Source organism: Moschus berezovskii, chromosome 22, assembly GCF_049115385.1.
Source record: "Moschus berezovskii isolate FMDL1 chromosome 22, NW_MosBer_1.0, whole genome shotgun sequence".
NCBI classification, from domain to species: domain Eukaryota; kingdom Metazoa; phylum Chordata; class Mammalia; order Artiodactyla; family Moschidae; genus Moschus; species Moschus berezovskii.
This window is the reverse complement of record NC_142481.1, coordinates 52,962,789-53,106,357: the sequence shown is the minus strand read 5'-3', so window position 1 is coordinate 53,106,357 and position 143,569 is coordinate 52,962,789. Positions and strand designations below refer to the sequence as shown.

The 143,569-nt window shown below is 49.1% G+C and overlaps 2 protein-coding genes across 5 annotated transcripts; one reads left to right on the top strand and one right to left on the bottom strand.

Moving 5' to 3' along the window:
• Nucleotides 1-46,983: 46,983 nt before the first annotated feature.
• COTL1 (coactosin like F-actin binding protein 1) lies at nt 46,984-91,948 on the bottom strand. The gene is made up of 4 exons (XM_055413027.2): nt 91,672-91,948; nt 91,321-91,403; nt 66,712-66,869; nt 46,984-48,250 (listed from the first exon to the last, which is right to left on the bottom strand). The coding sequence occupies exons 1-4, from the start codon at nt 91,746-91,748 to the stop codon at nt 48,140-48,142; spliced, it is 429 nt and encodes a 142-aa protein (XP_055269002.1). The 5' UTR covers nt 91,749-91,948; the 3' UTR covers nt 46,984-48,139.
• A 19,359-nt stretch (nt 91,949-111,307) lies between these two features.
• On the top strand, nt 111,308-128,055 carry KLHL36 (kelch like family member 36). 4 transcript variants are annotated; one of them, XM_055413026.2, is made up of 6 exons: nt 111,742-111,874; nt 113,885-113,963; nt 118,567-119,640; nt 121,120-121,277; nt 122,161-122,474; nt 123,365-128,055. In XM_055413026.2, exons 2-6 carry the CDS (start codon nt 113,901-113,903, stop codon nt 123,517-123,519), a joined length of 1,764 nt encoding a protein of 587 aa, XP_055269001.1. In that variant the 5' UTR covers nt 111,742-111,874; nt 113,885-113,900; the 3' UTR covers nt 123,520-128,055. The 4 variants fall into 4 exon arrangements, with proteins under 4 accessions (XP_055269000.1, XP_055268999.1, XP_055269001.1 ...); XM_088830662.1 differs by lacking the exon at nt 123,365-128,055 and adding an exon at nt 122,581-122,849; XM_055413025.2 differs by lacking the exons at nt 111,742-111,874; nt 123,365-128,055 and adding an exon at nt 111,308-111,440 and having other exon boundaries at nt 122,161-122,849.
• The last annotated feature ends 15,514 nt before the right edge of the window (nt 128,056-143,569 follow it).

Genomic DNA, 143,569 nt, shown 5'->3' with positions numbered 1-143,569 from the left:
TTGCCTGGAAAAGTCCATGGACAGAGAAGTTTGGCGGGCTACAGTCCATGGGGTCGCAAAGAGTCAGACACAACCAAGCGACTGAGCACGCACACACCATGAAGAGCCCAAACAGCCAAAAGCAACCTCGAGAAAGTTAGATCACACCATGCTTTCTGATTTCAAGTTGTATTATGAAGATACAGTAACCAAAACAATACGGTACTCCCTCCTGCAATCAATTTAACAGGAACGACCTATTGTCAGCACTAAGACTCTTTCATGAGATGCAACAATCCACCAATTCAGCTCCTGGACTGTGAAACTTTAACGTTTCAAAGGTGGAACTTTAGAGGAAAAAAATTTGCCACATCAAAATGCCTTTGACACGTGGATTATTTCAAGCTTAAAAAAAAAAATCAAACCACAAAAGACGGAGGAAGAAATTTTGACTTTCCTCTAACTGCCTGGGCTTCCCAGGTGGCTCAGCGGTAAAGCATCCGCCCGCCAATGCAGGAGACACAGGTTTAATCCTTAGGTCAGGAAGATCCCCTGGAGAAGGAAATGGCGACCCACTCCAGTATGCTTGCCTGGACAGAGGAGCCTGGTGGGCTACAGTCCATGGGATCGCAAAACAGTCAGACACAACTTAGCAACTAAACAGCAACAAATTCCTGTAAAAGAGCCTCTATCACCAGATGCCTGCAATGAAGACAGGATAGGACCCTCTCAGGTGAGGGTCACTCTGTGTCCCACTGTCTCAGCACAGCCCAGTAAATGTTTACCAAACACTTGCTGTTCCATCTCCAGGCGAACTGCCTTCCTCGGCTTTGAAGTCCCAGACCCCCACCCCCAACACCCTCTTTTGTCTTTAGCTGAAGATACTATTTAAAAGGTGAGGGTTTTGGCCATTTGGGGGAGTTACTCAAGTTTTATGGGTCTACCCTATGTATACATGTTATTAAAAGTTTGATTTTCTCCTGTTCGTAAAAACAAACAAAAACAAGGACCTCCTGTATAGCACAGGGAACTTTACTCGACACTCTGCAATAACCTAAATGGGAAATAGAATCTGAAAAAGAATAGATATTTTGTTTCTGGGTAACTGAATTCCCTTTGCTGTACATGTGAAACTAACAACATTGGAAATCAACTATACTTCAACATAAAATAAAAATTGAAAAAAGGAGAGAGAGAGAGACAGTAGACAGACAACTACAAGCCAAGGAGAAAGACCTCCTAAGCAGATCTCCCCACAGTCAGAAGTTCACACTTCTGGCTCCCAGAGCTGAGAGCCGACACACTTCTCCTGTTCATGCCATGAGGCTTGTGGTACTCCACTGCACCAGCCCTAGGACACTCGGTATTCAAAGCTCCTCCCAGCTGAGCCCACACTGAAAGCGTTTGACATAGCCAGTCTGCGGTGGGGGCTCAGGTGTGGGTGTCTGCAAAGCTCCCATGGGTTCCCAGCTTCAGCCAGTCTGGGATCACTGCTCTGCCTCCCCAGTTAACCATCACAGTGGCTGGCGCATCCCCCATCAGCTGCCTACTGCTTTGTGGGCAAGCGCAACAGCAAGTTATCTGGGAAAAGGAACACCCAACTCCAGGGCTGGAGCACTCAAAGCAGGGGTCCTCAACACAGAGTCCTGGACCAGCACTGCAGCATCACTGGAAGCCTGGTAGAAATTCAGACCCTCATGCCCCAGGCAGACCTGTCTTGGAGACTCTGGGGTGGGGCCCGGCCAGCTGTGTTTGAAGGAGCCCCCGCCTCGTGAGTCCGACACACCTCAAGTTTTGAGAACAAAGCCTCAGCAAGGTGAAAGCCCCAAGCTCTGTGCACATTTAACAGCCTCTGTACATACCAGCCAGTGGGAATTTCAGAACCATCAGCATAAAGAAGAAAAATCCATCACTGGCCACACACCAGCTACTTCCTTCCTGACCAACATCCTCCTCCATCTCTGGCTCCCAGATTCTCTGTTAATTAACTTGTTGGTTGAAACCTTAATATGCGAACGCAGTAACAATTCCAAGCAGTCTGAGAGAGGAAGGAAATCTCAGCATGGAGCCCAGTCCTGCTCCTCAGAGGCCACCACGGCCAGAAGCTCACTGTGGGTTTTCTCAGAACTCTTGTTAGGAATCCATCTTCACCGCCATCCATCCCCCTTAACACACACCCCGGCGGCCAGCTACACTTTTATACCTCGCCATCCTCCACTTCATCACGGAGCCCCAGCGGCCTCTGTTCTCATTAATGCCGCTGTCTGAGGACATGTAACTGATGAAGCCAGTGCCCCATGGACACTCCCCGTCTTTTGCTTCTACATGTGTGGCTGCACTTAACACCCTTGTGCATGTACCTTTATACCAACAGCTGAACCCTGAGGTCTCCCGATTTGTGGATTTCAGGGACCAATTAAAAACACCAAGGGGCTGATATGAGGCTGTCTACTTCTTATTTACTGACGAGGACATTTAAAAAAAAAAGTAATACCATTTATCATCACCTCTATTTCATAAGGTAAAATCACTTTAACACTGAAATCTTAGAAAGAAAAGATATTTTTAAAAGGTGAGAAACCCCGACATGCATTGCTTTGTAGACGACTCGTGTTTCTCAGTTACTCCAGACCTGCAGTAACTTCCTCCTGGGCTGGTTTTCAACACCATCTTTCGAGGGAAGCAGGGACCCAAGACTGCACACGTGCACTCACCCAGCACCCCCAAGGGCATCGTTCCGTAAGGAGAGGCTCCACAAGGTGCCCCATCCTGCTCTAGGGGCCACTGCCCGGCTGCCCCAGGCACCTCCAGAGCCAAATGAGCTGCATTCTCAGGCAGAAGGGCCAGCGAGCTGCCGGGGAAGGGAATTCCAAGCAGGCACCTGATAAGATTTTTCAAGGCAGCCAGATTTTGTTCTCAAAGAACTCCTTTGGCAGGTGCTCATCCACCCTGGCTCAGCGGTAAAGAATCCACATGCCGATGCAGGAGACGCCCTCCAAGAGAGGACCTGACGGCTCCCCCTGCTCCCAGCCAAGGACAGAGCCGGAGGACTGAGCCACTGCCGCCCCACGTGGGGCTCCTGTCACCCCACCTTCACCGCCCTGCAGGCCGAGCCTCTCCCTTCTCCCTCTCCTTTCCCCGGGGATCAGACCCACACCGGGGCTCTCCCATCCTGCTCCCTCCCCGCCGATCTATCACAAGTGTCCCACGCGATCAGTCTCTGGCAATGTCTAAGTCCAACCAGGCATCTGAATTGACACAGAGTTCAACTTGGCATTGAGCTCAAGACTCAGCAGGGGGTGGGTCCCCACAGCCAGGAACGGGATTTGAGACACACGGGGCCACCACATGACAAGAGTCCTCTGTGCTCATCTCTTTCCCGAAGCCCCACCCCAAGCAGCAGCGACCCCATCCCTCCCTCCCCAGGACTCCTTGGTCTGCCCTCTCTTCCAGACTTTCTCCCCTCCTTTTAAAGACCCTGCCTCCTCTTCCGGGCCTCCTTCCACAGTTCCCTCTCTGATAGAAACACAACCCGTTTGTACAAAAGCAAACATTTCAGGCTCTCAGGCCATGTGGCCTCTGTCACAGTTACTCAACTCTGCCGTAAGGGCTCAGAAGCAGATACGAACAAACAAGTAAGGCTGTGTCACAGCAGAACCTTATAAAAGAACGCAATAGAAATAAACTGCGATATTTTCCTCCAGTGGAATATCGCACAGCAGTGAAAATGAAATGATCTAACCCACCGACACTCCAGAACATCAAATGAAAAAGGCAACTTACAAGAAACATATTGCATTATTCCATCTATATGAAGTTTAACGCAGGCAATACTAAGTAAGATATAAGCAGTAAAGAAGGTATTTTTAAAGATCAAGAGAATGAATAATACAGAAGTCAAAATAGTTGATAGCCCTTGTGGAAAGGAGGAGTGTAAATGAGGTTTGGGGTACATTATATCTTCTGTTTCTTGGTCTGGGTGGTGATTACATGGCTTTTTCATATCATTGTACTTTTAGTGGTAAATATGTATGCTATGTGTATACTAAAGAAACAAAGTTATACAGAAACAGAAGAGAAACATAACCCGTTTCCCTGCTCAGAGCTGTAAAGATGTGAGAGGGGCCAGAGAATCCCAGGGACGGGGGAGCCTGGTGGGCTGCTGTCTATGGGGTCGCACAGAGTCGGACACGACTGAAGCGACTTAGCAGCAGCAGCAGCAGGCAGCTCTGTCATCAGTCCCACGGGGGAGATTAGAGGCAGATGTGCATACTTTTTGTTAAGATTTTCCCTGTGGACACCAACTTACTACAAGGACTCAACAACTTAATTTTTGAGTTATGGCTGCTGCTGCTGCTAACTCACTTAGTCGTGTCTGACTCTGTGCGACCCCATAGACGGCTAAGTATCCCTTACTTGGGATTCCCAGGTGGTGCAGAGGTAAAGAACCCGCCTGCCAATGCAGGAGATGCAAGAGACGTGGGTTCCACTCCCAGGTCAGGAAGATTCCCTGGAGAAAGAAATGGCAACCCACTCCAGCGTTCTTGTCTGGGAAATCCCACGGACAGAGGAGCCTGGTGGGCTACAGTCCGTGGGGTTGTAAAGAGTCAGATATGACTGAGCACACACAGACACACACACACCCCCCACACACACCCCACACACACCCACACACACCCCACACACACACCCCACACACACACCCCACACACACCCACACACACACACCTTTATGTAAAGATGAAAGTCCAGGGAACTGCTGAGCACCGGCCCAGAAGAACCTAAGGAAGGCCCCCCTGACCAGCCAGTGGTCCCCAGACCACACTTTCAGGAGCCCTGTTTTAGGCGTGTCCCCTTCCGTGATCAGCTCTGACCCACACAGCAGCAGCCTCAGCCTGACCTTGGCAGTGATGACAGATGCAGGGGGCAGGCTGCCCCCAGCCCTTGCAGCCTTGTGTGCAGAGAAGCATCTCAGCCCCAGGCTGGGGGACGGGCACCTCTCCTGCTCACCCCCAGGCCCCCTCCTCCCCTCCCTGCAGCCGCGCAGCCCAGGGCTCCGTTGCCCTCTTGTTCAGCCGCACCAGCCAAGCTAAGAAGTCAAAAGACTCCGTATCAATCACCCTGGGAAAGCACAGTCCGCCCTCGCCAGCCCTGCCAGTCCAAGAGCCTGCCCGGACTTTCTGGAACCTCCAGCTCCGGAAAGCCACGTGACATCCAGAGCAGGGGCGAAAGCCCCAGCACATTCTCAGTGGAGGCCAAGGTCTGTGAGAACCGCGGGTGAGCTGCCTCCTGGGTCAGGACTGAGAGCTCCCCTGACACACTCGCTTCTAATGGCATCAACCCCACCGTGGACGTGACAAACCCGCCCCTCCACAGTCCAGAACGTGGGAACTGGAGAGACAGTGCCTGCAGCTTTCGAGGCTGAGCCATCAGCGACCCGGGGGCTTTCCAGCGGCGCTCGCCCCAGGCTCAGAGAAACACGATTCCACCTTGGAAGTCATATCGTGTGAATCGTAGATCCTTAGTTCTGAGGGAGAGACCCTCAGGTTCAGCCCCTTGCTGAAGACCCAGGATTTCTCTGACTGCTCCGAGGAATCTTGCAGGGAGGACGAGCCCTGCTTCTGCAGATGGGAGAAACAGTGCTCAGAAAGGTCTAGGAACTTGCCCAACGTCACACAGCTGAGAGGGCAGGGCTAGAGCTAGACCTCTGGTTCCAAGCAGAGCAGACTGCCCGTCTGGCCACCAAGGAACCGACCAAAAGAGTTTTCCAACAGAGCTCTGTTCTTTGTGCAAACATAGGTTTGTTGTTTTCTTCAAATATAACAACATCAAGCCCAGGAGCCACGCTCAGACCTGCCCAGGAGCTGCTTGGGGCCCTTCAAGGGCAGATTTGTTTGATCATCTCCACAGTTCCAGGAGGCAGGTTTGGGCGTTAGCCAAGTACCACATCTGGGGGAAACGGAGGCACAGAAAGGATAACAGACCTTCTGGAAATCACAGAAGGAGGGTGGACCCGGGATTTACACTCAGACACCTGGTTCAGAATTGGTGAGTTTAACTGCTGCCCTCTGCCACAGAGGAAAGAAAGGAAACAGAGAAAAGAAAAGGAAAAAGAAGAGAGAAGCAGGTTTGGCTTGTGAATAGGCTCAAAACTCACTGAATTTAAGGGCAAAAGTCCCCTTGATCAGTACCCATCGGACAGATTCTGTGATGTACCCACCACCCCCAAGAGAGGGCTGAGGAGCTGAGCCCTGCAGATTCCCTCACTGTGTGACCTGCACCAGCTCTTCAGCTGACCTCAGTCTCCCCATCTGTAAAAGGGACGCAATCCCTTGATCACAAGGGCTATGAGGATAGTACAACAGAGCAGGGAGAGGAGGGTCACAGAGGATGGGACCTGGTCAGGGAGGGTGAGGGCTTAGGAGACAGACAGTAGGGAGAGAGGGCGGGTCAGGCCATTCTGCGGAACAGTGTGGTCATGGCCCAGCAACACCAGCGTGGCCTGCGAGTCTGTTAGGAGGGTGGAACCCCAGCCCCCACCTCAGACTCCAGAGTCCACATTTTAACAAGGTCCTCCAGGGAATTTGTACGCACATTGAATTTTGAAAAGCCCTGCCCTGCCTCTCTTCTTTCTTTTTTTAATTTTATTTTTGGCCCCTCCACACGGCATATGGAATCTTGGTTCCCCAATGAGGGATTGAACCTGTGCCCCCTGCAGTGGAAATAGTCCTCACCATTGGATCACCGGGGAAGTCCTTTTTTTTTTTTTTTTTTGGCCACTTCATGGGATTCTTGTTTGGAGTGAATAAAATGTAAAGTTCCTGGTACATTATTGACTTTGATAAAGACTAGTTCCTCCTCCCCGCTACCCTCGCCCAGCGTATGATCACGATGATCCTGGGAGGCCAGCAGTTAACAATGGTTTCCCAATGCCTGCACTTTATAGACATAATTTCATTTCAGCCTCAGTGCCTCTCAGGGTGAGGTAGAAACCATGGTCACCATGTTACAGATGACAAAACAGACACTCAGGGAGGCCCTGTGAAGCCCCAGTCACTGTGACTGTGCAAAGCTGGGGCGAGGGGGCGGGGCCCGAGTCTGATGCCCCAGCCCTTGTGCTAACCACTGTGCTCTCCTGCTATGTCACTCTGCCTGTCCGTTTCAGACCCTGGGTTTGTCTGCTGCCTTTCAAAGAGGACCCCCAGGCCCACTCCCACTCCCTCCTTCCACCATCCTTGACTTCCATGGGTCAGGACAGGGAATCTCCTGGGTGAGCACAGCCCCCTGGGGACCAGCTGGGAAACTCTGGACAATCGAGCTGTCCCAGCAGGCAAGCCAGAACTGGAATGAAGAAACACAAAAATTTACTGACTTGCAAATGTATGAGCAATCTGCGCTGCCGGGTTTGCATTGCTGATACAATGGCTTTCTGCCTGCTGAAGTCACTGCTCTGATCCTCTCACTCAGGGGCGCGAACAAGACAGTGAATGTGATGCGAGCAGTGACGTTTCCAGAAAAGAATGGCCATCCCGCCTCTGCATTCCTGACAGGAATTCCCCCGGAGCCATTGCGGACCCGGGTGCTGTCTCTGGAAGCATCCTCCTGAGCTGCTCACAACCTCCTCTTCTATTGGGGAGTTCTGGCTGCAAAACACATTTGGTTCCCTTCCAGGGGGCGAGGCACGGCTCCAGGACACCCCCGTCATTTCCTGGCTGCAGTGGCAGGAGGAGAGGCGGGCGTGGGTTCCGACCATCTCCTCATTGGAGGGAGGTCGAAGCCAAGGGCCAAAGGTAGGAAGGAAGCCACCCAGCTGAGCAGCTGCTGGAAACATCCATGCGGATGCTGCTCTTAGAACGTGATCTTGTTGCTGAAATAACACCATTCATCTGACAAAATCTTAAAGCCTATTTGTTCGTTCCATGCAAGAGTAATATAACTACCTTCTAGAAACTTAAAGCAAGAAATCACACACAGCCATGCTGGCAGGGGTCCCTGGCCATGCCCACATTCAGAGACTCCCTGGAAGAACTGAACAATTTTCAAAGCGAAGATGGGTTAACAGCATGAGACAGGACACAGAGCCAGGTCAGAAGGGTAAGACCCACAGCCAGATGTTATTGCCTAATGTTCGTGTCCCCTCAAAGTTCATATGGTGAAGCCTTCACCCCCAAATGTGATGGCAGTTGGAGATGGGCCTTTAGGGGTGTAATGGGATGGGAATCCTTGAACTCATGATGGAGAACTAGAAGAGGATTCAGTTAACCCCTCGGTTATTTTAACACGGCAGCAGGCACCAAAGGACAGGCGTGCAGCCGCATCACTGAGGGGGTCCCACGGGGCTTTGCGGCCCCGCTGTCCACACTGGGCGAAGGGGACGTTCTCCTCTGTGCTCTGATCTGGTCCAGGCTCCCCTCTTCACTGCCTTGCGCGCTGGTGGCCCCCGTGTAAGCTCTGTGGGCTGCACTGCTCTGCCCTCTGTGCCTTCCTCCCCCCAGACCTCAGGGCAGGTCTCCACTCACTCAGCGGCAGGGAATTTAAAGGAGTCTGTTCCCAACTCCCAGCCCACCCCAGGGCTTCCTGCTAGACGTCAGCCCTGGAAACGTCTTCCTTTTATTCCTGGGCTTTTTTCTGTCCATTCTGGTTTCCCGGCCTATGGCTGCCTTCTTCGATGCAGCTCTGGGAAGGATTTTCTAACACCTTTGTTCAGGTGGGAAGGCCTCCTTTCCTGCCGGGTTCTGTCTGTCTTGCTCAACTCTTTGGGTGGCAGGTAACATGAACCCAGGGCTGGCTCCCACAGGCCCACAACCTGCACAGTCACGGAGCCCAGCTTAGAAGCACCCCCTCACACTTGGTTTCCTGCTCTGCTGCTGTCCCCTTGAAATTCTTAATAACATTTGAACAAGGGGCCCTACGGTTTCCTTATACTAAGACCCTGTGTTATGTGGCTGGTCCTGCATAAGGCCATTCTAGAACCCCGGATCATCAAAGGGAAGTTCACTGGAAGGCCAAAGGCATGCACGTGGTTGGGTCTCACGGTGCTGGAAGCAAGGCCTGGAAAACCAGGAGGAGATCTCTTCCTCTTTATCTCCACCCCTGGCCCCGCTGGCCCCTTGAGCTCCCCGTCTGCACCCCTGCTTAGTCTGTGAACAAGACACACAGGACTGCCGGCCAAGATTCTGCCTCCTCTGTTCCAGCATCAGCCCTGACGACATCTCGCAACCAGTTCTGGCCTGCAGGTGGTGGATGGGGCAGGGTCCCACCGACATGGCCTCCAGAAAGCAGCAGAGTCAGCAGTTGGCAAGAAACAAATGTGCCTTGAAACTTCCTGGGACAGGCGGTCCACAGCCCCCAGGCTGCCTCAGCCTGGGGATCACGGCTTAAGAGCTGTGCTCACTCTCCCATGAACCTCGCCTCTAGGCCGGAGCGCCTCAAAGCCCATTTGGTGATTGATTGGCTGACCTCTGATCTTAAGTCCATCTCCAGCTAAGCTATTGATCGGGGAAAATCCTATCCCCTCTTGTCCTCTCCTTTCTCCTTCAATTTAAAAACAAACCAAATTGAAATAAATAAACAAAACTTCACAAAGAGGCCAGGAGTGTGAAGGACACAGAGATCTGGGAAATGGCTGGTCTGGGAAAGAAGCTACACTCATACACACACAATAGAACCTGTATTTTCTAAGACGCTGTGAGCAAGCTATATATCTTGGGCCCTTCAAAGTTTGATCCTTAGTAACTCATCAAAAGCATTCTCTGGGGGGACATTCTGAGTTCTGTGCGGGACAGATAGTGGCCGCCCCAGAGGAAGTTGATTAGACTCCCGGAGATAAATCTTGTTGGCTTCCTTCCTCTCTGAGATGATTACAAGCAAAGTGCTCCCACAGTCCCCCCTGGGAACAAAGGCCCTGTGTCCGGCGAGGCCCCCCCACCTGACCCCTCATGCATTATGAATTGCGACCTCATGATCATTTCATGAAGCTCAGCACCCTGAAGTGGAGCCCTCTTGGCCCAGCAGTCTGCCCCCACACCCCAGCGTTGCCCCCCACCAGCTCCCAGGGACTAAGCCCCAGCCTAAACGCCAGCTGGGCCTTCTGCTGATGCTGCCCTGGCTGACGCCTGCAGACGCGGGGTCCCTTTTCTACAAAGCTCTTCTGCTTCTCCTGGATAAGCTGGCCCAGACCTGCGAGAGTCCAGACCTGCAGGAGGCCAGGTGTCCTAAGCGGGTAACAGGCACAGGTTTTGGGAACAGAAGCCGCAGGCTTCAAACCTGCCGATGCCCACTTCCCAGCTTCCACTCAGGAGGCTACTTCCTTGCTCCCTGTCTTCAGCTCCTTGTCTGCAAAAGGGGGTGACGACAATAATGTTGATTTCACAGGGGCGGTAAGAGGCTCAGTGTGATCACATGTGTGAAGTGCTTGGCAGACAGCCTGGCCTCGGGGAGCAGGGGAGAAACTCCAGCCAGGGCCACTGCGGAATCTGGGAAAATGTGGAGCCCTTGTTCAAAAGGCAGAAAGAACCTTGTTCTCGTCTTCATCCTTCCCCTCTTCTCTGTCTCAATCGGTCAGAGTGCTCTTCATCTGCTATTTAATGACAGGCTCCCCCAGTCAGAGGATGGCCACGGGACGACTGGGCGGAGGGCAGTGGAGGTAACTGGGGGGTTGGGGAGGGGGCAGTGAGCCAGTGACTCAAACTCATTCTGGGGAAGCAGAGAGGGAGTGGCAGGCAGACCCATCAAGCCCAAGCGCATGCACTGTTATCCTATCACACATCACTCACAAAACACACACAGAAAGAAAAATTATTAAGAATTTTGAGAAGCCTCCAGCAAGCACTACATCCCAAGCCCAGGCCCGTCTGAGTGCAGGACCATCTGCCTGGGAGGCCTGACTGCAGAGATGACTTCAGTTTATACATCACCCTGATTCTTGGATTCAAGAAGCCATTTATGGAATAAACACTTTTTAACCATTTGGGAGAATCTACTAAAGCTGTGGTGCTGGAGAAGACTCTTGAGAGTCCCTTGGATAACAAAGAGATCAAACCAGTCAATCCTAAAGAAAATCAACCCTAAATGTTCATTGGAAGGACTGATGCTGAGGCTGAAGTTCCAATATTTTGACCACCTGATATGAAGAGCCCACTCTTGGAAAAGAGCAGGATGCTGAGCAAGATTGAGGGGAGGAGGAGAAGCGGGTGACAGAGGATGAGAAGCTTGGATGGCATCATCGACTCGATGGACATGAGTTTGAGCAAACTCCGGGAAACAGTGAAAGACAGGGAAGCCTGGTGTGCTGCGAACCGTGGGGTTGCAAAGAGTCGGTCACGACTGAGTGACTCAACAACTAAAGCTGCACACAGACACACCACAGCCAGAAATCTGTCTCCTCTGTATACACCCAACAGGGATGCCTACATGAGTGACAACCTGTGCTAGATTGTTCTTTGCAGCACTGCTCACTAGAGCCCTACATGGAAATATGATAACCAAATGCCCACCAACTGTAAAATTCTTAAACAAATGTGGTCTTCCCAGGTGACGGAAGCCTCACAGAAGGAAGACTAAGAAGTATACACCAACAGGGCTGGATCTGACATAACTGTGGGGACGGTTTAGGGGGTTCAGACGACACAGGCCCCTCCCCCAGTGCAGCCCCCAGATTCCAGATTTCCTTTGCCTTCCATCTCCTTACATGATTTCGTGACATTGAGACTATCTCTTGAGTTCAATGGTGATGAAAGACAGCCAGTGTGTTCAACCAGCCACTCAGGATGGTGCTGAGGCATTCTCTTGGTGGCATCTGCGGACCTCATTTGACTCCAGCTAACACTGGATGAGGACCTGCTATGCGTTCAGTATCAGGGGACAAGGGTGAGGATGTCCTTGTCCTCCAAGCGCTCAGGATCTGGGGACTTCCCAAGCACTCCAGTGGTTAAGGCTCCATCCTCCCACTACAGGGGCGAGGGTTCGATCCCTGGTCCAGAAACTAGGTTGCCTCGAGGCATGGCCAAAAAGTAAAATCAATAACATTTTTTAAAAATAAAATTAAAGAAAAAGAAAAAGCCCAAGATCTACAACACAGAAAATTCCAGGGACTCAGAATCAGCTGGGCCTCAACCTACAATGGGCATATTGACACGCCAATACCAGCATCCTGTCATTTCTATTTATCATATGGAAATAGTCACATGAGCACCAAGCTCAGCTCCAAGACGGTTCACTGCAGCACTGTTTAAAATAGTGAAATAAATTAAACAACAAGGTCCTACTGTAAAGCACAGGGAACTGCATTCTATATCATGTGATAAATCATGATGGAAAAGAATATGAAAAAGAATGTGTACATACATATAACTGACTCATTCTGCCATACAGCAGAAATTAACACCACCTTGTAAATCAGTGATACTTCAATAAAATCTTTTAAAAGGCTAAAATGGTGAAAAATTTAAAATAACCTACATTTCCAATGATGACAGACTGGACCAGAGAGGGAAAAAGAAAATGAGGGACTACTGCAGAGCCACTGGAGATCACGCTGGAGAAGACCGTGGACATGCTTGCCAGGCCTGTGATGAGCAGAGACTGTACCTAATGTGCAAACCCACAGGTGAGCCTGGAGGAGACCTAAGACTCCCGGATCAGAGACAAAGGACTTGATCTCTTACTGCAGCAGGCCTCCTGACCCAGGTCCCCCGGGGTGACGTGAGGGGGGCCCCAGAGGGTACGGCACACACTGCCCACCCTCCCCTGCTGGAGAACCCTGAACTTAGGGCACCAGGGTCTCTTCTGGGGGCCAGGCAGCCTGCTGACCTCTTCTTAGAGGGCGATTCTATATTACACTGAACGGAAACCAATCTTGCCCTCTTGTTGAGGGGGAAGCACCACGTCTAACCATCGCTATACAAACATCCTTGAACAGAGGGTCCATGCTTCTGCCTGAAAACATGCAGAAACCTGAGAGGCCCACAGAGAACGGCTCCCAGTGACAGAGAAAAACGCAGGTTACCAAACAGTCCCTCTGTTACGATGTTGAGTAAACACACATGTATGTTAGATAAGCACTGAGAGTGGACTGGCAAAATATACTCACAAATGGCTTTGGGTTGGTTTTTTTTTGTTTGTTTTTAATCATTATTCCCTGATAGCTCAGCTGGTTAAGAATCTGCCTGCAATGCGGGAGACCTGGTGGGTTTGATCCCTGGGTTGGGAAGATGCTCTTGAGAAGAGAAAGGCTACCCACTCCAGTATTCTGACCTGGAGAATTTCATGAACTGTATAGTCCATGGGATTGCAAAGAGTCAGACATGACTGAGAGATGTTCATACACATTTATTTGGCTGTGCCAGGTGTTAGAATGCAGTGTGTGGGACCTTTAGTTGTGGCATGCAGGATCTTTCTTTTTTTAGTTGCGGCATGCGGGATTTTTTTTAATTGCTTTACAATGCTATGTTGGTCTCTGCTGTATCAGTCATAATTATATATACATCCCCTCCCTCTGGAACCTCCCCCACCTCCGTCCATCGCAGCTCTGTAGGTTATCACAGAGCACAAGGCTGGGCCCCCTGTGTTACACAGCACCTGAGTTGTAGCATGCAAAGTCTCAGTGGCAGCACGTGGCATCTAGTTCTCTGACCAGGGGTGGAGCCCGAACCCCTGCATCGGGAGCATGGGGAAGCCCCGGTATACCATGTTCACAGAGGGTCTCTCTCTGAGTATGCTAAAGTTTCTGTAATGAACAAATACTGATTTTATATGCAGGAAAATACACCTAAAAATAGTTCTTATAGCTAAAAATAAACAGCTAGACCTTGCTATATGTTTACATAATGTCAGACCCTGTTCTAAGCATATGACATGTGTCGCCTCTTTCAATCCTCACAACAAACCGTGTGGCAGACACTGCTTATTGTCCCCATTTTCCAGATAAAGCAAACTGAGACCTGGAGAGGTCACATGGTGGGAAATCAGTATAACGAGGATTCTGGACCTGAGTAGAGTGGCCACAGACTTCATGCTCTTAAAACCACTTTCCTATAAGCCTGAAATAAAGGCTTATTATTAAAAGAGGAAAAGCTCTCTTAGCAGCGGCCCTTGTATTCACAGATGTAATGATAAATCTAAAAACAGAGACAGGAATTATTTTCTCTCCACTTGGAAAGTTAAATGAATCCAAAACCAACCACAGCCGGACAGGAAGACGGTGCGCTGTGTGTGCAGTCGCTCAGCCGTGGCCGACTCTGTGGGACTGTGCAGACTCCACGGACAGCAGCCCGCCAGGCTCCTCTGTCCGTGGGCTCCTCCAGGCAAGAACACTGGAGTGGGTTGCCATGCCCTCTTCCAGGGGATCTTCCCGACCCAGGGATTGAACTCATGTCTTCCCTATCTCCTGTATTGCAGGAGGTTTCTTTAACCACTGAAGCCACCTGGGAAGCCCAAGGAACACCGTGTAATAACATGCAAATGCTTATGACTGAATCAAAAAGGCAGAATATATAATTTATGCAGAACCATTCTGCACATTTGTAAGAAAATAAACAAACAAATACATATATTCAGAGGAGGAGGAAAGCACTAGAACAGGCACACAAAGATGTCACCATGTTTGCTTTAGGGGGTGACTCCTCAGGGATGTTTTTTTCTCCTTTCCTGAATTTTCTTTTATAATGAAAGGGTGCTATAAAAATTTAAGAAGCAAGACAAAAACACCAACGAAGATAATCTCAGACCATGAGGGCTAATTCAGACTGTCAAGTTCAACCCAGCCATGGTTTATGAACTGGCTGCCAGCTGGCCTAATCTGCCTGAAGAATGTTTTACTTGGCTGAATCCTTGTTTAAACAAATATTCATTGCTTTCTGTCACTATAAAGTAGGGAGATTTCACACCAAATTCAGCTTTCTCTGAATGTCTGCCTCCCTATGACACAGCAATTCCACCCCTGTAATTTGATAGAAATGTGTTCGTCTGGACCCCAAAAGGCACGAACTAAAATGTTCCCAACAGCTCTCTTATTATTAGCCTCACACACAAAACCACCCAAATGCCCATCACAGCACAATGACTCAGTTGATTGTGGTACATTCATATCATGAAATACGGTAGAGAAGTTGCGAGTGAATGGTTTTCAGCTGAGCCCCAAACTTGTCTGGGTTTCAGACATAATGTAGGGTAAAGAAGCCAGACACAGAAGTACACCTCAGGGACTTCCCTGGCCGTCCACTGGTTAAGACTCGGTGTTTCCAGTGCCCGGGGTGCAGGTTCAAGCCCTGGTTGGGGAGCTAAAATCCCGCAACCTAGCAACCAAAAACACCAACACATGAAAGAAACAACATTGGAACAAGTTCAATAAAGACTTTGAAACCGGTCCACATTTTAAAAACAAAATAGGAAGTATACCCTGGATGTAAAGTGTTGATACTATGCCAATCAGCAGAGCTGATGTCCAGGGTTAGAAGGTAGGACAGCAGCCCCCTCTGGAGGTGGGGGATGGGGAGACACTAAGGCAGTGATGGCGGGGGGTTGGGAGGAAAGTGGGATTTCAGGGCAGGTGTGCCCTGCTTCTGATGTGGGTGCTGAACTGTGTATTCAGTTCTCAAAGGTCCATCTAGCTGGACACCTGAACACCTTTTGCGGGGCATGAATGTTGTATGTTAATGTGAAAAAGTTTAAAATGACAAAAGCAAATACAGTAAAATCTTAACACGAGACAAAATACAAAGCTCTGGTTTCTCTGGACAAATGAACAGCCCTAGAAAGACAAACCCTCATTCCCACGCAGTCAGCCGGGGCGTGAACCCCCTAACTGCCTCACCCACCCCTTGATGGACTCCGCGAACCTCTCACTTCTGAGGTGAGGGAGCTGAGACTTGGACAGGAAGTGGCCTACTGAGGTCCCACACTGATGCGGACGGGAGACTGGTGGCTGGGACCCCGGTTTCCGGGCCCTCAGGACGTCGTCCCATGCAGGATAGGTTAACTGCATCTGAGAAGGAGGAGGCCATGCCACTATCGAGGTTAACACTGCATTTGGGCTATGAGTGCAGGACAGAGGCCAGCAGTCCGAACACTCTGGGTTCTCACTGCACTGACTGCTTGGAAGAAGACAGTGCTTCAAGTGCGGCAACTCTCAATTTTAAAAAAATTGGGGAAAAGGGTACTGAATGCCTTGTGAGCCCCAAGCTGAGGGGTGACTGCTGGGAGCTGGAGCATTAGGAACCCACCCCAGGATCTGGGGGACCTGTGGGCATCGATGCAGGCAGGTGTCCCGCGGGCCAGAAAAATCACTGGGACACAGAAATGGAAAGTCTTGGGGTCAGATCCTTCCCCAACCTGTATCCACATATTGCCAGCAATTCCATGGGGCAACTTCCTGGAGAAGGAAAATGGGGCTTAAAATCTTCTCCCCAGGACTTCCCTGGTAGCTCAGCGGTAAAGAATCTGCCTGCCAATGCAAGAGACAATTGAACCCTGCAAGAGACATGGGTTCAATCCCTGATCTAGGAAGATTCCACATGCTGTGGAGCAATGAAGCCGATGGCCACAACTACTAAGCCTGTCCTCTAGAGCCCGGTGTTACAACTACTGAGCTACTCGCTACAGCTACTGAAGCCCACATGCCCTAGAGCCTGTGCTCCGCAACAAGAGAAGCCACTGCAATGAGAAGCCCCAGCTCTGCAACTAGAGAGCAGCTCCCGCTCACAGGAACTAGAGATAACCCCAAGCAGCAACGAAGATACCCAGCACAGCCAAAAATAAATTAAAAAAAAAAAAAATCCATGTTTCCACTGCAAGGGGCTCAGGTTCAATCCCTGATTAGGGAACTAAGATCCTGCGTGCCGCTCAGCATGGCAAAAAAATAAAACAAAAATCTTCTCGCCAACCTGACGCCTGCAAGTCCAGTACGAAAGCCTCCATCTGTGTCGTCCCCTGGAAGGACACTGCTCTGCTGCTCTCGGTCCCTGGTCCTCACCCTGGAGGGAAGTGCAGAGAGCAAGTGTTCTATGGTGGGGGCCAGACACCTGGGATCCAGGGGCAGGGAAGACACGGGTCCCCTCCATGAACCCCGGTGTTAGGGGAGGTCCTCATCCTCCAGAGAGGGCACTGGATGGACAGAGAATTGTAACAGAGTCGTGGACAGATCTCCCAGCACATGAGTGGGAAGAGAGTTCAAGTGGCTTAGTGTCACTAAGCCTCTGTTCCCTTATCTGCAAAGTGGGGCTAACAGCGAGTGTCCTCTGAAGAGGACTGGCGTGAAGACAGATGAGAAAGCCAGGTCAGCCACTAAGCACGGTGCCTGGCAGGCAGCAGGTGCTTAATAAACACCAGCTGGTGAGGAGTCTGGCCTGGGAATTCTCATCAGCTAAGTAGGAAACCGAATCCCCCTAAAATCAGATTCCCTTACCAATTCAAGAGTAATCTCTCTATCTGAAACATTACTCCCTTTCTTGTCCCCTTGACCTTAATTCTGTGCTAACTGAACACTAATCGACTAGAATCAGATGACTGAGATTGCTGTTGTCGATAACATCGACAAGGTACTAAAAACGCTACATAAATATCATCATAAATGTACAAACTCGGGTTGTTTATCCAGGGCAAAATGAACTCACAGGACCCCCACCCCCACCCCCTAGCCAGGGACCACCTGGCCAGAGAATCATAAACCAGAGATATCCTGACTCCAAAGCTGTGATTAAGAAAATGTCACAGAAACGTCACAGTTCAGTTCAGTCGCTCAGTCGTGTCTGACTCTTTGCGACCCCATGGACTACAGCACACCAGGCCTCCCTGTCCATCACCAACTCCCGGAGCTTACACAAACTCATGTCCGTTGAGTCGGTGATGCCATCCAACCATCTCATCCCCTTCTCCTCCTACCTTTCAATATTTCTCAGCATGAGGGTCTTTTCAAATGAGTCAGTTATTCGCATCAGGTGGCCAAAGTATTGGAATTTCAGCCTCAGCATCAGTACTTCCAATGAATATTCAGGACTGATTTCCTTTAAGATGGACTGGTTGGATCTCCTTGCTGTTCAAGAGATTCTCAAGAGTCTTCTCCAACACCACAGTTCAAAAGCATCAAATCTTTGGCACTCAGCTTTCTTTACAGTCCAAATCTCACATCCATATATGACTACTGGAAAAACCATATCTTTGACTAGACAGACCTCTGTTGACAAAGTAACGTCTCTGCTTTTTAATATGCTGTCTAGGTTGGGCACAGCTTTTCTTCCAAGGAGCAAGCGTCTTTTAATTTCATGGCTGTAGTCACCATCTGCAATGATTTTGGAGCCCCCAAAAATAAAGTCTCTCACTGTTTCCACTGTCTCTATTTGTCATGAAATGATGGGGCCAGGTGCCATAATCTTAGTTGTCTGAATGTTGAGCTTCAAGCAAAGTTTTTCACTCTCCTCTTTCACTTTCATCAAGAGGCTCTTTAGTTCCTCTTCACTTTCTGCCATAAGGGTGGTGTCATCTGCATATCTGAGGTTATTGATATTTCACCCAGCAATCTTGATTCCAGCTTGTGCTTCATCCAGCCCAATGTTTCTCATGATATACTCTGCATATAAGTTAAATAAGCAGAGTGACAATATACAGCCTTGACGTACTCCTTTCCCGATTTGGAACCAGTCTGTTATTCCATGTCCTGTTCTGACTGTTGCTTCTTGACCTGCATACAGGTTTCTCAAGAGGCAAGTCAGGTGGCCTGGTATTCCCATCTCTTTAAGAATTTTCCAGTTTGTTGTGATGAAATGTCACAAGATGATAATTAACCTCAGCTTCTTTGTTCTTTGACCTTAAAAAACACCCAATTCAAACACCAAGTCTCACTGGATCTGAGGCTTGTCTCCAGTCCCTCGCTGAGCGTCCTGCAATAAATAAACCTTACTCTGCTACAGACTGTCGATGCCAGGGTTTGGTTTTCTGTGCCTTAGGCACGTGAGCCCTTTGCTGGCTTACCGTGATTTAGTCACTAAGTCATGTCTGACTCCTATGGACTGTAGCCTGGCCTCTGTCCATGGGATTTCCCAGGCAAGATTACTGGAATGGGTTGCCATTTCCTTCTCCAGGGGATCTTCCTGACCCAGATCTCCTGCCTTGCATGCAGTCTCTTTACCAACTGAGCCACCTGGGAAGCCCTAGGCTTACAAATATTACAGGTCAAAGGTTGGCAACTGGCTTTGCCCTCATCCCTACCAGCTGGAACCAATCCCCTGGCCTGTAACAAGGGCTGGAACCTTGCTGTTTATCTCCCTGGTGTGCCCCCAGCACCTAGGATACTGTCTGCACAAGGCTGACACTCGGTAAGTATTTGGTGACTGGGTGAATGAATGCACCTCATTTTAAGGCTAACTCAAATGCCCTCTCCTCTCTGGCAGGTTTCTGCCCCCGGCTCCTGGACTCTCACACCCCCACACCAGGGTGAACTCCCAGCCTCATGACAGCCTGTTTTCTCATCCGTCAACACTCTCAGGAATGAATACACGAATGGAATGAGTTGAGAGTGCGAAGGAGAAGGTGAGTGATTAGCTGATAACCCCACGTGCTGAGCCTATGGCTCCTTCCTTCCTGGTTCCTCACTTGGTTCAGGATGCAGAGAAAACACCCAGGCAGGTCCTCTCCGTGCCCTTCGGCTTAGTGGGGATTGTTCTGGCTCAGTTCAGTTCAGTTCAGTCGCTCAGTCGTGTCCGACTCTCTGCGACCCCATGAATCACAGCACGCCAGGCCTCCCTGTCCATCACCAACTCCCGGAGTTCACTCAAACCCACGTCCAGAGTCGGTGATGCCATCCAGCCATCTCATTCTCCGTCGTCCCCTTCTCCTCCCGCCCCCAACCTTTCCCAGCATCAGAGTCTTTTCCAGTGAGTCAACTCGTCGCATGAGGTGGCCAAAGTATTGCAGTTTCAGCTTCAGCATCAGTCCCTCCAATGAACATCCAGGATTGATCTCCTTTAGAATGGACTGGTTGAATCTCCTTGCAGTATAAGGGACTCTCAAGAGTCTTCTCCAACACCACAGTTCAAAAGCATCGATTCTTCGGCGATCAGCTTTCTTCACAGTCCAACTCTCACATCCATACATGACCACGGGAAAAACCATAGCCTTGACTAGACGGACCTTGGTTGGCAAAGTAATGTCTCTGCTTTTTAATATACTATCAAGGTTGGTCATAACTTTCCTTCCAAGGAGTAAGCGTCTTTTAATTTCCTGGCTGCAATCACCATCTGCAGTGATTTTGGAGCCCAAAAAAATAAAGTCTGACACTGTTTCCACTGTTTTTCCATCTATTTCCCATGAAGTGATGGGACCAGATGCCATGATCTTTGTTTTCTGAATGTTGAGCTTCAAGCCAACCTTTTCACTCTCCTCTTTCACTTTCATCAAGAGGCTTTTGAGTTCCTCTTCACTTTCTGCCATAAGGGTAGTGTCATCTGCATATCTGAGGTTATTGATATTTCTCCCAGCAATCTTGATTCCAGCTTGTGCTTCTTCCAGCCCAGCGTTCCTCATGATGTACTCTGCATATAAGTTAAATAAGCAAGGTGACAATATACAACCTTGACGTACTCCTTTTCCTATTTGGAACCAGTCTGTTGTTCCATGTTCAGTTCTAACTGTTGCTTCCTGACCTGCATACAGGTTTCTCAAGAGGCAGGTCAGGTGGCCTGGGATTCCCATCTCTTTCAGAATGTTCCACAGTTTATTGTGATCGACACAGTCAAAGGCTTTAGCATAGGCAATGAAGCAGAAATAGATGTTTTTCTGAAACTCTCTTGCTTTCTCCATGATCCAGCAGATGTTGGCAATTTGATCTCTGGTGCCTCTGTCTTTTCTAAAACCTGCTTGAACATCTGGGAGTTCACAGTTTACATACTGCTGAAGCCTGGCTTGGAGAATTTTGAGCATGACTTTACTAGCGTGTGAGATGAGTGCAATTGTGCGGTAGTTTGAGCATTCTTTGGCATTGCCTTTCTTTGGGATTGGAGTGAAGACTGACCTCTTCCAGTCCTGTGGCCACTGCTGAGTTTTCCAAATCTGCTGGCATATTGAGTGCAGCACTTTCACAGCATCATCTTTCAAGACTTGAAATAGCTCAACTGAAATTCCATCACCTCCACTAGCTTTGTTCGTAGTGATGCTTTCTAAGGCCCACTTGACTTCACATTCCAAGATGCCTGGCTCTAGGTCAGTGATCATGTTATCGTGACTATCTTGGTCATGAAGATCTTTTTTGTACAGTTCTTCTGTGTATTCCTGCCACCTCTTATTAATATCTTCTGCTTCTGTTAGGTCCATACCACTTCTGTCCTTTATCGAGCCCATCTTTGCATGAAATGTTCCCTTGGAATCTCTAATTTTCTTGAAGAGGTCTCTTGTTTTTCCTATTCTGTTGTTTTCCTCTATTTCTTTGCATTGATCACTGAGGAAGTCTTTCTTATCTCTCCTTGCTATTCTTTGGAACTCTGCATTCAGATGAGGGACCTTCTAAACAGCGAACAGGAGGCGCTCTTTCCTGGGCCCAACAGGTGGGGCACCCCGGGGCGGGGGGTGGGGGGGGGGAGAAAGACTGATAGGGTATCAGCAAAGGGTTCATTATCCTTACACAAGAAGCTCCCCGAGGCCTCCATTCCTAAACTTCAGGCTGTGGGTGGAGTCCTAACAAGGAGTCTGTAATCCACTAGGGAACAGAATTTTAAAATGCCTCTAATGTATATTTGCTCTTCCACAAATTCATGTCAGCGAAGTTTTAAGGAATAAAACGCATGCTCCCTTACTATTGGCATCTTAAGTCTGCAGTGGCTTTTTGTCCTTAGGCATTTTCTGTATCACTGCGTGATGGAAGGCGTGGATAGGAGGCTCTATCCTGGAGCTCACCCACGCACTGCATATCCCCGCGAAGCTGGCCCCAGCCCCTCCGGCACGACCCAGGCTGCCGTATTTGCACCTTGAAAGTCAGCTGCTCAATCACTCGTAGGTGATTGGACCAGGAGTGGTCACCTGATTTCATCTGGGCCAATCAGGTTCTTCCCCTGAGCATATGCTTACCATATTGTGTCTTGGATTTGCAATTCATAATTTTAGGCGCTGGGGGCAGCTATTGGCCACGTGGGAAGAGGAGATAAGTAGGTTGGCAGTGAGAGGATGGAGAAGGGATGCATCTGGTTCTGACTCTCTCCTGAGGCACTGCTGCCCTTGGTCACTTCCAATAAATTCCCTTCATTTCCTGTTGGGAGCCAGATGGCTCCCAACAGCTCCAACACCTGCACTCACACTTTCTACACTTGCCTGAGGCAAGGGGCTTGTATTTGAAAGGGTTCAGAGCTAATGGTCTAGGCTGCATAGAACCGCAAACTTCTGTCATTAAAATAATTACATGTTAATGTAACATCAGAGGAGATCTGGCTTCTCCTCAAAATAAGATTTTTGAAAAATAAACTAGGAAAGGGCAGATTTAGCCTTCCTTCTGAAGATCTTGTTTCATTAGCTTCTTTGTTTTGAAAAGTCAACCAACAGCTTCCTTTAATTGGGCAGGTATCTCTAATAAAACCTCAAGAGCAGCTGGGTCCTTGTGGCCCCTCCAATTTGCCAGCGGATCTTGTTACATGTTCAAGGTGCTTATGTTCAGGAAGAATCTGAGACACTGTAATAGAGATCTTGGAAGGGGTGGTGAGGCGGAAGAAGGTGGGGGCCAGACAGATGTCGGGATGGGTGAACTGTGGTCAGCAGTTTGCTATGGGCCCCTGGGGGGCGTTCTCAGTCTCTGCACCTCTTTTGTGAAATGAGGGACTGGACTCAGAGGTACTCAGCTCCCTTCCCATGGGGCTCTGTAGACCCAGGGAGGACCATCCTCACCCATGGGCATGTCGTGGGCACCCACAGGCAGCCCTCATCCCCCTCACAGACAGCCTGGAAGACCAGAGGGCAAAGAGCCCTGCCTTGGGTCCTGCCCCCAAGATGCCCCTTGCTCACCAAAGCCATGACCTGTGACCACTTATGAAGGAAGCTGTCCCCATCACTCCCTAGACAACCTAGAGCTTTTAAAATGTGGATTAATTCCAAACCATTGAAACTGCGAAATTTCACACAAAATTTAGCTTTTTGACTCTTCTTGAAATATTTCGATGATCTGGCAGAACTGATCCGCAGTCCCAACACAGTGAAGTTCACTAGGCTAGGTGGGGCTGTCACTTTGGAGGAAGCACCTGCTCTGCACAGCCCCCTAGTCCCCACAGGGCATGGGGGGAGGGGGCAGTGAATTGCCTGGGACATGGGCCTTCCAGTTTTAAACCTGGACCGTCCTGGGGCAAACAGGGCCGGTTGATCACCCTGGTCCCCACCCAGACCATTTGCTCACTTTTGGTCCCTCTGGCCCCAGCATCATAGTTTGGGACCTTGTTAATAATATATTTGGGGAAAAAAGTGTAAGTGTTAATCACTCAGTGATTTCTGACTCTTTGCGACCAACTCTTTACGGACTATAGCCCACCAGATTCCTCTGTCCATGGAATTCTCCAGACAAGAACACTGGAGTGGGTAGCCATTCCCTTCTGCAGGGATTCTTCCTGGCCCAGGGATCGAGCCCAGGTCCCCTGCATTGCAGGCGGGTTCTTTCCCATCACGTGTTAATGACATGCCCCCCATTGCTTTTGTCACTTCAGCCCCTGACTCCCCTTTGCCTTCATCATGTCCCCACCTGTCCTTGACCCACCAACACCCATTTCTCTGTCTGGCAGCTTTCTTTGGCTAGGACCCACTTTATCCACCTTTAAAGCTGGCCCACCAAAAAAATAAAATAAAGCTGGCCCACCAGACAGAGTGAAGGCAACCCTGAGCCAGTGCCTGAGCCTGGGTGGGAAGACACTCGGGTGCATCCTGCGGGCGGCCTAAGGTGGTCACAACCCCTCCCGTCACCGGCTCCTTCCCCTCCCTGTCCCACCCTCACTCTCCCGATCACTATCCAAGACCACCCGAATAAACCCCTTGCACTTGAATCTTTGCCTCGGGTTCTCTTGGTTTGGGAACCCAAACAAAACCAGCCGCAGAGTCTCCAGCACACAGTCCAGCAGCTGCTGCTGCTGCTGCTAAGTCACTTCAGTCGTGTCCGACTCTGTGTGACCCCATAGACAGAAGCCCACCAGGCTCCCCTGTCCCTGGGATTCTCCAGGCAAGAACACTGGAGTGGGTTGCCATTTCCTTCTCCAATGTGTGAAAGTGGAAAGCGAAAAGTGAAAGTGAAGTCGCTCAGTCGTGTCCGACCCTTAGCAACCCCACGGACTGCAGCCTACCAGGCTCCTCAATCCATGGGATTTTCTAGGCAAGAGTACTGGAGTGGCTTGCCATTGCCTTCTCCAGCAGCAGGGACACTCTAAAACCATTTTTGAACAAACCACAGAAGAAGCAGTTTCCCCAGGGCTTGTGAAGCCTTCCTGCTGTGCGAGAGGCAGCACATTGTGGCCTAAGAGCAGGGCTTTGGAGTCAGACCTGGATTCTAGTTGCATTTGTGTCCCTTATTACCCGCTCTGAAGCTCAGTACCCTCATCTGTGAAATGGGGATAATCACCACTCACCCCAAAAGGCGCTTATAAGAATGAGCCGGGTAAGGCAGGAATACTCACAGCACTGTCTGCATGAGGTGCCTGTGTGCTCAGTTGCTCAGTGGTGTCTGACTCTCTGTGACCCCATGGACTGTAGTCCACCAGGCTCCTCTGTCCTTGGGATTCTCCAGGCAAGAACACTGGAGTGGGTTGTCATTTCCCACTCCAGGGCGTTTTCCTGACCCGGGGATCAAACCCACATCTGCTGCATCTCCTGCATTGCAGGCAGATTTCTTTTACTGCTGAGCCACCAGGGAAGTCCAAAAACCAACCATCAGTTCAGTTCAGTTCAGTCGCTCAGTCGTGTCCGACTCTTTGCAACCCCATGAATCACAGCACGCCAGGCCTCCCTGTCCATCACCAACTCCCGGAGTTCACTCAAACTCATGTCCATCAAGTTGGTGATGCCATCCAGCCATCTCATTCTCGGTCGTCCCCTTCTCCTCCCGCCCCCAATCCTTCCCAGCATCAGAGTCTTTTCCAGTGAGTCAACTCGTCGCATGAGGTGGCCAAAGTATTGGAGTTTCAGCTTTAGCATCAGTCCTTCCAATGAACACCCAGGACTGATCTCCTTCAGGATGGACTGGTTGGATCTCCTTGCAGTCCAAGGGACTCTCAAGAGTCTTCTCCAACACCACAGTTCAAAAGCATCAATTCTTCGGTGATCAGCTTTCTTCACAGTCCATCTCTCACATCCATACATGACCACGGGAAAAACCATAGCCTCAACTAGACGACAGACAACAGTAAATGAATGGGTGTGGCCACATGTGACTCAAGGCTGTAGTCTGCCAATCCTTGCCTTCGAGCACAGAAATTAAGTCTGCTCATGTGAAATATACAGTAAGATAAATAACAAATTAGGGCCTAAGAGAAAGGTATAGAATCTTCTAGTCCTTTAGGAAAACCATGCTATAATGCCTGGAAAGTATTGTCTACTTTAAATATATCTACACAGTCTCATTCATTTCTTACCCAAATGTGGTACTGACCCAACGGTGTGTGCCCCCTTGGCATCCCTGGTGTCTCGATCTACCCCGACCCACAGGACCCTGAGCGGTCCTGTAATGAGGCTGTCAGCACCCTGGGGGACTGATTCCTAGGCACCCAGGCTCATGCTTCCTTGGGACACAGAGGCTGATATATCCACACCAGGATGAGCCAGATTCATCTTCAGTGAGCATGCCTGATGGACAAGCTGTCTGAACTGACTCAGAGTAAACATCTCCCCGTGGCCAGTGCAGAAGCAGAGATCTAAAAGGAACCCATGGAACATCCCAGAACAGATTCCAGATGACAGGGAGAGAGCCAGGCAGAGGAGTGAAGGTTTTACAGCCCAGCTCTGGAGGCCCACATTATGCATCTCCAGAAGGGGACAGCTGGACGTCAAGTGTGGACAGCTGGACCACACTCAAAGCAGATGTCAGAGTGTGGACGAACCACCACCGTGGTCAGTGTGGAGACACTGTCCCTGTGTCTCCGTGGCTGGCAGGCCTCCCCTATCCTCTATATCCCAGCTAAGGCAGCTTTAGTGAAGCACCCAGTGCATCACGTGACTTTCCTACCAAGACAGCCTGCATTTGCAGTGGGTCTTGGGAATCCCAAGACCACCTCACTTCTGACACCAACTGCACGTGGGAGTCCCCAAGATCACCCTTCAGTTTCAGAATTCAGAAAAGCCGTTTTACTTGTGTTCAGCAAAGGGCAGAGTCCGGGAGAGACCAGGCGTGACCAGGCGCAAGCACACCACTGCCCCTCCCAAGGGAGTTGGGTGGATAGCACTTACTTCTCCCAGCACTGATATGACCACATGTTCGGAAATACTGCCAAGCAAAGACGCTCACCCAGCCTTGATGCCCAGAGTTTTTATTGGGGTTCAGGCACGTGGACTTGACTGACCACACACAAGCTTGATTTCAACCTGCAACCTCTCCAGAGGCTGAGTCCAAGGCCCCCCCAGAAGTTACACTGTCGGCACAGACCATTCAGTGTGGTTCCAGGTAAACAGTTTTGGGCAGGATATTCCAAAGGTGACTCCCAGACGAGTCAAAGCAGACAAATCGCCACAAAGGCAGGGACTTCAAGCGTTGCAAATGATCCTGCTACAGTTCAGTGGGTCAGAGTTCTGAGATGAGTCTCACTGGGCAAAAATCAAAGTGTCAGCAGAGGGGCTCCTCCTGGAGGCCCCAGGGGAGAATCCACGCCTTGCCGCTCCTACCCCCCGAAGGCGCTAGCACTCCTTGGCTCCTGGGTGAATGGCTCCAATCTTTTGCTCCCATCACCACACCTCTTCTGTGATCAGAGATCCATCTGCCTCCCTCTGAGAGGAACGTGTGTGATTACATAGGCGCATCTAGATAGTCCAGGGTCACGCGCCCCACATCAAGGGTCTTAATCTCACCCTGCTGCTACTGCTAAATCACTTCAGTCGTGTCCGACTCTGTGTGACCCCATAGATGGAAGCCCACCAGGCTCCCCCGTCCCTGGGATTCTCCAGGCAAGAACACTGGAGTGGGTTGCCATTTCCTTCTCCAATGTGTGAAAGTGAAAAGTGAAAGTGAAGTCACTCAGTCATGTCTGACTCGTGGCGACCCCATGGACTGCAGCCTACCAGGCTCCTCCGTCCATGGGATTTTCTAGGCAAGAGTACTGGAGTGGCTTGCCATTTTTCTTAATCTCACCCACAGAGTCCGTTTGGCCCTTGTGAAGTAACGCTTGCAGATTCCAAGGATTAAGATCTGAACATTAACATTCTGAACATTAAGCTCTTTGCATCAACCACCATTCTCCCCAACACACTCAGATCTTCCCTGGGCTACGCCTCTGCAGCCTTCTGATATCAGCTTAAAACTGTATCAATCAAAGGAGTATTTTTAGGATCCCTCTGTTGAAAGGGGCTCCGGCACCTCTTCCATCACAGCTCTGCCCTTAGTACCCCTCCCTCCTCTTGCTTCTTTCCTTCATGGCAGTAACTGTAATGCTGCAGAGTATTCACCTATTTTGTTTTCTTATCCTCTCTGCCTCTGTGTAATTGGCTTCTGCTGGCCCAGCACCCAGCACCCAGCCTGGCACACAGTATGAGCACAATAAGTGTTTGTTACAGGAATAGATGAGTTGGCAGCTTGCCTTTGAACGGACTCGCGAATCTTTCAGCTGACTCAGAGGCCCTGTGATAGCACAGTCGATGGTGAGGAATTTGAGGTTGGAGGGCCCCGAGGTTGACTTCCGGATTTCTCTGTGACTCCTCTACTCTCAGCTTCCCTGAGCCTCCGTGGGCACACAGTCCTCTTCATGTAACGTTCGCAGTGAACACCCACGACCCGCCCAGTGCATCTGAGGTGTGCAGTCAACACTGGTTCCGGTCCCATGAGAGCAGCATCGGCACCACGTGGGGCCTTTGAGAATTTCAAGATTCTTGGGTCCCACCCAGGCCCACTGGATCAGAAATGCTAGCGTGGGCCTGGGGATCTTTAACATGCCCTCCAGGGGGTTCTTTGCATGCCCGAGTGTCAGAACTCCTGGGGGACATGTTAGCTCTCTGCACTGCACGTTGTTTAATTTTCTCTGTGTTCGGCTGTGCTGGGACCTTGCTGTTGCGTACTGTAGCGGGGGTTGCTCTCCAGGTTTGGTGTGCCAGCTTCCTGTCGCGTGTCCTCTCATTGCGAAGCACAAGCTGTAGTCACACGGACTCAGTGCCTGCGGCCCCGAGGCTCTGCAGCACTTAGGCTTCAGTAGCTGGGGCCCGTGGGCTTAGTTGTTCCACAGCAAGTGGGATCTTCCCAGACGAGGGCTCAAATAGTGTTTCCTACACTGGCAGGGGGATTCTTCACCACTGAGCCACCAGGGAAGCCCTGCACGTGTTAGTACCTTCTGATCATGACATGGTGACTAACATGAATGACTGTTCCTCCGGGGGTCCCTAAATCACCATGCGAATTGCCTGGGGAGACTGACCGAACCCCGGGGACACTGAGAGCCATGGAAGCAGAGGGACCGCCCCGTGGCCACACAGCTTGTCCCTGGCACAACAAGAGTCAGAGTCAGGACTGCCGCTCCCAACCCTCCCTTCTCTGCCCAGCGCCCCTCGCAGTGACGCTTGGGGTGGAGCAGATGCTTTGGGCATTTTGACTTCTCTGACTTTGGTGGGTGTGCTAACTCTCAAAGCCCCCTGGGTGAGGGGAACTTGATTTCATGTGAGAAAGTGCAGACTTGGGGGTCAGACATGCAGCCTTTCAACTGCTGGCTGCATGACCCCACCCCCAGGGCCGGACTCCTATTCCCAACTCACGGCAGATGGGGACATTGGGGCAACACCTGGCACCTGAAGGTCAAGGGGCCCAGATCATCCCAGAGCTGAAATAGCCCTGAAACCAGAGCTCAGGAGCAGTGCATAAGAGAGGAACCCGAGAACCCCACAACTCCGACTCCTGGAAATAACTTTTTCCTTTTTTGAACTGAAATAAAATGTGAATCATGAATAATTAAATAGCTGTCTTGTTCAACCCTTAGGGTAGATTCCCAGGGACTCCCAGAGCATTGGGAGATGTCAAGATGGGGGTGGTCATTGCCAGGGGCCCCCAAGAGTGGGTCGTCTCTGCCAAGAGTCCCTGAGGAGGACATTTGTTACAGGGAGCACCTGTGCCCTCTCCCCCCTGACCCAGAGCCCCTACCCCTGCATCCCCCACCCTCTCCTTTCAGGTTTGTTAAAGACTCTTTTGACTTCAGTACAAATAACTAGTGAAGTCATCAGGCTGACCTTTGGAGAAGCTGACTTACAAACCATCTCAACCATCCCCAGCCTTTATGTCACAAAAGCCTCATCAACACAAGCTCTGAAAGGTTCCCACATTCCTTCCAGCACAATGCTGAGACTTCAGGGCAAAGACAGGAACCCCATCCACCAGGCGCCCACTGCGGCCCCGGCTTCCTCCTAGGTACTGGGAGGGTAGAAGGGAAGGAGCAGATAGTCCAGGACTGGACCCACTGGATGCCATAGAGCACCCCCCACCCTTCCAGCTGAGAGCATCAAAACTGTCTCCAGTCAACCGTGTCCTAGGGGGCGAAGCTGCTCGTGGTTGAGAATCATGGGTCTGACCTCAATCAAGGACACCAAAACGAGGTGAAATAAGGTGGAACGAAGTGAAACAAGGCCACCAAACTGTAGGCATCTTTTAAACCCCCTAAGCTACTTATCCACAAAGCTAGAATTCCAGGTGGACAGGCCAGAGATCCAGACGCAGAAAGGGCTGTACATACAGATGAAGATGCAGATGGGGACGCAGAGGAACAGGGACATAGAGATAGATTCCTTCTGGCGCAGGGGGTGATTAGCGCTCTGAAGAAAAATAAACCAGGTCCAGGGGCTGCTTTAGAACAGGGGTCAGGGCAGGCCTCTCTGATGAGGTGGCGCTGGGCAGAGAGCACTGTGAAAGAGGGAATCAGCACAGGGATGGCAGGGTAAGCGAGCTCCAGGCACAGGGAGGGGAGGGAGTCATGCAAAGGCCCTGAGGCTGGCTGTGCCAAGTGAGTGTGAAGCCCAGTGTGCCTACACCAGAGGTTGTGGTGCAGGGGCAGCTGATGAGGTCAGCGAGACATCAGAGTCCCGGTCATATTTGGCCTTGGTGCCATTGTGACCTTTTCTGGTTTTGCTCTGTGTGAAGAAGGACCCATAGAGAATCTGATCTGAGCAGGGGAAGAATGTGGTCTGACTTAGATCTTGAAAACCAGGCAAGAAGGGGTGTCAGGAGACTGTGGTGATGGTCCACACAAAGGATGGTGGCAGCTTGGAGGTCAGAGAAACATCCAACTCGGAATATAAAAGATCAAAGGATGGTTGGTTCTGGAGGTGATGGGGAAGGAGGGAGGGAGGGAGGAAGAAAAGGAGAAAGAGGGAGGGAAGGAAGGAGGGAGAGGGGGAGCAATGGAGGGAAAGATATAAGGATGGACTTTTGGGCCAACAGACTTGGGTTCAAATGCCAGCCACACCACTTCCTAGCTCTGTGACATTAGGCAAGTAGCTTGCCCTCTCTGAGCCTCAGGTTCCACATCTGTAAAATGGCTTAATAGTATCGCATCCTGCCTAGATGAGAAGGAGGGAGACTTGTCACACAGCAGGCCCTCAATTAAAAGGGTCTTCCTTCAAGGGAGGGGCTCTTGCTCCCCCCTCCTAATCTATCCTACCAATTTCTCATCACACAGAGGTTTTAGGCAGTGGGCTCTGCAGGAAGCCAGAGCCAATGCCCTCCCATTGGAAACGAAACCGAAACCGGAAATCTTAAGTGACAGCAGACCCTGGGGCCTAAAGACTATTGTCAAGAAGAGAGGCCTTTTTTTTTTTTTTTTTTGGCCATTTAACACATGCCGTATGGGATCTCGGTTCCCCAATGAGGAACTGAACCCAGGCCCAGCAGGGAAAGTCCTGGATCCTAACCCCTGGGCCAGCAGGGCACTCCCAATAAGAGCCTTTTTGAAAAACTTGCAAGCAGAAGCCAGGTTCTGAGGCCCCAGTCGGCTCTTAGAGCCAGCATTCCCTGCCCCCACCCCACCCCACCCCCGCTCCCTGACAGCTGGTGTGGCCCCAGCCTGCTCCCAAAGCCGGGGACTGAGGTTTGCTTTCTTTCAGCACAGTAACAGCCCCACCCCCAAGGCCATCTCAGCACAATTCAGTAGGCTGGGCAGGTGGAGCCCTCCCACAGCATCTGCTCAGAAACCCACCCGTACACCCCCATCCGGCAGGCATGCCCCTGTCACATGGGGTGGGGTACCTGCCTTGGGAAAGCCCGCTGCTCCGCAGACGCTCTGCAGATACTTGGTACCGCTATGGAAACAGCCACAGTCACAGGGGCAGCTGAAGAGAATGTTCCAGAATCCTTAAAGGACCTGGCAGTAGGGAACAGGACCTGGAAATGAGCCTGGGGCGTCTGTCTAGGGCTTTTCAAGCCTTCGGCAACCTGGGACCGACTGTCCCCACACCCTCTTTTTGGCAGAGGAGTCGCCTGCAGGGCGAGATGGCTCCAGGCTCCCACCGCCCCTGCTTCTCCCAGGTTGTCCAGAACAAGGAGAACTTGCTCTCAGAATGAGATGCCAAGCCTTCTTACATAAATATCCAGACCTGGGTCTTCTTTTGAAAAATCAGAAGATCTGGGAACATGCAATCACACAGCGTGGGTGAGGGTGTCCTCTTTACCAGGGCATGGCCTCACCCGGCAGCCACAGTGCCCACCCCACCCTGCTGCCTCCCTGGCACTCAGCCTCCTTCCCCGCCCTCAGCCCCCTGCCCAGAGAGGCCTCTGGTGGGCTGTCCAGGTCAGAGGAGGAACTGAAGTGGGCTGGGGGCAGGATAAGATTCAGGAGGCTTTCCCAGTTGGAATCAACAGAACTCAGACAAGGAAGAGAGAGGGACATGCAGGTCTTCAGGTCTTGAGCTGGGAGGTTGTTGAGGCTGAGATGGGGGTGGATGGAGATGGGGAACCCGGGGAGGAAGAGGAGGGCAAGGAGGTGCCCACTTGGTGTTTGTTGAGCCCCGGCTGAAACACACAGGCCTGAACTCAAAGAGGAGGCAGTCATCCGGTCGTCAAAGCATTTTGAAATAAGCACCCCTATTTGCATATCCGATTGGCAAAAAAAGTAAAAAGATTACTAATAAAACAGAAAGCAGTTTAGCGGCTGCCAGGGGGTGGGGGTGGAGATAGGGAACAACTGCTAAACTGGTATGAGGCATCCTCTGGAGAGACAGAAAACTCTAGAATGACATAGTGGTGATGGCTGCCCAGTGTCGTGAATGTAATGCCACTTGAATTGTTCACCTTCAAATGGTTAAAACGGTAGATTTTATGTTATGTGCATTTTACCATAATTTTAAAAAAGGCCTAACAACCGGTGATGGTGAGGGGTGTGGGGACACAGGAGTAGTGTGTCAATCAACACAGGGCTTCAGGAGAACGGTGTGGCTGTTCGTGTCATCATCTAAATGCTTGTACCCAAAAATCTTGTAGAAACTCCTGTGACATCAATTATACATGTGCGAAGAGGTTCAAGCTGGAGCTGTTAATTCAAAACAAACAGGGACCTCCCTGGTGGTCCAGTGGCTCAGACTCCATGCTCCCAATGCAGGAGGCCCAGGTTTGATCCCTCGTCAGGGTGCTAGTCGGAGAAGGCAATGGCAAGCCACTCCAGTACTCTTGCTAGAAAATCCCATGGATGGAGGAGCCTGGTAGGCTGCAGTCCGTGGGGTTGCTAAGGGTCGGACATGACTGAGCGACTTCACTTTCACTTTTCACTTTCACACATTGGAGAAGGAAATGGCAACCCACTCCAGTGTTCTTGCCTGGAGAATCCCAGGGGTGGGGGAGCCTGGTGGGCTTCTGTCTATGGGGTCACACAGAGTCGGACACGACTGAAGTGACTCAGCAGCAGCAGCAGCAGCAGGGTACTAGATCCCACATGCTGCAACTAAAGATCCCATATACCGCAACTAAGACCTGGCACAGCTAAATATATATTTTTTAAAAAAATAAATAAAACAATAAAAACAAACAAACACACAAAAATTGAAAACAACCTAAATGCCACATTAGTTTTGCCACATTTGTTGTGTTAACAAATTACCCCCAACATGGCAACTTAAAACCTGACTTCTCTTATCCCCTGCCCACCTAAGATCTCCAGGTTCTGTGGGTTAGAAGTCCCTGAATTATTGGGCTGGGTTCTCTGATCAAGGCATCAAGGCCAAAATCAAGCTGTCAGCCTCACCTAGAGATCATGGTCCTCTTATAAACATACTTAGGTTGGTGGCAGAATTCATTTTCATCAGGGTTTATAACTGAGGCCCCCTTTTCTTGCTGACCATTGGCCAGGAGTGGCTCTTCCACGTGCCCCCCACCCCTCAACCCTGGAGAATCTCCCCACAAGGGAGAACCCATTCCTTTTAGGGGCTCACCCAACTAGGTCAGCCCACCAAGGAGAACCTCCCTTTCTTGAAAGCCACACTACCAACCACACACTCTACTCACAGGAGCGACACCCCGTCATATTTGGAGGTTCCTCCCACACTTAAGAGGAGTGCGTGGCAACCCACCCCAGTATTCTTGCCTGGAGAATCCCATGGACACAGGAGCCTGATGGGCTAGAATCCACGGGGTCACAGAGAGTTGGACATGACCGAGCAACCACAGCAGCAGTAACAGCGGACACTCAGGAGAAGGAGCCATTTAAGGTTGGAGTCGCCATGGATCATCATTGAATTTTGCCTGTTACAGTGTCCATCAATAGGAGACCATGTCAGTAAACCATTGTAGCTTCATGATCTCAAAAACTGGAAAGAATTTAAATAAAATGAGAACTATCTATATGCATTCATGGGGAACATCTTCCTTGAAGCCCTGTTAAGTGAAAACAGCACATTGCAAAACCATATATATTTTTTTTCTCTGTGTGTATATATATAAAATTTCTTATAGATGTGCAATTTTACATATACAATTTCATTTGATCAAAAACAACTATGTATGCCTGTACCTGTGTGTGTGTTTGTCCATGTACAAAGAAAAATCTAGAAGAATACAAATGGTTGAGGGGCTCCCCATTTATAGTTTGATCTCTAAACTTTATTTCATACAGTTGCGTATTATTTAGGATTAGTTGCAGTGAGTATCTATTATTTTTGTAGCTTAGAAAGATTAACACATTAATAAGAAAGAGCTCACAATTTAGTCACTAGTTGAATCACTACATTTTAAGGCACGGAAAGGAAAAATGGTCCGTGCCTCCCCCTGCCCCCCAGGCTTTTATGATATGACCATGTTGGGAGTAATTTTCAAGCCAGACTCATTTTCTCATTATTTCTCATTTTGAAGTATTCCTTAGTGACTCTTGAAGTTACTCATTGCTAAGCGAGTGCTCCCAGCAATCAGAGTAGTGAGAATTCGGAACCACACCCCTGTACAACGCTGGGGAATGGGAGCAAACGCCTCAGGGCAGGCAGGTTGGAGTTTGCAGTGGGTTGTCTACGCTGGAGGTAAGTAGCAGCCCATGAGATCTGAGTCAGGCTTAGAGTCAGACCCAGCTGCTGATGGAAGGGCAGAGCAGCCACACAGACCAGGTAGTCAGCAGGATTGGGGTACCGGGAATAGGGGTGTCATGAGTCAGGTTCCATGCAGAAAGTAGAAACAATTTGAAGTCTTTCCGGCAGAAAACAGTTTCATACGACACACTGGGTGCTTACAAAGCCGAAGGCAGGCTGGAGGAGCAGCTCCAGACTCCACTGCAGCCGTGACCCCTCAACATGGCAGAACAGGAGCTGCCGCACTCAGGAGGACTGGGAAACACAAAGCTGTGAGGGGACTGTGGAGTCAGAAGCACACCTTCAGCGGTGCAGTCCAGGAGTGAGAGCCCCCACTGCTGTCCTGCACCTGCTGCTAGACACCCCAAGAACTGGAGACTGGACGCCAGCATCCCTACGACCTTGCTGGTCAAGAGAAAACAGGCCACAGAGAGACACTTCCCATCTTCCTCCCATCTTCCAAATCTCACAAGAACGCATCGACCTGGCACGAACAAACTCACCCAGAACCGGAGCTCCAAGAGAGTTTGGGAAATTCATTTTTAACTTTTCAAAAAAAGTTAGAATGAACACCAAGTATCCAAGAGGGAGACTACAGCACAGGAGGGCAAAGATCCCGATGGGGTCTGGGAGACAGGGCAGAGTCCAGCTCCAGGGACCAACCAAACACTTACAAGCCAGCGAGGAGAGCCCTGACATGACCTCTAGTCATTTCTTGGATGAACCCTGTGGTCCTTAATTGAAGAAATAAGGATCAGTTTTCTCTGTTCTAACCTCAGTGTGGCTGTACAGATTAACTTCAGCTAAGTTCACACAGGGCTGGAGAGGGTGTGGAGAAAAGGGAACCCTCTTGCACTGTTGATGGGAATGAAAACTGATACAGCCACTATGGAGAACCATAGGAGATTCCTAAAAAAACAAAAAACCTAGGAATAGAACTACCATATGACCCAATAATCCCACTTCTGGGTACGTACCCTGAGAAAACCATAATTGAGAGAAACGCATGTACCCCAGTGTTCATTGCAGCACTTTTTACAATAGCTAGGACATGGAAGACAATGGCAACCCACTCCAGTGTTCTTGCCTGGAGAGTCCCGTGGACGGAGGAGCCTGGTGGGCTGCCATCTATGGGGTCGCACAGAGTCAGACATGACTGAAGTGACTTAGCAGCAGCAGCAGCAGGATATGGAAGTAACCTACATGCCCATCGACAGATGAATGGATACAGAAATTGTGGTCCTTATATACAATGGACTATTACTCAGCTGTAAAAAAGAATGCATTCGAGTCAGTCCTAATGAGGTGGATGAATCTAGAGCCTATTACACAGAGCGAAGTAAATCAGAAAGAAAAAGACAAATATTGTATATTAATGCCTGTGTATGGAATCTAGAAAGACGGTATTGATGAGCCTATTTGCAGGGCAGCAGTGGAGACACAGACACAGGGAACAGACTGTGGACACAGAGGGGAAGCAGGGGTGGGGCAAATTGGGACAACAGTATGGAAACACACATTACCACATGTAAAGGAGACAGCCAGTGGGAATTTGCTGTATGACTCAGGGAACTCAAACTGGGGCTCTGTGACAACCTAGAGGGGTGGGAAGGGGTGGGAGATGGAAGGGGGGTTCAGGAGGGAGGGGACATATGTATACCTGTGGCTGATTCATGTTGATATATGGCAGAAACCAGTACAATAGTGCAAAGCAATTATCCTCCCATTAAAAGAAAAAACAAAGAAAGAAGGAAAGAGAAAAAAAAATGTTAATGACTATTCTGTATCAAGCAGCTCCCATCATGAGCTATGCACGGTGCTGAGTACGTCATGCATTGTCCTGTGTCAGATATTTTGCAGCAACCCTGTAAGATGGAGACCATTATTGCTGTTGCTCTTGTTAGTGAAGATTTTGTTTTTTATCTTTTTATTTGGCTGTGCTGGGTCTTCATTGGGCTTCCCTGGTGGCTTGGATGGTAAAGAACCCGCCTACAATGCAGGAGGCCTGGCTCTTCACTGCTGCACGGGGGCCACCCTCTCGCTGCAGTGCACAGGCTTCTCACTGCAGTGGCTCTTCTTGTTGCAGAGCACAGGCTCTAGGCACATGGGCTTCCAGAGTTGAGGCACACAGGCTCACGCGTTGCGGTTCGAGGGCTCTCAAGCCCAGGCTTCATAGTTGTGGCACACAGGCTAAGTTGCTCTGGAGCCTGCAGGATCGTCCCAGTTCGGGGATCAAAGCCATGTCTTCTGCACTAGCAGGCGGATTCTGTATCACTGAGCCACCATGAAAGCCCCTATTGACATTATTTAAAAGGTGATGAAACTGAAACTCAGAGGGGTTTTGTAACTTGGCCAAGGTCACACAGCAAGTGAATGACAGAACCAGGATCAGAACCCATATATTTAACCACGGTATGACATTGGCTACCACGATTCCTCTTTGATTTTCTTTTTAAATCAGAAAACAAATCTGTACATCCTAAGTGCTGTTTGTTTGGAAGACAAATGTTCCCAAATGTGGGATGCGTGGGGATGTAAATAATAAAAGGAATCCTTTGTGGGGGAGGAGCTGGACTCTACAGGACTAAACGGTACCTGTGCTCCCTTCAAAGCTAACGTTCCGTTCTGCAAGCACACCTACCTCCCCCCATTAAAAAGCCACTGTAACTATAGCCTTGCTGGAAGTGACTCCCACCAGGTCGGGGTCTGGAGGAGGGAGGGATACTGCTTCTTGGAAGATGCTCTGTGATCATCCCTGAAGCAATCTATAGTACTGTCCCAGTGTTGCTATAGCAACTCCCCATCTGCGTTACTTCAATGAAACAGAAGAAGCATCTTCAGTCTCTAGGCTATTGTGGCTTTGAAGTGATTCGTTCATTCAACAAGTATTTAAAAGTGTCATCCAGGGGTGGCAAATTCAAATGCTTATAGGATCAGACTGATAACATAAAGGAGTTTGTTTAAAAGACTGGCCAGGGGTTGAATCAGAGAGTTAGGGGCAGTAGGGCCCTGGAGAGCATGTACCCATCCGTAAGAGCAGCCATTTCAGCCCAGCCCCTCATATCTCTGCTGGAATGTAATCCCAGTGTTATTGGATCTTCAGATTTGTTGAAAGTTGAGAGTTGGATTTTTACGTGAAATCTTTCCATTTTGAAACATTGGCCACCAATTCAAGATTTGGAGTTGGGCTCCTGAGTACTGTTGTGCAGGTTGTAAGCTGCACAACTCTGGGCTCACTAGTCTTATGTAAATTCAGGGCAAACTGCAGTTATATATGTATAATCCCATACATCAAGGAGCCAAATCTAGCTTATGGGTCACATCTTGCCAATTCCAACTCTCTATCCCAGCCTTAGAGGTTTGGCCATGTTAATGATTGTCCAACTATCCAGTATAAGCCACAAAAAAATGATGATGATAGCAGTATTCGGGAGCTTTCCAGGTGGCTTAGTGGTAAAGAATTCATCTGCCAATGCAGGAGACACAGGTTCAATCCCTGGGTCAGGAAGATCCCCCTGAAGGAGGAAATGACAACCCCTTCCAGTATTTCTGCTTGGAGAATCCCATGCACAGAGAAGCCTGGCGGGCTGCAGTCCATGGGGTTGTGAAGAGTCGGAACATGATTGAGCACGCACACGTGCACGCATTGTAGTATCCAGTGATGAGAAAGAGTGCTCACCATCTATTGATGAGTGGGAAAAGCAAGTGACAAAAACATGAACAGACTACAATCTCAATTTTTGAAAATAAAAATGTATATGCTGCTTTTGAAAATCTGGAAGGATATACCCCCAGTTTAAATAAGAAGTCTATCTTGAGGTAGAGTATTGGATTATTTTTATCCTCATCTTCTTTATCTCTGCTTTTTAAATTCTTTTATGATGGTGAGTATGTGCCTTCAGACCTCCCCAGTAGTTCAGTGGTAAAGAAGCCGCCTGCAATGCAGTTCGACCCCTGAGTCGGGAAGATCCCCTGGAGGAGGAAATGGCAATCCATTCCAGTATTCTAGCTTGAAAAATTCCATGGACGGAGGAGCCTGGTAGGCTGCAGTCCATGGGGTTGCAAAGAGTTGGACATGACTAAAGCGACTGAACACAGGCAGACACATAGACATGATGGCGAGTAATACGTATACAATAAAAAAATTTAAGTTCATTTCAAAATTTGTTTTTAAATGGAATCAAAACTTTTTTCCCAGCAAAAGGGTGGAAAGTGGGGTTGTGGTCAAACACAGGGGTTCCCAAACTCAAACATGTATCAGCATTGACCTAAGGGCATGTTTAAATACAGACCCACCCACCCACCCTGGGGGTACTAGGATTCAACAGGCCAATGGCTGGGCTGTGGAGCCCGCCTTTCACCAATTCCCAGGTGATGCTCACGTTCACAAGCTCACGCAGGGCCTGGACCACATCCACCAAGAACCAGTGGGAAAGAGCAAGACTAGGATCTACCCTCTGAAAAGACCTTCTTATCGGGGTATCGAAGAATCCCTCAGTCAGCCTGCTAAAAATGCAGACTCTGGGGTGATCCTCAAAGACAGTGACTCCTGGGGGTCTGAGCTGGGGCCTGGGAATCTGCATTTTAGCAGATACGTAGATGGCTCTGCTGTGGTGCTGGCGGACACCCGTGAGTGCCAGCTCATTTGGGTGATACCCATTTACTGGTGTTCAGTAGATTGCTGCTGTGTGCCCAGCACTGTGGCAGGAACGGCACAGACCCTTATGCCACACCCCTGCCTCCAGGGGCGGCCCTGGGGGCAGAAGGAACAGGTACCCAGTGGCAGGCTCGTGCGGCGGCTGATGAGCTGGGGTGTGGGGAACGCGAGGCAGGGCCCTGGGCAGTGGTGTCCTGGCTCTAGATGGGGGCAGCCTGGAGCAGGGCACTGAGGGTATGTGGGGACACACTTTCTCATCATCTTTCAAACCAGTGGTTCTCAACAGCAGCCAGCTCCACTGCAGTTAGTGTTTGATCGTCAAACGCAAAATGTGTGCCGCTGGGGCACATGAAAAGGTGCTCAACATTGCTAATTATTAATATTAGAGAAACACGAATAAAAACGACAAGATATCCCCTCGTACCAGTCAGAATGGCCATCATCAAAAAGCCTGCAAATAACAAACGCTGGAGAGGGTGCAGAGAAAAGGGAACCCTCCTACACTGTTGGCAGGAATGTAAACTGATCCAGCCACTATGGAGAACAGTGCAGGAGTTCCCCAAAAAACTAAAAATAAAACTACCATATGATCCAGCAATCCCATTCCTGAGATATTTCCAGAGAAAACCATAATTTGAAAAGGTACATGCACCCCTATGTTCATAGTAGCACTATTCACAACAGCCAAGACATGGGAGCAACCTAAGTGTCCATCATTGGATGAAGAGATAAGAAGATGCGGTACATAGAAACAATGAAATATTACTCAGCCATAAAAAAGAACAAAATACCGCCGCTTGCAGCAACACGGGTGCAACTAGAGACTATCATGCTAAGTGGTACGCCAGAAGGAGGAAGATAAACACCCTATGATAGCGCTTTCATATGGAGTCTAAAATATGCCACAAATGAACTTATCTACAAAAAGAAACAGACTCAGACACAGAGAACAGCCGGTTGCCGAGGGGGAGTCGGGGACGGAAGGAGTGGGAGTTTGGGGTTAGCAGATGCAAACTATTACATACAGAGCAAATAAACAAAGTCCTACTGTTTGAGCACAGGGAACTATATTTAACATCTGTGTAAATCGTAATGGAAAAGAACATGAAAAAGAATGTATGCACAGGTATAACTGAGTCTCTCTGCTGCATAGCAGAAAGAACACAACATTGTAAATCAACTGTATTTCAATTAAAAAAAACATACTGTTAGGCAGCAGCCTGGCTGTCCGTTCTGGCCAGGGCCTCTGAGAATCTGCTCACGTCTCTTCCCTCAGCTTCCACAGCCCTTGTCCCTTAGTCATACTTCAAAGTCCACCTGTCCAGGTGAGCCCTCTGTCCCTCCTCCCTGCCCTTGCTTGGTGAATTCTTTTGTGTCTTTGTTTTTTAAATGTTTTGAAACTTCTGTACTCCAGACAGACAGGAGATCAGAGAAAACCACCTGACGAATCCCCACCTGCCCATGACACAGGTGCTCCCATTTCGTAATTTTCTTCAGCTCTTTTTGGAATAAATGAACCAAACAGACACAGCCTGAGCCTCACTCTGGCCCTCCGTTTCCCTGAGGCTCCCCCCGCCCCTGGCTTACCCCTCATTCTCACGGCATTTGATGTATTTTTGCTCATGGGTGTGTGTGCATAACCAACAGATCGTTATTTAGCCTGAAAATTTAGCTCTGATGTTACCACTCTGTACCCTCATTGCTTTGCAAGTTGCCTTTCGCACCCACCTTTATGTTTGGAGGCTTATCGGAAGGACCAGTTTGTCTTGCCTGTGCATGCTGTCCACGACTCGGCATGTCCTCAGCGGTGACGTCAGACACAGGCCTGCGGGGGTGAGCCCGGGGCGTATTAACGTCTGCGCTACTTCTCTTGGCTTTACCAGACATAACCCAGAGCAGGCTGTTAGTCCTCGGTTCCTCCCTCATCCCCCAGCTGCCGAGCAGCTCCCCCAAACCAGAGTTGGCTGACGCTGGGCTGCCTTTCCAGATCCTGGGCACAGACAGGCAGAACCGCTCCCTCCCTGGGCTTGCAGCGTGGATTTCGAGGGACCTGCAAGTCTCGGAAGGCTGAGTCCTCACCTGAGCTTTGACTCTCTGGTGCAGTTCTCAGCCTCGGGGCCAAACTTGTCCTCTCCTGCCCAATCCCGGAACCGTGGGGTCCCCTGGCCAGCCCAGCCTGGGGGCACACTCCAGCCTCTGCAGCTGCCTCCCAGAGATATCTTTAAAATCTTCCAGAGGCAATGATAAGAGAGAAGAAATCAGGATATGGGCTTGAGCCCCCAGAGGTAAAGAAGCTGGACAGGTGGGAGGGACCAGTAGACAGGTAGATGAGGTACATACCTGCCCTTTGGCAGAGCTGGACGTAGGAGCTGGAAGAGGGGAGGAAGCCCATGGGGCCCTCTGCCTGGTTGAGCGTGAGCCAAGTCTGACCCTACTCTAAGCAGGTTCGGGTTCTTTGTGGGGCTCGGAGAGCAGGCAGAGGCGCACCTGCCCCAGGGGAGCCCCACTCACAGACTATTTACTGAGCACCCCTCTATGTGTAAGGCCCTGGGGACAGCTCCCTGCCCTTGAGAGGGTCACAGTGAGTGGCAGAGGCAAGGAGTAAATGAGATCAGAGTTTCCTAAGCCTCCTGGAAAAAACGATCATGACTGGGGCTTCAAACAACAGAAGTCTAGGCTCTCACCGTCTGGAGGCCGGAAGTCTGAAATGGAGGTGTCAGTAGGACCAGGCTCCCTCCAGATGTTAGCAGCTCTGGGGGGAGTCCTTCCTGCCCCTTCCAGCTCCCGCGGCTCCAGGCGTCCTCGGCCTGTGACTGTCTCCCTCCAGTCTCTGCCTGCATCTTCTCACGGCCTCCCTCTGCTTTCTCTCATAAGGGACACCTGGCCTCGGCTTCAAGGCCTACCCTAAATCCAGGATGGTTCACCTGGAGATCCTTAACTAATTACAGCTCAGTTTAGTCGCTCAGTCGTGTCCGATTCTTTGCGACTCCATGGAGTGCAGCATACCAGGCTTTCCTGTCTATCACCAACTCCCAGAGCCTATTCAAACTCACGTCCATCAAGTCAGTGATGCCATCTAGCCATCTCATCCTCTGTTATCCCCTTCTCCTCCTGCCTTCAATCTTTCCCAACATCAGGGTCTTTTCCAATGAGTCAGTTCTTCGCACCCAGTGGCCAAAATATTGGAGTTTCAGCTTCAGCATCAGTCCTTCCAATAAATATTCAGGACTGATTTCCTTTAGGATGGACTGGTTGGATCTCCTTGCAGTCCAAGGGACTCTCAAGAGTCTTCTCCAACACCACAGATCAAAAGCATCAATTCTTTGGTGCTCAACTTTAGAGTCCAACATTCACATCCAAACATGACTACTGGAAAAACCATAGCTTTGACTAGCTGGACCTTTGCTGGCAAAGTAACATCTCTGCTTTTTAATATGCTGTCTAGGTAGGTCATAGCTACACCTTCAATGAGCCTATTTCCAAATAAGTTCCTATACACAGGTTCTGGGGGCTTCCCAGGTGACTCTAGTGGTAAAGAACCCACCTGCCACTGCTAGAGATGTAAGAGAGACATAGGTTCAATCCCTGGGTTGGGAAGATTCCCCTGGAGGAGGGCATGACAACCCACTCCAGTATTCTTGCCTGGAGAATCCCAGGGACAGAGGAGCCTGATGGGCTACAGTCCATGGGGTTGCAAAGAGTCAGACATGACTGAGCGACTTTGCACACATGCACAGGTTCCAGGGCACAGGTGTATTAATGCCTTCGGTGGACCACCACTCAACCAACCCCACATGATATGGGGGTCCTCCTTGAAGAAGCAGGTCAGAGCAGGAGCCGGTCTTTCTGGGGGATGGGGGGCGTTCAGACAGAGAAGAGGAAGGATGCCTGATAGGGATCGGGGGTCCAAGGAGGAAGTGGACAGACTCCTGAGTGGAGGGACAAGCAGGGCTCCTGGCCACCAACCCCCTCCACACACACACACCATTGGGAAATTTCCACTTGATCCCAGAGCAGTGAGGCGCTGAGGGGCGGGGATTAGCCAAGGACTAGGATGTAGCTGTAACTGGCGAGCGAAATTCCCTTCCAAATTTAGGGCGGGCTTTTCTGATGGGCTAGACGAGCCGTGAGAAGGAAGCTGAGGTCCACTCAGCCTGAGGGCAGAGCCCCCTCCCGTCCCTCAGTCTCTCCTGAGTCCTGTCCTGGCAGCCGACCTTTTTGGCTCTGTAGGCACCCCTCTTCTGTGACTCACTAATAAGCAGGGAACAGGAAGCAGAAGGGGGATGAGAGCAGGGACAGCACATCCTAGGGGTGTGGGCAGTGGGAGGCCCCCCACCCCCACCAGGGCGGCACCTGGGGTGGGCAACCCCCTTGCCAGCCTCAGATAGTCCCCTGGAGAGTAAAGGTCCGTGGGGAGGATGGCAAAGTTGAGAAGCAGAAGCCTCCCCTCAGGGATCAATCAGCAAAGAGCAATAACACCCACCACCTCCCACCCCCTCACCACCTCCCTCCCCCCTCGCCCCTGGAGGGCACAGCAGTCACTAGCACTGGGTTCCACATAGATCTCCTCTGACCTCCACCAGCCCCGTGCAAGTCCCCAGAACCCGGGGCATGGACCTAGCACAGTGCCTGGTCCCAGCAGGAGAGGAGCTTTTTTTCAGAAAAGGGGGCACGGGTCTCAGCACTCCCCCTACTGAGAGGTGTGGTCAAGTCCCCTTCCCCTGACTGTGAGGGAGGGTGCTCATGACCACCTCCCCCTGAAGTCCAGTGGAAATGCTGCCATGTAACCCTGGAGACTGGGTCAGAAAAGGACACACAGCCTCACCCGGCTCCCCTGGGTGCTCACTCTGGGGAGTACTGGTGGCCATGCACGCCCACAGCCCTTAATGAAGTTAAGGTCCATATGCACAATGAAACGCTACGCAGCCATACCAAGGAATGAAATAACGCCATTTGCAGCAACACAGATGGACCTAGAGGTTATCGTACTAAGTGAAGTGAGCCAGAGAAAGACAACCATCATTACGTGGCATCTAGATTATGACACCAATGAACTTATCCAGGAAACAGAAACAGACTCACAGACACAGAGAACAGACTTGTGGTTGCCGAAGGCAGGACAGGGAGGGATGGAGTGGGAGTCTGGGGTGAGCAGAGGCAAACGATTACATATGCTGCTGCTGCTGCTAAGTCGCTCCAGTCATGTCTGACTCTGTGTGACCCCATAGATGGCAACCCAACCAGGCTCCCCCGTGCCTGGGATTCTCCAGGCAAGAACACTGGAGTGGATTGCCATTTCCTTCTCCAATGCATGAAAGTGAAAAGTGAAAGCGAAGTCGCTCAGTCGTGTCCGACTCTTTGCGACCCCATAGACTACAGCCCACCAGACTCCTCTGTCCATGGGATTCTCCAGCAAGAGTACTGGAGTGGGGTGCCATTGGAGTGGGGTGCCTTCTACGACTATTACATATAGAATAGATTAAAAACAAAGTCCTGCTTATAGCACAGGGAACTAAATGCAATGTCCTGTGTTAAACCACAATGGGAAAGAATATGAAAAAGAATGTAAACATATGTGTGACAATCATTTTTCTCTACAGTAGAAATTACTACAACATTGTAAATCTACTATCCTTCAATAAAACACATTTAAAACATTTTTTAAAAGGTCACACCCTGATACATGGTGGCAGGAGGACGCGCTGGGTGCACTGAGGCACAGAGCAGCCTTGGCTGCTGGCCAGCGGCCGTGTGAGACGGTCAGCTTGAGCATCCAGGCCGGCTGATCTGACCACAGCCAAAGGAGAGACCCTGCTAGTGAAAACTGCTCTGCTAAACCCTTCCTAAATCCCAGTTCTACAAATTCATGGGCCAAACAACACAGTGGTTGGTTTACACCACTCAGTTTGGGGTAACCCGGAATAGCTACTGAATTTCCAGTGTAGTAATTAAGAGTCCATAACCAAGGAGGCTCGAGTACCCAGAGCTTCACCCCAAGACCTGCCGGACCCTGAGGGAGGCCAGACTGGGGCACCCACGCCCTGGGCAGCGTTGGGAGCATCCGGATGGAATGAGCTCCAGGCAGCACTACCAGACACCTGGTGGGGTAGGGGGCTTCCCTGGTGGCTCAGAAGGCAAAGAATCTGCCTGGGATGCAGGAAACCCAGTCTCTACTCCTGGATTGGGAAGATCCCCTGGAGAAGGACATGGCAACCCACTCCAGCATTCTTGTCTGGAGAATCCCATGGACAGAGGAGCCTGGTGGGCTACACTCCATGGGGTCACAAAGAGTCAGACACGACTGAGTTACCAACAGTTTCACTCTCAAAGACATAAAGGCAAGGTCTCTCTGCCCTTGAGGACATCAAGATCCCATCAGCAAGTTCTGAAATCCCAGCAAAGGCCTGAGCTGCAGTTATCAAATAAAACCCCAGCTCCTTGACACATAAACCCAGCTCCACCCTCTCTGCCCTTCTTGGCAAACACTCCCCCACCGCCCCACCCCCGGAGCCTTTGTCCCTGGTCTCCTTTTCCCTAGACCCCTTAGCCGGCTTCCCTCCTCCCCTTCACACCTCAGGTGTTACCTCCTCAGAGAAGCCCTCCTTGATGCCCCTAACCAGCCCCAGTGCCTTTGTAATTTTCTTTCTGAGGGGGCTTATCTACATGTGTAATTATCCAAGCTCTCCAACCAGTGCTAAAAGCCAGGAAGCCAGAGACCTACTTTGGCTCCCTCTGTTCCACGTTGAGGAAAAACTGGGGCACCCAGAGCTGTCAAGACCGAGTGGCAGGCCTGACGGGATGACGACCGAGCCCTGCCAGATATCCTCGTGATCCTCACCGCTCCTTAAGGGTTTCACAGATGAGGAAGCTGAGGCTCAGAGAGGTTAACCAACCTGCCCAATGTTGCCCAGCCATGAGCAGAGGAGCCTGGCTGAGGACGGCCCTGGGCCACCTCAGGCCTTGCCCACATCTCGCAGGATTCCTTCCTGGTCTCCCTGCACCCTCCCTCCCCAACTCACAGCTCCTCCAAAGCCGGCTGTGTGTCTGAAACTCCTTTGGCCTGATTCTGCGCTCCCAGCAGGGCTGGCGTGCTGGAAATCTCGTTTTGAAGTTCAACCTCAGAAAGCATGTCATAGCCCAGCTGAGGGGGACACCTTCTCGCAGCTTTCCCTGAATGCACAGAGTGTAGGGGTCTGACCACACAAGACATGTCACAATCCCACCGTCGCATCAGTGTTTCGGGGCTGGGCCTCCCCTGCTCCGGTCCTGAGCCACAGCACCAGGGCCACCCGGAGACTCAGGTTCGAGCCCCAGCTCTCCCACCTGTCAGCTGGGAGGCTGCAGGTGAATCACTGAGTCTCTCTGGCCTCGGTCTCCATAAAAAGGGGAAACAGCATCTCTTTTTTTTTTTTTGGCCACGCCATGTGTGGCATGTGGGGTCTTAGTTCCCCAACCAGGACTCAAACCCATGCCCCCTGCACTGGGAACTCAAAAGTCCTAACCACGGGACTGCCAGGGAAATCCCAAACAGCACCAATTTCTTACGTTTTTGCTAAAATTAAACAAGCTATGGAATATGAATACAACCAGCCCCCAATAGCTCTGTGAAGGCCAGTTAAAATCTGAAACGACAACCGCCTTCTTTTTTCCAGGAAAGAGAGAAGCTTTATAAGACCAATCAGACAGCCTTGTTTTTTGAAAAACAAAAAAACCGTTTATTTCTGTAAACCATTTTGAGTGCGGATGCTCTTGACGACCCCAATGCATCACAGGCTTCCCCCAACGAAATGAGCAAGGAAAAGAGAAAAAGAATGCTGCCAAACGCGCTCACGAACAACCAAGCTAATCGCATCTTTCTTTGAACAAAAAGGAAATCCTTTGGCCGCTGTGATGCCACCGAGGATTAAACCCACAGACTCTGGTCCCGCGAGGGCAGGGCTCCCGCTGCACACACTCTGTCCCCTGCTGTCCTTGCTGACTGGCTGGACCTCAGTTCCCATCCCACACCCCGGGCCTCTCTCCCTAACATCCTCATCACTTGGGGAGCCCAGGACGTGACCCCTGAAAGACTCTTCCTGTTGAATCTGGACTTAGACCTTTGCCCCCACTCCATGACGTCGTGAGATTTCGATCAAGAGGGTGGGAACAGGCCACTTCAGACCAGTGGCAAAGCCAGGCAACTTTTAAGGCAAATTTTCTCTCTTCTCTTCTGGTCTGTGTCAGGCCTGCGCTTCTCTCCACCAAGCACCGTCTCGGATGGGCATGGAGCTTAGGCAACTTGGAATAGGGGGGTGGGGGTGGGGACTCTGGAGTGACTCTCAGGGGCATGAGCCTGGCCAGCGGGATGCGTGTGTGCTTGTAAATGCCGCTGTTGAGGGCACGGCTCCCGGCATGGCCGTCGCCTCAGCCGGAAGCAGGCAGGCGCCAAGGAAAACCGAGATAGCAGCATGACCCAGGTGCCAGAAGCGACACAAGGTTGGCGGGTGAAGCCGGGCAGGCTGCTCGTGCGTCAGAGAAATATCAGGAAAGGGTCACCACAGAAGGTGCCTCCAGTCTGATGATGTGCATGACCTTGGCATCAAAATGATTTTTCTTTAGAAGAAGAAAGAAGGGCGGGGAGAAAATAAAAGAGAAAAGAAAGATGTTCCATGAGCTTCAAGGGCTAGGACACGGCAGGCGCACAGGGTAGTGGGGAGGGGAGCTGGATTTTGGACGGGGTGGTGGGCGTCGCCTCTCGTCATGTCTCCTCTCCCTGGTGGGCTGGTGGGCTAGTAGCTGAGGCCGCGGTCCCCTCCCCTGGGGAGCAGGCAGATGACTTTGGCAAGGGGCGGGGTGTGCGGGGGGTTACTCCGTCTGGGCATCGTAATTGGCTCCACCCGCCTTCTTGAGCTCATTCTTGATGAAATCTTCCTCCAGCTCCTTTCGATCGCTGATCACAAACTCTTTGGCGAAATTCTGCAGGAACAAAATAAAACACAGAGTTCCCGTTAAAAGAGAGGGGACGGGATGTGAGTGTTGCTCAGGCAACACACCAGGAAGTCTTGGCAACTAAAATACTAAGAAATGATCAAAACGAAAATCTGGGGGCAGAACGGTTGTGCAGCGGGGAAAAAACAAAAAACGTGGCCAGAGATCAGGAAATCAGAGATCCCGAGACCACGCAGAAAGGCCAGGGTCAAGTCTGGGCTCGGATTCTGGCTCTGTCGTTTTCCAACTGTGCAGCCTTGAGCAAGTTCCTTTAACGCTCCGCGCCTCCATTTCCTCAACTAAAAGCCCATCTTGTTAGGAGAATAACAGAAGAGGAGGCTGGAAAGGCAGGCTGGTCTGCTGGTCAATGCTTAACACCAGGCCCTCTCACAAAAGGGGTTAGGGGTGGATGGGAGCCTTCTACCCATTTCCATCGCTGGCAGAAATCTCCCCACATTGGCTGATTACAAACTATCAACAGGGGCTTGTAAGTGGAGCTGGGAAGAGACACATGACTGGCTGTCATCAGCTGGTACAAGATAGCTTCAGACACTCCTGTGAAGTGGGGCCTCTGGTCCTAGGTCTGAGTGATCAGCCCAGACACTGGATGCAGTGAAGGTTGTACAGGGCTCTCCAGCCACATGCAGTTACTTGAAGGTGGGGGAATTGTTTGCATTCACTCAACAAACATGGTGCCATGAGATGGAGCTGTAGTGATGAGCCAAACGGCTGTAGTTGCTGTGGTATATATGTGTCCACCATAAAACCCCACAGACCTAGCACACACGAGGCTCTCGTAAATGTGTGTGGCCTGAATGAGTGAAGCAGGTGATCTAAGCCATGAAGAGTTAACAGGTACTTGAATACATGCATTATAAAACTGCCATAAGGAAAATGTCAGGCTGGTGACAGGTAAGAATACGGAGAAGTTACCAAAATACGAATAACAAGTCTGGAGGTCAGAACATCATCCACATTAAAAAAGAGTCCATGAGGAAACAATATAAACAATGACCACTGTAAAAAGGGCCTAAGTGACCAGGCAGTGCCACATATTAACAAACTTAATTCTTAAAACCTTTTAGCATGACTCAGCAATTCTACTCCCAGATAGCTACCCAACAGAAACGAAAGCATATGTCCACACAGACACTTGTAATCACAAACATTCATGGCAACATTACTCATAACAGTCAAAAAGTGGAAACAACTCAAATGCCCATCAACACATGAAAGGGTAAACAAAATAGGGTCTATCCATATGATGGAACATTCAGTTCAGTTCAGTCGCTCAGTCGTGTCCGACTCTCTGTGACCCCATGAACCACAGCACGCCAGGCCTCCCTGACCATCACCAACTCCCGGAGTTCACCCAAACTCATGTCCATCGAGTCGGTGATGCCATCCAGCCATCTCATTCTCTGTAGTCCCCGTCTCCTCCCACCCCCAATCCCCCCTAGCATCAGACTCTTTTCCAGTGAGTCAACTCGTCGCATGAGGTAGCCAAAGTATTGGAGTTTCAGCTTTAGCATCAGTCCCTCCAATGAACACCCAGGATTGATCTCCTTTAGAATGGACTGGTTGGATCTCCTTGCAGTCCAAGGGACTCTCAAGAGTCTTCTCCAGCACCACAGTTCAAAAGCATCAATTCTTCGGCGATCAGCTTTCTTCACAGTCCAACTCTCACATCCATACATGACCATGGGAAAAACCATAGCCTTGACTAGACGGACCTTTGTTGGCAAAGTAATGTCTCTGCTTTTTAATATGCTATCTAGGCTGGTCATAACTTTCCTTCCAAGGAGTAAGCGTCTTTTAATTTCATGGCTGCAATCAGCATCCGCAGTGATTTTGGAGCCAAAAAAATAAAGTCTGACACTGTTTCCACTGTTTCCCCATCTATTTCCCATGAAGTGATGGGACCAGATGCCATGATCTTCATTTTCTGAATGTTGAGCTTCAAGCCAACCTTTTCACTTTTCTCTTTCACTTTCATCAAGAGGCCTTTGAGTTCCTCTTCACTTTCTGCCATAAGGGTGGTGTCATCTGCATATCTGAGGTTACTGATATTTCTCCCGGCAATCTTGATTCCAGCTTGTGCTTCTTCCAGCCCAGAGTTCCTCATGATATACTCTGCATATAAGTTAAATAAGCAGGGTGACAATATACAACCTTGACGGACTCCTTTTCCTATTTGGAACCAGTCTGTTGTTCCATGTCCAGTTCTAACTGTTGCTTCCTGACCTGCATACAGGTTTCTCAAGAGGCAGGTCAGGTGGTCTGGTATTCCCATCTCTTTCAGAATGTTCCACAGTTTATTGTGATCCACACAGTCAAAGGCTTTGGCATAGTCAATGAAGCAGAAATAGATGTTTTTCTGAACTCTCTTGCTTTCTCCATGATCCAGGGGATGTTGGCAATTTGATCTCTGGTGCCTCTGCCTTTTCTAAAACCTGCTTGAACATCTGGAAGTTCACCCTCAGTCATAAAAAGGAGTGAGGTTCTGATTCAGGCTACAGCAGGGATGAACCTTAAAACCACTATGCTCAAAAAAAGAACAAACCATTATGCTCAGTGAGAGAAGCCAGACATGAAAGACCACATACTGTATGATTCCGTTTATATGAAAAGTCCAGAAAAAGCAAATCCAGAGAGACAAAAAGTAGATTCCTGGTTTCTAGGAGCTAGAGGTTGGAACAGAAAATGAAGGAAATGCTCGAAAATTGAACTGCAATAATAGTTGCACACTGTGTAAATTTACTAAAAATAATTAAACTGTAAACTTTGGGTGAGTTAATTTTGTGGTGTGTACATTATATCATAATAAAGCTGCTTTTTAAAAATCCTGTAATATATTAATAATCAATATTATTTCCATTGAAAAGATGACAAAACAAAGGCTGAGATAATGACAGTTGCCCAAAGTCACATGGATAGCAGGTACAGCTGACTCTAAAGCTGGCCTTCTTCTTTTTATTATTTTTTAAATTTTATTTATTTTTTTATTATTTTTATTTTTGGTTGCACTGGGCTGTGCACGGGCTTCTCACTGTGGCAGCTTCTCTTGTTGCAGAGCCCAGGCTCTAGGCACACAGGCTCAGTAGTTGGGGCGATGGACTTAGTTGTTTCACAGCATGGGGAGTCTTCCTGGACCAGGGATCAAACCCATGTACCCCGCATTGGCAGACGGATTCTTATCCCGTGCACCACGATGGAAGTCCTAAAGTTGGCCTTCTTAAAAGTGTCACCATCTCCTTTAGGAGTGATGAAAATATTTTGGAAATGGATACAGGTAGTGTCTGTACAACATTGTGAAGGTACTAAATGCCACTGAATTGTATGTTTTTTAATGGTGGTTAATTTTATGTTATGTGAGTTTCACCTCAATTTTTAAAAAAAGAGGGAGAAAGAAATAAAAAAAGAATGACTAAACCAGAAGCAATCTCAAGGTCAAGTTTCACAATATTAAGACAAAACATGCCAAGCCACCAAGAATACTAACAGAAAGGAGGAAAGGGGAGGTTAATATTTATCAAGCAACTAATACATGCCAGGTGCAGCCTCACACATTTTCTCGCTTATCCTCCTTCAGTATATTAGCCTTTTTTTTTTTTGCTTTTAAAGATAAGTTCCACAGGCTGGGCTTGGAGAGATTGTGTGATCAGCCCAGAAGACTAAACATCCTTTTCTACTCCCAGTCCACCATACTGTGCTGCTAAGGGTCTGTGTAAGTCATGAGCATAGAGTGAACACATCAGAACAGCAGAGCCAGAAAGGGGAACCCAGAAATAACGTGTTTCTCAACCTGAGCCCCAGCAGCAGGGGGAGAGGCGAAGAGCAAACCAGGAGGAGGAAGCCCCACAGCTCAAGATGCCTATGGAAGGAAGTCCAAAGTTCCCCTGCCCTGTGATAGCTATATATGGCTATCTAGAGTCTGTTAGCCATTAGACAATTTAGATCAAGAAGAGGTTTGATAAGGTCTAAGAAATCCACAGTGAAAGTGCACACAGAGCACAGTCCCCCTTAAAACCACAAGTGTATGGGAAATTGAATCATAGCTAAAGAAGCAAACCAGGGTAGCAGCACCCAGTGAAATACAGCATAACAATAAATGTAAATGAACAAAATTATGTTAAAAAAAATCTGTCTCAAACTGCAAAAATAAAACTCAAACCCTATACATTTGAGAATTTGAGACACGCTTAAAACCAAAATTTTTTGACACGTTTGCCAAAACTGATTCTTTCGAACAAAAGTACAGAGACAAGCAGCCTCATCCATCCCTACTACAAGCAGCCTCATCCATCCCTACTATTGGAATCAGACCCCTCCCTCCAGAGGGCAGACAGGAAGTGGCCGGCCACATAGAGGAGGTCCTGGCGGGCCTGGAGGGGCTCCCCCACCACAGGATGTTGAGGTGGAGTTTGTGGGAGGGCAGAGGCTTCAAAAAGGTGAGATCCCCTCAGGGTGTGAACTCTGCAAAAAGTCCCCCAAAGGTCTGAGTCAACCTAAACCCAACCCAAAATAACTGTATACTTCTCCACCTCTGTTCCTTCTAGGGTCCTCACAGAGCGGGCATTCAACATGGCAAGGGAGGCGCCACCACCTCTGGGGAATGGGCTTAAATGTGAGTTTTCAAAAACAGGCAGAAACAGCAAAAATGATTCTGTGGACAGCCAGACCTCAATGCAGGAGCAAAGCCTGCGACCTGAGGGGCCTGCAAGGACTCGCTCACACTGAAAACCGCAAAGAACATATCTACAGAAAGCAGGCCCCCCGCCAGCCCCCCGCCCACCATGTGCACACCCTGGGCTCTCAACCACAGTCCCTGGCACCCTCCAGGTACCACCAACACCTCCCAGAGAAGAGGCAGGCCACACGAAGGCTGCAAGCTGCAGGGCACAAGTGCTCAACGGAAAGGAGACCAGTGCGGCCCAGAGCAATGCCAACACATAGGGAATCGTAAATTTGCTAGAAGCCACACCGAAACAAGTACTTTTGTTCTCCATACTGAATCTCAAAAAGCCAGTGCACTCAGCACACAGCAGTGTGACACGCCAGGCTTCACATGCTCTGCGGCCACACATGGCCAGTGGCAGTCCAAGTCCAGAGAGAACAGGAAAGAGTCTGAAAGAATAACGTGCTCAGGGACTTCCCTGGTGGTCCAGTGGCTAAGACTACACTCTCCCAGTTCAGGGGGCCTGGGTTCGTTCCCTGGTCAGGAAACTAGATCCCATATGCCACAGCTAAGAGTTCGAATGTTGTGACCTAAGATCTCATGAGCTGCAACTAAGCCCCAGAACAGCTGAAAGAATAAATAATAAAATACGTGTGGCTGAGTCCCTTTGCCACGCACCTGAAACTATCACAACGTTGTTAATCGACCATCCTTCAACATAAAATAAAAAGTTAAAAAAAATAAAAACAAAAAGAATAATGTGCTCAGTCAAGCAGACACATTAATCATAAAATATTAGAGCTGATCTGGGTCGGGGGAAGGAGAGCCTTCTGGGGCAGGAGTGGGTGGGTGCTGGACCCATGTCTTGATCTGGGTGGTAGTTTCATAGGTGTGTACAAAAATTCCAAATTTTAGAATTCATAAACTCATCAAGCTGTATACCTAAGATATATGTGTTTTCCTATGTGTACCTTGCTTAACAAAAGAAAGTCCGGGTGAGGGGTATGGAGCTGAAAGAGCCTTTGAGACCCTGACATTCACCCCCTCATTTGATAGAGAATAAGGAAAAGACCCAGAGAGCGGGCGTGATGCGTCCCGGGGGACACAGCAGCGGCACACTGGGGCCCCGGGGACAGGCCCTCTCGCCCCGACACACTAGCTGGTGGGCTGCGTGCCCCTCCCACACCAGCAGCCATCACATCCTTCAGGCTGCCAGAGCCACATGCCAAGGACTTCAAAGCAAAATGTGCTGGCCTGGGGGCACTGTCAGCTAGAGTTCTAGAAAGATCTTCGTCATGTCTGGGAACTCGGTGTCCCTGGCTGCCAGCCTGCAGACAGGGTCTCTCCCTTTTCTGCCAGGGCAGGACTTCTCAAAGGAAGACGCCTCATCCAGCTAACCAGGACTCCTAGATGGCTTGGAGACACACACTGATCAAATTCAGGACACGTTCTGTCCCCAGGATGTCTCTCAAGGGTTTTTAAGCTCATGCTTCAGAGGATGGACATCGGTCTGCTTCCAAGGAGGGTAACTCTAGAGAAGGACAAGGATTAGGAAGTGGTGCTCTATACACAGTCAAGAATCTACTTGCAAGGCTGGTCTAAAAAGTGTGTATTATATTTTCCCATCCTTGGTTTTAAATCATCTCACTTTTATTACTTTAAAAATACTATTTATTTGGATGTGCTGGGTCTTAGTTGCAGCAGTCGGGATCGTTGGATCTTCTTTGCAGGACGCGGGTTCTTTAGCTGCAGCACGCAAGCTCTTAGTTGTCTGTGGGATCTAGTTCCCCGACCAGGGATTGAACCCAGCCCCCCTGCATCGGAAGAGTGGAGTCTTAGCCAGAGAAGTCCCCAAATCATCTCGGTTTTAAATGGCCCCCAACTGCCTGGGTTTAAACCCCGGCTTCGGTCCTAAAATGTACTGGGAGTGGCCTGGGCCACACAATGAGACAGCTGCCCATGTGCATTTCCAGCAGCCTGACCCTCCCTGGAAACTTACCCGCCTGATCCTCAGTTTCCTCTCTCAAGTGGGGACAGTAATAGGACCTCCATCCTGTAAGGATCTGATGAGTGTGCCTAGTGCAGAGCAAGTGCTCAAGAATTATTAGGTAATATTTCACAAGATCATGGATTTTCTTCATCCTCAAGATTGTTAGAGGAGTCTGTGAGCTCTAAAGAAGTTTTCTGAAATGCTCAGAGCAAATGTATAGGGTGTGGCTAAGTTCCCTTTCCCTCACCCACACTGACTTCTCCATCCTCACTCTTTACTTTTTAATGAAGGAAAGTTTGGGGAATTTCTAGAATAAGCGAGATAGTGACACAGGTTCTCCTTGCCCTTGCAGAAAGAAGATAGCAAATCCAGCTGCTCACTCAAAAGCTGGGGACAGAATTAGCCATGGGAAGACACAGAGGAGGCCTGTGGGGGCAGAAGTGTGTCTGGTCTTCTACCCGGAACGTAAGGACCATGGTGAGTTGCTACCCTACACAGAGAACACAGGTACCAGGAAGATCTGGGGAGAAGAAGTGAGTTAAGTCTGTGATGCCAGCAATGCCCATTTCTACAAGGTGGCGCCAGGGAGGAGATACCTTCATCGTATCCCAAGATAACGAGAGCTAATGTAAATCACTCTTCCAATTAACACCTGCCTGCTGCTGCTGCTGCCAAGTCGCTTCAGTCGTGTCCGACTCTGTGCAACCCCACAGACGGAAGCCCACCAGGCTCCCCCATCCCTGGGATTCTCCAGGCAAGAACAGTGGACCTGCCTACTGAACATCTATTATATGCCAGATACTCTCTGAGGCCCTGATACTAACAGGTCCCTCTGACAGTCTCAGAGCAGAGAAGAAGAGCCACGAGGGCTCTACAAGGCCCTGCAGGGAGCAGCCAATGGCTCTGGGCCCTGGCCTCCACCTCCAAGAAAGAAGCAGTCTGGGTAATGGGTGTGCTGGCTCTTTCCCCACCAGCCATCCTCGGATTTGCACCTGAGCCTCCAGAGCCCACGGGACAAAGTTCCACCTCAGACACCAGAATCCAAGGAGCAGTGAGAAAAACCAGCACAGAAATGTCAACTTTGGGATTTGAGTATGACTTTCAAAAAGAAGGTTGTGTGCTGGCTTCAGGCCCATCCCAAACTCTTGCAAAAATGGGGGGGATGGAACCTCCCCTCCCACCTGTGTGAGGTGGGGCAGTGAGATGGGCAAGTGGGTGGATGGGACACATGCTGGCCACAATAATGTATCTTTTCCCCAAGTGGGCGAAGATTAATTATAAACCAAAGACCTTGGCGTGCTGAAGAAAAGCAATTGGTCCCCAGCAGCCCGCATCTTGCTAAGAGAAAAGGCACCCTCCAAGGAACATGGGCCAGATGAAAATGCATAACATCAAACCTGCCAACCCCTCCTGGGCCCCCTACACCTTCCCTCCTACAACTATTCTACAGAGTCTCAGAGACCAAGGTTTTAAAAGTCCTTCTAGGAAATGGCAACCCACTCCAGTGTTCTTGCCTGGAGAATCCCAGGGACAGGGGAGCCTGGTGGGCTTCCATCTATGGGGTCACACAGAGTCAGACACGACTGAAGTGACTTAGCAGTAGAAGTAGTGGGGTATATTTACTAAAAAAGAAAAGGTTCCTGTAACTGGCATGGGAAAAACAAGTAGGTTGAAAGGGTATGGTCCAATGATTGACAGAATTTGGGAACGTGAGCACCTGCATCATTGTCACAGGTCAGGAATGACACAACCCTATTTCACTCAGGAGAGGACAAGGACGAGAGAAGAGCATGTGGTGGCATTCCGAGTGGGCTCAAGGCAACGTCCAACACCGACCATGGGTATTTACAAGAGCCCTGACTCCACTGTGCCTGATTTCTGACAAGGCTTCATCTAAATCAAGGATGTAAGAATGTGGGAATTGGGGGCTTCCCTGGTGGTCCAGTGGTCCTCTGCAGTTCAGAGGACATGAGTTCAATCCCTGGCTGGGGAACTAAAATCCTGCACTGCAATGAAAGATCCTGCCTGATACAACAAGAACCCAAGTGCAGCAAGAAAGAGTCAACACAGCCAGATAAATAAATATATATTTTAAAAAAGAAGGGAGGAACAAGCTCCACTCTCTCCTCTGGTACCCACAGCAGACATCACAAATCAGTCATGGCACTTTCCCCACTAAGTCCAGACTTAACCTGAGAATCCTTCTTAATCCAGACCTCCAAATAGCCCCTGCTATCAATCAACTGACAAGAAATACTAATCCAGTTTAGGACTTCAATTTCTGCCTGGTTGAAGCTGTGGCTAGCATTTCTTTCTTTTTTTAACTTGGAGTATGACTGCTTGAGAAAACCACAGTTCAAAAAGACAAACGTACCCCAGTGTTCATCGCAGCACTATTTACACAGTAGCCAGGACATGGGAACAATCTAAATGTCCATTAACAGATGCGTGCATAAAGAAGATGTGGTGCATATATGCAATGGAATATTGCTCAACCATAAAAAGTGGTTAGTATTTCTTGCTCCTCAGCAATACTCACTTTTGGGAATTTTTCCCAAAGGAAAAATTCAACATAATTTTTAAAACATTACAACATGTATACTCACAGATGTTCACTGTCAGTAAATACCAGATTGCTTCCACTTTGCAACAAGAGTTGAGTAAATAAGTAAATAGCACCTACATTGAACAGTTCCTACATGGCAGGCACTTAGAATACACAGTATTTTATTTAATTTTTACAGTTCTATGAGTTAGATATTATCATCCCCAATTTTCAGAGGAAGCTGAAGCTCAGGAAGTGAAATAGCTGGCACAAGGTCACACACATCATGGGGTGGGGCTGAGACCCAAACCCATGTTTAACTCCACACCAAGGTCTTCATCAAGAGAATGAAAACCACACACACACACACACACACACATACACACACAATCCCACATCCACTGAACAGAATAGTATTCAGCCATTAAAATTATGAAAACTGAAAACACCTATGAAATGTTACATAAAAGGACACACCCTGCACCTTTGCAATGTTTTGTAATAACACATATCATGCACCCAGGGCTTCAGGGGAATTAGCAGATTTAGTTGTGTGACTGACTATCACTTCAAGTGAAGTAAAGTGAAGTTGCTCAGTTGTGTCCAACTCTTTGTGACCCCATGGACTGTAGCCTACCACACTCCTCAGTCTATGGGATTTTCCAGGCAAGAGTCCTGGAGTGGGTTGCCATTTCCTTCTCCAGGGGATCTTCCCGACCCAGGAATTGAACCCGGGTCTCCCACATTGTAGACAGACGCTTTACCGTCTGAGCCACCAGGGAAGTCCTTAATTTTGTCCTAACCATTTTTTCACCGCCTGGGGATAAACCACCATAGGGGAAAGAACAGAGAGCCTGGAGCTTGTTCTAGGAGGGACTTTCAAAAGGCAGGGTGCTGGGGATAAACTAGGACAAGAGAAGGACAGAGGCGGGGGATGGTCCCTGCAAGGCAAGAGACTGAGGGAGGGAAGGTCTGAAAGATTCAGAGGTAGAGGGCACAGGCAGCCTTCTCAACAAGCACCACTGGGTGTGCGGGTCACACGTGGAGACCTGTCTGGACTCAGTGCTTGGGCTCCTTCAGTAAAGACCTGCACGGCTCTAATCTGATGTCCCCAGTCCGTGGAAACTGTCTGCTGTGAGTGTCAGGAGTCACTGTGTGGACATCAGGAGGATGACCACTGCAGGGGTGCGGGGTGGGGGCAGGCAGGCCCCACGCCAGGGCCTGCTGGCCCAAGGCTGGGACCCATCTGGGGTTTTGGTGATGGGCACCCAGCCACAACCTGCTGGCAGAGTTCTCAGCCTGTGACTTGCATTTACATGCCGGACTCAGGGTGTGGGCATCTTCCTCTTTCTCCCACGAGCTTTTAACCTCTTGGTAGTAGGCGCAGAGCCACATCCCCCACTGCCCTCCCCACGACTAAAATAGCTTCTGGGCCCCATCATCTGGCTTCTGTCTTGACATTCCTCCTTGGCTTGAGGTGGCACCCCTCCAAGCCTCAGTTTCCTCATCTGTACATTGGACACATAATGGCATCTGCCCCTCCACAGAGAATCCCGGCACCACTGTTCACAGGCAGCTTGGGACCTTAGTGTTTGTGTGTGTGTGTCTGTCTGTCTGTTTTTATATATATATTTGGTTGTGCCAGATCTTGGTTGTGGCATATAGGATCTACTTTCCCAACCAAGGATCAAACCCATGCCCCCTGCATTGAGAACATGAAATCTTAGCCACTGGACCACCAGGCAACTCCCCATGTTTTCAATATAGGACTCAATCACCGGAAAGCCCCCTTGCATGAATCCAGGCCCAGGTGAAACACCTGAGCACAAAAAGCCCTTTCTGGTTCTGAGAATAAACGGCCAAACCACAGGCTTGAAGAGGCATAAAACTCCCCATAAAAACAGCCCTTTCAAAGAGGGATGAGGCATCTAAGTTGGTCCCCTGAGTGGCGGGCAGCGCTGATGCTCTGCAAGCGGGAGCAGCAGCCCCGTAAATCTCCCGACACCGAGGCACACGGGTTCTTCCCGCTGCTCCAAACAGCTCTCACCTCTGCTTTCCACTGAATCAAAAGAAGAGCCTGTGGAAATCCCAATCCACCCCCAACTCTTCCCTGAGTGTAAATGGCTTCCACACTTAATTCAGCCTGAAGAGCAGTTGTTGAACATTTACTGGCTTTTGTCCTAGAATAAGGCACAGACTACAGCCTACGTGAACAGATCTATTTCTTCACATTTTAGCATGTTTTACTACTTTCCAAGGTACGAGAAATGTAAATAAAGCAGCCATGATCCCTGCCCTCGAGATTACTTTCTAGGGCCACTTAATTATAATTCAAGGAATTTGAGCTACAGTACAAACACAGGAACAATTAATTCTGATTGAGGCTGGTAGGAGAATGGGATAAAAAATCAGGGTTGTGAAGGATGAATAGGAGTTCATCAGTCACTAAAAGGAAAAACCTTTTCACTTTGTTTTTCTTTCATCCTTCCAATAGCTCAGTGAGAATCTACATTCTCTTTAAGTGAGAACAGCTAAAGTTACTTGCCCGAGATCCTAGGGCGAAAGGCTAATAAAGCTGGAATATCAACTTGGATCTCACTCCCCTTAGGCCCATGATCTCTTCCATTTGACACAGCAGTATTTAAAAAAGAAAGAAACACTGTGCAATGATGTTCAGTTTCCAGTTTAAAAAGAAAAAAGTTCTAACATCAAGGAAGATTGAGAACCAGGTCAGTATTTTTAAAAATAAATGTAAGATGTTTGTTTCCTGAAGATCTTCTCAGAGCATTTAACGTGTCATGAGAGTCTATAAAAGTAGTTTCCAAAAGGTATGTTGGCCTCAGAACATTCTTCTTGGTGCTAGAGGACTTTGGGAAATGTGTGGTGGGCTGAAGTGACAAAGTTGGGGTCCCTGGCCAGTCTGCAAGCACAGGGGACCTTGAGCAAATCCCCCAACTTTCCCCAGTCCTCAGACTCCTCATCTATAAAATGCAGATGATGGCAGAACTGGCCTTGTGAAGAAGAAATAATTTCAATATGTGGAAAGTCCTTCAAAGTGCCAGGCATAAGGCAAGGGCACAGTAAAACTCTTGTTATTAATGTAACTACTGCACTTGTACATAAAAATGACCTCCCTGGAAGAGTTAGGACGTCTGGTCCTGGCCCTGTGGGTGGGCAGGTCCAGCGTGTAAACTGCCCCTGCTCCTGGGGTTCAGAAACCTTCAGGATACACGTTACACTGACAGCTCCATGCAGTCACTGACAGGCCCGTCCTTCCCACCTCCACTTCCCCTTAGAGGAAACACTCCCTGCTGTTCTCTTCCCAGAGCTGAAAGCCGAGATGTACCTCTGGGTAATTGGTTCCGTGAGCATTCATATGATGTTTAAAAATAAAAAAAGAGATAAAAGGACCACGTGAGTACAGAGCTTCTGCAAGGCCAGCACAATGCTCCATCGACCGAGTCTGTTTCTAAATCGAGACAGCCTGGCCCGGCGCGGGCTGGTCTCTGATGGGGGCCACTGCATTGTCCCTCTCACCCCGCAGCGGCGCCGGGACAATGGGCTGGGTGTTGTGTCGCCGGCACCAGCCAGGCATTTCTGTGCGGCAGACAACGGCTGTGACAAGGCAGACACGCACCCTGTCCACTCAGCGCATTCCAGGCCCAAGTCTGGGTGCCATTATCGCCCAGTCTGGCACCCTGCTGCTGCCCCCAGCCTTGCTGGCCTTGTCCTGTTCTCCACCAGCCTCAGAGGCAGCTTAGCATCTCGGCCTGGTTCTAAACACAGACTTGAGACCCGCTCTCAAACCCCCTGACTTTTGACTCATCGGGGCTCCAGCCCCAGGCTGGCTGCTTGTTAGCCATGGCTTGAGGCAAGTCTTGCTCAGGGCTATGCTTAGCTAGGGTTACTCTCCTAGCTGATGCACCTAGGCACAGGCCCCAGCTGAGGTTCGGATTGTTTTGAAGTCAGCACCGGCAAGGGTGAGTGAGGTTGGAACCTTCCTGTGTTGCTGATGGATGTGACTTTGGTCCAAGCCATTTGTAAGATAGTTAGGTAGGATGGTTCAAAAACAAGATTCATGCCCCAGGTCAGGGACTCAGCCTGTGGACCTGTCAGCCCCCAGAGAAACTAGAGAGCTGTGTATCACAGTGATGTCGAACCAGGGAAGCTGGGAGTAATCCCAGCTACACTCCCAGGATGCTACCAGACACTGTTCTAATTGCGTTTTCTGATAGTCGCTCATTCAATCCCACAACAACCCCAGGAGGCAGATACTATACCAGCCTTGCTTCAGACATCAGGCCCAGAGGAGAACAACTTCCCCGGGGCTGCACAATGAATGGCAGGGCTGAAACCTGAACTCACTCCATCTGGCTCCAAAGGCTACACCCCCAGACCACTGCACTGCACACTGTCTCTTCTACTGACAAAGTAAAATGTTCTTTTTAAAAGTAATACACTGTGACAAACAAAGCACCCCCTAAACAAATGAAACAATTTCAGAATATATACAAACAGAATAGGACACAGTAGTCAACTCATCCAATTCATTTTTCTTTAAAGAAAACAAATTTTTTTATGTGGACCATTTTTAAAGTCTTTATTGAATTTGTTACAAGATTGTTTCTGTTTTCTGTTTTGGTGTTTTGGCCTGGAGGCATGTGGGATCTTAGCTCTCCAATCAAGGATTGAACCCACACTTCTGCACTGGAAGGCAAAGTCAACTGCCAGGGAAGTCCCCATCTAACTTATTTTTAAATGAGGAAACTGAGGCCCAGGAAGGGAGAGAGACTTGCCCGTGAGCAGACAGGTGGCATACAGACCCACGCTTCTTGATTTCAGTGGCTCTAAATTCATTTATAGGCTTCCCTGGTGGTGCAGTGGTAAAGAATTTACCTGCCAATGCAGGAGATATAGGTTCAGGAAGGTCCTCTGGAGAAGGAAACGGCAACCCACTCCAATATGCTTGCCTGCAGAATCCCATGGACAGAGAAGCCTGGTGGGCTACAGTTCATAGGGTTGCAAAGAGTCGGACTCAACTTATCAAATGAACAACAACATTCATTTACATTCTCTATAGACAGGGAGGCCTGGCGTGCTGCATGCAGTCCATGGGGTCTCAAAGAGTCGGACACGACTGAGCGACTGAACTGAACTGAACTGAATGTTTCATACAAAGCATGAGGACGTGGGGTATTTTTATTATTATAAAAAAAGGCTAGTAATAATCTTAAATCAAAACTCAATCCATTTATTCTTCACATGAAAATGGTGGTAAAAGGCAGCTGGGGATGTGATCCTGTCCCCAAGACAAGGAATCCAGAATGGCCATCTGGAGACCCCTTAAAGAACATCTGCTCTGAGTCCCCACTAAGGAGAGGGCAAAACTGACCTGCCAACATCAGCATGACTTTAATGACTGTCGGAAGATACCATTACACCAGTAAAATTGACCCTTTGTAACATAAATGGTTGCATTTACAACTGTAGTATAAATGTGAGTTCTTGTAACAGCTTCAGGTAATAAACCTTTTTAAATGGAGAGGTGGGAAATGCAAAAGGTAATGGTCAAAATATCACATTGCACCTGCAGTTCAAGATGAAGCAATCATCCGCTATGCCAGCTATACCAGCATCCTTTTCTTTTAACAACTGGAATCAGTTCGGAGCTGCCAGTCATGAGGCTCCACACCTCCCGGCCCCACAGGACATGCATGTGACCTAAGCTGGGCCAACGGGATCACTTTAAGGGAATGATTGACACTAAGGGAGGAGGACTCTCTCTTCCCCTGGGATCAAGACCCAGAACAGCCACCAGGCCTGAACCATTTCTCCTGCTGCACAGAGGCCACCTGGGGCCAAACACAGAGGAAAGAGAAAAGAAAAGAAAAGAAGATACGGCTTCAGCTCTGGATCCAGCCACACCTTAAGCTGGCAACTCCTGCACTTTCTAGTTCAGAGAGCCAAGCAGTTCTCATTTTGCTGCAATATGTTAGAGTTTACAAACGAATTATAATCAATACTCCCAACTGAAGTCTTTTCACCAAAGAATCATATTTCCCCAAACCACTCTCTACCCATTTCACCAAACTGAGAAGAGTTTTAGATGTAACAGGAACTCTGCAGACTGCTACTAGCAACAGAGTTTCCTTTGGGGGTGATTTTAAAAGCTCTGGAATTTTTGGACAATGGCAGTGACCGCCCAACACTAAATGTATGTCACGCCACTAAACAGCACACTAAAAGGGCTAACATCTTATGTTATTCCATTTTACCACAGTCTTAAAAATGGAAAGAAAACAGGGTCTCTGCAAGATTCAAAAGACCGCCCCCACTGGACACGCCCCAGCAAACACCCTCTCCCAGTGTGTGCTGTTCTTCCGGCCATGCCGGGCTGGCTGATGAGAGGGCTAAGCGTAGATGGTGGAGTCCAGCGGGAGACCTCTGGTCGTGGACATGCATTCTTCTGCATTTTCCATTCTATTGCCACAAAGGAGACCCTTGAAAGCTGGTTAACCATTAAAGCCTCCAACTGTCCAGGAGAAAAACAGCCCAAGGGGTTGAGTAGGCAGCTGCCCAAAGAAAGGGTGCCAGTGCTGGACAGGGTGCCAGCCGCAGCATTCGCTGGTAATGCTGATTAGGCTAGGAAGTGAATGACATTTATGGAATATTTACCACATCCCAGGCATAGTGCTAGCCCTTTAGGAGGTAATTTGACAGCCTATACCTTTTTTTTTTAATGTGCAATATATATATATGTATAAGCTAAGTTGCTTCAGTCGTGTCCGACTCTGTGCGACCCCATAGACGGCAGCCCACCATGCTCCCCCGTCCCTGGGATTCTCCAGGCAAGAACACTGGAGTGGGTTGCCATTTCCTTCTCCAATGCATGAACGTGAAAGTGAAGTCACTCAGTCGTGTCTGACTCTCAGCGACCCCATGGACTGCAGCCCACCAGGCTCCGTCCATGGGATTTTCCAGGCAAGAGAACTGGAGTGGGTTGCCAGTGCCTTCTCCATATATATGTATATATATTTTAATTTTTGGCTCAAATATTTTAAAATTTCATTTATTTTTGGCCACACCAGCACAGGTGGGAACTTAGCTCTCTGGCCAGGAATTGAACCTGTGCCCCCTGCATTGGAAGCGAAGAGTCTTAACCACTGGGCCACCAGGGAAGTCCTAGCCTATTCCTTTTTAAAGGGATTCTCAGCCCTGTTAACTCCAGAACACTCCCCCTCCTGAAAGGGTGCGCTAAAGAAACAATTCAGTGTAGGGCAGGAAGGAGCTGCACGTATTAAAACGTTTGTTGGAACATATTATTTATAACAATAAAAATGGGAAGCAACCAAGAGGCCAACACCAGGGGGATTTTCAATTCATCACAGTATACTTGTGAAACCGGACAGTCGGTAGTCAGAAAAACGTTCATTACAAAGACTCTGCAGACACATAATTTATGTAATTACATTATGTTAGGAAAAAAGAAGCTGATTAGGTGTGATTCATAGGCTGTGACTATACCAATGCAAGGGGAGTGAGCTCACCCAGGACTGGTAGGAGAGATGGAAACACCGGCCGTAATAATGGAATGATAGGCGTTCTCTCCTATTATTACTTTTTAATAGAAGTCTTATTTGGGGATAGTTTTGTCTTTAGAGGAAAGTTGCAAGAGACAGCACCAAGAGCTCCCACGTACCCCACGGCATTTTGACACTGTGAACATCTCAAGTTACCATGTCACAGCCAGGAAGGCAACACTGGAAGATGACTACTAACTAAACCCCAGACTTCATTCTGATGTCACCAGTTTTTCTATCCGAGGATCCAATCCAGGACACCACACTGCACTCGGCAGATTTTTGTGTGTGTGCGTTTCTTGTTTTTTAGAATGCAATGGCTTTTTGTATATTCTCAGATATGAGCAACCAACACCACAGATTTTAGAACAGTTTAGAATATTTTCATCACCTCTAAGGAAGCCCTGAACCAGTTAGCCATCTACTCCCTATCATGGGTTTTGGGAAATCCTTCTGCAAGATGGAGATCCCTTTGGTAGGGAGAAAACCCTCTCCCCTCCACCTCCTTTCCCCAGTTTATCGTTCTGGAATTTGGATTTTTTTTTTTTTTTTTTTTTACAATTTTATTGACTTGCTTATTCAGGCTGTGCTGGGTCTTCACTGCTGCACGGGCTGTTCTCTAGTTGTGGGGAGCCAGGGCTCCTCTCTAGTTATGTGAGGGCTTCTCGTTGCGGTGGCTTCTCCTGTTGAGGCGCACGGGCTCTAGGACGCACAGGCTTCAGCGGTTGCGGCTCCCTGGCTCTAGGGCCCAGGCTCAGTAGTTTCGGTTCACAGGCTTAGTTGCTGCACAACATGTCAGAGCTTCCCAGACCAGGGATTAAATTCACGTCTCCTGCACTGGCCGGCAGATTCTCTACCACTGAGCCACCAAGGAAGCCCTAGAATTTGGACCTTTTTTCTCAGCATGACCCCATGTCCTAGCTTCAAATGAACTGCTTTGGAAATTTCCAATAGTGACAATTTTTGTTATGTCCAGAACGCAAAAATAAAAAACTTTAAAATGGGAAGCTGTACAGGTAGAGCTGTTTAGAAGCCCAGGGACAAAACCAAGGGTACACTGTCTTCCCCTCTTCTTCTCGGTCTAATAGGGACACAGGAGTAAACCAGCTACCACCAGCACCCAGCTACTCAGTGTAGGGATCTTTGCCATTGCTGATGCAGCCTTTTTCACTCTAGGATCATCAAAGTCATCTTTAAACCCCTGCTGATGCCCATGTGATTAACACTTATTCATTCATCAAGTGTCATTGCACTCCTACTGTGTGCTAGACACCATTCAGCGGGCATTCATGAAGTCTCCCTTTGTGTCCTCACGGCCACGGCTGGAAGCCCTCCATCACCCACGGGAAGTGGCACCATTTTTGGTCATTCCTCCAGCCCCCTTTTCCATATGCTGCAAGCCCCACCCAGAAAGGTAGACACCAGCCACCACGTTTCTAGTATTCGATGGTCAGGATCACAAATGTGACTACCGTACCCAGAAAGCAATTTGGGGTATCTCTCACCAGTGTCGCTAGTGGTCCAGGGACTTGGCATGACACGTTCAAAGTCATGGACCAAGGAGCCAAGCCAGCCCCTTGTGTCCCGACTGGATGGTGACCCTTTGCGGAATGTGACCCCACCCCCCAGACCCTGAGAGAACACCAAGACGGTTACCTGCACCACCTCCTTCACCAGGGTCTTGTCGGTGCCGGTCTTAGCGCGCTGCAGCCCGCTGACGTGCTCGCCGATCCATGTGATGAGGGCGAACTTGGACCTCTTGCTCATCGCGTCCCCCGTGGTGAAGCGCACGAAGGCAAACAACCGGACGTCATCTGCACCAACAGCAAAAGGAGGGCAAGGTGCTCGGTTAGAACACCCAGATCCACACTCCCCAGGCGGGGCTCCGAACCCCAAGGGCACCCAGAGCAACACAGAAGGAACCACCGTTCCCAACTTCAATCCCAACAACAGTGCTGCAGGCGGAGATGCCCACTTCACAGATGGGAGGCGGAGGCGCAGAAGGGCCCCAGGACGCTTCCGAGGCTGCATAGGCAGAGGTAGCCCAAGCCTCTCTGGCTGCCACTCCCGCCACCCTGCCTTCCCCTCAAACAGTCATGCCTCAAATTCTGAATCTGATTCAGGGAGCAAAAGATTGTCAACTGTTTTTATACCAAATCTTTGCGGCCCTATTTGGAACAGGAAAGCCACACAGTAGAGAGACAGGAACCGAGCTGGGGTCAGGGGGCAGGGAACAAAGACAGTGGGAGGACAACGAGCAGCAACCCTGGCCTCCGCCCCCTCAATGCCAGCGTCAGACCCCTCAGCCCGGGATGACAACCAACAACGTCTCCAGCCATTGCCCACTGTTCCCTGGGGAATGGAACCACCCCCAGCCGCTGCCAGGTGAGCACCGGTTTCTAGACATACTTTATGTCCCCATTTAATCAGGACCCCTTTGAGTTTAGAACCAAAATGCAGCCCTCTTTGTTGAGGGCACCGCATATCCTTACTAGATCAATCCATAAACAGCTCCCATGCCAACTGCAGTCACAGTATTGATTCAGCCCTCCCTGGCGATGGCCGTGACGCGGGTTGCTGCTCAGTCAGTTCAGCCACTCAGTCATGTCCTACTCTTCGCGGCCCCATGGGCTGCTGCACGCCAGGCTTCCCTGTCCATCACTAACTCATGTCCATCGAGTCAGTGCTGCTGGTTTGGGCTTAATCATCCTGTTCCTGCCCCTTGACTCAGCTCACGCTCTCAAACGGCTTTTCCTTGCTGGCTTTAGGATTTCTCAGGGACCCAATGACTCGTGGAGCTGTGTTTCCCAAGCACTGTGTGTATCGAAATCACCTGACATCTCACTTAAATGCAGATCCCAATTCGGCAGGTCTAGGACGGGACCCTGGGGTCTCCATTCCTAACTAGCTCCGAGGTCATACTGAGGCTGTTAGTCAAAGGATCACGCTTTGAGGTTTCACGACTTTACTTTCTTAAAACCAAGGCATCTTGGGCTTCCCTGGTGGTCCAGTGGTTAAGAATCCACCTGCCAATGCAGGGGACACAGGTTTGATCCTGCTCTGGGAAGATTCCACATGCCAAGGTGCAACTAAGCCTCTTCACCACAACTACTGAGCCGGCACTCTGGAACCTGTGAGCTGCGACTACTGAGCCCATGTGCCACAATTACTGAAGCCCTCGTGGCCTAGAGCCTGTGTTTTGCAACAAGAGAAGCCACAGCAATGAGAAGCCTGAGCACTGCAACTAAAGAGTAGCCCCCGCTCTCTGAAACTAGAGAAAGCCCTCAAGCAGCAAAAAAGACCCAGCGCAGCCAATAAATAAATAAACAAACAAAAACCAAGGCGTCTTGATCCTAGAATCATTCCAAGTGCCTCCATGTGGAATCCCACACAAACTATAGGCTCACACAAAGACCCAAGATCACCAGCCCTCTGAGTGTGATGGAGACAGTCCACACTGGCTGGTCAGTACCTCAAAGCCCAAGTTTATCCTAGACAACAAGCCAGCCAGTCTAGCAGGGAACCATCTGACCCAGGGGAGCTAAGCACAGTGCTCGACAGGGCACGGACTCCAGATTCAAACTCTATATCCAGGCTTTTCTTAAAGGAAACAGATCATAATCACCATTCACGCTGACACAGCACCCTTCAGTTTATGGGTTAGTATTCATCAGGTCTTCATAAGGATGCGGGGAGGTGGGCCATGGCGGGCATCATGGTCACTATCATCTACATCCAAACCACCATTTGGGAGATGAAGCCAGGAGGTCGTGTGACATGTCCAAGGTAATGTACCAAGGTGTGTCTCAGGTGTGTCTGCCCAGACCTCCTCCTTTAGGGAACCACTCCCCCAACCTGGCCATGGGAGGCTGGTGGGAGCCCATCCCAGGACCTGACCACAGAGGTCAGTGGGTGACAAAGTGGTGAGGACAGAGAAGAAAGACGGGTCTCAGGGACACTTCATGGGCCAAATTAACATGGCTTAGTGACCGACATACACCTCACATGTATGCATGTGAGAGCTGGACCATAAGGAAGGCTGAGCGCTATAGAATTGACACTTTCAAACTGCAGTGCTTGAGAAGACTCTTGAGAGTCCCTTGGACAGCAAGGAGATCAAACCAGTCAATCCTAAAGGAAATCAACCTTGAATATTCATTGGAAGGACTGATGCTGAAGCTGAAGCTCCAATACTTTGCCACCTGATGCGAAGAACTGACTCATTGGAAAAGACCCTGATGCTGGGAAAAACTGAGGGCAAGAGGAGAAGGGGACGACAGAGGATGAGATGGTTGGATGGCACCACTGACTTGATGGACATGAGTTTGAGCAAACTCGGGGAGACAGTGAAAGACAGGGAAGTCTGGCGTGTTGCAGTCCACGGGGTTGCAAAGAGTCAGATATGACTTAGCAACCAAACAACAAGTGACCGACTGGCTGTGGGAAATGAGAAAGGAGAAGTCTGGGAAGAGGAGACCACATGAGTACCATCTCTAACTCCCTGAGGAACCTGACTTAATCCCCAGACATCTGAGTTTCAGTTGGCCTCATCTGAAAAATGGGGTGATTTTTTGGCCCTCCCCATTTTTTCTTTTATGCGGGTAAACGTCACACCACAAAAAATTCACCATTTTAACTATTTTAAAGCATACAAGTCAGTGGCACTTAGGACATCCACAATATGGTGACATCATCACCACAGTCTAATTCCAGAACATCTGCATCGCCCCCCAAAAGAACCCCCTACCCACGAGTCATCACCCCTACCCACCAGCCATCACTCCTCACCCTTCCCCCGTCCCCCCAGTCCTAAGCAACCACTCAGCTACTTTCTGTCCCTGGATTTGCCTTTTCTGGACATTTTACAGATGGAAGAAACCCTACGCCATGTGGTCTTTTGTGTCTGCCTTCTTTCAACTCAGCATGTTGGCAAAGTTCATCCACGTGGTAGCATGATGGGCACTTCATTCCTTTTTTTTTTTTTAATAGCTTGAAGCTTTTATTGATGTTTTGGCTCTGCTGGGGCTTCACTGCTTTGCAAGGGCTTTCTCCAGTAACGGCGAGCAGGGGCCACTCTTTATTGTGCTGTGTAGGATTCGCATTATGGTGGGTTCGCCTGTTGTGGAGCAGAGTCCAGGTGCACAGAATTCAGCAGTTGCAATGTGCTGACTCTAGGGCTTGCAGGCTTCAGCAGTTGCAGCTCACAGGTTCTAGAGCTCCGGCTCAGCAGTTGTGGCACATGGCATGTCAGTCCGCAGCATGTGGGATCTTCCCAGACCAGGGATTGAACTCATGCCCCCTGCATTGGCAGGCAGATTCCTATCCACTGCACCACCAGGCAATTCTGGTCCTTCATTCCTTTTATGGCTGAATAATACTCCATTGTATGGATGGACCACATTCTGTTCTATTCATCCATGCACCCACTGATGGACTTTTGGGATGTTTCCAAATTAGGTGATTTTATACCTCTCTTCTACATCAGCCATGAGGATAAAATGGGATGCTGTGAAACCTGTCTGGCCTGACCCGGTAGAACCTTCTCCCTGGAGTGGAGCTGCATGTGAGCACAGGAAATAAGGCTGATGGGGCTGAGGAACTGAAACTGACACAGCCACACGTGGCTGGTACAGGAGCCCTTTCGTTCCCCGGTACTTCCCGGCACTGGAGGCTGAGTTTGGGAAGCCAGCATGCTCTTCTGAGTAGTGTTACTGGAGGAACAGGAGAAGCAGTTCCAAAGTGTTTAATTAAATTGCAGCGTTGACTTGAGGGGGAGGGGGACCACACATCTGACGCCTCCTGACTTGCTAATGCCAAGACAACACCAGCAAAAGAACTCGCAGCCTGTTTCCACAGCAACCACTCTATTTCCCTTTACCTCATTGGTCAGTCTGGATATTTGGGATCCCATTACCACATTCGGATCCCAGCTGCTCCGTCACTGGCCAAAGCCACTGAGAAAGTTACAAACCGTGTGTCCCAAGTACCAGCCTAGGACCTGTCACAGGACAGATGCCCGATAAGTCAGCCTTATCCCCAACCCCAAGGACACAGCCGGCCGTAAGACCTTCCAGAACTGCAGGCCAATGCCATTTAAATTATCACAGCAGGAGAGACCACTTTCCTGGGTGGCTGTTTGGTGCTTATCTGACAATGGTCTGGCTGAAAAGATTGCTGACATTTTTGAAAATCCGAGGGTCACGTTTTGCTTACAAATGTCCACTGCTCGGGATGTGGCATGACACTGAAAAGTCAGCGGAAAGTCTGACGTGAAAAACCTGTTGGTCTGGGAGACCTTTGCACAGCTGCCCACACAGACCTCCAGCCCCCACGCCTCCTGAAGGAGGTTCTTAGCCCATCTGACCTCCAGCCAGTCAATGCAGGAGGAAGTTCTCATTTAGTCACTAACTTCCCTCCTCTGAACAAACTGGGCAGACCAAACATGGATGTGCACACGGGTGTATCGCCTGAAAGGGAGAGCCTGACCTCATCACACACGTGCATATGAAGCGTGTCTGTGTGCGCCCGTCTGTGTGCGTGTGCATGCTCATGCGTGAGTGTGAATGTATGTGATGGCGCCTACACACCAGGACAGCAAACTTGGCTGGAAGACTGGTCCTGAGGTTACTGCCACCCCCAGGGTGGCACTCGGGGGACTCAGTGGCACATCTTCCCAGTCTGGGGTTGAGGGGGTAGAGTCGAGGTGCAGCTCTGGATAACCCCAGTGGGGGGACCCAGGCCCTGAATATACACCAGAGGACACACCCTGAGCCCCCTCTGAGAGAGGTCTCGGAACAGCTGTCTACCCCTGCTTGCCCCCTGAACCATTCAGTCTCAACATTCTGGTCTACAGCATCCGAGTTGAGTCCAAGTTTTGGAATCCACTGGAAACTCAACCCCACTCTATCTCAGCTCTGTGATAAGACCAGATTCCTGAATGCCTCTAAGCCTCAGTTTCCTCATCTGCAAAATGGGTCACATATACCTCATAAGGCATATTGAGGATTAAATGAAAATGAAAGAGCCATGAAAGGCTTGGCTGATGGGGCTGGTGACTATATTTCTCTCCCCACCTGTCTGGTGAAATGAGGTCCACCGTGGCCTCCACTGCCAAACCCTAGGGTATAGCCTCCTTGCCTTCCAGTCTCTCAGTTGGCTTTCTGCATCCACTGACTTAACATTCACTCTGCTGGGTCTCAAAGTAGGGGCCCTCCTAGGCACATGGTCATGGAACTGCTCATCTCATGAAGATTTCTTGAGGGCCTACTGTGTCCCAAGCACAGTGCCAAGCATTAGGGGGCACAGGGAAGACCAACGAGGGTCCTGAAGATAACAGAAGCTGTTCACTGAGCACTTGCTCCGTGGCAGGTGCCATCCTAAGCATTTATGTGTGATTGCACATTTTCTCATCCCAGCCTCTCCATCTGGTCAGCACTGCCCACAATCCCATTTCACAGACAGAAAAACTGAGGCTCAGAGAGGTGAAGTGACAAGAAATCAGACATCTCTTTTCCCTGGTTCCATCCAGAGCAGCAGCTCTCAAAGTGTGTTCCTCGGACCAGCAGCAACATCATTTCCCAGGAACTCATTAGACTGTGAATTCAGAAACTCTAGGAATGGGGCCACTTTTAAACAGAAGTGAGTTTAAAAGAGCCCCTGGGGGAGATTCTTATGCCTCCATAGCCTGAGAACCACTGACCTACAGGATGAGGTGAGGAGAGTAGAAGATGGGGTTTTCAACTCTGAGGACCTGTTCTCCCCTGGCTGGGAAAAAGGGTAAGACAAGGGTCTTGTGGGCAGAAAAGCTGAAATGCCCAGAGTTCAGCCCCACCCCCATTCTCCCCACCCACACCCTTTCATTTTAAGGAAGTGATCATATAAAGGAGCTTCCTGTATGATCTGTCTTCTCAATGTTGTAATTTATAGAATTCGAGGCATGGTTCCTTGAGCATCTCACCATCAAAGATCACCGGGACTGTTCCCCAGAGACTCTCCCTCCCCCCGAATCCCACAGCCCAAGACGAAGAAGAGTGGTCTCTAGAAAAAGGGCTGCTGAATCACGGCACTAGTAACAGAGCTTTTCTGTGACCTCTGCGTGTCTACTGACATAAGCCATCACTAACAAGGATTCCCAAATGCATCAAAAACCACACAGAGCCCCATCTCAGGGAAGCTGTCAACCAATGACAAAACAAGGTTGGGAGCCCCGTCCCCGAGGACCGTCAATGCCCTTTGGGCAATGCCTTTGGACCCTCACTGTGGTGGCCTCAATTCAGGGCTGTGGACACCCTCCCCTTCCCACCCAGGGAGAGTCTTGTGCATGAAGAGATGGTCCTTATGTGGGTGTTAATAGAAGTCCCCTCTCAAAAGAACTTGACCCTTTCATTGGTCTATGTAGCCTCATCACAGGTCAAGGATGGGTTATCAGTGTGAAACATCTCCTGCACCAGCCAATCCCACAGCCCTAAGGACCCCCAGGACCTAGAGACCCCAAACAGGGCCCACTTGGTTCAAAGTCCTGTTCCTCTTTTCAAGGCTCCTTGCCGTCACATATTAAGTACATTAATCTGCAGCATAAAGTCACTGCATGTAAAGTTCTTGGGATGCTGCCTGGCAGAACTGTACTCAGAAATGCCAGCAGTGGTCACTAGATGCTCTCTCCTCTGCAGCCGCTTTCTCCCCTCCCCCTCCCTCCTCTATCTCCCTCCTCAATCCTGCAAGGGGATATGAAGGACATAGAATGATACAAAGAGAGAGACGTGACCACAGAGGGCATGGGAAGAGGAGTGAAGAAAAAAGGGAGGTCAGATTTCTCTGGAATCACCAAGGCCTCAGGGATGAGCTGCTCTAAAAATCTTCCCAAAAACTATGAACGGCACATAATCCCCACCAAGCTCTCAAGGACTCCCTGCCTCCTCCACACCTCCCAGCCACACTGGAAATCTCCTGAGGCTCGGAATCACTGAGGGGGCAGAGGATGACCCATCAGACTCAATATTCTCACCATGGCGACCCTGACACAGGGTCCACATTGATCCAGGGCCCTCATCTTCCTCCCAAAAAGACCTGTCTTCCCCTCTGCCTTTTCCCACAGCTGGCACTGGCCAGAGAACAAAACCCAAAGGAGACCGAGATTCTACCATGAGCTAAGCAGTGTGACTCTCTCACACTTTTGCAAATGTTTTGAGCAATTTTTTTTCATTACACACAAAACACATATGAGGTGTAGAATAACTAGAAATACAAACAAGCAAAAAAAAAAAAAAAAAAACTGCCTCACCACCAAAATAGCCTAGTAAACTCCCTATGGAACCTAAGCAAAACTCTGAGGGCACAGCCTTTGATCTTTATAGCTGCTTCCATACCTGTCCAATTCGTGTCACATCTCCATTGCCAAGCACATAGCAGGCACCCAACAAAACATCTACTGGTCAACAGAAAGAAAAAAAGAGAGAGAGAAGTAACCATTTCATAATTTCCACCCAACACTGAAGTTCAGAGCAAGACAAAAGAAAGGGGGAAGGAGACAGCAGGAAATTGCCCCAGAGTCAGGCTGAAGCTGCCCTTACCTTATATAGACTCCCTAAGAAGTTATGCAAACAAGGTTCAGTAAGGAAGAAAACAACTCACACACCAAAAAAGCTGAGCTGTCAGCTTCCACCGAGCAAGCTCCCCAGAGTGGGCATGAAAGGAAACAGGAAAGAATTCAAACATCCTGCCGCCTGGGGCAGAGGGACAGCTGGACAGAAGCCACAGCTGCATCATTTCCAGAGGGCTGCTGACAGGGGAGCCCAGGCGGCCACAGACGAGGACCTGGAAGTGGGGAAAGCGGCCCCTCTCTCTCTGACACAGAGGACAAGAGCTCCATGGGTGTGTACACAGTCCTTGCATACGAGCTCTCACAGTCCACGCACATTGATTCTTTGTCCCACCCTTCCTCAAAGCAGGAGATATCTCAAATGATTCCTTTCCCATTGAATTTCTGTGAAATGAATGACCCCGCGTTCCTAGTCTGACACAGAACACAAGAAAATGGAGTACAGGATAGCCAGAGGAAAAGAAAGATGATTACTTCAGTAGAACCCTCAGGGAAGGACCCGATCTGGAGACTGAAACGATCAGGACAGCTAAAGGCTTTCCCCCAGTGACAAAGCACCAGAATTTTTTTTTTTAATGATTACTTTTACTTCCTTAAATGGAAGTCGGAGTGCTACACCCAACTGCATCTCCTGACTTAGAGAACCAGTGGTTGAAACCAGTTCCTGGAGGCTATGAGTACTCCATGGCCTCCTTGACAAGAAGACACTCTGGAGACACTGATGGGTTCAGTGTCTGATTGCCTGAGCACTAAATGCCCTGGGGTACATGCTCTGCATTCTCGTATAGTTTTTCTGTTTCTTCCATTGCTGTTAGTCATTTGACAAACACTTGTTGACAATTTGTGGTTCAAAGACTGCTGAATAAGATACAATCCGAACCCTTCAAGAATACACAGTCTAGCAGGGCAAAAAATGAAAAACTAAGCATGTGAACACAGTGAAGTTAGCACCATGACCACAAGGCATCACAGGGCAGACGGCAACATCAAAGAAATAAAGAAATTAACTCTGCCTGGGAGGCAGCGATCAGGGCAGGCTTCACAGAGGCCGCAATGTTTGATCTGGGTCTTGAAGGACGACCTAGAATTCATCGAGCTAACAGGGTAAAGAGGAAGAAGGGGGCTATGTTAACAACTTAAGGGCTAAATTCTAACAGAACTCCAAAGCCAAGACCAGCAGCTTCAGTGGGCAAGTTCATAATGCCTTCCTCTACCAGCTGCTCTGTTTCTGACTTGCCACAGGCTAGAGGAGCATAGAATTAGCTTATCATTACCGGGTGTAAAACAAGAGCTGAACAGTTCAGAATGACATCCCTTAGGGCTCCTGCAGTCTACTCATCCCTACACCAGGAGGACAGGCATTGTGTCCCCTAGGAGGACATCTCCAGTACCCAGAATGGTGCCTGACACACTGCCCACACTCAACAAACATTTCTTGAGTAAATGAGAAGCCTCTGACCATCTATCTTAGCAGCTTAGAAGCATTTCAGTCCCCAGTCCTCAGCTGGGTCACTTCAGTGGGAGAGTCTGTCTTGTAAGAATAAAACCAATCCCCTCCCCGGATTTTAAAGGTGTGCCTTCTAACGAAGAGACTGACAGAAATAATCAGATGAGAACAGACAGGTAGCAACTGACTGATCTGGACAAAGGCCCCTGTAAATAAAAGTGCATAGGAAGGGCAGCCCAACACCACAGTGTTGCTAGGATTAGCAATGCCTGCATCATGTGGGCCTTCTTCTCTCCCTTCCCCGCTCACATCACCAAGCACGGTGCCCCAGAAGAGCAAAGCAGACACCAGCCCTCAGCAGCTCAGAGAGCCAGGAGGCCCAGGTTCAGGCCCTGGGTGCCTCTCTCTGCTGTGTGACCAGGGACCCATGGCATCCCCTCTCTGATCCTCCATGCTCTAAGCTGGGGGTGGGAGGGGTAGCTTCTCAGTCCCTGTCTCAGAGGCCCCTGCGTGGTGGGGACAAACACACAAGTGGGTTTCACCCCCCTGTGGCTGTTGACACTTGCAGCCCTCGAGTTCACCCACACATTTACAGCTGACTCATCCCACTCTTTTATTGATTCACATAGCTACTAATCCACATGAATATCCAAGACAGACTTTCCCGCTTTAAGGACCCACTTCTGAGGAAAGGTTGCAGGCAACGTAATACCCTCCTGGATACCAGCTCGGTGCCAGGCGCTGGACTGGAAGATGAAAACCCAGCCGTGGGGACTGGTGCTGGGTCCTGTTATCAATCCTCATCTGAATAGTGGAAAGGAAAGCTCAGAACTGAACCTGGCACAGGGCCAGAGGCACTAAAAATGGCACAGGGTGACGATAAGGATGTCGACGACAATGGCAGAGTGCACAGAGGCAGCGGGAAACAAGAGCGCGCGAGATTAAGTTCACGCGCGAGATCAAGTTCACGCGGGAGCGCGTCGTGGGGCTGAGCGCATCTGGAGCAAGCGGACCTGCACAGCCACCCTGGGGAAAGGCAAGTCTGACATGAAGAGGAAAATGGCAGAACCAGAGATGCTGACCTGGTAGTGAACCACAGGAAGGCCAAAGGCGAAATTCCACAAGGTCGTGGACAAAAGTCGTGGGAATAAAATGCAGGCTGTTCAGGCAAAATCAGAGTCGTGGCCATGACCCTGAGTCCCGCCTCTGACCCCATTCCCTGCACACTGCAAGGCCATCACCCTGCTGGATTTCTGCCCTCCTCCCACCCCTTTTCTTCTTTATGTTAAAAGCTGAGAGGTTTTCACCATAAAATTCACCCCTTTTAAGTGTAAAATTCACCAGTTATTAATATATCCTTGAGGTTGTGCAGCCATCACCATTGTCTATTTTAGAACATTTTCATCACCCCAAAAGGAGACCTGGTGCCCATGAATAGTCACACTTTGTCCCTCATTCTCACTACTGGCAACCACTAAATCTGCTTTATATCTCCATAGATTTGCTTGTTCTGGAAACTTGAAATAAATGGAATCACATGACATGTGAGCTTTCACTTCTGACTTCTCAGCATAATGTTTCACTCAGCAACATGCTTTCAAGGTTCACCCATGTTCTCTCATGAATCAGTACTCCATTCCTTTTTACGGGTGATAAATACTCCATTCGGAGAAGGCAATGGCAACCCACTCTAGTACTCTTGCCTGGAAGTCCCATGGATGGAGGAGCCTGGTGGGCTGCAGTCCATGGGGTCGCTACCAGTTGGGCACCACTGAGAGACTTCACTTTCACTTTTCACTTTCCTGCACTGGAGAAGGAAATGGCAACCCACTCCAGTGTTCTTGCCTGGAGGATCCCAGGGATGGGGGAGCCTGGTGGGCTGCTGTCTATGGGGTCGCACAGAGTTGGACACGACTGAAGTGACTTAGCAGCAGCAGCAGCAATATTCCATTAACGGATGGACCACATTTTGTGTATCCCTTCACCAGTTGATGAACATTGGGTGGTTTCCACTTTGGGGCAATCATGCTGTGAATCATGCTGCTGTGAACATTCATGCACAAGTTTTTGTGTGTTTTCATCTCTCTCGGGTAGATACTAAGGCGTGAAACAGCTAGGCTTAGCCTTTCAGGAACTGCCAAACTGTTTCCCACGGTGCCTGCACCAGCTCTCTTTCCCCCCAGCAATGCACTAAGGTTCTGACTCGCGACACCTTACAACACCTGTTATCACAGCCCCTTAGTGTGTGTGAAGTCACATCTCATTGTGGTTTGATGTCCATTTCCCTAATGACTACTGATGCTGAGCATCTTTGCACGTGTTTACTGGCCATGTGTGTGTCTCCTTTGGAGAAATGTCCATTCAATCCCTTGCCCATTTTCCACTTGAGTTACTGGTCTTGCTGAGTTGTATGAGTGCTTTACATACTCTGGAAGCTGGAACATTACAGGATGCATGGTCTGAGGCCCTCCCCTTTTGCTAGGGTCACTCCTCACCCAGGTACCTACATGCCTGATTCCTTTTCATTCAGGTCTTGCCTTTGTGTCCCCGCCACTTCAGGCCTCCCCTGACCACCCTGGCTAACAGCGGCCTCCCCACAATGTGTCTCTGGCCCATTGCTTCATTTCATTTTCTTAGCACTCATCCCATTCTGAAAAGAACACATTTGCTAGCTTGTCTATTAGCTGCCCCTACATTTTCTGTGAATGTAAGCTCTGATCTGGATCGCTCAACTTCCCGAGTGTCCAGAGTCCCTGGCACATAGTAGGTCCTCAATGTACATTTGTTGGACAATAAGTGTAACAAAGTGCCAAAGAAGAAAAGTTACTTTCCCCAAATCAAACACATTGACTTTGCCAAATCAAGAACAGAGCAAGTGATGTAAATCAACTATATTTCTCTATATACATATATATTTTTTTAAAAATGGGCTTCCCTGGTTGTCCAGATAAGAAAGATAAGAATGGATAAGGATTCACCTGCCAACATAGTGGACATGGGTTCAACCTCTGGCTTGGGAAGATCCCACATACCACAGAGCAGCTAAGCCCATGTGCCACAATGACGGAGCCCACGCACCTAGAGCCCATGCTTCACAACAAGAGAAGCCATCACAATGAAAAGCCTGCGCTCCACAACTAGAGAGTAGCCCCTCCTTGCCACAACTAGAGAAAGCCTGCGTGCAGCTGCAGCAACCAAGACCCTGGGCAGCCAAAAATAAATAAGTAAATACAATTTAAAAAACAGTGCAAGTGGCATTCCAGTTCAGGGCTACAAGAGCTCACCAGAGTGAACACAGGCCCTCCTTGGTCGGGCAGGGGGCTCGCAGGGGCTGCACAAAGTCTGACTCTTTTCCCTCCTCCCTAGAGGCCCCAGCATGTGACCCAGAGGGGCCCCTGGCCGGCAGCTTCCTTTATTTTCAAATCCTGAACAGTACACTCCATTCTAGAGTCAGGGTAGAATTATAGCCCAAAAAAGGGAGGAAAACTACTTCCGGGTCAGATCAGATGACCTCCAAGGGCCATCCTTTCAGTCAAAAGCAGCAGAGTTAGAAATCTTTCCTAGAAAAAATGGAGGCATTTGAATTAAGGAGTGTTGCTCCCCAGAGACCATCACAGGTTTTCCACTTGAACAAAGGCAGAAAAATTACCTCTGAGCCGTGTATTCTTAGAAATGTGCCTCCAGCCAGAGGCACAGGCCTCCGGTCTGCCCCTTGGCTTTCAGAAAAAGAGCTTGTGGAAAACTCTTCAGAGAATAGCTCCTAAGAGTTCTTATTACAAGAAGAAAAAAAATTTTTTTTTCTGTTCTTTTTATTGTATCTATATCAGAGGATGAATGTTAACTAAGCCTATTAAGGTCATCATTTCATGATACATGGAAACCAAACCATCATGCTGTACCCCTTAAGCTCATACAGTGGTGCATGCCAATTATTTCTCAACAAAACTGGGGGAGGAAGGAGAAGGGAAAAAAAGAAAAGAGCTTGCCCGTGGTATTCCCTCCTTGTTTCAAAAGAATTTCAGCTGCACGTGTTGGGAAGCAGCAGGGTGTCAGGAGTTGTGGCCAGAAGGGCAGACACTGGGTAAGGAACACAGTTCACCTCCACGCAACTCAGGGTTGGTGCTTTCTCTGAGCCTCAGTTTTCCTGTCCGTGAAATGGGAATAACAATAGGACTCTGGTACCACATGGGGCCATGGTGTCATGAAATAAAGTGAGGATTAAATGACTCTGGCTGGCAAGACAGTGGCCCCCAAAGATGTCCATACCCTAATTTCCAGAACCTGTGACTCTGTGACTAGACATGGCAAAGGGGACTTTACAGATGTGATTAAATTGAGGGTCTTAGCATGGGGAGATTGTCCTGGATAACTAGAGTGGGCCCAATATCATCACAAGGGTCCTCAAATATGGAAGTGAGGAAAGCAGAAGAATCAAAGAGATGGCTTCATAAGAAGGACTCATCCAGATACTACTGGCCTTGAAGATAGAGGAAGGGGCCACAAGCCAAGGGATGCAGAACCTGTAGAAGCTGAAAAACGCAAAGAAACAGATTCTCCTTTCAAGCCTCTGGAAGGAATACAGTCCTGTCCACACCTTTATGCTGGTTCAGTGAGGTTGATTTTGGACTTCTGCCCTCCAGACTCTAAGACGAGAAATTATGTTGTTTTAAACCACCGAGTCTGTGGTCATTTGTTACAGCAGCCACAGGAAACTGATACAATGACCTCAGCACAATTCCTGGCATAATAAAAGCCCAGTGTTCGTCATTATTTTTAAGGATTATGATAACTTATGATTGGCAACGGAGAAGGCAATGGCAAGCCACTCCAGTACTCTTGCCTAGAAAATCCCATGGATGGAGGAGCCTTAGGTCCGTGGGATTGCTAAGGGTCAGACATGACTGAGCGACTTCACTTTCACTTTTCACTTTCACACATTGGAGAAGGGAATGGCAACCCACTCCAGTGTTTTTGCCTGGAGAATCCCAGGGATGGGGGAGCCTGGTGGGCTTCTGTCTAAGGGTCACACAGAGTCGGACACGACTGAAGTGACTTAGCAGCAGCAGCAGCATGATTGGCAAGGACAGTTATAGAAATGCACAGATGATTAACAAAAAGAATAAGTGCATGAGGAAAATGAGACAGATGACCAGAAATTAAGTCCAGAACTTAAACAGGATGTCAGGCAAGTTAATTTCAAATGCACTGATGAAACAAAACACAAAATGCTGAGGTTAACAGCCCTGCCTTACACACAAGCCTCTGGGGACTTGGCCCTGCTGAGGCCACTGAGCAGAATCCAAAAAGCCAAGGCATCAAATTCAGTTGGAGAGGGGCTCCAGGGCAGGAATGTGGGCCAGAGGCCAGAGGGGGACAAGGGTTTCAGAGCCTCAGCACCTAAAGACTCTCCATAGAGGCCACTGGGCCGTTACGTTGGCAGCGGGCACGGCGGACTGTCCAGGGGTGAGCTCAGCTCTCAAACATCTCCAGGGACCGTGTTCATTCATCTCTTCAACACACACTTGGGGAGGTCGGGTGTTGTTCCAGGTGCTGACAGCACAGCAGAGAACCAGGCTAACCAGGTTTCTGCCCCCAGGAGCTCAGATTCTATCTAGCAGTAGAGTCAAACACCAGATACCAGAAAGCTCCTGTTTTGGATATAGCTTGGGGAGTTGCTAAGCGTTTGCTCCCCATGACTTGGGTCCACACAAGAGAGTGACGCAACCACTGGGGAAAAAGAGATTAGGACAGGGTAACCGTGAGGGGTGAGGATGCTCCACCGCGGTTACCACCACCAGAGAGACAGAAGTCCTTCTTTCCACGATCTCACCGTGGAATTGAAGAAACAGATGCACATGCAATCACCACAGGATGGGATGAACATCACAAAGGCAAGGTGGCCATCTGAGTGGAGGGGGTATTTACACTGGGCCTTGAAAGATGTAAAGAAGTCCTCCAGGAAAGCAAGACTGATGAGGACAGGCCAAAAGAAGGAAAACTGCACACAAGTTCCCAGGAAGGGGAGAGCAGGGGAGTGCAGCACGGGGGAAAGGCTGGACGCCTCGGACACAGATCTGGATTCAAAGCCCAATTTCTCTACCTACTGTGCCATCTCAAGCAAGTGATTGTTTATTATTGAATGAAAGATTCTTTAAGTTCTGTACTGCTTTACAATCTTCAAAAGTTTCCCATACGATGTCATAAAATCCCATAATAATCCTTTTTCTCCCACTACCCCTATCTTCCCCAATGGCTCAGTGGTAAAGAATCTGCCTGCAATGCAGGAGACCTGGATTCGATCCCTGGGTTGGGAAGATTCCCTGGAGGAGGAAATAGCAACCCACTCCAGTATTCTTGCTTGGAGAATCCCATGGACAGAGGAGACTGGTGGGCTACAGTCCATGGGGTTGCAAAGAGTGGGACACGACTGAGCGACTTAGGACACACCCCTCACCTGCCCCTCCTCCCTCCCCGGTCCCCACTGGTAACCACTGATTTGTTCTCTGTCATCTGTGAGTCTACCAAACAAGTGACTTTGGACTCTGAGGAAACAATCAGATTCCTTATCAGTAAAATGGAGATGACTCCTACCCTGGTGTCATTTTTCTTATTACATATACACCCCTCACGGGTAAGAAAAATTAGATGAGCTAATACATGCAAAGCGCCTACCTAGTGCAGGGCAGGTGGCATCCATGGGATCAGAATCATGTGTTGGGATGTGCATGAGAGGGGTGAGCTGCTGAGCATCCCATCCCAGTGGTCATTCTGGGTCATTTCTAAGCATTTGGACCTCGTGGGCAAAAGTGATAAAGGGTTAAGGGGAGAGAAAAGCTCTCCCCACCTCCCCACCCCTACCTGGACTGCAAGCTCACCAGGTTCAGAAGGGGTCAACTCAGTCCTGGGCAAAGGGCTGGCACTCAAGAAATGCTCCGGAGAAGGAAAAGCCAGGGTCAAGGGTGGAGCCCGGGAAACACCCACACTTCTGGGGCACGAAAGGGAAGCAGAACCAGCAGACGGAAGTGAGAGCAGGAGATGAGAGACAGGAAAGGAGAAGTAGGTGAGCTTTGCACTGCAGAAGCAGACGGAAGGGAAAACCATGATTTCAGTAACTAGCAGTCACTGCCGAAGGCTAGGAGGGAAAGTGAAACAAATACAAGATGTCCACTCCATTTGGCCACCAGGAGGTGACCCAAGACCTGGGCTCAGGGTGCCAGGCTCCAGATGTGGGGTGGTGATGTAATGAGGTGAAAAAATGGTGGGAGATGAGGACATGGATGTAACATCTACAGGATTCACCAGCAATAATTTCCAGAGGTTTGCATTAACGTCTAAAGACTTTCAAGGAGGGAAAACTCAATTCATTTCGACTAACTGAACACTTTCGCTGAAGCAGAGACACCCTACTTAGCAGGAAAAGGGACATCTAGCAACCTTCTCCACAGAGGTGTGGCCACAAACTCCACAGCAAGTGGAAATATCACCCAGAAGAGCTGTTACAAAGCCTACGCATCTTATGACACAAAGAAGCCCACAACAAGGCTGAGGATCCCCCAACAACACGTGCATGAGCCAAGAAGGCAGCGGGAGACTGAATTTTGCAGAAAACTGTGAAGGTAATGTTTCCAGAGCACTTCAGTTCAGTTCAGTTCAGTTCAGTCGCTCAGTCGTGTCCGACTCTCCGCGACCCCATGAATCACAGCACGCCAGGCCTCCCTGTCCATCACCAACTCCCGGAGTTCACTCAAACTCATGTCCACAGAGTCGGTGATGCCATCCAGCCATCTCATTCTCGGTCGTCCCCTTCTCCTCCTGCCCTCAATCCTTCCCAGCATCAGAGTCTTTTCCAGTGAGTCAACTAGTCGCATGAGGTGGCCAAAGTCAGGTACCACTTAAGATTCACCACCCAGCACTGTTTCTGGAGCAACAGAAACAATGTGTCCATCAATCCCCATTTGTTGATTGCACGACAGACAGACTGCTTAGCACTTTACAAGGTCCAAAGCCCTGTCACAGATGGACAGCTTCTTTTTGAGCTCATATTCCCTTTGACTCACTAGATAATTTGTCTCCTTCCTTTCTCACTCAAATTTCTAAATCTGAGTAAAGCTAGAGGGGGGAAAATGCATATGTGCAGCTTGGGGGAAAAAAATCCAGTGCAGAAGAGCAAAAGAGAGAGACCGCCATACGCAAGTGTGCTGCACAGCTGCACACGCAGAGGCCAATGAGCAAATCTGTCTCTTTCCCAACCTTCCCTCTTGCAATAATAACAGAGTCTCTCTTTGACTGAACTCTAACTACGCTCTTCTGAGTTCTTTTTCATCTGGGTCTCAAGTTCTGGACTTCCGTGTTCATCTCGGCCTTCGCTGATTTTGGCAAGGATCCGGCCAAGTCAACTGAGCCAGAATTCCCTGTCCGCCACATCTGATCACCCCTCAATATCTAATCAGGCTCCTTGTTCTCACCCTCCCCCGGTGATGTCTGATCCCTGGCATGCCTTCAGCAAGAATCCTGTTAAGTCAGTTTAGCCAGCTTCTCTCTTCACCCCAGACCCTTCCTCTTGGTAACTTTCCAGTCATTGATCCCTACCTGTCTCCTTGACTGCAAATTTCCACTTTCCCTTGTGGTGCTCAGAGTTGAGTTTGATCTCTCCCTTGCAGTAGTCCCTACACCTATCATAACAGTCCTCTGAATAAAGTCTGCCTTACTGTTCTTGTTTTCTTTTTTATTGGCTGCGCTATGCACCATGTGGGATCTTAATTCCCCGACAAGGGATCTAACCCATGCCCTCTGCATTGGAAGGTGGGTGTTTTCACCACTGGACCATCAGGGAAGTCTTTGCCTTACTGTTCTTTAACAAACGTTAGAATGAATGTTTTTGCCTTTAACAGTAAAGACACCCCCGTTTTCCTTAACCATCCCGCTGCCAAACTCAGTCCCTGAGAAACAGTTGCAAGGTTCTATGTTACTGATAACCACATTAATTGAGCACCCATTGTATAGTAGGCATTGCCTATAAGCTTTACATGTATCATGTCAATTTATCCTCAACTTTAGCAACCCTGTACCCTGTGTGCAATCACCAGCTGAATCTTACAGATGAAGAAACAGAGAATCTGGGAGGCTTGCTCAAGGTCACACAGCGTAGCAAGGCTACACGTCAAAGCAAGACACCCTGGCTCTACCATCGATGCTCATAACTGATTGGCTCTAAAATCTGTACCAACAGAAAACTGGATTCATTCCCAGATGCCTAGATTCTTCCTAAAATAAAAATGCTTGCAATAGAGTATTTTGGGGTCAGTTTATCAATCAAAGATCTGTTAAACAATGTTACATTTATACAAGAGAAAGATTAGGAGCCACTTTAAGGGCTGGATGATGACAATAAAACATCAGTGCCATGAGAACAGGGGCTTTCTCTGCTTCTAGATTTACCCTCCGTGCCTAGAACAGTAACCTACAGAGCAGTCGATGGAAGGAAGGAAGGAAGGAGGAAATGAACGAGCGAATGAACAAATTTCTGAGTGTTAAACTACATTTGAATTATATCTGGTCTTTATTCTCTTCCTTTTGCTTAGTCTTGCTTTCCGAATATTCTGCCACAGACCTGTACTACTTGTAAGGTGAAGAAAAAAAACATTTCACAGACACCCTGAGCCACTGACCCAACACATACACATGATCTGTAAGCCCTCCTACAGAGATCAGAGAGATCACACCGCCAGTCAGTCTGGCAAATGACTCCTTTCTCCTTTCCCAGCTTAGCCCTGGCTTCTCCCCACTCCCCATGGCTCTGTCAGGGCAACCAGAGACCCTCCAGACAGCTCAGTACCCATTCCCCATCATCTCTTCCCTCCCCCTATCTCTCTGATCACATACTTTACTTCCATATCAATTAAATTCCACCAATGAGATGAAAATCACAGTGACTACCATTTATGGAGAGCGGACTGCATCCTTGGCACCATGAACTTGCTTCCTTAATCCTCCTAATAATCACATTATAGCAAAAGGATGAACAGGTGAATAATTCAGGTCACATGATTGGCAAGCATTTGAACCCAGACCATCCAAAGCAGCCTAGACCTCTAACTACTGTGCTAACCACCTCTTACCCTGTGCTGACCACCTACTGCATGCAGACCTGGGCCAAAGGTCTCAAGCATGCCCACATGGCGCCTACTGTGTGCCAGTCTGGGGTTGAGCACCTCTACTAAGTGAACTCAGAGTTGAGTGCTTACTGTGTGCTGAGCTAGGGCATGCACAAGAAACTTCAGAGCAGAAAGCACACTGTCATCCTAAACGCTAGGAGACTAGAAATAATGATATAAAAAGTAATAGTAACAACCAGTATGATGCTGCTGCTACTGCTAAGTCACTTCAGTCATGTCCGACTCTGTGCGACCCCATAGATGGCAGCCCACCAGGCTCCCCTGTCCCTGGGATTCTCCAGGCAAGAACACTGGAGTGGGTTGCCATTTCCTTCTCCAATGCATGAGAGTGAAAAGTGAAAGTGAAGTCGCTCAGTCATATCCGACTCTTTGCAACCCCATGGACTGCAGCCTACCAGGCTCCTCTGTCCTAGGAGAGTTAAAAAAAAAAAAAAGTAACAGTAACAGTAACAACAGCCAGCTGCATCTCTATGTCTGGGCTCTCCGTTTAGACATAAAACTTCAGTGAACCTTCGCAGTCAGCATCAGAGGCAGGCACCATCAGAACCCCCATTTTACAGACCAGAACACTGTGGCACAGACAAGGAAATGCCTGAGGTCACACGGCAGGAGACAGAGTTGGGAGGCAAATTTAGAATTTCTCTGATTCCAAAGGTCCTGGCTGTTGAAATACAGAAGGGATTGCACTAGGCGGGTTTGCTGGCTTAATCTCAGATGGACAGATACAGGGGAGAGGAATTCCACCCAGAGGGAATCACTGACCTGCAGGCTGAGAGAGTTACACAGGGTCAGGCTGCAGGTGTGCAAAGGAGGGTGTGGGAGCTACTGCACAGGAGATGTGGGTGGGGACAAGCAGACTGGAAGGCCAAGTAGATAGCCTGTACTTAATGGGCAGATGGGAGCTATAGATGGTTAATGAGCAGAGAAGGAACTTGAGGAGACCCACGATTTAGGAAAAGTTACTTTGCAGGCTTCCCTGGTGGCTCAGTGGTAAGAGTCTACCTGCCAATTCAAACGACACAGGTTCAATCCCTGGGTTGGGAAGATCCCCTGGAGAAGGAAAAGGCAACCCATTCCAGTACCCTTGCCTGGAAAATCCCATGGACAGAGGAGTCTGGTAGGCTACAGTCCATGGGGCTACAAACCGTCAGACTTGACTAAGCAACTTCACTTTCACTCCCCTTTTGGGGGTGGAGGGGGATAGAATGAATTTAAGACAAGAAGGACTACGCGCTGAGAGACTGTTGCAGTAAAGGGCGGCCACGGACCTCTTTTGGGTCTGCCCTGCTTCTGCAAGCAGCATGCCCTTGCCTTCACTCGTCCCTTCAGAACCCACCCTCCCCTATTCTACCTGCTGGTTTGGTGGGGCGGCCCCTCCCCACTCCAGGCATGGGCACTGGTCCAGGTATAGAATCGCAGGGATTAGTTCACATGCGCACATGAACCCAGTCAGACCAAAGAGAGTCTGTCAGTCTGGAGACTTCTGCGGAAATCGGTGGCAGTCGGTCTCTCTCTCCTCCCCACAGCCTAGAAGCCGGGTGGTTAGAGGTTATCACGTCACCGTCACCGCTCAGGGAGAACTTGCCCTCCTGACCCCAAGACAGGCGATCAAGGAGGAAAACAGGGCTGGGGGAGGGGGATGAGTTCGGACAGCCTCATCTGCAGCTAGTACTTTACCTGGACTTTCCAACCACAGAAGCTAAGACTGATTTCTTTTCTTTGGGGGTGGGGTAGTGGGTAAGTTAACTGCACTGGGCTCCTCTCACTGCACCTGACAGATCTCCAACCATCCCACACGGACTGAAGTTTAGGGAAGAAGCAAGAGCACAGGTGGTGATGGAGCGGTCAGTACCGAAGGAAGGGGCCAGGTGAGGCCGGCGCCAGAAGAGCCAGTGTGGGGCCCAGAGGGCTCCAGATCCTGTCAGCAAGAAACAGGAGGACAAGGGTGGCCCAGCGACCTTCCAGTCCATGACCTTCAGGAATCAGCGCCTGGGGACAAGGACAGGCCAGCCTAGGGGGCGGAGGAGGGATGACAGGGAGAGGCTTAATGGGCAGATTCCATCCTGAAGAACCCGGGGGAAGGACAGAAGGAAGATAGTAGCTAGAGGGCAGAGGAGGGGCGAAAGAGGGTATTTCAGAGCAAGGAAGGGGGAGGGGGGGCGGGGTGAGCATGTCACCCCGCTCCATCACAGGGGTGAGGAGGAAACAAAGCCCACAGTGGGGGTCGGGGGGCCTCCAACCCCCTCATTCTCCCAGGGCAGATGGAGGAGCGACCAGGTACCGTTTTTAGGCTCCCAGGTCCCCTGTGACTTTGTGAGAGGTTTGGAAATAGGAAGGCTATGCCAGACCAGGAGCACTAGATGCTCCGGCTTGTCAGGACACCTGGCCAGAGATGAAGGCACGGAGAGGCCTCCCTGCATCACAGGAGTGGGCGAACATGCCTTCTGTAACTGCCAACAATCCCACCAGCCCCGACCAGAACCTGCTCTACAGCAAAGATGCTCCAAGACTCAGAAATAATCCTCTAAACAACTTTCTTAGTGAGAAGAGGCCAAGAGCACAGGCCTCAAAGCCACCCTGCCTGGGTTCAAGGCCCAGGCCTGCCACAACCTTGCTGTGACTTGCAGGCAAGTCACTTAACCTCTCTGGGTCTCCGTTTCCCCACCTACGACGGAAGGGAAGTAAGCTCAGAAACAAAGACAAGGTGTGCCCAGTGCAGTGGCTTGCATATAGAAAGTTACTAGTCAGCGTTCTGAATCCTTGGTCACTGGGTTAGGAGGACACGGTGGCGGGATGGAACAGGCTTTTCTAAGACAAACAGGAGCAGACACGGCAACCATAGCTCGCCTATACATTTGTCCAACAGATGGCGGGGGAAGGAAGGCGGACTTCCAGCCAGAGCAGACGGAGCCTTCAGATCCCACGGCCCATTCATAAGCTCAATAAGCAGCAGGGAAAGCATTTTTAGTTCTCCCACCAGGCCCTCCCCACTGCCATCCCTATCATTGGGGGAAGGGTTGGAGTAGCAAACCACAAAGCCCCAGGGAGGGAGGAAGTGTTCTCTGACCACAGCCTCACCAATTCAGAATCCACTCACAGGATGCTCTTTATTCTTGGGGTCACCTTCTCCTACTCAATGGACAGAACAATGGCTTCAGAAGCTGGAGGGTGGGTGGGAGGAGAAGACCCCAGTCTGATGGCAGGGGGTGGGGATGATGGATGGCTAGCAGGAGGAAACTGCTACTTTACTGTCCAGAGAGGAAGGAAGCTGGCTTGTGAGAAAAGCTCAGAGCCGACAAGGCAAAAAATACTGCTGAACCTCCTAGTTATACACCAAACCCCAGGAGTCTGCACATACTCCACTTGTGAAAGCAGGCATCACGGTGGCGAAAGGACAGAGGTGGCTGAGAGACAGGGTTCCTGAGTCAGGGGCCTGGCTTTCAATCCTGGCCCGGTGCACCTCAACAGATGTGAGTTGTGATAGTACTTTACAGATCTGCTTTTAAACAAAGGGTTCCTCAGATGGCTCAGTGGTACAGAATCCGCCTGCCAATGCAGGAGACTTGGGTTCCATCCCAGGGTCGGGAAGATCCCCTGGAGAAGGAAATGGCAACCCACTCCAGTATTCTTGCCTGGGAAATTGCACAGACAGAGGGGCCTGGCAGGCTACAGTCCATGGGGTAACAAAAGAGTTGGACACGACTTAACTAAACAACAACATTTTAAACAATCCTGTCCAAAAGCAGTGAATGAAGGTCTAGAGATAGCTCTGGGAGATGTTCTAGTTGGGAGGTTTTTTTTTTTTGGGGGGGTGGTAAATCTCAGTACCACCCAGCCCACAACAGACACTTCATAGATATTCTTTGAATTAGAATAAATTCAAAATAGTCATTTGAATAAAGGAAAGGGGCCATTGCATGATCTTGAGCATAGTGTTGTATTTTTTATTTATTTCACAAATGACCATGTCATTTGTACAGGCACTGACTCACCTATCCTTTCAACAGCCCTCTAAGATTACAGGGGAGGAAACCAAGGACCCAAGAGGTTAAGTAACTTGCCCCAAACCACACAGCTAGAAAGTGGCCACAGGGGGATTCAAACCCACCTTGCTGACTCTAGGTCCCCACCCTAACTTTCAGGCTGCATTGCCTTTGTCTGAAAATATCTATTTCCAAGCTAAGCCCAGAGCCCAGAAAAAGAGCCCATCCTTCAACCTTAGCTTTAAAGGGCCCTATTACCAGTGATGCTGGGCCTTTTGCTTCTATGGTGCGTGTTGGGGGGCAAGGATTGGAGGTTGTGGTTGTACATACATGTGTTTTTTCCACTTAATGGTTCAAGACAACCCAGGGAAAGGCACAAAGTTTACAAATCCTAAAGATTTTGCTTGAAAGATTTCTTATATGTACACACCTGTGTAACTGCCTCCCAAATCAAAATACAGAATATTCCCAACCTCTTGAGACCCCACCCCACCTTCCATGTGCCTCCCCCAGTCAGTGGCTAGCCACCCACAAGCGGGACCACTCTTCTGACTTTTCACACTACAGATTAGCTTTGCCTTTTCTAAAATTTCACATAAATGGGATCATATGGTATGTATGCTTTCATATCCTGCTCTATATTCTACAAATAAAAACACATCACCAGCACATGGACAATGATTGCAGGAGAAAGGAGGGGGCTGTTGCTAACCATTTCTTTCTCCTTCAATAAGCACCAGGATTGTTTTTATTTTGGCTCTCTGATGAAAGGGGAAACCCGGGAGGGGTGGACCCTGGAGTTTGGAACCCCGTGAGTTAATGGTGGAAAGCTAGTGACCACGGGGGCAAAGGAGTTGTCCCGCCTGAAAAGGTTACTGTGAGAGGGACAGGTCACCTCTGGTTGTTCTGGATGCCCAGAGGAGAGAAGGCTTGTGGAGGCTTTAGAATGCTCCAATCTGGTTTCTCCAGCGCTGGGGGCGCCCAGGGTGGCCTCAGGCTCCTCCCTAGCATTGATCATGTTCCAAAAAACCGGGAGTTCCCTCAGAAGGCGCATCTCCCTACCTGTGCACTGTTGGATGAAGTCCTGATATTCCGCTCCCTGCTCGCCGGGGACGATGGTGGAGCCGTCATATTTAAAAGTCACCCTTTGGATTGGGAGAAGAGAAAAACACACATATACACATACACATCAGCGTTGGTGCCTGAATGGTGCCGAGCTTCCACAGAACAATCTAAAAGATGCTCTGGCTAGCGAAAAGCCAGCGCTGGCTTTCCACGCTGTCCCGGGTTAAGGCTGCGGGGAGACCGCATGGGGATGACCCTTAATCCGTCCCGTCTGGAAGACGGCTCAGCGCACCAGGCCCCTTGCGAGCTCAGGCAGCGGGGCTCGGAGAGCAATGCAAAGTTCCTCACCAGATGACGGCCGAGCTGTCGTCGCGCACCAGGTTGTACGCCGTCCGGCAAGCCTCTTTGTCGATCTTGGTGGCCATCACCGCGGGGCCGCAGTGGGGATACTGTGCTCGCAGCGACAGATGAGCGCGCTTGGGGCCGGCTGCAGGGATCGGAGCGGAGCGGGGCGGGGACGCGCGGAAGGCGGGCGGGCAAGCGGGCGGGCGGGCGGGCGTACGGCGACAGCAGCGAGAGGAGGCGAACTCCGAGCTCCGAGAGCGGCGGTGGCTCCGAGTGCGCGAGGAGCGCGAGCTAGACCCAGGCCACGCAGTCCCGCCTCCCTTCGCCCATTGGCCTCCCAGGAGGCATTACGCCCCGCCCCCTACCGCTATTGGTCGTAGCGCGTGTCAGGGGTGTGGCGTCTTTACTCGCCAGCGGCCAATCCCAGCCCGAGTGGGTTGCGCAACCCTGAGAAGGGGGCTGGAGAGGGGGCTTTTCTCCCTCCTCCCCCTCCCTCCTCCCCTCTTCTTCTCCCTTCCCCCTTCTCCTCTCTCCTCCTCTTCTCCCTCCCCCAACCCTTCCGTTGTTCTCCCACTCCCCTAACTCCTCCCCCATTTCCTCCTCCCCAAGCCCTGTTTCTCCTTTCCCCTCTCTCTACTCCCTCTCCCTCCTCCCTCCATGAGTCTCCCTCCTCATTCACTACCCCTCCTCGCCTCACCTCCTCCCCTTGCTCCTCCCACTTCCCTAACCCCTTCTCCCTCCTGACTCCCTATTCCCCCCTCCCCCTCCCCCATCTCCTACCCCAGCCTCCCCTAGTCCTCCTTATCCCCCCAAACAACAACTCCGTTTACCTCCTCCCATTCCTTGTCTTCAAGCTCTTGTCTCTCTCCTCCTCTCTCACTTTGCATCCCCCCTCCTCCCTATCCCTTCCTCTGCCTCCCTCCTCCCCACCAGGGCTCCTGGGCTGCAGAGCTCCACAGGGAAGCTCCACATGGGTGACTTACTGCATCAAACTGCCCTGCCCCAGTGTTGGGCTCCATGGTTTCCAGGTAGGGAGAAACTGGAAAGAAGTAAGATTGTTAAATAGGAAGGGATCCAAAACACTGGTGGGATCACTGTTTACTTGCTCTGGTTATCTGCATCCCCATCTTATCTCCCCCTTGGGTCCCACTGAGGGCAGGAGCTGACTCGTTCTGTCTTCTTCCCTCCCTCACTGACTCACTCATTCGTTCCCTCCTGCAGTCATTCCACAAAGACCAGTTACAGGGTCAAGGCAAGTAAAAAGGCTGGACCCCCCAAGACCCGGCTCTTGAATTGCATCCAGCATTGCCTCTTTTTAATTGTGGGCCTTTGGATAAGCCTCAAAAACTCTCTGATTACTTTCCTCCAATGGAATAATAATAGTACCGACAACATAAGAGTCGAACATAACTTAGCGACTAAACAACTACAACTGACATCATAGGTTTGCTTTATGATTAATGTTTAATGAAACTTGTAAACAAATATGTTAGACATTCAACAAAAAGGTCATTGTTGTTGGTCATCAACTAAAATAAATCGTAAATAGAAACCCCAAAGGTCAGAAACAATGTTCAATTAGTAATAAAATTCTCAATGGTAAACAAACCAATCAAGCATTGAACAGGCAAATGGGGGAAAGTGAATGGGAAAAGTAGGAGCTGGTATTGCTATAAATTAAAAGGCAAAAAGAAATTCCAGGTGGATACAGCTCAAAGCAGCTTCTGTCTTACTCCCTTTTGAAGATAATGGGATAATTACCTATTAGAAAGCAAACTAAAGATGGACCCATACCTCACACTGCAGATCAGGGTAAATTCCAAAAGGATCGAAGATTTGCCTGTAAATAAAGGAAAGCACAAAAGTGCCATAAGAACACATGGGAAGCTTCCTTTATAAGACTGGAATGGGAAACCAAACTAACCATGACTCAAAATCCAAAATCCATAATGAAAGATAGATACATTCAGATATGTAAAAAGTCTTCTTCGAGGGGAAAAAAAAAGAAAACAAAACAAGGCAGTAGGGCAGTAGAAAGTATTTGCAACTCAAATCAGGAAGAATTCATCTCGCTGACATATAGAGAAACCAACCTAGAAAAGAGAAAAGAGGGAATTCCCTGGCAGTCCAGGGGTTAGGACTCCATGCTTCCACTCCTGGGGAGGTGAGGAGGGTTGGGTTTGGGAAACTAAGATCTTGCAAGCCCTGTGGCACAGCCAGAGAGAAGGGAGAGAAAAGAAAAGTGAGCACAGGATATGACCAAACAGATCAGAAGGCTCCTAAACAGTGAGAAGATGCTCAGTCTCAAACCCTAATAAGAGAAATGCAAATTGAAGCAAAACTGAAATAACTTGAAAAAAAAAAAACTAACAGTTTAGCAAAAAGTAAAATTTGACAAGCATGCTTTGTTGGTGAAGCCATGAAGACCCAGGCCATCTCATACAAGCTGGTGGGAGTGCAAGTTAGCACAACCAGGCATGCAAGCCACTTGTCAGTATCTAGCAAAGTTGCAAATCTATGTGTTCTTGGCCAGTTTCCCCTAGAAATATCAACAGGACATAGGGCGCCCTGTGTGCCTTTGTCCCACACTCAGAGATTTTGACATAGTTGATCTGAAGTATGACTTAAGGGGTGGGATTTTTAAAATTCCCTTTCATCATTTTCATGTGCAACTGGGGCTGATGGCCGCTGCTATAGACACAGTCAAGTAATCATTGAGTGATCATCATTCAAGTAATCACTGACTCGATGGATGAGTTTGAGCAAGCTCCAGGGAGTTGGTGATGGAAAAGGAAGCCTGGAGTGCTGCAATCCATGGGGTTGCAAAGAGTCAGACACGACTGAGCGACTGAACTGAACTGAATCATTGAGATTTATTGCTAGAAGCAGAAGCCCCCCCATTGATAGGGGGCTGGATAAAGAGATAATGATACAGGTATGCCATGGAGAAATCTGAAGCTGGAAAAGCAAAGAGAGCTGGGGGCTTCTCTATGCACTGTACTGATAGATCTACATGTGAAACAAGTGAAAGTTGCTCAGTCGTGTCCGACTCTTTGTGACCCCATAGACTATACAGTCCATGGAATTCTCCTGGCCAGAATACTGGAGTGGGTAGCCTTTCCCTTCTCCAGGGGATCTTCCCAATACAGGGATCGAACCCAGGTCTCCCGCATTGCAGGCAGATTCTTTACCATCTGAGCCACAAAGATCTACAGTCTACATTAATGATAGATCTACAGCCTACATCATGACGGAACAAAGCAAAGTACAGAACAGTATGCTCAAAACACCTTCCTGTGTGGCTACCTTTTGGGTAAAGTCAGGGGAGGGTGTACAGAGATATTTGTGTTCATTCATATGTGCATAAACACCTCTGGAAGACCACACAAGAGAAAAATAGAGTTGTGCCTGAGATGGAGATGAGGAAGGAAGCCAGGTACAAAGGGAAGAGGAGAAGGAGAGAGACTTTACCATATACCATTTTACTTCTATCTATTCCATTCTGTTTTTGAACATATGAATGCACTATCTATTAAGAATGTTAAACAACAACAACAAAGTGGTTTCTAGCCTGAATTTGATCCGAGTTCAGGGACCCTGCCTGGGTGCCTTGACTGTATTCCACCTTTAACTGTTTCTCCTATTTGTAGTTGCTGTTGCCCTCTACTGGACTGAAAGTGTAAGGTGGGTTTTGAAACAAAACCTGATTTTGAGCATTGTTGAAGTCAACTTGCCCAGCTAAGGCAAAACAATAAACTGCACACCAGTAATAAATGCGCTTTGTGAATATTTGTTTAAATCTGAGATCCACACACTATAAAAATCAATCTAATCAAACTCACATTTCTTTAGAAAAAAATCAAATCAAAATATTTGACATATATTATGTGCTATGACAAACCTAGACAGTGTAATAAAAAGCAGAGACATCATTTTGCCAAACCATCACAAAGGTCCATATAGTCAAAGCTTGGTATTTCCAGTAGTCATGTAAAAATGTGAGAGTTGGACCATAATGAAGGCTGAGTGCCAAAGAATTGATGCTTTCGAACTCTGATGCTGGAGAAGACTGTTGAGAGTCCCTTGGACAGCAAGGAGATCAAACTACTCAATCCTAAAGGAAATCAACCTTGAATATTCATTGGAAGGACTGATGCTGAAGCTGAAGCTCCAATACTTTGGCCAGTTGATTCAAAGAACTGACTCATTGGAAAAGACCCGGATGCTGGGAAAGATTGAGGGCAGCCAGAGAAGAGGGTGACAGAAGATGAGATGGTTGGATGACACCACTGGCTTAATGGACATGCGTCTGAGCAAACTCTGGGAAATAGCGAAGGACAGGGAAACTTGGCAGTCCAGTCTGTGGGGTCACAAAGAGCTGGACACAACTTAACGACCGAACAGCGACAACAATGTGCTAGCTACTATGTCAGGAATTGGGGAGGGACTTCCCTGGTGATCCAGTGGATCTGCAATTCCAATGCAGGGGGCTTGGATTTGATCCCTGGTCAGGGAAATAAAATCCCACTTGCCACATGGTGGGACCAAAAAAAAATGAGAGCAGGTATAAATTCATTCATTTATCTGTCCATCCATCCATTCATTTATTCCTGGCACTGGGCCCATTGTGTGTCTAAAGGGATCACAAACACACTTGCCTGTAGGGGGCAGGCACGTAATGTGAATGAACCAAGTACACAGTCTAAGAACATTTTTTCCTGAAGGTCATTCTCCTCTGGGTGTCAGTTTCATCTTCAGAACTGCCCTTTAAAGGGGGCCGCTGGTTCTCAGATCTGTTCCAGTTGCTATGCAGGAATCTTAGCATGATGAGGCCAAGCCTTCCAGTTGTCTAAGAAAAGCAAAAAATCTGAATCTTTTTGTGAAATCTCATCTCTAGATTCTTAAACTTGGGCAGTAACAATGTTACATGTAAGAGTTGCCTGCACTCATATTTGAACTAGACAGACATGCTCCGTGCCCTCATGGGAATTCCCGTCTTGGAGGGAGACAAGCCACTTTGGTGTGGGTAGTCTTCTTGCTTGTTAACACTTGAGTGTTAGTTGCTCAGTCATGTCTGATTCTTTGTGACCCCACAGACTCTAGCCCACCAGGCTCCTCTGTCCGTGGGATTCTCCAGGCAGGAATACTGGAGTGGGTAGCCATTCCCTTCTCTGGGGGATCTTCCCGACCCAGGGATGGAACCCAGGTCTCCTGTATACGTTTTCTGCATTACAGAGGGATTCTTTACCATCTGAGCCACCAGGGAAGCCCAAATGAAAACTCAGCTCAAATAGGCCTGGACAGTGGAGAGAAAGCAATGACTCCATGATGGGAATGCTCAGAGTTAGTAGAATTCAGACATGTTTTAATAAAAAATAAAAGACAGGTAACCAAATTTAAAAATATTGAAAGGGGACTTCCCTAGTGGCTCAGTGGTAGAGAATCCGCCTGCCAGTATAGGAGACACAGGTTAGATCCCTGATCCCAGAAGATTCCCACATGCCACAGAGAAACTAAGCCTGTGGGCCACAACTACTGAGCCTGTGCTCTGGAATCCGGGAGCTGAGACTGTTGAGCCCTTGTGACCCAGAGCCTGTGCTCCGCAACAAGAGAAGCCACCACAGTGAGAAGCCTACTCGCCACAATTAGAGGAAAATCTCACGCAGCAACAAAGACCCAGCGCAGCCAAAAATAAACAAATAAAATCAAATTTTTAAAATAATAAAAATACACAAAGGATGGGAACTTCCCTGGTGATCCAGTGGCTAACACTCCGCAGTCCAAAAGCAAGGGGTCTGGATTTGATCCCTGGTTGGGGAGTTAGATCCTACTTGCCACAACTAAAGATCCCATATGTGTCAACTAAGGCCCAATGTAGCCAAGTAAATAAATAAATAAATATATATTTTTAATGGGACAAGCTAGGACCCATCCCTGTGATATTAGGCAGGGGAGAAGAGGGGGACAGCAAGTGGTGAGGGGCAATGAGACAGTAGACAAATAAATTTTTAAGTCTGCTAATGACCCAGAAAATGGACAATGGACAGAGACCAGTGCAGGCGGGTTCCCCAGTAATTCACTGGTACTGCCTCATTTGAGTCCCACCATTAAGCCAGATGGGCAACTTACATAATTTATATTGATATATTATTAATACAGCACCTATATACCCTATTCATGATATAGTAACTATATTATGCAGTATTAGGGATAGTAATCAGGGAGCTTCCCAGGTGGTTCAGTGGTAAAGAACCTGCCTGCCAACGCAGGAGACATGAGAGACACAGGTTCAATCCCTGGGTCAGGAAGATCACCTGGAGGAGGACATGACAACCCACGCCAGTATTCTTGCCTGGAGAATCCCATGGACAGAGGAGCCTGGTGGGAAATCCATGGGGTTTCAAAGAGTCAGACACGACTGAAGAGACTTAGCACGCATGCAGAGTGAGTAATAGTTTCCTATGGGTTGTGTTCTCTGTGCCGGCCACCGTCTGTACAACCATTTTCTCAAGTAATTCTCACATCAGTGTCACTGGCCGCCTCAACATAAAGGAGGGAACTGAAGCACTGAGAGGTGGCCGACTCCTACCATCTCCCCAGGTCACACAGCAAGAACCTTGCAGAGACACTGCTAGAACCCAGGTGGTGTGACGCTAGGGGGCTGCGCCTCCCCAGAAAGAAGCAGAGTCTGGACGCAGTGAAACTGACCCAGAGTAGCTCAGCTATGTGCGCTCCATACTAGAAACATTATGCTGACTTTTTAAGACCATCATTTTTGCATGAGCTTTGTTTCTGTCATTGCAAATAATAATAATAACCTACAGAATTTTGAAGGTCAGTGTCCTGGTTCCCACATTTTCCTTAAGGCTCTACATTAAAAGAAGGAAAGGAAGGAAGAAAGCCCATCTCAGCTGTAATTAGAGATGGAAATAAAACATAACCCTGAAATTTGCTGTTCTCAGCAAGGTGGTTGTCATTCTGAAGCAGGTGCCTTACATGGAATAGATATTTATAGAAAAAGGTATTTATAGAATTGGTGTTGAGTTCACTCATTGTCAAATCTCTGAAAAGAGGGCCCCTGGAGCTTTTGGGAAGTGAAGGTGCTGAGCTATTGACAGAGGGAATGTAATACCTACCTCCTCCCAAATGGTCTTTCTCAGGAACTGTGAGTCATTCAGAGAGAACTCCACTAGGACTCCAGAAATCCAGCAAGACACTGGAAGGGCAACGTGACCTAGGATTTTATCTACCAGTAAGTAGGGGCAGGGTGGGTCCAAGCCTCTGAGTGGGGCTGCTGCTGCTGCTAAGTCGCTTCAGTCGTGTCCGACTCTGTTCGATCCCATAGACAGCAGCCCACAAGTTTCCCCCGTCCCTGGGATTCTCCAGGCAAGAACACTGGAGTGGGTTGCCATTTCCTTCTCCAATGCATGAAAGGGAAAAGGGAAAGTGAAGTTGCTCAGTCGTGTCCAACTCTTCACGACCCCATGGACTGCAGCCTACTAGACTCCTCCGTCCACGGGATTTTCCAGGCAAGAGTACTGGAGTGGGTCGCCAGTGCCTTCTGAGTGGGGCAGTGTGGTCTAATGACTGAAGGTTCAGAAAATTTCTCTCCCAAACCCTGGCTCTGCCATTCCTTTCCTGAGCCTCGATCTCCTCTTCCATGAAGTGAGGACCACATGTGGAAAATCATATCAAAGGCAATAAAAGCAACTACTTAAAAAAATTTTTATTTTGATTGCATCCATGCGGCATGAGAATCTTAGTTCCCTGACCATGTCCCCTACATTGGGAGTAAAGAGTCTAAACCACTGGGCCACCAGGCAAGTCCCAAAAAGCAGCTGATATTTTAAGTGCCAGCCAGCCTCTCCCTCCCCTTTCCAATCAGTATGAAACTTTAAATTGCCTTACTAGAAGTAGCACACAAAACTCCACCGAGAAACAGAAACTGTATATATAGAGCTCATTCAGCGAGTGGAGAAGTATATAAGCAGGAAGAATTGAATGCAGGATATTGACTACAGCAGGGATGGGAGAGCAGAGAAGTCCAGCAGATTGGTGAAGCACCCCAAGAAATCAGCCACAGCCCAGAGATGGGTGACCAGCCCTGGGTCAGAGAGACGGGCTGGGGGGACACTAGAGTAGAGCTGAGATCACCCAAGGGATGCTGCAGCTCAGAGAGGTATGGCTACTGGAGACTTGCTCCATAGAGGGGTAGAAATACCCCTACCGTTTCTTCCCTTCTGCCCTCCACTCTCTCACCAGGGTCTCCCACTATCAGACCCGGCAACCTGCAAGGGGGACCCCCTTCCACTCCACCACCATCCCCCAGCCCTTCAGGGTCAAGGAGGGTAGTTAGGAGGAGGTGTTCTAATGTCCAGAACCAGGGAAAAAGACATGGTTGAGCCGGTCAGACCACGCCTTGAGAATTGTGTTCTGATGTGGGGATTGTGCTTAAAGGACACTGGGAGGGATGAGAAGGCACAGAGGTGGTTTATCCTGCAGGAGAGCGGTTTTGGGGAGGATAGGGGAACTGCCCTTTCACTTGGGAGGAAGTCCCTCTTACAGCAGACAATAGTCTTCTTTAAAAAAAAGAAGTCTTTGTTGCTGAGCACAGGCTTTGTCTAGTTGCAGCGAGCAGGGGTTACTCTCTTTGTCTAGTTGCAGTGCATGGGCTTCTTACTGTGGTGACTTTTGTTGTGGCTCACAGGCTCCAGAGGTCAGGCTCAGTAATTGTGGCACGTAGACTTAATTGCTCCGTGGCATGTGGGATCTTCCCGGATCAGGGATCAAACCCACAACCCTTGCATTGGCAAGCGGATTCTTGACCACTGAACCACCAAGGAAGTCCTAAAGGTAGTCTTATCCGACCCTCCTGGGAGCAGATCTAACCGGAAGACAGAGTTGGAGTCAATATAAAGAAGCTCTTTCCCTTTCATAGAAATTAACACAACATTGTAAATCAACTACACTTCAATTTTCAAAATATATTGATGGAAAAAAAAAGGAGAAGAAGAAAATTCTTTTCTGATGGGACTGAATTTGGCTTTCCTGGGAGGTAGTGAGCTCCCCATCACAGCAAACAATTTGTGAGAGTTAATTCTTGGTCTAGTGACCATTGCTATTTTGAACTAGCTTCTACTTTCGACATGACAAAGAATTTTCAGTAACCCAGGGGATCCGGTATTATCAGTTAAACTTTTAAACTTGCTTTGTGAAAACCTTCTGTTTTATTTCCCCTTGGTGTGGTGTGGTGTGTTTAGTCATTCACAAGCTGTAAGTTCCTCATAGACAGGAACATGTGTGTAGATCAGCCTGACTTTAAGCAAACATAATATGTGAAAATTTTGGTTCTTGGTTCCACTACAAACAAACAAAAAGTTATCATTGAATTCCTTTAAACAATAATTTTCCCTAGGACATTTAAAATATACTTTCAGGGTCAAATAAAATTTTTCCTGAAGTGTTTATTTTATGCTGGTTAAGGGAAACTAAAAAGCCTCTTGATGAAAGTTAAAAAGGAGAGTGAAAAGGTTGGCTTGAAGCTCAACATTCGGAAAACAAAGATCAGGGCATCTGGTCCCATCACTTCATGGGAAATAGATGGGGAAACAGTGGAAACAGTGTCAGTCTTTATTTTTGGGGGCTCCAAAATCACTGCGGATGCTGATTGCAGCTATGAAATTGGAAGGAAGCCTTGGAAGGAAGGTTGTGACCAACCTGGATAGTGTATTAAAAAGCAGAGACATTACTTTGCCAACAAAGGTCCGTCTAGTCAAGGCTATGGTTTTTCCAGTGGTCATGTATGGATGTGAGAGTTGGACTGTGAAGAAAGCTGATCGTCAAAGAATTGATGTTTTTGAACTGTGGTGCTGGAGAAGACTCTTGAGAGTCCCTTGGACTGCAAGGAGATCCAACCAGTCCATCCTAAAGGAGATGAGTCCTGGGTGTTCATTGGAGGGACTGATGCTAAAGCTGAAACTCCAATACTTTGGCCACCTCATGCGACAAGTTGACTCACTGGAAAAGACTCTGATGCTGGGAGGGATTGGGGGTGGGAGGAGAAGGGGACAACAGAGAATGAGATGGCTGGATGGCATCACCGACTCGATGGGCATGAGTTTGAGTGAACTCCGGGAACTGGTGATGGACAGGGAGGCCTGGCGTGCTGCGATTCATGGGGTCGCAAAGAGTTGGACACGACTGAGCGAATGAACTGAACTGAACTGAACTGAAGGGAAACTGTTATCCAGAGGAGGTCTATAGAGAGGAATAAATTAATGCAAACAATATGCAAATAAAAAGCCACAATTTTCTGCGGTATTTGTTAAAATAAGCATCTTTCTGACTTTTAGCATCCCATAAAAGCAGCCTGCAGTAGATAAAGAAATATTGCTTAATTAACAGCGAATACCCCACCAACTCTGTGGACATGAGTTTGAGTGAACTCCGGGAGTTGGTGATGGACAGGGAGGCCTGGCGTGCTGTGATTCATGGGGTCGCAGAGAGTCAGACACGACTGAGCGACTGAACTGAACTGAACTGAACCCCACCAAGTCAATAAATATAATAAATTAAAAATAAATTTTAAACTTAATATTACAGTTAAATACATTTAAAGACCAGTTTCATGCTTGGACACTTAGTAGAGAAAAAGGAAGGAAAAATAGTAGAGAAAAAGAGAAATCAAAAGAAAAGGGAAAGAAGGCAGAGGACTTTAGAAAGACAAGGAAGTTTTCTTATCCTATAAAATCAGGATTTTGGTCAATCATCTGAGAATTCAGTTGTGCATCTGAGAATTCAGTTGTCCCAGGGAGTCATCTTAAAATCACCCATACTAGGTATATTTGAATGGACCTAATAAGTATATGTATACATTCGTCTTTGAGCAGAGGCTGGCTGAAATACACTAGTGTATTTTTTTTAATTGAGGTATAAGTGCTTCAGTTAGATTTGTATCTACTCTTTGCAGATTCTTTTCCATTGTAGATCATTATAAGATATTGAATATAGTTCCCTGTACCAGATAGTAGGTCCTTGTTGTTTACCTGTTTCATGTAATAGTGCATGGCTGTAACCCTAAATCCCTAATTTATCCCTCCTCCCTCTTCCCCCTTTGGTAATTATAAATTTGCTATGCCTGAGTTTGTGTTTTGTAATAAGTTCACTTGTATTATTTTTTAGATTGCAGATAAGTGATATTACATGGTATTTGTCTTTCTCTGACTTACTTCACTTAGTATGATAATCTCTAGGTCCATCCATGTTGCTGCAAATGGCAGTATTTCATTCTTGTTTGTAGCCCTGTATCTGTCTTCTTGCATGGACCTTCTATAACCTTCTACACGATTTCCCGTTTCCCATTCTTTATGGTGGTTAGAGAACCTAAAGAATCTTTTAAAACTGTCGATGTGCAGAATGAAGCCCATTACCTGGAGTTCACACTCCCTTCCACCTTCTCTTCCCTGGTTTCTACAGTTCATTTGATGTCAATTTCCTTTATCAGTGGCTTCAAGTTTTCCCAAGTTTCATTTCAGTTTCCATAGAGACAATATTCTTTCTTTTTACCCTCATGTTTCCATGATTTCTGTAACACTTAATGGAATCAATTATTGACGATAATAAACACAACTGCCATACACAAGTTTGGGAGCAAACACACTGACTCTGCCTAAGGGTAGAGGACAAAGGTGAGGAAGAAGTGTGTAGGTGGAGAGTTCGGTATGCACGTGTGTTTCACAGAATAGGACAAGTTCATTAACCTAGTGAGGCAGTTAAATGAAAGCTAGTTAAGAGAGCGCCTTAAAAAAATAACTATAAAAACTTTGAAACTCAAAGCTTTGAGAAAAATTAAAAGCTTTGAAAAATTAAAGCTTTGAAACTCAAGGTGCCTTTTTTTGTGTATATTAGCTCATATTACTTGGTCATCCATCATGTGCTCTTCCATTCAATAAATATTCCTTCTGTGATCTCACAATACTAGACACATTGCTGGCTACGGGCTGATTGGCAGGGTCACTCTATTATACCCATTTTATTGGTGGGGAGACTGAGGCTCAGCCAGCTGACATTGCCACACACATTTAAGTACAAGTGCCAGGTCTTTTGGTTGTACATCCTCATGTGCTTCCTACCATGTAAGGCGGAGGGTTCAGATTTCTCTTCCCCTTAAACCAGAAGTTCAGGTTCTCCATGTTGACAGTATGAGGGAGAAACCAGACTATTCTATAAGCCATTTTGGAAAACTGACAGATAAATAGATTGAAAGGCAAATTTTCCCAGTGTTTGGAGTCAGAGTGCTGACAGCAAACAGAACATTAGGTGGATTCAGCAGAGAATTTATGGTTTGAAATAAGTGTGTATGTATATATCTACGTATTTATTTATTTATTAGGGCTTCCCAGGCAGCTCAGCTATAAAGAATCTGCCTGCAATGCAGGAGACACAGGAGTTGCAGGTTCAGTCCCTGGGTGGGGGAAGATCCCCTGGAGGAGGAAATAGCAACCCACTCCAGTATTCTTGCCTGAAAAATACCATGGGCAGAGAAGCCTGGTGGGCTACAGTCCACACAGTTGCAAAGAGTCAGACACGACTGGGCATGAGAATATATTCATTTATTTGGCTGCACTGGGTCTTAGTAGGACACTCGGGATCTTCGATCTTCATTGAAGCATGCAGGGTCCCTTTTTTAAATTAATTAATTTTAGTTTTGGTTGCACAAGGTCTTCATTGCTGCATGTGGGCTTTAGTTGCGGTGAGCAGGGGGCTACTCTCTAGTTGCGGTGCATGGGCTTCTCATTTTGATGGCTTCTCTTCTTGCGGAGCACAGACTCTAGGGTGTGCGGGCTTCAGTAGTTTAAGCACAGGGGCTCAGGAGTCGTGGCTTCATACTGTATGTAGGATCCGTTACTTGCGCATGTGGGATCTAGTTCCCTAACCACGGAACTAATCTGGGACACCTGCATTGGAAGTGCAGAGTCCTAGCCACTGTACCAGCAGGCAAGTCCCTGAAGAGAATCTAGGGACTATAGGGAGTTCCCCCACCTCTCTCCTCCTGCCCTCCAGTCTCCATCTGGTGCCTCCCACTGGTTGGACCCAATAGGAAGTCACAGGGGAGGGAGCCCAGGTGATGCCTTCCATCAAGGTCAGACTTCTAGGACACAGAGAAAGTGAAGAATGAATCTGAGCACAAGCAGATGGGAACAACCAGAGGCCACCCCGCTTGCCAATTAGCCTCACTGATATAATTCTTTTTTCCTTTATGGTGTTAAAAATTCTCTGAGACTGATTCAGAAGTAAGGGGCAGGGGGAGGACATTCCAGCCAGGGCCGTATTGGTACCAGCCCACCAAGGGGGTCAGAGGGAGAGGGTAGAGGCAAGGTTCTACAGTAGACACAGGGAACTGTATTCAATATTCTGTGATAAACCATAATGGAAAAGAATGTACATACACATATAACTGAACTACTGTGCTGTACAGCAGAAATTAACACAACATTGTAAGTCAACTATACTTCAATAAAATAATACATACATATATACACAAGTAAAACTACTTCAACCACCCAAGCCAGGCACCCAGCTCACTGCCAAAGGGTTTCTATTCTCATACAGTCCAGCTTCCCCTCCATGAACCCCTGCAAGCACCCCATGTCCAGTCAACCAGAGTTCCTCCTCAACTGTCCACTGCTTCACTCCTCCGAGTCTTTACACATGCTGTTTCCTCTGCCTGGGACCCCCTTCACCACTCTCATCTGCCTAGAATCTCCCACTTACCCTTTCAAACACAGCTCAGGTGTCACTGCCCCAGTTTTAAGTCATGCACAGGAAAGCTTTATCTCAGGGGTGCCAGGGAAGTTTTTTTGTTTTTTGTTTTTTTCAGTCGCTCAGTCGTGTCCGACTCTTTGCGACCCCATGAATCACAGCACGCCAGGCCCCCCTGTCCATCACCAACTCCCGGAGTACACTCAAACTCATTTAGCATTTGAAAAAAAAAAAGTTCATTCCTGGAATTAACCATGCCAACAGAACAAAAAAAGAGCAAAAAAAAAGAAAAGCAAAAACTCTAGGGATCTGGAGATGTATGTGTGAATGAAAATAACAGTGAGCCAGTATCACACACAGGTCATCATGCTAAGCTCTCTCCATGGAAGGGGAGGCAGGTAGACTCTACTGTAAACCTCATTTCTCAGAGGAGGAAAGCAAGGTACAGAGAGGCTGAGTAATTTGCCCAAGGTCACACAGCTGGCAAATGTCAGAAGCAAGGGCTGAACTCTGGTATCTTCACACCACGTGGTTACACCACGTGGCATACTGAATGAATGACTGAATGAATGCAACCACCAGAACCAAAATGATGGTCGATCCAGAGAGAGGACAGTCCTGCTGAGTCAGGGTGGGCTGTCCAGGTCAGTCCCTGCAGTGGGGAAGAACAAGAGCAGGGACGGGCAGTTCAAAGATGGAGAAGGATGGCACCCCCTCCCATGGAGCAGACCCTTCCCTGGGGACCTAGTGTTTCTCCTCCCCTGGGTCCCGACGGCTGGGGGCCAGCCTCCACCCTCCCCTTATCTCACTATATCACAACTGCGAGTTCACGCGTCTCTCTCCCACTTCGGATGCCAGGCCCAGTTTCACTCAAACTTTTCTGGCCAGGACTGTTTGTCCACCTAGGGACAATCCACTTTTCTTGAATAAGACTGCAGGAGCCCTGGTGAGAACACAGCCAGACCCCACTCCAAGAAGCAGTGAAGCAAGAAGCCAGTTGCTGATAGGGGGTCAAAGCAGGACCAGCTGCTTGGCTGACAAGATATCAACCAGGCACTTGCTCTTTTCCCTAAGAAGGGTCAGACCTGGGCCTGAAGTCTGAGCTTGAACTCTATAGACAGGAACTAAGGGGCCTGCAGCTCATGGGGGAGCTTGGAAGAGATGTTGAAAAGGATGTGTCTGAGAGTGCTGCTCCATGCTGTTCCTAGAATCCCATCAGTACCTCTGGGCTCAGTGGGAAAGTGCTATGATCAATTAGCAATATCTGCCATGCCTACTCTACCAGATGTAGAGGTGTGCATGCTATCTGTTTACCATCAGGTGGCAGGGCTGTGGGAGAAGGGGCTGGGCAGATTCATAGTCATAACAGAATGAACATTTCTCAAGAACTTGGAATGTGCCCTGTTAAATGCTTTGCCTGTTCTATTTTATTTAATCCTCAAGATAACTCTCAGAGATAAGGGACTCTGGTCCCTCACCTATGGCAGCTCTACACGAGTCACAATTTTACCTACTTATATATTTTTTCATATTTATTTATTTATTTGGCCTCGCTAGGTCTTAGCTGTGGCACATGGGATCTTTAGTTGGGGCATACAAACACTTAGTTGTGGCATGTAGGATCTAGTTCCCTGACCAGGGATCGAACCCAGGCCTCCTACATTGGGAGCATGGGGTCTTGGTCACTGGACTACCAGGGAAGTCCCACCATTTTATTTATCTGTGTTTAGCACAATATCCACAGCACCTAAAAGAGTACCTGGCAAATGGGCACTCAATAAGTATTTGCTATTGAGTAGATGAACTCCCACTTTGAAGATGAGGAAACTGAGACCCAGAGAGACAAGTTAACTTACTCAAAGTCATGCAGTTAATAAGAGCTCCTCTAGGGCAGCATCTCTGGAATGTTCTGAGAAGTGGCATTGTTCTATAATCTGTGCTATGCACTAGCTACAGGTGACTAGTCAGGACGCGACATGGGGGTAAGGCAAGTGAGAAAGTGAATTTTAAATTTCATGTAATTCTAACTAATTGAAATAGAAATGGCCCAGCACAGCTCTAAAGCTTGAGAGCTCAACCACCCTAGACCGATACCAAACACCTGGTCCAGGTTTTCCAAGTCAAATGAAAACACTGAGATTTTTTTCAGTTATAATTCCATTGGAAAGGGCAGGGTGGTGTAGCAGTGAATCAATCTACAAGTAATTGTATTACTTGTATGGCTCTCCTGGCCACACAGTTCTGCGAAGGCTTTTATCCACGTGCTGGGTTTCACATGAGAGGCTTGAAGATTCCATGGGAGACGTGGCTAGTCAGGGTTACCTGCTGACCTTGGACCACAGCCAGCTGTGCAACCCTGAAATGCCAAACATTTCATTTTCACAGTTGGCAAACAGGGAACCATGGCAAACAGAGTCAGGCTGTGGGCAAGGCCAGCTTCCTTAGAAACCTCAGCAGTAAGTGACCAGCAGTTCTGATCTGACAGGTCCCAAGACAGCATCAGCTCCAGGAGAAGCCATGACACTCAGGAAGCTTTGTGTACATTTAGTGCCTCGTGTCTGCCACCTCTCCCCTCTTCTCTCTACCCCTCTTAGGGGCTGGCCCCTTTCCCTCTGGTCATGAAACAACATGATCTTGCGAAAGCGCCTGAAGCTGATGAATGAATGCTAAGGTGTCAATGACTCATAGAATCCATTTTCAAATGATTTCTATTTTAACAGGAAACAAAGTCTTCAGCTAAGGAAGAGTTTTCTAACTAGTAGTCAGGCATCATCAACAAAAGTTCAAATTTATGGAGCTTTGTGCATGGGGTTTTATGCTTACCTGGTGGCTCAGATGGTAAAGAATCTGCCTGCAATGCAGAGGACCTGGGTTTGATCCCTGGGTTGGGACAATCCCCTTGAGAAGGAAATGGCAATCCACTTCAGTATTCTTGCCTAGAAAATCCTGTGGACAGATGAGCCTGACCGGTTACAGTCCCTGGGTCGCAAAGAGTCAGACACAACTGATCCACTAACATGCACAGGGCACTGATGGAAGTGGTCGGCATGTATTAATTCATTATTCATTCATCCATTACATCATTCATTCATCATGTATTAATTTGTCAACACCACAAAAGGAACAAAGGCTACCCCATTTGGAGATGGAAAACAGAGGCACACGGTGCAGCTGGTGCAGTTGGAACCAAGCCAGGGCCCAAATCCAGGCACAGCTGGGGAGGCAAGTTCTGCAGAGAAGGAAGCAGGAAGCAGAAATGCCAACTGCAGGGAAGAAAGTCTTTTCCCTTTTAATCTGAGATTAGGGATGACCAAGGCCTGGGCCAGCAAACCTCTGTGGCTTCACCCATTTACTGGTCTGTTGCTTCTTACCCTCCAATCTAAACAGTTACAAACTTACTGGAGGGACGGAGCCAAGAATTCCACTTGCAGACGTGATCCAGGGTGGCCCCTAGGCTGGCTCACTTATGCTGGGCTGCAATTTTTCTAGATTACTCAGCCTTTGGGAGGAAAGCTGGGCCAAGGACAAACCTCTGGTGAGAACAGAGTGTTTAGAGAGTCGCCTGCCTCCTCCTCCTTCCCTCCTCCTCCAAGAGACTCAGGGACCTGGAGGCTCCCTGGGGAGCTAGGGCTGCAGCTGCAAGAAACAGTTCTCCTAGGCCTCACTCCCTCCCCAACACCACCTCCTTCCCTATCCCTCCCACCTGCCCCCCACCCCAGGCCCAGCTGTCCTCAGGACATGGCTGGCAGTTCACTGACACCTCTCCAAAAGGCCAGCACCACACAGAATCACATGCATGCATCTGTGAAGAACACAGGCATGCAAAAAACACAGGGCTGCTCTACACTTAGGTACTGACAGCTGTTCTCCTGGGGTGGGTAATGTTTTCCTTTTTGGGCTTGTCCCTTTTGATATTGAGTACTTCCTTAGTTTTTATTTATTTTATTTTGTTTATACTCTACAGCTTGTGGGATCTTAGCTCCCCAACCAAGAATCGAACCTCCTCCATGGCAATGAAAATGCCATGTCCTAACCACTGGGCCGCTGGGGAAATCCCAAATCCACCCTTTTTAACTGTACAATTCAGTGGTTTTTCATCTATTCAGAGTTGTGCAATCATCATTATGACCGAATTTCAGCACATTTTTATCACACTCCTGCTGAAAATAATCCCTTAACAGCCACACCGTTTCCCTCAACATCCCAGCCCTGAGTAACCACTAATTTTCTTTCCGTCTCTATGGATTTGCCTGTTCTGAACATTTCATATAAATGGACTCATACAATACCCGTTCTTCTGTGTCTTTCACTTAGAATAATGTTTCCACGGTTCATTCAGGCTGTAGTGTAAGTTTGACAATGATAGATTCGTGGTGGTTAAAGCTCATTTATTCCTCAAACACTTAACTAAGAGGCTTCCAGGTGCCAACCTTGGGGCTGGCAGCAAACCCTGCCCTGGCGGGTTTCCAGTAAGGGAGAGAGAAGAGTAAGTCAAAATGAACAAGGAATGATTGAGAAGAATTAGACGGAGGTTAACTTATATGCAGAGTACATCATGAGGAACGCTGGGCTGGAAAAAGCACAAGCTGGAATCAAGATTGCTGGGAGAAATATCAATAACCTCAGATATGCAGATGACACCACCCTTATGGCAGAAAGTGAAGAGGAACTCAAAAGCCTCTTGAAGAAAGTGAAAGAGGAGAGTGAAAAGGTTGGCTTGAAGCTCAACATTCAGAAAACAAAGATCATGGCATCTGGTCCCATCATTTCATGAGAAATAGATGGGGAAACAGTGGAAACAGTGTCAGACTTGATTTTTTGGGCTCCAAAATCACTGCAGATGCTGATTGCAGCCATGAAATTAAAAGACGCTTACTCCTTGGAAGGAAAGTTATGACCAACCTAGATAGTATATTAAAAAGCAGAGACACTACTTTGCCAACAAAGGTCCATCTAGTCAAGGCTATGGTTTTTCCAGGGGTCATGTATAGATGTGAGAGTTGGACTGTGAAGAAAGCTGATCGTTGAAGAATTGATGCTTCTGAACTGTGGTACTGGAGAAGACTCTTGAGAGTCCCTTGGACTGCAAGAAGATCCAACCAGTCCATTCTAAAGGAGATCGATCCTGGGTGTTCATTGGAAGGACTGATGCTGAAGCTGAAACTGCAATACTTTGGCCACCTCATGCGACAAGTTGACTCACTGGAAAAGACTCTGATGCTGGGAAGGACTGGGGACAGGAGGAGAAGGGGACGACAGAGAATGAGATGGCTGGATGGCATCACCGACCCGATGGAGGTGAGTTTGAGTGAACTCCGGGAGTTGGTGATGGACAGGGAGGCCTGGCGTGCTGTGATTCATGGGGTCGCAAAGAGTCGGACACGACTGAGCGACTGGACTGAACTGAACTGAACTGAAGCACAGAGCTGACTGGTAGTCAAGAGAGGAACGGTGACTTTAACACAGGGGGCCAGCGAAGGCCTCGCTGTAAGTGAACGCAATGGGGCCGGCCGAACTAAGGCTGCAAGAGGGTGAAGGTGCGAAGGTGCCCCCGCGATGCCCCCTCCCAGCACTCAGGTCCCCCAGGCCCAGGACCTCGCCTGTCCGGTCCACTCCGTGTCCCTGCGCCTGGGACGGCGGTCGACACCCAGGAGGCAGGTCGCGGTTCTTGACTCTTGAGTGGCCCGCCGGGGCCGCGAGCGAGTCCCAGGGTCGAGGGTGTGCGGGCCGAGAGGCGGGCGAGGACTCCACGTAGGCCCGGACCCCGCGCAGGCCCCGCCCCCGGCGCAGGCCCCGCCCCGCAGGCCCCGCCCCCGCGCCGCCTGCGCCCCCCCGCTCCCGGCCGCCGCCATTGGCCGCGCGCGCCTCCGCCCTAGGCCTCGCACTTCCTGGCGGAGCCATGGCCGCGCTCCCGGCCGGCCCGCGGGCTCCGGCGCTCCGGCCCCGCCGCCCCGCCCGCTCGGCCCCGCCGCCGGGGGTCCCCGCGCCGTGCCAGTAGCGCGCCCTCCCAGGTGGGCCTCCGCGCGCGCCCCGCTCCTGCGCGGGCCGGGCCGGGAGCCGCGCGCCGTCCGGGGGCCGGGGCGGGGGGCGGGCCTGCTTCGGGAGGGTCGCCGGCGCCGCGGTTCCGCCCGCGGGAGCCCTTTGTGCTCGGCGGAGCGCCGGTGAGGCCCGCGGGCGAGGGGCGGGCCCCGAGGCTCGGGGCTGGGGAGGGGGCCGCCGCCCCCGCAGGTGGGACAGGTGCGGCCTGCGCGGCGGCTCGCGGCCCCGGTGGGCGAGCGTCCCCGCCTCCCGCCGCCGGCGCCCTCTCCGGGCGCCTCCCCGCTCCGCGTCCTCCCCCGCCTCGCGGCCGGCGGGAGCCCGCCCGGGCGGCCGTTGTGCCGGAGGTTCCGCCTAGCGGTGCCGGGTCCGAGGAAGCCACGGCGGCGACGGCCGAGAGCCGGGACCGGTGAGTGCGGGCGGCCGTCCGGGTCCACCTCCACCTCCACGACGCGGTTTCCCCAGCCCCCGAGCGCCGCGGTCCGGCAGGTTTCAGGGCTGAAACCCGGGCTCCCTGGGGACCCTGCCGGCCGCCCGGACGTGGCCTCTGTTCTGTGTTTAGTAAAAAGACCGCTCAACGCCTCACTGGGTATCGCCACCGTCCCTGCTGATGGCCTTGACCCCTCACCTGCTTGCAGAAAGCACAGGAGGCAGCTGACACCCACACTCCTGGAGCAGCTGGGCCCCCGAACCGCTTGCCCGCAGACAAAAGGGAGCCTCCGCCTGGGGAAAACTCTCTCTAGAAACGTTGGCCTAGAAAACAAAGCTTTTAGCACTGAAGGCAGACCTGAGACCGGGCTGGCTGCCTAGGGTGATGGAGACCGTCTGCTGCGGGTGACCTTGGGCGGGCCCCACGGCCACCTGAGCCTGGGCATCAGGAGCGGCGGTGACACCTGTCTCGGAGGGTGAAGGTGGAACAAGGAAGTCAGGGGTGAAGAGTAGGATGGATGCTGGTGTCCTTCCCTTCAGTCTCTGACCCCCCAGCATCCTAGGGGCGGCCAGAAAGGATTGGGGCGAGGGCTGCAGCTGGTCTTTGTCACAAAGCTGCTGATTTGCCAAGAGAAACCTACTTATCCCTTCCTTCCCCCCAGGAAACTGGCAGGGTAGAGTGCACCGGGATCGCCTCCCCCCCTCCCCCGCATCACTGGAGGCCCCTCTTGGTTTCCCTGATTATCTTAACAGAGTGCTGACTCCTTGTCGCACTGTTATTTATTAGCAAAAGCTGTGTATTCAGCAGGTGACACACTGACTCCTCTCAACTCGGATAGCAGGGATAGATCCCTCTGTGAACCTTATGTCCCCCTATATGACTTGTGCCCATGTTGCTGGCTTAATCTTTCCTCTGGTGCTCTCATCCTCTGCGGTCCCCCAGAGCCTGGCTTGGTGCTCTTAGGGAGTTGCTTGACATTTCAAAAACTGGAAGAAGCCTATTATGGTGTGGGTACACCAGCCCTTGCATAGATGCCACCATGAAGTGTGTAGAAAGGTTAAATTGCTTGTTCAGGTTTATCTTGGATGTTCCAGGCAGGGCATACCCCCATCCCCTCCCCCATTCTCTCACAGAGGTTTCCTGCCTGTGGGTGTTTGTAGCTGTGGGGTTGAGAGCATGCAAGCCTCCTTACCTTGGAATCCTGACCCTGCTGCTGCTTCCTGAGTGTGAAGCTGAGGAAGTTCCTTCCCATCCCTGCGTCAGCTTCCTCCTCTGTAAACTGAGGGTAATAATAGTGCTGGCCTCCTGGTGATGTTGTGGGGCTTAAATCAGTGAGACACAGAAAACAAGACAGTGCCTGTGTCCAGAACATATTATATACTTGGTAGTCGTCACTGAACCATATCCTGAACGTCACAAAATTTTACAAGGGTGAGACTTTCAAAGCCTAGGCCCCATTCAAGGGCCCGTATCTGTCCAGTTTTGAAGCTGAACAGATTCAGGCTTGATTCCCAGCCGTTCACTAGCTTTATGACCTTGAGCTCAACATCTTCATCTGTGAAATGGGTTAAATGACATCAGCTTGGTCAAGATGTGTGGAAGTTCAATGTGATAGCAGGTGTCAGTCCCTTAACTTGGTCCCAGGGTCATAGTCTGGGTTCTGAAATGACAACTGTTGATATTGTGGTCTTGATCTATTGGAAAGACGTGCTTTTGATCAAACATCCAAAGGTAGGTGTTTGTAGGCGAGCTTAGAGCCAAGATGTGGTGGGACTTTAGGTGAGAGGGGAATGCTTACTGCGTGTTCTGACTGATTTTAACACCCGAGTGATTTCAGCACTCAGCGTGACAGAGTGCTTGGAAGTACAGTGTTCTCTCTCTCTTCCCTCCCTTCACTCTTGCTGTCACTGACACCTGCCAGCAGAGCCTACGATTTGTGAATGACCTCGAGTTATTACTACATGCTCAGAAACTCCCTTCTCGTCGCAGGGCTGCAATCTCGTTTATGATGGAGGGAAGCCGGCAGACGCGAGTGTCTCGGCCGTACAAGATCAGCGAGTCCTCAAAGGTCTGTGAACGGGTCACTGTGCCGATTGCCCAAGAAGCGTGAGGTTTTTCTAACAAGCTTATTCTCATTGTACAGGCTGATTTTCTATTCTTGGCATTGGTGTTAATCTCCTTAACGATGACTAGAGGCGGCACAGGCGAGGAGTGGAAAAATCATAAAATCAGAGCGGGGGGGGGGGGGGTTGAAGGGAGTGGCGGATGTTAGAAACACAACTGGACTCCTTTATCCTGCACTTTGACCCTGAGAGGTGTACAGGATAGGGTGGTGCCATGGGATTCCTGTATCCACCTGAGGCTCCAAAGATGTCTGTCAAGAAGCCAACCCCCAGCCTTATAGTGGGGGCAGCACTTGGCGTACCTGATGTGAAGGGCTAGAGCCTTTCCTGGTTGTGACTTTCTGGGACCCTAGGAGTGAGTGAGGGTGGGTCCCCAGGGTGCTGCTACTTACCTGTGTCACACTGACTGCATCAGACTCGTCTTGGGAAGGGGGAGGGAGCAGCCCCACCTCAGACCTGCTAAATTAAAGTCTGGGAGCAGGACCTGGTAATCTGTAACCTTTAGCAGACTCCTCGGGTGACTTGGAGTGGCCGTTGTCCCCATAGCAGCTGTAGATAAGGTTCAGGGGACCAATTTGTGGGACAGACATTTATACCTGTCTCTTTATAAATATCAATAGCGTCCTTTTCTTTAAAAGTCTCCTTTTTTGACGATTAAATATCATGGTTGGACTAGATCATACATTCTCCATGGGGCTGACATTGCTCACAAGGAACTGCAATGTGTTCTTGGCGGTGTGGAAAGAATTTTACTCTTCCAAAAAATAATACGTGCCCAGATATATAGACTGTATATTGTGTGTTTAAATGACAGCGAGCTATTAGGGAAAAAATATCTTAGAAGCGGACAAATGAACAAAGATAAAGAAATACCATTTTAGATAAAGGGAGCTGCGAGCAACTTATAGATGAGGACAAAAAAAGGAAGTGAGGTTCAACAGATGTGTGAAAAAGAAAAATGGGGTGTAATTTTCAGGAGAGGCTGGTCCCCCTGAGAACTCTCCTGTTTCCATTTGAGCTGACTGCGAAGGTTCTTGCCAAGCCCGGCTTTATCTGCTGTGAAAACCCAGAAAGGTCTCACTGCTCTCAAAGGGACTTTGTTTCGGAGCTTGGCTGCTGAGACAGCATAGCTTTCTAAGTTCGACAGCGCCAGAAACCTTTATCCCTTCAAGCCAGATTCTGAGCCTGTTTCTCTTTGAATTGAAGCTTTCAGGAATAGGCTTCTCTATTCCTTGGTTCGTTGTATTTATGTTCCTAACATTTTATTCTTAACAAGTGCCCGGATCATAACCTGCCCTTGAGTTTCTAAACATTCATCACACCTGTGTGGCCCAAACCTGGATAAGTTAAAAAGAACATTACCAGACCCCTCTGGGTCCCTGCAGTCGGGAGAGCCACTCTCCCAGCTTTCAGCAGTTTCACCTGCCCTTGAACTTGTATGAATGGAGTCAGGGGTGGGTGTGTGTGCCTGCTCCTTGCTCTCGTTTCCCTGCTTCTGAGGGTCACCCCAGTTACTGCGTGTGGTGATACACCCTGACTGTCTCAGATCAGTGGAGTCTTCCATTCTGTGGCTGCCACTGCTCATTTATCTACTCAAAAATGTGTCAATTCAATTTGATGCTCAATTCTTTATTCTTTAATGTGTGTTTATTTATTTTGGCCATGCCACGTGGCTTGTGGGACCTTAGTCCCCCGACCAGAGATTGAACCCATACCCCAGGCAGTGGAAGCGAAGAGTCCTAACCACTGGACCACCAGGAAAGTCCCTGAATTCTTTTTTAGTATAAGGTATCCCATACCTCAGGTTCCCTGGTGGCTCAACGGTAGAGAGTCCACCTGCCAATTCAGGAGGCACAGGTTTGATCCCTGGATTGGGAAGATCCCCTGGAGGAGGAAATGGCAACCCATTCTAGTATTCTTGCCTGGAAAATCCCATGGACAGAGGAGCCTGGCGAGCTACAGTCTATGGGGTGGCAGAGTCAGACACGACCTCACAACTAAACAACAACCCCATACCTGCTCCTTTCTGCCCATCATTGGACCCTGAATACCTGTTTTTCTTCACCTTGCCTAGCCTTTGATGAAGGTGCTAAAGTAAGGAAGGAATGAACAGGGTTAATGTAATGGGAGAAAGTCGAAGGTCAGAGTTTCTAAATTATGTGAAGTGCTGCAACTCTGTTACTGATGACCCTTTAAAAGTCAGGAAGTCACGTTTGTCTGTTTTTAGTTCTTGTCTCTGCTGCTACACTAAACAGCTGTAAACAGGCTGTGGTAGAGACCCAGGTAAGAACTGAACGAGCCCACTTGGCCTGGAGGCCCAGCTGTAGAAGCAGTGAAGCCATCTCTGTCCTGGCTGTCTGCAGCAGATGGCCCCGTGGCAGCTGTCCTCCGGGACTCTCCTTACCCTTGCCCCTCCCCAGGGCTTTTTCCTTTTCACACCGCAGCTAGAGGCATATGTACCCCTATTTAACTGTGATAGTTCCAGTGCCCCTGCCAGCTTATAAGCAACCAGGAGACCAGGGTGGGCTCAGAGCCCACCTGAGGCCCCTCACTTGCTTCTCAAGGACACTAGCTTTCACTGTCACTTGATAGCCCTCTCCTGTGGTGTCTTTTTATTTCCTTACTTCAGTCTGCACCCAAGAGGGGCCCCAAGCCATCTTGTGCTGGAACCCAGACCTTTCCTGCTCAATTATAAGCCCAAATCAGACCAGCCCAGCTCTCTCTGGATAACCAGAATAGGCAGAAATATCTATGTGTGGACCTCCAAGAAGCCACCCTGTAATGTCAGGCAGGAGAGCCTGGCTCTGTGGACTTGGAAGAGAAGGGAGCTGTAGGGATTGGCTGCATGTTGTCCTCAGAATGTGAGGATGTTGCCTGAGACTCGTATGGATGGAGCCATGGGTGTTGGAACTGGCTGGACAGGAAGGACCACAGGGAAATAAAGTGGCCCGTTACTGGTGCATTGGAGGTGGTAGAGAGCAGATTTGGAAGGGAAGGAAAAACCAAGCCCCTGCCATAGAACACACATTGAGAAGTAACCTCTAGGGACCTGTGTGCAAGTCAGCCAGCTGCTTGCACCTGCCCAGCCTCATCACCCGCTCCCCCCACCAGACTTAATGCCCAGCCCTTTTTCCCAATCACCCTTGAATCGCCCTGCTGGTGTTTCTGAATGGTCTGTTTTCTCATATGTTGAATCTCGTTGTTTTTATAGGGAGTAAATAGAGCAGTGTGAAATATCCTGATTACTCCGTCTAGGATTTAGAAGCTGTTATCTAAAGTCTAAGTTTTTTTGTATCTTTAAAAGCCCAGGGCAGGCAGACAGCAGTCAGTCAATGTCCACCAACCTGAATGTATTGAATTAACTCCTATTAATTATGCCTATCAATTGATTTGTTAATTCCTGTGTAGCGTGGTGATTAAAGGTTTGGGCTCTGGAATCAGATCTAGGTTCAAATCCCAGCCCTGCCTCTCAGTCACTGTGGGATTTTGGACAGATTTCATAGTCTCTCTCAGCCTGACTTTTCCTCATCTGGAAATAAAATTGCCGCTCCCTTGGAGGGTTCCCATGATGCTCGAACAAGAGCGTGCAGTCACGTGTTCAGGGCGATGTGTAGCACAGTGTTCCTGCAGTTTACATACGTTTCTTTTAACCCTTGCCATGACTGCTGAAGCTGTGTTTCTGAAAGTAAGATTCCCCAGGCACGTTAGTCACTGGGCCCCATGACCTTGCTGGATGGTCTCTGTAGCCTAAGTGTTGGCACTGTGCCTCCGTGGGGACTGAGGGGCCCAGCAGATGACTCTGCTGCCGCTCCCCTGGGGCCAGCTCTGTGCCAGGTTCTGTCTCATGACCCCCACAAACCTGGGTGATAAACACACTCAGCCTCACTTGTGAGACCAGGAATGGAGGTTCAGAGGCTGATTGAGACTCAGAGGCTGCAGAGCTGGGACTCTACCAACTCCCATCCCACTGGAGAGGCTCCACCCCACATAACTTCACTCTCCCCACGGGACAGCGTTTGCAAACCTCTGCCATGACACGCACTTTGCTGAGAAGGAAACATGCGAAAGGAGGAAATGAAGAACACTTTGGGGAATTATGTTTATAGAGGAGGAGGAGAGGGGGAAAATGAAAGGAAAAAAGAAAGATTGAGTAAATTTTATTTGTAAGGGAACGGAACTGAAAGTTGCTTAGTCGTGTCTGACTCTCTGCAACCCCATGGACTGTAGCCCACCAGGCTCCTCTACCTGTGGGATTCTCCAGGCAAGAATGCTGGAGTGGGTTGCCATGCCCTCCTCCAGGGGATCTTCCCAACCCAGGGATTGAACCTGGGTCTCCCGCATTGCAGGAAGATTCATTACAATCTCAGCCACCAGGGAAGCCCAGTGCAAACACCCTAGCCACACACACACGCAGTGCAACAGCCTTCCTCTGTGCGAGGTGCTCGCGCACTTTGTCTCCCGTCCTCTCTCATTGTGCTGTGTGCTCAGTGCTGGTCGGGTGGCGCTGGGTGGCCCGGCACCCCCCGACAGGCGCTGTCACCACTGCAGGTGTACCGCCGGGCTGAGCACGCGGGCACAGTGCTGCAGCGGCTGAACGAGCAGCGCCTGCGCGGCCTCTTCTGCGACGTGGTCCTGGTGGCCGACGAGCAGCGCCTGCCGGCCCACCGCAACCTGCTGGCCGTGTGCAGCGACTACTTCAACTCCATGTTCACCCTGGGCATGCGCGAGGCCTTCCAGAAGGAGGTGGAGCTGATCGGCGCCTCCTACATCGGGCTCAAGGCCGTGGTGGACTTCCTGTACGGCGGGGAGCTGGTGCTGGACGGCGGCAACATCGACTATGTGCTGGAGACGGCCCACCTGCTGCAGATCTGGACTGCAGTGGACTTCTGCTGCGAGTACCTGGAGCAGGAGGTGAGCGAGGACAACTACCTGTACCTGCAGGAGCTGGCCTCCATCTACAGCCTCAAGCGGCTGGACGCCTTCATCGACGGCTTCATTCTCAGCCGCTTTGGCACGCTGTCCTTCACGCCCGACTTCCTGCAGAACATCTCCATGCAGAAACTGTGCGCCTACCTGGGCAGCAGCGAGGTGCAGCGGGAGTGCGAGCATGACCTGCTGCAGGCCGCCCTGCAGTGGCTGACGCAGCAGCCCGAGCGCGAGGCCCACGCCTACCAGGTGCTGGAGAACATCCACTTCCCCCTCATCCCCAAGAACGACCTGCTGCACCGTGTCAAGCCCGCCGTGTGCTCGCTGCTGCCGCGCGAGGCCAACTGCGAGGGCTTCATTGAGGAGGCCGTGTGCTACCACAACAACCTGGCGGCCCAGCCTGTCATGCAGACCAAGCGCACGGCCCTCCGCACCACCCAGGAGCGCCTGCTCTTTGTGGGCGGCGAGGTCTCCGAGCGGTGTCTGGAGCTCAGCGACGACACCTGCTACCTGGACGCCCAGAGCGAGCAGTGGGTCAAGGAGACGCCCCTCCCAGCCCGGCGCAGCCACCACTGCGTCGCCGTGCTGGGGGGGTTCATCTTCATCGCCGGCGGCAGCTTCTCGCGGGACAACGGAGGGGATGCAGCCTCCAATCTCCTTTATAGGTATGACCCCCGCTGTAAACAGTGGATCAAGGTGAGATTAAAGCCAGATTATTTCTTTACTCTTGAGGACTTTCGATCTCCTTAACTTTAGTCTTGACTGCCCCCCAACCCCCTTTTCTCAGGCCTGGACGGCCATCCTGCTTCTGAATTAGTTGTGATGATAAAGTGACGAGCCCCATCACAGCCCCCTGCCTGGTTGGGGGCAGTGAGGGCTGACTGGCCACCTTCTGCAGTGATGGGCCATGTCCAGAGCACCGCTGCCCCATAGAACTCTGCACCCGCAGAACAGTTCTATGTCTGTGCCATCCAGCGGTAGCCACCAGCCACGCGCGGCGGTTGAGGGCTTGAAATGTGGCTGAAGAACTGAGTTTTCAGTTTTATTTCATTTTCAAGCGTTTAAACTTGAGTGTGAATGGCCACTCAAGGCTAGTGGCTACCATCCTGGATGGCACTGGTCTGGCAACTTGACCCATACTTCTGACAGCCTCCCCACGTCTCGGAGTCTCGGCCAAGCTCCTCTTTGGGACGGGTTTGGAGGTACTTCAGGGAGGATGCGAAGGCTCATGCCTCATAGGAGCTATGGCCCCTTGTAAGGTGTGATGGCTAATTCTGGGAAGGGCCTGGGTCTTGGTATCAGACCCAGGTTCATGGCCCAGCTTGGAGAAATTTCAGGCTGGCTCCATGCCCGCTCCAAATCTCAGCTTCTCCCTCTGGAAATGAGGGGGAACGTGGGCCTCACAGGGTCATGGTTTTAGTTCACATTGTTGGGGGGTCGGGGTTGTGCTCCTTTCTTCCCCAGAACCCCAGCGCCACCCACGAGAGTCTGTCCCTGTTTTTATACTCACATCTCAGTCTCCTGACCTAACTTGGTGGTTTCCTGAGCTCAAGGTCCAGAAGGGACTCAGATGACCTTTTGATTTTATTCTCGAAAATCTAAGACCAACCACTTTGTAAGTCTTGCCACGAGAAGGAAGCTCCCAGCCTTGAAGGCTGGCCTCCAGACCTTCATAGTGGTGACAGCCTAACCATATAGTCTGCTATGGGACCGTGTTCATTCAAATGTCCTGCTTGTCTTTAAAAAAGAAAAAAGCTTGGGTCTTCTGTTGCTAATTTCCTGCTGAGTGCCACTTTCTGCCCACCAACACAGATGGCACTCAGTACTCATTTTTAAAATATCTGATTGTGGGGGGCAAAGGGAAAGATGAACTTACATTTCAGGAAACCAATCCATCAGCGGCTGGGACCTGCAGTGTGTCCTGCAGAATTCTAGTCCACGTGTGGCCAGACAGGTTTGGGGAGGTGAATTCTCCATGCCCCTCATGGAGATTCTTGAGGGTCCCACCCAAAGGGCCCCCCTTTCTCCTTCCAGTTTGACTCCCTTCCCCAGACCCACGTGGCCGCTGCCTCACCTGGGCTGTGTCTTCCATGGAGCGTGCTGGGGACACAGTACTGGATGTTGATGCTGACCCGGGTGTGGGAATGGGGAAGTACAGGCGTGTCGCCTCCACAGGTGGCCTCCATGAACCAGCGCCGCGTAGATTTCTACCTGGCCTCCATCGAGGACATGCTGGTGGCCGTCGGCGGCCGGAATGAGAACGGAGCGCTCTCCTCGGTAGAGACCTACAGCCCAAAGACCGACTCCTGGTCCTACGTAGCTGGCCTGCCAAGGTGATTGGGGTTTGGGGGCAGACCTACAGAAGCCGAGGCTCTGGGATGGCAGTTGAGCCCACCTGCCTTTCTGGGTATCTTGGCCTCCGATTCCAGGCAGTCTCCTGGCTTGTAAATAACAGCGTGTGGAGCAGAGGGCATAGTGGTGATGTGTCAGGGCACCTGTTCTGGGCTGCCTGAGTGCTCCGTCTCCAAGTCTCTTCACTGCATGAGTTTCCGGGAGTGGGTACTGGGTTCAGGGAGTGAGAGAGTCACTGAAAACCTCTCAGCTTTGGGCCAGAGGAGTTCAGAGGGTAGGGGTTGCCTGTGCTCCCTCTAACTTGAGTAGGTGTCCCCATCCCGTGCTGTCTCTGCTTCTTCATCTGTGAAGGGGACATCATGACTATTTCACCTTGTCTAGGTGTCGTTCACTGCGTTTGTTATCATCATGGGCTTAGCAGAAGGGCCTGTCGTTTATCTGACCAGCTCCCTGCGATCAAACCTGCAAGGGCACCCTCTGAAGCAGGCTTGCTGTGGAACACGTCTGAGTGTCTAGGGGACGTTGTCCCTCGGAGTTAGAAGAGGGTATGGGGTGAGCGTCGGTGTGGATCCCAGCTCCTCCACTGAGCCACCAGGGAAGCCCTACCTGGACACCTGTGGATAAGATGATTAGACACTCGTGATAGTAGCTACTGATGACCATGTGCCAGCCTGGGCCTTGTGCTGCACGTGATGAGTTGAGTCCCTTGATCCCCAAAATAACTAGCAGAGTGGATTGTAACCCAGGTAGTTTATCACCCAAACCCAGATGACTGTGGCCGAGGAAGCCGACCATGGAAGTCTTGACCTTGTCCTAGGCGAGCCCTAAGCTTCCTCTCTCCCTCTGTCCGTTCGCCCTCCGCAGATTCACCTACGGCCACGCGGGCACCATCTACAAGGACTTTGTGTACATCTCGGGGGGCCACGACTACCAGATCGGCCCCTACCGCAAGAACCTGCTGTGCTACGACCACCGGACGGACGTGTGGGAGGAGCGGCGGCCCATGAGCACGGCGCGCGGCTGGCACAGCATGTGCAGCCTGGGGGACAGCATCTACTCCATCGGCGGCAGCGATGACAGCCTGGAGTCCATGGAGCGCTTCGATGTGCTGGGCGTGGAGGCCTACAGCCCGCAGTGCAACCAGTGGACACGCGTGGCGCCCCTGCTGCATGCCAACAGTGAGTCGGGCGTGGCCGTGTGGGAGGGCCGCATCTACATCCTGGGGGGCTACAGCTGGGAGAACACGGCCTTCTCCAAGGCCGTGCAGGTCTATGACCGCGACAGGGACAAGTGGAGCGAGGGCACCGAGCTGCCCAAGGCCATCGCCGGCGTGTCGGCCTGCGTGTGTGCCCTGAAGCCGCGGCTGGAGGACAAGAAGAAGAAGGGCAAGGGCAAGAGGCCCCAGGACCGAGGCCAGTGACCCCGGCGGGCCGGCAGCCACCGGGAGAACCCCGGCGCCACTGTGTGCGACCTAGCAGCTTTTTTCTTTTTTCGCTTTTATGATTCTTGGTATTTCTGTGGTATCACAGTAAGTGATTAAATATTCTCTATGACTTGATGTGTCATCTTGCTTGAGTCATTAACTCGGGGCCAGGGCAGGAGCGGTCCCTGCGTCTGTGCGGGACTGCTTCCCAAGTCACCGACCACTGTGGGTGCCCCCCACCCCCCGACCGTCCGTTGACAGCAGCCAGGGCAAGCGTGACGCAGCAGTTTCTGTAGTGAAACAAAGGGCTCCAGTGCGACAGTGCAAGCCCCGTAGTTCACGCCTCCCCAAACCTGGCTGAGCTTTTCAAAAACCACGTTCCTGGGCCCCACCTCAGAATTACTGATTCTTAAACCACCAGGAGTGAGTGATGTTAGGGGTGGGGGGCCGAGAGGGGACTGAAAACTACTGTCCTCGGAATGACTGAGCATCAGCCACACTTGGGAATCACTGGCGAGGTGGTTTTTTACAAGCAGGGCACAGAGACTCCTGGAGAGTGACCGAGGGTCACCAGCGACCCAGGCAGGCAGGTGAGGTGTGGGGCTTCTCACCAGGGAGGTCTGCTCACTGGGCTTTCTTCCTCAGGTGACCGTTTCTCCCAGTTGGTTGTCATCCCGAATTCTAAAAGGGAACGGGTAATCAAGGGAGAAGGGAAAACAGGCATGATGCTCTTGGTAAGCGTTACTCTAATTTGTGCTTTGGTCTTTTTATTGTCTCTTCTGGAGCCCACTGTTTCTTAGATTACTGATGTACTGAGCCCCGCGAATCTCCATTTATCACTCAGGAAAGAAGGGAGCAGGTAGAACATGCTGTTGTGTTCTATGACCCCTGCTCTGGGACGCCCCAGGAGGCTCCCACACGAGGGAGGGCCTGTGGATCCCCGACCAGAGGAGACTGTCAGAGCATCTCCCCAACTCTGGCGCCAGATCCTATCCCGCCCGGTCGTTGCCAGGAGTCCTGTGCTGGGGGCACGCTCTTCAACAAGTCTCGAGCTGCTTCCCACTTCCTAAAGGACGGGTGAGATCCTGGCCAGGCCTCCTCTCAGGGGTCGAGGTCTACCAGTCTATCTGAGCTGTGATGGTGGATTCTGCACCTCCTCCTGAGATGCGTGACCACCCCCGCTGGTCCTGTGGTTACCAGAAGTTGCTAAAGGCTTACAAACCCTTGAGAGGTTCTGCAACACATACAAATAATCAAACCAAAAAACTGTCCACCTTCTTGGAGCGCCTTAATACAACATTTCAGTGTATTAAAGGTTCTGAGAAGTCCTGTGTCACCTGTTACCTCTCCATCAACCCTGCACCTCCAAACTGCATTGAAGCTGAAATCCTTCTTTCATCTCAAACTTAATCCAGCCCTCCACGGAATCCCTGTTACAGCACTACTGCCAACTTTGGGAGAGCTTACCCTCCTCCTGTTCCAAGGCAGGTTTCATTATTCCCTGAAAGGCACAAAACCTGTGGTCTGTTCTCCCCAGCTCAGCCCAGGTCATGACCAAAGAGGTGGCCATTCAACCAGAATCCAGGGGCAGATTGGGCTGAGCACATAGAAAGACCATGCTTGCTTTGAGGAGCAGGAAGGCTTTGACCTCGGGAGGAGGACAGCTGTGAATTTTTAGCCTAAGCTAGCTGTTGTGCTTTTGACATTAAGGTGGTGCTGCTGGCTTCCATTCAGATTTTCTTGTGCCTTGATGTCTCTCTTGCCGTTATGAAGGATGTTTGTGATCTGTGCACCTTAGAATCTGATATGATTGAGGCGTGAGTGTTCTTTTAAAGGTAGGGTTGATGAGGAAAACTTCTTCTTGGAGACCCACTTCAAATAGTTGGTGGTGGCTCCACTGTGCTAAGAAAGGTTCTTCCGAGCTCTTTGGGGTCCATGGAGAGGAGCTTTGTGACCCCGGGGGCAGTGTCTGCCTGGGTGCGGGAGAGTGCAGTGGTGGGACCGTGGCAGGTTTCTGCTGTCTGTGCTTTTAAGGTGGAAACCAGTGTGCTGTGCAATCCAACTAAGACTGGAGGAAAGCTGTCTGTAACCCAGGTGGGCAGAGCTTTGGGGCACACTTAGCAGGCAGCCCTTCGAACTGCAGAATCATGATAATATGATTTCCAGCTGCAGTGACAAAGGCTTGGGGTCTCCTGGCTGCCACGTTGAGACAGAAACAGCAGCTCTCCCTGTCGTGTTGTCAAGCTCAGCGCTCCCAGCTGTTCGCCCTGAACTTTGACAACACCTTGATTGTCTTATTTTGATCTTTCAGAATGATGGGGGTTTATTCAGGTTCTGTGTTTTTTTTTTTTTTTTCTTTTAAAGAACTAGAGTTTTAACTTTGTATGAGTGGTAGGTTTTGAATTTGATCCTCACCCGAGGAGGAACCCTGTTGGGTTGGAACCCTGTTTGCTTAAGACGTTAATGTAATGACAGAAAGAAAGCAGAGTAGTAAAGCTGAAGAATCCTTGTTACTTACAGTGGTCTGTCTGCTTTTTAAAATATACAGAGATTATCTTAGCACCTTGCTTGTGTGTATGGCTCAATCTGTATTTCTAACATTCTGCTGCTTTTAGAAATCTAGACTGCCAGGTCTAGGTCTTTCTAGGTCTTAATCTGAGCAGAAAACTGCATGTGTGTATTTCTATTCTGAATGCCCTTCCCTTTGCCCCTTAAATCATAAGTTGGCCACATGGTGACTTAGTGGAAACTGCAGAAGTCAACCCTAAAGGGTATTCAGTGTTGGATGGCAACCCAGATGCCCAAGGGAAGTGGCGTCCCTCGCAGGTCTAGGGTCCCACTCTTGAGTTCAGGTGAATTAAGGGCCTGGCCCCTAAGCCAGTAGGGACCTCTGGGTGACAGGCAGCCATGTAGGAAGTGAAAGGACTCCACCCCCACCCCTTGTAGCAGCCGCCTCCTCCTCATACCCTTTCCTCCATGGCATGCGCCTCGGCCAGCATCTCACTGAGCTCCTGGCTCTCAGGTCTTCTGGTTACAATCTGAGACCCCTGTTCCCGAACCTGGAGGGGCATGGACATCCTTGCTGTCTCCATGGATTCTGAGCATCTTCAGAGGGGAAGGGGCCATGTCCCCGACCTCCGGGATAAACCTCTGAAGTGTAGGGCCACTCTCCAGGTGCCTGGAGAGCCTGTCCCCTGTGTCCGCCAAGCCTGGAAGTTTTTAAAGTTTTTTGAAATGTTTTGATACTTTTTGATACCATTTGCTAATAACCATTTTGTAGTTGCCTGCCAGGGTTTTCATTTTCCATCTCCCCACCACCACCCCTTCCAAGGTCAGTGCCAGGGACTTGTCACAGCTGCCTCCCATGGCCATGACGCTCTGCCATGGCTGTGATCTGACCCATGCTTTTGAGTTGTATGAGGTCACGCATGGCCCAGGAGTGTGACTGTCTTGGGCCCCCAGCTGAGCAAAAGGGCAGTGGTGTGTGATGAGGACACTCCAACACCCTGAGACGTTGAACATTTCTTTCAAAGCTCCTACCTCAACAGAGTGTGCAGAGTTGAAAAGATCCCAGGGCCTGGCTGGGTCTTGAGTCACTCTTGTCCATCCACCCTTTTTTTATAAAGACACAGTAACATGAAATCCAACAAAAGCTGTAACCTAAACCATCCTGCACTTTACAGAGTATTGGAGATCGCTCATCTTTTTTTTTTCCTTTTTACATGGGTAGGATTTTTGGCTTTGCAGGGTGTTCGGTTTGGTGGTCTCAAGAAATTGTATTTTGGTTGCCTTAGAAGAATTAATGAATGTACGAATTTGGCGGAGGGGTCCGGAGGAGAAAAACCTTCCTATGTCAGTTTTCTTTGAGACAGGGAACTCTACTTTTCCAAGTTACTTGAGCTGTCTCTATAGGTTTGCTTGTGATGGAAGGAAAAAGTCCTTTGGATCAACTGAATTCCATCATTACTACCAGCTCCCTTGCAGAATTAGACCTTTGATGATTAAGTATTAATAATTAATTGGGTATGTTCTGGCTGCTAATGTTACTGAAGCTGGTTAACATGTGTGTGCTATTTTTTTCATTTGTTGCTTTTGTATTATAACTGTATGATACCCAAAACTTTTCTGTTTCTTATCTCTTCTTAATTAATTTCCTGCATGTTGAATTTTTTTCTCCTTCTGTTTGTAACTCCATAAAGTATTCAATTCTCGAAACACATTAAAAATGATTTGCCTGCTAGGGTATGGCTTATTTTATAATTAAAGCCTTAGTCTTGTGTGGTTATTGTAGTAATCTTCAGTCCTGTTTTCTCTGCCCAAATGAAAAAGAGCCCCTTTGCATGTTGAGCCCAAATATAATTTGGAAATTAACCAGACTGCCTTTTGGTGTCATGGGAGGTGAGGGCATTCCCAGTCACAGCATTCTCACTATGCTCCTAATTGCTATATTTTACCAGAAGTTTCACTCAGTTCCTTGATGACAGCCCTAAGCCCTGTGACCTGAAATGAAACTATTTGCTTAAATTTGTGTCAGTTGGGATAATCTGATTAGAAAAGAAAAACAAGCAATGGGTTCTCTTTATCAGAAAGATACAGTAGCATTTCTGTAAGAACAGAGTCCCTTTACTGCCCTTAGGGCCCAAGAAGAGGCAGATAGATAGCTCTGATGCCCTGCAGGGGTTTCAAGGCCACCACCAGCAAGCAGACAAGCCCAGACACCGTGGTTGGCGTTGCTTCCCTGAGCCTTTGGTAATTCAGCTTTGGAAGAATGGTGGGAACAACCTGCCTCAGATTTGCCTCTGAGCCACTGAGCTGCCCCAGATGGGATACCAACTAACAGATGGTAAATTCTCTTGGATTCTTTTATTTCCAGAAGAATCTTAGGTTTGAAATGAGACGCCTTCCATTTTCCAGATGAGGCACCCAAAGCTTGGGCTAATTACATTACCCACATTGAACTACCTCACCTCCCCAGAAGGTCCATGTCCATTTGGGTCCTCTTGAATGGACAGAGAACCTTAGACAAGGACTTGGAGGCAGGTGGCTGACCTGGGGAGCTGACCTCACAGCCCAGGAAGCCAAGCGAGACCAGGAAGGAGGGAAAGCTGCTCACAGGGTGCTTTATCTATGACTGAGTAGTGAGTCACCCCAAGCCGTGGCTTAAAGCCATAGCAGTTATTTTTGGTGACGAATCTGAGGGTTGACTGGGCTGATGGAAATAGCACTCTCCTGGGTCTCAGAGTCACAGCCAGATAGGAGCTCCCCGAGACGCACTACGTGTCAGGGCCTGAGACAGCTGGGCCCCCTACATTTCTTTCCCTCTGCTCCACTCCCCCGATCCCACCGGTCTCTCCCTCTCCCCCAAAGTAGTAGGGTTAGTCACTCAGTCTTGGCAGACTCTTTGCAACCCGTGGGCTGTAGCCTACCAGGCTCCTCTGTCCATGGAATTCGCCAGGCAAGAATCCTGGAGTGGGTTGCCATTTCCTTCTCCACGGGGTCTTCCCAACCCAGGGATCGAACTTGTATCTCCTGCATTGCAGGCAGATTCTTTACTGTCTGAGCCACCAAGAATCTGCCATCTCTTTCCAGGTCTTTCTTTACCAAGTTTCTTATCTGGAAGCCAAAGTCTCCCAGAGCAAGTGTCCCAATCCTGCTCCTTGAGGGCATCACAAGCGACCCCCGTGGACTTCCCTGGTAGTCCCATGGTTAAGACTCTGAACTCCCAGTGCAGGGGGCATGGGTTTGATCCCTGGTTGGGGAATTAAGATCCTACATGGGGGCAAAAGCAAAGATGCCCTAGGTTGGAGGTTGAGGGGTGACAGAGATGGCACCTTTTTCGAGGGGTATCAATGAATTGGAAAGTCCCACAGCAGTCGGTGTGTCCTCACACATCTTCTGCCAAGGAAGGAGGGTGGGAGCTCCCAGAGGCCCTGGTGACATCCACTCCAGGGCTGCCCTGCTCACAGAGCTGGCTGTTCAGAGAGCTCCCACCCTCCTCCCTTGGGGCAGAAAGAGGCACCATGTGTGATGCAGGGGCATCTTGTCACCATGTGGCCAGCCCTGAAGCAGAATCAGAGGAGGGCAGAGGGTCTGTGTTGGACCCCAGAGGCATCTGCTACTCCTGGAGCTGGATTTTAACCTAAGTTGGCCAGCTCACACCCAGCTCTTTCAACTGCTTGAAAATGGCCACCATGTACATTCCCTGCATGGGATGTTACGCCCCCAGAAGGCACTGCTGGGATGCAAATACCAGGGAATGGAATATTACTCAACCACGAACAGGAGTGAAGCATGACCCTGGTGACAGCATGGATGAAACCTTGAAAATACTATGCTGAGTTGAAGGAGCCAGGCACACAGGACACCATATTGTGTGATTCCATTCACATGCAGTGGTCAGAATAGGCAAATTTAGAGACAGAGAGTGGGATAGTGTTTGCTTAGGGCTAGGGGAGGCGTGTTACGAGAGAAGATAGGGGTGCAGGAGTTGAAGGATATGTGTTTCTTCTGTGGTAATGAAGATACCCTAAAACTGACAGTGTTTGTGGTTGCACATGTCTATGACTGTATGAGAAGTCATTGAATTGTATGATGTATGAATTATATCTCAATCCACTTGTTTAAAATATCAAAGCAATACTTTCCCCAGAGACTTTCCTGGCACTCCAGTGGCTAAGACTCAGCTCCTAATGCAGGGGGCCCAGGTTTGATCCCTGGTCAGGGAACTACATCCCACAAGCTGCAACTAAGAAGTTTGTATGCTGCAACTAAGATCCAGCATGGCCAAGTTAATAAATAAATATTTTTATTAAAAAATGAAAATAGTAATTCACCCCATTCTCTGAGTTTTGTGTATTGGTCTCCCAGATAACTACAGGTTGAGATTCAGACTGGAAACCCCCCTCCTTGGGTTCTAAAATTGGGGTTCTAAAAAAGTAAGAATAGGACTTCCCTGGTGGTCCAGTGGTTAAGTCTCTGAGCTCCCAACACAGGAGACACAGGTTCCGTCTCTGATCTGGGAGGATTCCACATGCCACGGGGCCACTAAGCCCGTGCGCCACAACTACTGAGCCTGCAAGCCCTAAAGCCTGAGTTCTACAATGAGGAGCTGGAACACCACACCTGAGACTAGCTCCATGGAACTAGAGAAAGCCTGTGCAGCATTGAAGACCCAGTGCAGCAAAAAATAAATATTTTTTAACGGGTAAGCATTCTTTTAAAAAGAATTTTTTAAAAAATGGTAGTGGCAACCCACTCCAGTATTCTTCCTTGGAGAATCCCAGGGACAGGGGAGCCTGGTGGGCTGCCATCTATGGGGTTGCACAGAGTTGGACACGACTGAAGCGACTTAGCAGCAGCAGCAGCAGCAGCCTTGATTTCAGGCCTGCCAAGGGAGCAATTCGATGTGTGCAGACCTCGGGGTATCCTTCAGAGGGCACTCTAGAGCAGCAGTCCTCAAACAGTGGTTCTTGGATCAGCAGCATCTGCATCCCAGGAAACTTGGGAATGCAGATTCTCAGGCCCATTCTCCGCTGACTCAGCCACTCCTGGGGTGGAGCCCAGCAATGTGTGTTTTCATGAACTCTCCTAGGGAGTCTAAGGCAAGCTCGACTGAGGATCATTGCTCTCTAGATGGTTCTGTCTCCTTTCTGCCCCTGCAGGCTTTCCTGAGCTACGAGTCTCCCAGATCCCCAACAACTGTGCCTGATTTGCACTGACCAAACCTGAACCGTGGGGCATCCCTCTGGTTAAAGTCCAACTCCGCCCGGGTGTAGCCAAAGACTTGGGCTCGAGAAGGCTGGCGAGGTCTCCGAGCAAACCTCTGCAGGGCCACACACCTGCTGCATCCCAAAAAAGTGAACCTCATCTGTACACTTCCTGTTGATGGGAGGCAGGAAGTCCTAGAGTGTGGCCCGACCCTTTGAATCGTCTCCAGCATCCGCTGGCGCTGGGACTTCATGCTTGGCTCAAGTGGAATCTTTTGACCAGGCGTGCCATAGCAGTGATTCATCTTCCCAGGGGTCACCTAAAGGCACTAAAAATATCACTCCTGTCTGCAGTTCTAAGTGTCTCAATGCTGTGGGCTTTCTTTTTTTGTTCCAGACTGAAATTCAAGAGACCAGGATTCCAGTCTGATCTTCCTAACTAATTAGCCTCAAACAAGTCTGTGCTTGGTGTCTCCTGCTTTTAGAACAGGGACTAGATCTCACCTCGGCCACATGGACGGAGCTCAGGGCTGTGCTTCAAGAATGTGGTTTTTTGCTTTCACTCTGAAACATGCCACCTGGACAAGAGATTTTATCTCTTAACTCTCAGTTCCTTACACTGTGGATGAGATGTCCCTCAGAGTGTGACCTGCCTCACTCTTGTCTCCTATGCAGCTGCCCCAGAGGAACTCTGGTCAGGAAATGTTTAGGGAGCTCTGAGGTGAGATCTTCCTCTTGGAGACTCACAGCAGACTACACATTTGTATATTATAGCCTCTGAAAGTCCCATTAAAGACACCTACCTAACGTTGGTTAGGACCCTTCCCTAGTGGCTCAGATGGTAAAGAGTCTGCCTGCAATACAGGAGACCCAGGTTCCATCCCTGGGTCAGGAAGATCCCCTGGAGAAGAGCATGGTAACCCACTCCAGTATCCTTGCCTGGAGAAACCCATGGACAGAGAAGCCTGGCAGGCTATAGTCCATGGGGTCGCAAACAGTTGGACACAACTGAGTAACACAGCTTTGGTTAACCCAAGGTTTCTCAAGCTTGTTTGTGCCTGGGGCCCCCTCCTTGCTAATAGCTATAGAGGGCTTCCCTGGTGACTCAGTGGTAAAGAATCCACCTGCCAATGTAAAAGACATGGGTTCAACCCCTAATCCGGGACGATCCCAGATGCCTTGGAGCAACAAAGCCCAAGTACCATAACTATTGAGCTTGTGTTCTAGAGTCTGGGAGCCGCACGTACTGAACCCCACACACCCCAGAGCCTGTGCTCTGCAACAAGAGAAGCCATCACAAATGAGAAGCCCATACACCCCAAAGAAGAATAGCCCCTACTCACCGCAACTAGAGAAAAGCCCATACATCAAAAATACCCAAAACAGCCAAAATAAATAAAAAATTTAAAAAGTAAACAAAAGTAACTACAGAGATTTTATGTCATCATAATACCTTTTAGGAAACAGGAAGCTAAAAGATTTCTGTGTCTCATCAACTCTGACAAAGATTTGGTGATATTCCCATCACCCATGTCACAGAGATGTCAAAGAATCCTCCATAGGATTCCTCATGGAGGACAGTGGCATGATGTGGTTACTATGTTTTAAGGTCTGGCTCTCAGTTTTGTATATCTAGAATCTTGGTCTGGTTAATGCATATGTGATGGTTAATTATATGTGTCAACTTGGCTGGGTAACAGTGCCCAGATATTTAGTCAAACATTACTCTGTTTCTGTCAAAGTGTTATTTGGATGACATGAACACTTAAATTGGTGAACTTTGGGTATAGCAGGAGGCTCTCCATTATGTGGGTGGGCCTTCAATGAGGTGAAGGCCTGACTAGCACAGAGACCAACCTCCCCAGAGCAAGAGGGAATTCTGCCAGCAGACAGTCTTCAGACCTGAACTGCAACACTGGCTCTTCTCAGGGTATCCAGCCTGCCAGTCAATCCTGCGGATTTGGGGCTTGCCAGTCTCTGTAATTGAATGAGCCAATTTCTTCAGATAAATGTCTCTCTCTGTATATATATACACACATACTTTTCTATTCATTCCATTCTCTAGAGAATGCTAACATAACAGCCCCAGGAAAACAGACTCAGGGAACTGACTACATGAGCCAAATTCTGAAAGAATTCAGCCTAGGGTCCTGTGTGTACTGTCTATCCTTTCCCCCTTTTTAAAAATCTTAATATAAAATATATTCAAGCCTGTAGGTGGCCAGGGCTCTGCATGCAAAGCTTTCTTTACTCTTTATCTAACTTGCTTTGCCACCACCAGTAAAATGGCAGCAGTTTTGGAAAAGCACCATTTTTTTTTCTTTTCTTTTTTGTCTGCATGGCATAACATGTGGGAGGTCTTAGTTCCCCGACCAGGGATTGAACCCTTACCCCTGCAGTGGAAGTTCAGAGTCCCAGTCCCTGGACCACCTGCAGTGGGGGCAATGTGGTCAGGTGCCCCTCTTCTTTCCTGGGAAGCTGCCCTCTCCAGACAATGGCACCCCACCCCAGTACTCTTGCCTAGAAAATCCCATGGACGGAGGAGCCTGGTAGGCTGCAGTCCATGAGGTCGCTAAGAGTCGGACACGACTGAGCAACTGCACTTTCACTTTTCACTTTCATGCATTGGAGAAGGAAATGGCAACCCACTCCAGTATTCTTGCCTGGAGAATCCCAGGAATGGGAGCCTGGTGGGCTGCCGTCTATGGGGTTGCACAGAGTCGGACACGACTGAGCGACTTAGCAGCAGCAGCAGCCCTCCCCAGAACCTGCACATGCTGATAAATTAAAAATTATTGTATAACTAATATATCAATACTGCAAATAGCAGCAACACTAACTTATATGCAAGACACTCTTATTTAATCATAGAGCAAGCATAGCATAGTTTTACCTACCCAATGGTAATTACACTTTTATTATTTTTTAAACCTCTGTGAAAAGAAAGCATCTTAAATTGGAAAGAAACAATCCATGTCACAACCCAGTTAGTCAAAAAATGTTTGTCTGTTTGGAGAACCCAGAATGATCATGGTAATTTCCACCCCTTATAAAGCGCTTATCATGGACCAGGCATCATGCAGAGCTCTTGGGCTTTGATGTGTCTTCACGGCCATGATGGAGATGCAGCTCATAAATCATGATTGGAGATGAAGAAACAGAAAAATTAACTCTCTTGTAGGGGGCGGGGGCAGAACTGAGCTTTAAGCCTTGGAGCATTTAACTCAGAAGTAGAGCGATGTAAGCCAGCATGTGGCCTAGTCAGTATGGGTGTGTTCTTCACAAAGCCCTGTTGATGGAAATGAAGGAAAAGATAAGGCACTGTGCCTCTGAACGAGGACTGTCCCTCCCTGGGCTTGTGTTTCTCTCTCTCACCAGACCGAGCAACCAGAGAGATACTATTACCAAAGGCAAGTTTGTGTGCCCGACGCAGTGAGGTCAAACAAAGCAAAATGTCAGAGTTTGAAGCAGAGAAAGATTAATTGTAGGGCCAAACAAGGTAAATAGGTGGCTCATGCTCAGAGAAATCTGAACTCACTGATGGTTGTTAGGAGAATTCTCATAGGCAAAATTTAGGTGAAGGCTGCAGGAGGTGTGACTTTCTTCTGATTGGTTGGTGGTGAGGTAACAGGGTGATGCTCCAGGAATCTTGTGTTCAGCCTGAAGTTATCCACCTGGGTGGGGGCCTTAGTTTCTGCAGAAGAACCCAAAGATATTGTTTGAGGGGAAACCAGGACCCTACCCCAAGTCTGCACTATTGTTTCTTGGCTGTTCCTTGCTTGTTTCTGCATCCCCTGGGCTTCCCAGGTGGCTCAGATGATAAAGAATCTGCCTGAAATGCAGGAGACCCAGGTTCAATCCCTGGGTCAGGAAGATCTCCTGGAGAAGGGAATGGCTACATATTCCAGCATTCTTGCCTGGAGAATTCCATGAACAGAGGAGCTTGGCAACACACTTTCTTTCCCTTCCCTGATAGGCACCTATCTAAATCTGCCCTTTGGAACTCAGGGAAGGTCAAGAGGGCTGAATGAAGCCTATTTCTTACAAATAAGAAATGATACACACAGAAAGGGTTTGTACCATGGAGGGCACCACTGGGTCCTACGTCATTTCAGTTCTATTTATAGTTAAACACCTCATCTAAGACTGTTTCCTCTACCCATGAAAACAAATCAGAAATCATATGGCATTAGGATAACATTGCCCATCTTACCTTTGATATCAGATGCTCATTGGAGGGACTGATGCTAAAGCTGAAACTCCAATACTTTGGCCACCTCATGCGACGAGTTGACTCACTGGAAAAGACTCTGATGCTGGGAAAGGTTGGGGGCGGGAGAAGAAGGGGACGACAGAGAATGAGATGGCTGGATGGCATCACCGATTCTGTGGACATGAGTTTGAGTGTACTCCGGGAGTTGGTGATGGACAGGGAGGCCTGGCGTGCTGTGATTCATGGGGTCGCGGAGAGTCGGACACGACTGTGCGACTGAACTGAACTGAACTGAACTGAACAGGTTCCATCACATCAATGTCTTTCCATTATTTCCCCTGTTAGCTAGCTCCTCTGTAGCATCCTGTTCAGGATGGCTTAATTGGGAAGTCTATGAACTTTCTCTAGCTTCAGGTATGGTTGTATCCAGGAGCTCACAAAGTATCTCTGGCCTGGGATTCAGTTGAAGGCTCTTAACTAGTATCAAGCCCTCCTATCTCTTTGTGCTCCTCCAACCTCCCACCTTCCCATCTCCAACAATTTACCTGCCAATACCTGAGATGTCTTTCTAAAATGAAAATGTGGGGACTTCTTTGGTGGTACACTGGTTAGGACTCTGCACTTCACTGCAGGGGGCATGTGTTCGATCCCTGGTCAGAGAACTAAGATCCTTCATGTCACACAGAGCATTCAAAAAAAAAAAAAAAGTCCCAGCATTCTTTCTTTCAATAACTATACAGACTCTATCTTGCATCCTTCCTTGAATCCATCCCCCCACTCTGCTGCCTTCCTTATTAATAAGCTTAGTGAACCTCTGACATGGGTTCACTATTATATTTGAATGTCATGTTTTAACTTTATGAAACTGACACTTACACACCAACAATATTAATGTATTCATGGCACTCATTTGGTGGTAAGTAACAAAATTCCAGTCCAAAGAGGCAAAGGTTTGAAGGGGTCGGGGGTCTCAGTTCACGTGCAAACCTAAGTTGTCTGCAGTTTCAAGCTGCTGTATCCAGGGGCTCAAGAGACGTTGTCAGCTGCCTCTTCCCTCTGTCTTTGTCTCTGTCTCTCCGTCTCTCCATCTTTTATCTCTGCTGAAATCTGCTTTTTTTTTTAATTGACGTGTAGCTGATTTACAATATTGTGTTAGTTTCAGGTGTACAACAACGCGGTTCAGTTATACATATGTACACATTCCTTTTTATATTCTTTTGTATTATGGTTTATTGTAGGATGGGCTTCCCAGGTGACTCAATGGTAAAGAATCCACCTGCCGATGCAGGAGATGAGAGTTCAATCTCTGGGTTGGGAAGATCCCCTAGAGGAGGAAATGGCAACCCACTCCAGTATTCTTGCCTGGAGTAATCTCGTGGACAGAGGAGCCTGGCAGATTACAGTCCATGGGGCTGCAAAGAGTCAGAAATGACTGAGTGACAGCACGCGCGCTATTATAGGATATTGGTTATAGTTCCTGCTTGGCTTCTTCTAATGCGAGGATTCTCACGTGACCACAAGCTGCCCACCCATTAGAACCTTGGTGTGCCGTGTGTGACTGCATTACAAGGCTGACTTTCTCACTGGGCTCTGATCTATCCTGGTGTTACTGAGTCTAAGCTCATACTGCTCACCACACGACAGGTCAGTAATGAAGAGATGAGTTTTGGGGGCAAAGAATAGCAACTTTACTTGGAAAGATGGCAAACCAAGAAGAAGGTGGGCCCACCTGTGCACCAAAGAACCATTTTGCCTGAGTTAGAATTCAGACTTCTTTTACACTAAAAGGGGAGGGAATAAAGTCAGACACTTCCTGGTTCTGGGCTGCCTCCAGAGGGGTGTGTCAATTTCTTCCTTTCTGCAATCATTCACAGGTGGGCCTGATCAGGATGTTTCCTATAGGCTAAACAAAGTTATTAAAAATATATATTTGAAACATGCTTAATCTTTAGACTTGGCATGCAAACTTTTAGTTGAGGCATGTGGGATCTAAGTTCCCTGACCAGGGATCTAACACAGGCCCCCTGCATTGGAAGTGCAGAGTCTTAGCCACTGGACTACCAGGCAAGTCCCCCCAAAACTCTTGCATTATAGTAATCAATCTTCACTTAAGAGTAGAAAGGATACTTATTTTTCTAGGCTAAAGAAGACTGAAAGAAAGCTATCCTATCTCTTCTCCACCACCAGCTGTCTGTTTCACAGAAAAAAAAAATTAGATAAATATCAACGAAAAATAAGAATTTCTTGGATGAACAAGAAAGGTTGGTAGGGATGACTGGATCAAGAAACATGAAAGGGTATAAAATAGTGATGTCACCACTTTAACTCAGTGGTAACATGAACACATGGCAGCTAATGGATTAGTCTACGCAATATAAACTTCCTTTCATCATGCCAGTCCATATCAGTATCTATCCTGTAAGGCTGGCCAGACACATTGCACTTTCCTCCTATATGAGATCTGAGTTATAGACAATCAATTACTCCTTCAGGGACTCAGAGTGGCGTGAGGCCAGAATCAATAAAATCTAGACCGTTGGTGCTTCCTGCCTTGGCTTACTCCTCTTCTTGAGCACTTTCCCCCAGGCAAGGCCCTTTAAGGTAGCAGCACCTGTTCTGTGGTCTGGAGACAGTGCCCAACCCCGGGTAGGGCAGAGATAAGGAAATAAGTACGACAGAGGAGAGAGGAAATACATTGTGTAGGTGTTCTGCTCCAGAAGAGACTTCAACTACATGAGTTCTGCCACTCAGAATAAAAGAGCGAAAGGAGAAGAAATAAATGCATGAACACGCCCTTTGGGGAGCTGATATGAGAGGCAGCAACCTGCATTTCCTGGCCCATCTGCTCCCTTCCTTCCTTGGGCAGGTTGCTGGGCTGAATTTAATGTTGATGTTTAAAGATTAAACATACTTGAGATAACATGCCCTGCAGAGCAAGCCATGATTAGGGGGGCTCCAGGAGAACAACCTGAGGCTCCATTCTGCTCTGGGATGAAAAACCCCCAGAGTTGATTTTATTAAATGACACAGAGGGAAGAAGGCCACGTGACAACTCAGGCAGAGACTGCAGTGCTGAAGCGCTAGGCTGAGGATTGCCGGCAGCACCAGAAGCTGCAAAGAGGCCTGAAATAGATGCTCCCTCAGAACATCTGCTTGTCACAGCAGCCTTAGGAAGCTCATACAGCTACTAGGCAGGTTCTTTCCTTGCCTAGAACAGGAGAATGAGATTACTCGGATGCACAAATTTGGCTCAAGGGCTTTTATCCAGCCCTTCCCCATCCCCACTCCTGCCCAGAGGACAGCCCTGACAGGCACCTGTCCAACTCTCTCCCCGCTGCCCCCAGCCCCTTCCCATTTTCCCTCTTGCTTCTCAGAGGACCTATCCAGATACTCTCATATCTTAGATTCAACGGTTCTCAAGATTTCATCTTGTTTGCTTCATTTACTCCTTTTTACTTCCTGTTTTTTTTTGCCTTAAATATTTTTCAATCAAATTCCATACATCCTGTCATTTCACCTGGATATATTTCAGCATGTCGCTCAGTAGTGTCCAAGTCTTTGTGACCCCGTGGACTGTAGCCTGCCAGGCTCCTCTGTCCGTGGAATTCTCCAGGCAAGAATGCTGGACTGGGTAGCCATTCCTTTCTCCGGGGTATTTTCCCGACTCAGGGATCAAACTCAGGTCTCCTGCAGTGCAGGCAGATTCTTTACCATCTGAGCCACTAGGGAAGCCCATATCTCAGCAACATCCCTTGAAACAGGAAGTGGGGTTTTCTAGAACAGCCCCAACTCCACTAGCACACCCAATACATTTGTTGGCAGTTAATTCCCTGGTCTCCAGGCCTTACCCACACTACTAGATTGTCTCAAAAATGTCTTTCTGTATGAAATAATGCCATTTTCAGCAACATGGATGGACCTAGAGACGATCACACTAAGGGAAGTTAGAAAGGGAAACAAACATTATATAATATCGCTTTTATGTGGAATCTAAAATATGACACAAATCACTTTATCTATGAAACAGAAACAAACCCGCAGACATAGAGAACAGACTTGTGGTTGTCAAGGGGGAGGGGAGTGGGGGAGGGGTAACTGGTGGTTTGGGGTTAGGAGATACAAGCTAGTGTATAGAGAATTGATAAATAACGAGGTCCTACTATAGAGCACAGGGAGCTATATTCAGCATCCTGAATCAACCACAATGGGAAAGAATATGAAAAAGATTCAGCTACATGTATAGCTGAATCCCTTTGTTGTAAAAGAAGAAATTAACAAAACATTTTAAATCAATTATACTTCAATAAAATAAAATTTTTAAAAGGAGAGAGAGAGAAAAAAAAAAAAGGATTTCCCTGGTGGTCTAGTGGTCAACATTCCATACTTCTGCTGCAAGGGGCACAGATTCAATCCCTGGTCAGGGAAGTTCTGTGTGCCACATGGTGGGACCAGAAAAAAAAAAAAAGAAAGAAAAAATGAAAGAGTGTCTTTTTATGGTTTGACTCAATTTCCAAATCAGATCCCAAGCAGGCTTTGGCAAACCTATTTTTTTTCATCACAATCCACCCCACTTAGAAGTGGTGATTTGAAAGAAAAAAAAAAAAAAAATGGTGGTTTGGGCTTCCCTGGTGGTCCAGTGGTTAAGAATCTGCTGCAAATGAAGAGGACATAGGTTTGATCCCTGATCCAGGAAGATCTCATATGCCACAGAGCAATTAAGCCCATGTGACAACTGCTGAACCCAAAGGCTGTAGAGCCCTTTCACTGAAACGCAGACTACCCCCCTTGCTGCAACTAGAGAAAGTCTGCCTGTAGCAATGAAGACCCAGCACAGCCATAAATAAATCAATCTTAAAAAATATAGTTCTATCTCATGAAACTGCTTTAAAAAACAAAGTGGTGGCTTGACTTCTTTCAGCTTTCAATACTGGAGTGGGTGGCCTATCCCTTCTCCAGTGGATCTTCCTGACCCAGGAATCAAACTAGGGTCTCCTGCATTGCAGGCGGATTCTTTACAACTGAGCTATCAGGGAAGCCCCTCTTTCAGCTTCCCCAGCCCCCAAATGGGGAAACCAATAGTCTTCACCTCACTAGGCTTTGTGAGAATTAAAAATGGTCACTTGTTCATTCATTCATTCAAAAAATATCTATATTGAAAGGCTGCCAAACATCTGGAAGGGTTACAGGTGTGTAAAAATATCCGGGAATAGAGGTAAGCCTCCTGGAGCTTAGAGTCTAGTGGAGGAGATGGATAATCCACACCTAAAATAAATATTCTGCACAGCATCATTCAGTGAGAAGTGCTGTGGAGGGAAAAAACAAAAACAGAACAGGAGAGACCGGGGTTGGGCAGAGAAGAGGTCCTTTCAGAGAAGTCCTTCTGGAGCTGGTGGCCATCAGGAACCAGAGCTCTGAGGGAGTAAGAGGAAAGGGGCACGTGAACAGTGAAGCGGGGGACCTGCCTGGTGCAGAATTGTCCTTCTTGAAACTCATGGTGGTTTTTTTTTGGCTGTTTTGGCTCTTCACTGTTTTCCGAGGGCTTTCTCTAGTTGCAGTGAGTGGGGGCTTCTCTTCGTTGTGGTGTGAAGCCTTCTTACTGTGGTGACTTCTCTTGTTGTGGAGCCCAAAGGCTGCTGAGCCCTTTCACTGAAACGCAGACCAGCCCCCCTTACCCTCTAGGTAATTACCCTCTAGGTAATCGGGCTTCAGTAGTTGCAGCACATGGCTCAGTAGCTGTGGCTCATGGGCTCTAGAGCAGAGGCTGGATACTGTGATGCCTGGGCTTAGTTTGCTCTGGATCATGTAGAATCTTCCTGAACCCAGGATTGAACCTGTGTTCCCCTGCATTGTCAGGCAGATTCTTATCCCCTGTGCCATCAGGGAAGTCCTCAGATTTCTCTTTCATTTTACAAAATTATTGCTGATCCCCAAAACTTTTGTTTTTGTGAATTCTTATTGCCATTTATCAGTTAGGAATGAAAACCAAAATATTTATAAAAATGTATGACAATTTATTTCTCATAAATTCACTGTGTAGCACTGTAAAAAATGAAATATTTTTAATGAAATATAACTTTTCAAAACAACAACAAAATGGTGTTGAGAAGAGCCACAGTTTGTATTTTGCAGCTGCATTCTCATACCTGCTTGTGACTTTAGTTGGTTGTGATATGTCGCTTTGAATTGAAGTGTGAAGAAAATCCAGCCTTACACAGGGCATGCATCTGGGAAGGCAGAGAGGAGTATTTTCCTAAAAAGTATAGTTCTCAAAAAGGAATTGCCTTTTTTTTTAAGAAAAAAATTAGGAAGGGCCTTTTCCAGTTGTTGCTTGTGAAAATCAAATTTCTTAAAGGAAAACTGCATAGTGGAATGTGAAATCATCTCAATGAACTTTTCAAACTCAGATTAAAATCCACTGGTCTATCTTAGTACTTTGAATGGATCTTTTATTCACGCGTGATTTTATAACATCCTACATGGGTCACTTGGAAAATACTGATTCAGTGAGTTATGCACACCTTCCAAATGTTGAAATGTTCCATTAGTATTAAAAAAAAAAAAGCAACAACCCTCATTTGTTACTATCACCATCAATCTCATCAGAAAAGTCTTTAAATGTTGGGAAGCTGCTCAGCTCACATATCCACAATGGTGGATATGTCTCCCCAAATTCCAATTTTTCTTAGCTTGAATTTTATTATTGGCAATAATATCCTGTCAAATGCACTGAGCCCTTGTGAACATTATCTCCCTTTCCAAAAAGTCTGGGAATCATAATGATAATTTCCATCATTCACTGAGTTCTTGCTCTATGCTGAACATCTTACTAAGCAATTTACATACATTTTCTTGTTATTGTATTCATTTCCACTACATTCCTGAAAAGTATCATTCCTCCTGTTTTACAGAGGAGGAAACTGAGGTCCAGAGAGGTAGGTACTTGCCCAAGGTCACACAACTACCGGTACTCTTCTATACTATCAGAGTTCCAGAAAAGAATTTTCCAGGTAGGATAGATCTAACTGAAATAGTCTAACCCCTTGGACCCAAGAATTAACTCCTGCTTGTCAGACCATGTAGCCATTGGTTTAGATGGGAAAATATGGGGCCCCTCTCAAGACGAAGTTATCAAGGCTTAGCTCAAATGTTACCTCCTTGGAGAAAACTTGTACCTTCCCTGGGATATAATAAAAAGTCCCTTATCACTGATTGATTGGTAGTTAGAAAGTGCTAGGCACCATATTCCATGAATTAGATACATTAGTTTCTTCCTGGCAACATGCTTGCAAAGTAGACTGTATTATTCCCCTGTGTTAATTTCCTGTTGCTGCTGTAACAAGTGGCCACAAATTTACTGGTTTACAAATTATTTTGCAGTTCTGTAGGTCAGGAGATTTACTGGGCTGAAGACAAGTTGCAGGCAAGGCTGTGTTCTTTCTGGAGGTTTTAGGAGAAAATATGTCTTTTCCAGCTTCTAGAACTGCATGCCTCCATCTTCAAAACCAGCAGCCTAGCATCCTGAAATCTCTCTCACTCTGTCTTCCCTCCTCAGATGTTGTTAATGTCTCTGGTTCTCTGACTCTCTGGCTTCCTCCCTCTTTCTTTTTCTAAGGATCTTTGGGTTTACATGGGTCCCACCCATTTAATCCAGAATAATCTCTTTATCTCAAAGTCTTCAATTTAACCCCATCTGCAAAGTCCCTTTAGCAATGTAAAGTCACATCTGTACAGGTTCTGGAGGGCGGGAAGTGAACATTTTGGGGATGGGATGACTCTGCTTACCACACCTCCTTTTACAAAAAATTCACAGAAAGTTTAAGAAAGCTTACCTGTTGAAATTCACGCAGCCCAGTGAGTGCAGGTGTTGGGATTTTATTTCAGGCTTTCTTTGGGGCTGTGCTAGGACTTTGTTCAAGTGTGCGGGCTCCCTAGTTGTGGGACGAAGGCCCACAGCATGTGGGATCTTAGTTTTCCAGCCAGGGATTGAACCTGTGTCCCTGCATTGGAAGGTGGCTTCTTAACCACTGGACCAGGAAGTCCCTTTCAGGTGTTTCTTGACTGTGCTTTCCTCCCCTGGCTCTCATTGCAAGGATAAGGGCCTGCTAAGGACTGCACTGAACTGAAGGACTGCAGGGCCTACAATGATGTGTGTTAGCTGCTCAGTCCTGTCTGACTCTGCAATCCCATGGACGGTAGCCTGACAGGCTCCTTTGTCTATGGAGTTCTCCAGGCAAGAATACTGGAGTGAGTTGCCATTTCCTGCTCCAGGGGTCAAACCTGGGTCTCTTGCATTGCAGGCAGATGCTTTACCATCTGAGCCACCAGGGAAGCCCAGGGTCCACAATGCTTGCTCATATTTCACTTTTCACATGTATCTCCTTGTATTGAAATCAAGTGGTGCCACCGTTAAAACAAACAAACAAAACATGTTGTTAAAAACCAGATGTAAACCACCATAAGTCATCAGTGGGTTTTCATATCCTTCCCTGTCTTTATATATAGGTAGATTTTTTTCCTGTGGTTTTAATCACAGCATGGATACAATATTATTGTTTCCCTAGCTTTTTAAAGTTTTTTTTTTTTTGCCAGTGTGTTCACACTCATTTAATCTGCTCCTCACAGAAATCTTATGAGTTAAGAAATTTAATTAACCTAAGACTCTGATGCTAGGAAAGGTTGGGGGCGGGAGGAGAAGGGGACAACAGAGAATGAGATGGCTGGATGGCATCACCGACTCTGTGGACATGAGTTTGAGTGAACTCCGGGAGTTGGTGACGGACAGGGAGGCCTGGCGTGCTGTGATTCATGGGGTCACGGAGAGTCGGACACGACTGAGCGACTGAACTGAACTGAACGGGTGACGAACCCAAAGACTCAGCTGGAGGGGCCGAAGCAGGTAGTACCCTGCATGGTCAGGCTCACTGCTTCTGG

Coding starts and splice junctions, on each gene's coding strand:
- COTL1 (XM_055413027.2), bottom strand. CDS start 91,748: ATGGCCACCAAGATCGACAAAGAGGCTTGCCGGACGGCGTACAACCTG. Junction 66,870..91,320: donor CTTCATCCAACAGTGCACAG/GTAGGGAGATGC, acceptor CTGTTGGTGCAG/ATGACGTCCGGTTGTTTGCC. Junction 48,251..66,711: donor TGGTGAAGGAGGTGGTGCAG/GTAACCGTCTTG, acceptor TTGTTCCTGCAG/AATTTCGCCAAAGAGTTTGT.
- KLHL36 (XM_055413025.2), top strand. CDS start 113,901: ATGATGGAGGGAAGCCGGCAGACGCGAGTGTCTCGGCCGTACAAGATC. Junction 113,964..118,566: donor AGATCAGCGAGTCCTCAAAG/GTCTGTGAACGG, acceptor TCACCACTGCAG/GTGTACCGCCGGGCTGAGCA. Junction 119,641..121,119: donor GCTGTAAACAGTGGATCAAG/GTGAGATTAAAG, acceptor TCGCCTCCACAG/GTGGCCTCCATGAACCAGCG.